General features: G+C 38.7%; 9 protein-coding genes, 2 long non-coding RNA genes and 1 pseudogene across 18 annotated transcripts; 3 read left to right on the top strand and 9 right to left on the bottom strand.

Moving 5' to 3' along the window:
* Positions 1-6606: 6606 nt before the first annotated feature.
* LOC126619925 (non-specific lipid-transfer protein 3-like) lies at positions 6607-7583 on the bottom strand. The gene is made up of 2 exons (XM_050288366.1): positions 7136-7583; positions 6607-6897 (listed from the first exon to the last, which is right to left on the bottom strand). Exons 1-2 carry the CDS (start codon positions 7495-7497, stop codon positions 6888-6890), a joined length of 372 nt encoding a protein of 123 aa, XP_050144323.1. The 5' UTR covers positions 7498-7583; the 3' UTR covers positions 6607-6887.
* A 19944-nt stretch (positions 7584-27527) lies between these two features.
* Positions 27528-28123, bottom strand: LOC126619931 (uncharacterized). Its single transcript, XR_007622188.1, has 3 exons — positions 28045-28123; positions 27809-27864; positions 27528-27710 (listed from the first exon to the last, which is right to left on the bottom strand). It is a non-coding gene; the product is annotated as an uncharacterized LOC126619931 (long non-coding RNA).
* A 6230-nt stretch (positions 28124-34353) lies between these two features.
* Positions 34354-47709, bottom strand: LOC126619930 (uncharacterized). Of its 7 annotated transcripts, none has more exons than XR_007622184.1 (8): positions 47267-47709; positions 46948-47072; positions 45816-46022; positions 45348-45696; positions 45237-45267; positions 43956-44673; positions 43572-43786; positions 34354-34801 (listed from the first exon to the last, which is right to left on the bottom strand). It is a non-coding gene; the product is annotated as an uncharacterized LOC126619930 (long non-coding RNA). The 7 variants fall into 7 exon arrangements; XR_007622183.1 differs by having other exon boundaries at positions 46948-47163; positions 47342-47709; XR_007622182.1 differs by having other exon boundaries at positions 34354-34880; positions 47342-47709.
* A 6597-nt stretch (positions 47710-54306) lies between these two features.
* On the top strand, positions 54307-56051 carry LOC126619929 (uncharacterized; annotated as a pseudogene).
* Positions 56052-56709: 658 nt separating this feature from the next.
* Positions 56710-57595, bottom strand: LOC126619927 (non-specific lipid-transfer protein). The gene is made up of 2 exons (XM_050288369.1): positions 57154-57595; positions 56710-56918 (listed from the first exon to the last, which is right to left on the bottom strand). Exons 1-2 carry the CDS (start codon positions 57489-57491, stop codon positions 56909-56911), a joined length of 348 nt encoding a protein of 115 aa, XP_050144326.1. The 5' UTR covers positions 57492-57595; the 3' UTR covers positions 56710-56908.
* A 7148-nt stretch (positions 57596-64743) lies between these two features.
* LOC126619926 (non-specific lipid-transfer protein 1-like) lies at positions 64744-65762 on the bottom strand. The gene is made up of 2 exons (XM_050288367.1): positions 65258-65762; positions 64744-64961 (listed from the first exon to the last, which is right to left on the bottom strand). The coding sequence occupies exons 1-2, from the start codon at positions 65599-65601 to the stop codon at positions 64952-64954; spliced, it is 354 nt and encodes a 117-aa protein (XP_050144324.1). The 5' UTR covers positions 65602-65762; the 3' UTR covers positions 64744-64951.
* Positions 65763-70368: 4606 nt separating this feature from the next.
* Positions 70369-70881, top strand: LOC126619928 (60S ribosomal protein L26-1-like). The gene has a single exon (XM_050288370.1). It carries the CDS (start codon positions 70466-70468, stop codon positions 70766-70768), a length of 303 nt encoding a protein of 100 aa, XP_050144327.1. The 5' UTR covers positions 70369-70465; the 3' UTR covers positions 70769-70881.
* Positions 70882-84535: 13654 nt separating this feature from the next.
* On the top strand, positions 84536-85819 carry LOC126619915 (expansin-A4-like). The gene is made up of 3 exons (XM_050288356.1): positions 84536-84719; positions 84867-85188; positions 85341-85819. Exons 1-3 carry the CDS (start codon positions 84578-84580, stop codon positions 85642-85644), a joined length of 768 nt encoding a protein of 255 aa, XP_050144313.1. The 5' UTR covers positions 84536-84577; the 3' UTR covers positions 85645-85819.
* A 314-nt stretch (positions 85820-86133) lies between these two features.
* LOC126619899 (MACPF domain-containing protein CAD1-like) lies at positions 86134-90279 on the bottom strand. Of its 2 annotated transcripts, XR_007622178.1 has the most exons (8): positions 89484-90279; positions 88558-88796; positions 88277-88472; positions 88098-88175; positions 87634-87817; positions 87358-87521; positions 86240-87053; positions 86134-86195 (listed from the first exon to the last, which is right to left on the bottom strand). XR_007622178.1 is itself a non-coding variant. In XM_050288331.1 (7 exons), the coding sequence occupies exons 1-7, from the start codon at positions 89739-89741 to the stop codon at positions 86436-86438; spliced, it is 1737 nt and encodes a 578-aa protein (XP_050144288.1). In that variant the 5' UTR covers positions 89742-90279; the 3' UTR covers positions 86191-86435. The 2 variants fall into 2 exon arrangements, 1 of the variants encoding a protein (XP_050144288.1); XM_050288331.1 differs by having other exon boundaries at positions 86191-87053.
* Positions 90280-92587: 2308 nt separating this feature from the next.
* LOC126619900 (pentatricopeptide repeat-containing protein At5g15300-like) lies at positions 92588-94408 on the bottom strand. Its single transcript, XM_050288332.1, has one exon. It carries the CDS (start codon positions 94400-94402, stop codon positions 92705-92707), a length of 1698 nt encoding a protein of 565 aa, XP_050144289.1. The 5' UTR covers positions 94403-94408; the 3' UTR covers positions 92588-92704.
* Positions 94409-94476: 68 nt separating this feature from the next.
* On the bottom strand, positions 94477-98701 carry LOC126619909 (serine/threonine-protein kinase STY13-like). The gene is made up of 7 exons (XM_050288348.1): positions 98474-98701; positions 97728-97997; positions 97281-97413; positions 96975-97170; positions 96093-96217; positions 95174-95332; positions 94477-95049 (listed from the first exon to the last, which is right to left on the bottom strand). The coding sequence occupies exons 2-7, from the start codon at positions 97943-97945 to the stop codon at positions 94762-94764; spliced, it is 1119 nt and encodes a 372-aa protein (XP_050144305.1). The 5' UTR covers positions 97946-97997; positions 98474-98701; the 3' UTR covers positions 94477-94761.
* Positions 98702-110520: 11819 nt separating this feature from the next.
* Positions 110521-114218, bottom strand: LOC126618263 (protein DETOXIFICATION 53-like). The gene is made up of 2 exons (XM_050286313.1): positions 113967-114218; positions 110521-111961 (listed from the first exon to the last, which is right to left on the bottom strand). Exons 1-2 carry the CDS (start codon positions 114216-114218, stop codon positions 110534-110536), a joined length of 1680 nt encoding a protein of 559 aa, XP_050142270.1. The 3' UTR covers positions 110521-110533.
* Between the last annotated feature and the right edge of the window lie 9689 nt (positions 114219-123907).

The raw sequence follows: 123907 nt of genomic DNA, 5'->3' as shown, positions 1-123907 counted from the left end.
TCATCTTCTATCATCCATAGCCTCCATCACCTCCTGAATCGTGTTCACATCTCTGATCCTGTCCTTCGCCAGTAGCCACCACTATCTGGAGGCCGTCACATTGTTGTCCTGCAGCAGCCTCCTATCCTTCGGACTAACCCAACCCCAAAAACCCATCTCAGATCCTCCGACCCCGAGCAGCCTCCGGTGAACTAGAAAGTTCAAATTCGTTAGAAAGGTTCAGGATTTTGATAGGACTCCAGTTCACAGAAGAAGAAATAAAAGGAAGACAGCTAAGTTAGGTAGAAAAGTTAAAGCATATTCATTTCATAATCCGATGAGATACAATTGGGGGTCCTTATAACCCATTAGCCAACACAAACAAAAGGCTCAAGTGCTGAGTCATCCTCTAATATCTACTCTCACTACAATAAAAGATAGTAATAAAAGGTGAAGAAAGTGGACCCGATAAGGTTCTAACATGGCTCCCCCCCTTAACAAGCCTGTCCTCAGGCGTCAAACCCAGGAAAACGAGTTAAGATAGAGTCTGCATCCTCCCACGTAGCGTCATGCTCCGGAAGACCTTCCCATTTAATGAGCCAACGGGTGATTGCTCGATTGTCTTGCTTGAACATGCCCCACTGAAGTATCTTTTCTGGGTTCCAGATGAAGCCACCAGCCGAGGAAACTGGGGGAAGAGTTGGTGATGCAACTGTATGAGCACCCACCTTGAGCTTGAGTAAGGAGACATGGAAGGTAGGATGAATGCGAGAGTGAGGAGGCAGGTCCAGAGTATATGCCACTTGACCCACGCGAGCAAACACCTTGAACGGTTCATAGTAGCGATGAGCCAATTTAGGGCAATGCGTCTTAGACACTGATGTCTGGCGATAGGGTTGAAGCTTGAGAAAGACCCAATCCCCAACGGAAAAGGTTCTCTTCGAACGATATTTATTAGCCTGTTGGCACATCCGGTGTTGAGCAAGGTGCAGGTTCTCCCGCAATTGCCTGAGCAGGGTATCGCGATCTCGAAGGGTGACATCAACCAGATGAACCGAAGAAGAGCCAGGAAGATAGGAGGACACCGTTGGTGGTGGGTAGACATAGACTGCCTGAAAAGGGGTCATTTGTATGGCAGCTTGATAGGTAGTATTATACCACCACTCGGCCCAAGGAAGCCACTGTATCCAAGCCTTGGGTTTGTCCCATACAAAACTGCGTAGATATTGTTCAAGGGTGCGATTGAGCACTTCGGTTTGGCCATCGAATTGTGGATGATACGCCGAGCTCTTGCAAAGAGTGGTGTGCTGTTGTTTAAAGAAGGCAGTCTAAAAAGCACTAATAAAGACTGGATCCCGATCACTCATTATGGAAGCCGGCATGCCATGAAGGCGAAAGACTTCGTGAATAAAGATATCAACGATTTTGGCCGCCGAGTATGGGTGTTTGATTGGAATGAAATGTCCATACTTGGAAAGACGATCCACTACCACGAAAATAGCATTGCGACCATGGACCAAAGGAAGGCCTTCAATGAAATCCATAGCAATGTCTTGCCAGACGTTGGTGGGAATGGACAGAGGTTACAAGGGGCCTGATGGTTTAATCGTCTCATACGTTGTACACTGGCAAGTGTCACAGGCAGCCACAAACTTTTTAACATCGTTCTTTAACCCCGGCTAATTGAAATTGAGTGTTAACCTTTTGTAAGTGCGTAGAAAGCCCGAGTGTCCCGCAGATGGTGAAGAATGAAACTCAGCAAGGAGGTGTGCACGCCAAGGGAAAGAGGCAGCAACAAAAACCCCCTTCTTATAGTATAAGAGATCACCATGGAGTTTAAATAAAGCATGACGCTCTGGGTCCTGTTGCAAGGTCGCCAATATTGAAGAGGCCTGAGGATCAGCGGCATAGTCTGCTTGTATCGCAGCGATACAATAAAAAAGAGGCTGAGAGACGTCGGGAAAGAGCATCAGCAGCGGCGTTCGAAGTGCTCGGTCGATATTCCAACGTATAGTTATAACCAAGTAACTTCAACAACCACCTTTGTTGAGTTGGAGTAGTGATGCGCTGATCAAGGAAATATTTCAAGGTCTGGTGGTCAGTAAGGATCCGGAACTGATGGCCTATCAAATAAGAACGCCATTTTTGGACTGCAAAGACCACCGCCAACATCTCTTTATCATACACCGAAAGAGCCTGGTGTTTTGGAGCTAGTGGTTTGCTAAGGAACTCAATGGGATGACCCTCATGTGATAAGACAGTGCCAATACCACTATCAGAGGCATCGCACTCAATCGTAAATGGTTTGGTGAAGTCCGGAAGAGCGAGGACCGGTGTGGAGGACAATGCCTGTTTGAGGGCCGAGAAGGCCTGAGCAACGTTGGTGGACCACTGGAAACTGTCAGTGCGTAATAAGTCCGTAAGTGGTCGTGCTATTATGCCAAAATGATGGAAAAATTTACGATAATAGCCTGCGAGACCCAAAAACCCACAAAGGGCCTGAACAGTGGTTGATGTCGGCCAATCTGAAATCGCAGAAATTTTAGAGGAATCCACGGCCACCCCCGTGGCTGATATAATGTGTCCCAAATACGCAATTGAAGGCTGGCCAAAAAGACACTTCGAAGGCTTCAATTTCAATTGATGAGTGCGTAAGAGCTCAAACACCGTAGCTAAATGGGAGGCATGTTGTTCCGCAGAGGCACTGAAAACCAATATATCATCAAAGAAAACTATCACTGACTTATGCAGCAAGGGCTTCAGAATGGAATTCATTAAGGCCTGGAAGGTGGCTGGAGCATTGGTCAACCCGAATGGCATGACCGTGAACTCGTAGTGTCCCTCATGTGTTCGGAAAGCGATTTTAGGAATGTTCGGTTCGTGCATCCGTGTCTGGTGATACCCCGAACACAAGTTGAGCTTCGAAAATATAGCAGCACCCTATAACTCGGCCAATAATTCATCAATAATAGGGATTGGAAAATGGTCTTTGATAGTGACGGAATTCAGAACCCGATAGTCCACACAAAACCTCTATGTATTATCCTCTTTGGCCACTAAGAGTACCGGCGAAGAAAATGGGCTGTGACTTGGCTGGATAATACCCGTAGCTAACATTTCCTCCACCTACCGCTCAAGTTCAGCTTTTTGAGCATGTCCATAACGATAGGGTCACACATTCACGGGGCCAATTCTCGGAAGCAGAGAAATCTGGTGATCAATGAACCGGTGAGGGGGTAGGGTAGTGGAGGCTTCAAAAAGGTCAGAATACTGGAGGAGTAAGGCTTGGAGGATGTCGGGTAGTGGTGCTGGATGATATAACTCTGTTGGTAAATTGGAGATTTGCGCCACAATATGGAGAGGGTTCAAAAGGGAAGGATCCAAGGAAGACAAGGGAGGTATGGCCCCGGTCAAATGGGCTGAAGAACCCACTAGACGATAATTGGTGCCCTGCACAGTGAACTCTATGACTTTCAGAAGGAAGTTCCAGCCAATAAGGCCCAATGTTTCCAACCAATCCATTCCAAGAACCATGTCACACCCGACTACCGCCAGGAGGTGGAAGTTTGCACGGAAGTCATACCCCTGAAGGTGAACAGAGACATTGCGAGCCATACCATTTGTGCGAAAGTAGCAGCCCGTGGCCACCATCACGGCCTCACTGGAAGTTGAATCAATTGGAAGACCCAAACGGGCAGCGACCTGAGGATTAAGAAAACTCTGGTCAGCCCCAGAGTCTATGAACACTTGAATCCGAGTATGGTGGATGACGCATTCCAAACGTATAGCTCATCCCTGGGAACGCTTTGTAGCCGAGATGGCATTGAGAACAATGGGTGGCGCCGGTTGTTCCTCTAGGGAAGGGTCATGTGGGTTGGAGGTATCGGGTTCTGACTGGAAATCAGAGAAATCCTCATCCGTCAAAAGCATGAGGATGTGGGATTGCCGACAATGATGACCCGACCGATACTGCTCATCACAATTAAAACAGAGCCCCTATTCCCTTCGTGCGCCCATTTCGGCCTGGGTGAGGCGTAAAATGGGCTTAGGGAGAGGAGTCGGTGTGGCGGGCGGTAAGGGACGGGAAGCAGTAGTGGACATGAAGGGCGTGGCGATGGAAGGAAGGAAAGGTTTGGAGGGGGTGGAGGAGGACTGAGTAAAACTCGATCGAACATTGGAGCGACGCCCATGTTTGGTCTCGCAAATCCGAGCAAGTTCGATAGCTCGGGCAAGGGAAGCTGGGCGTTGGGCCACCACGTCATCTTGCAAGTCCTCATTTAGTCCTCACAGAAAAGTTCCTAACAATTGCTCATCCGACCACTCTGGAGTCCGACAAGAAAGCTGAATGAAACTCGCAACATAATCCTCGACCGACCCGATTTGTGTGATGTGAGATAGAGCCATGTGAAAATTCAAGGATTCTGTAGGTCCAAAACGTTGCAGCAACTGTGTAGTGAAGGTCGCCCAAGAGGAGAGAGAGAAACGCATTTTGTACCATCGGAGCCAATGAACGGCGTCCCCCCCGAAATGCAGACCCGCGGCGGTGGTCCTCAACCTCATGGTAGTCAAGAAACTCTTCGGACATGGCTATCCAACCATACGGATCTTCCCTGAAAAAGCATGGAAGCTCAATCTTCAAGTGTTGATGAGGTGAAATCGGCGATGGCAGGGGTGGGAAGTGGTGGGCGGACTGTGGGTAGGGGACCAAAGTGTGGCCGAAAGGAACGCCAGAGACTGATGGGGGTGGGCAACCAGTGGTGTGGGTAAAAATGGGAAATGGTGTATGGTCGTAGGACAGAGTGGAAGGACTGGCGACAAACGGGGTAGTGCGTGAGGGAGAAGGGGAAGTGCTCCAAGTGGGTAGGGGAAGGGTGGTGTGGGCAGTGGAGAACGGCCCGGATCCGAGCGAAACCGGAATGGAACCAATCGGAATCTGGGGACTGGGTTGGGTTGGGGGTGGGTGTTTTAGAGATCGAATCTCCTCGATGAGGGTCTGTTGAAATTTACTCTGTTGAGTCTGGTGAACATTTAGGTTGGCGAGAGACTGTTGCAGATCCGCCATATGATGCTGCAAATCATCTTGACGAAGGTTTATCAGCGTCACTGCCTCTTGGAATCCATGTAGTTGGGTGAGGATTTGCTGCTGCTGAAAGTCCAGGTCAAGCTCTGCCTCGGAAACCTCGGCCACCGTCACAGAGGCCTTGCTCTTGCCCATGAACGCCCAACTTGGCTCTGGATACCAATTGATAGGACTCTGGTTCACAGAAGAAGAAATAAAATGAAGACAGCTAAGTTAGGTAGAAAAGTTAAAGCATATTCATTTCATAATCCGAGGAGATACAATTGGGGATCCTTATAACCCATTAGCCAACACAAACAAAAGGCTCAAGTGCTGAGTCATCGTCTAATATCTACTCTCACTACAATAAAGGATAGTAATAAAAGGTGAAGAAGGTGGACCCGATAAGGTTCTAACAGATTTTCTCCACAATCGCCAAACTATTGCTAGAAAATTTGGTTGGGTTTTGCAATGCCGCTTTGAATTCTTGAACGAGGGTCGTATTGAGATCCACTAGAGAGTCGTTGATTTTGGCCGCGGAGAGAAGCTTCTCGCCCTAATTCACATCCATGGAGGGCAATGAGTCGTTGAGCCTATCAACCATGTTTGCAAATAAGCCTTCGTAGACACCCATAACTTTCTCTAGGCGGGTGTCCTTGTTGGTGTACCCGGCTGATTTGATCGCTTTGGGTGGGTTTTCCTCCTACGGCTACTCAGAGCGAATTCGGGTCGGGGCGGGGACGGGTCGTGGGGTGGTGGTGGAAGAAGGTCCTACGATTACTCCGTAATGGTGTTGGTGGTGGTGTAGGGCGTGGTATGGGTAGCCCAGCTTGGTCTAGGGCATATGAGGTTGGTAATTGGGTGAGGATGGATGGATGGAGAAGTAGGGTGAGGATGGATGGGTTGGTGGGCCTACTGTTTTTTTAAATAATTAATTTTTAATTTGTTTTTATCCACTTGTTGCAAAGTTGGCAGTTATATTATCACATAAATGTAGACCAAAATGTGTCACGTCATTACTTAACAGTAAACTTAACAGATTTTTTAACGGATGTAAGAGGGTAAAATGTAATTTACTCTTAAATTAATAATAGCGTTATTGTATCATTGTCAGTTTTTATATTTTTGTCTCAACATAAAATGATCTTTTTCTCTAGCTTTACTAGTTGACGATAGTGTTTAAACTTTAAATTGTATGTTAACTTTTGCCAATCTGAAATATTAGGATCGCTTTCTGTGGAAGGTCGTACAAACATCACTTTATTTGTTAGAAATAAATGAGATTTAGAGCGGAGTACTTGGTTATGAACTAATACCATATAAACTACTTCCACATTAGTTGTTACATACAAATCTAGAAAAAAAGTTTGAGAATTAATGTCGTATTACTGAATTTTAAAAGAGGCCAACTTTGTTGTTGATGTCTTGGCAAGCTAGGGACAGTGCCTTCCTCATTGTCATATTTGGGATGATACACTCCCTGCTTCTGCTGTAGTGTTTGCTTGGTACTCTAGGGTTTTGCGTTAATTTATTTTCAGTTAACAAAAGAAATTGCAGAGGCATAAATATTTAGAAATAAGATATATAATTGCTAATTAAAGTTCAACCAGGAAGCTGACTAAACACAGGGCCAATCAGCCACCATTTACAAACACAGATTAAAATAAATAACAACGTAGAAGTTAAAGACAGCAAAGACCAAGCAGATGACAAAACAACTAGAAGTAAGCCCTACTGAAACGAACAGCAGATAAACTCCGTAAAGCACCAGATTAATTTATTCTTATGCCACTACATGTTCCTCCATAGGAAATTAAGCTCTTGGTCTTTACTCTTCACAAAGCTCTGATCACTTCACACTGCAACACAAAAAAAAAAAAAAAAAAAAAAAAGGTTAAGATCTAAGAAAAGAAGTTAATTTAGGAACAGTTTGATAATCATTTATTCTTATTTTTGTTAATTGTTTTGTAATTTTTTCAGGAAAAGAAAAAAAAAAGAAAAAAAAAAAACTACGTACTTCTGTGTGTTTTTTAATTTTGGCTTGACTTACTAAAAACTTAAATTGTTATCAAGCATGAATATAATTGATTATAATACCTTTTGCAGTCAGTAGAGGGGCTGATCTTGTACGGAATGTTGACACCACACCTGGCAGGAAGGCCAGCAGCAAGGCCAGCGTTGGTATTGGTGTAAGGTATTCCATTGATTGCTTGCTTCAAGCAGTTGCAGACGTTCTGGCGGTCAGGGGTGGTTTGAGCCAGGTTGTAGAGGGTCTTCACCCCGTTGCAGCAAGCGGGGTTCAGTGCCCCGCCGTTCGTCACGTAGCTAAGGCATGGAACCAGGCTGTTCACCACCTGACCGCATGTCACAGCTGCCTCGGCTTTGGGGGCACCAGCCACCATGCAGAACATCACCACCACCAAGCATGCAAGCTTAAGGAGCTGTCCAGAGCTAGCCATAACGTCTTCGTAAATAAGAGTACACTAATCTTTGAAACTGTTGAGGAAGTGTTTGGATACACTGGTGAGTGCTAGAAGGGCTGAAGGTGTGTTGTCTATATAGTGTAAAATTGGTAGTTGGGATATTGAAAACTTTGGTGGAGTTCAGTTGTGTAAGTTAAATGCTAGCACTTGAATCCAGAAGAAAAATATCTTTCTTGTGTCTATAAATTAAACTGCTCTCTGTGTGTGCAGAAAATTTTAATTGTGACGGGAATATAGATAGTAAACCACATATTTTTATGTAAGTGGTGAAAAATTTTATTTTTTAAATAATTAACTTTTTAGCACACATATCCAACAATTTGTATAATGACACGTGATGTACCATCTCGTGTGCCGATCACACTAAAAAAGTTCTCCTGTGTGTACACGTTCGTAAGAATTTACGAACCATAACTCATTCATTCAATCGCTCAGCCAACCAATATTTAAGCCCCGAATGGATGATAGATTTTTTTTACCAAGACCAAAAGCAAAAAAAGTCCTAATTATATGTTCAACTGCGTCTCATCAATGCCTGACCAATATAATATCAATAAATATTTCACGATTATGTGCATATGGAGTTACCCTACTTCCAAAATGTTTTGCAGAAAATAAGTCCAACAATTTGTTGTAGAGATTTTCATCCCTCTACAATCGAGGTCAATACTCTTCATGATTCTCAATTGGTGGTTTTCCAGAATAGATTAGGGCTCAACTCATCCCATTAACATATAGGAATATAGAGAATTCTAAACTTATCATATGTTTGTTTAAACATTCATGTTCTAATGCAAATGGAAAATATTGACAACATATTCGCAATATGAAAAGTGTGTGTTAACGAGTGTAACTTCACCATTATGATTTAATGAACTGCTTATTAATTAAAGAACCGTGTGCCAGTAACAAGAAAGTTTTACGCTCTTAAACTTAGCAAGTAGCAGGAACGCTCGCTGTCTTACAGTCTTTGTAATTTCACAAAATTGTCTCAATCCTTGGTCTTTGTTTTCCACTTTCGTACGTGGTAGCTGAAATCCAAAGTTGCAAGTAAAGAAACCCTATGGTCACCTGGCTATAGCACTTAATTATTATCGGAGAAAGCTTAATAACCATAGTAGTTGGTTAGTCGGTTATACAGTTGAAATAGTTGGTTATACAGTTGTAAGGTTGTTAAGTAGGATTGGGTTGTTAGAAAGATAAAAGAATATGAGAAGGGTAGTATTGTACTTTTGTAACTGTTAGTTTTCTCTACATAAACGAAATGTGTAAGGCATTTGGGTTGATCTTTCATCTTCCAAAACATATATTGAAGAGTTCATCATTCTCTGTAGTTTCTTTCTTTCTCTAGTTTTCACAAGCTATTCTTTTCTTTCTCTTTGTTAATATGGTATCATCGCCGGTGTGCGTTAGTCACTGATTGTGATCCTGGTGTGCTCCGCTGCTGTTCGTTGCTTCATTGGGGGTTCGGTTTGGTGGCTGTTCGTTGCTTCATTGGTGTGCGATTGGAGCAAGATTGGTTTTCTTTTCGATTCCGGCTCAGGTGGTTTCTGAATTTTTAGCTTCTTCAGTTTAAGCAGAGTAATGATTTGATAGAGTTGGGTTCTTTTGTTGATTTGTATATGTTGATTTGCTGTGATAATTAGAAAGCATTGTTTTTGCTGGAAGTGTCATTCTTTCATGCGTTCAAGAAGGTGTCATTCCTTCTAAGTCAAGAAGTTTTGCTGGAAGTGTCATTCTTTCATGCGTTCAAGAAGGTGTCATTCCTTCTAAGTCAAGAAGTTGTGTGTTCAAGAAAGTGTTAGTCTTTCTTCTCAGAGTGTCAGTCTTTGTGCATAATCTCAATTGGTAATTAGTTGTTATTGCTTGAAGATAATCATGGGTAGTCCAACTTTTAAAGTCAATGGAATCCTGGGTATGCTTACTATCAAACTAAGAGATGATAATTTTGCCAAATGGGCATTTCAATTTCAGTCTGTTTTGAGGGGGTATAAATTGTTTGGTCATTTCGATGGTACAACTGTGTGTCCATCAAAGTATGTGGTTAATCCAGAAGCTGGGGTTACAAATGAGATTACTGAGGCGTTTATGGATTGGGAGTCTACAGATATGGCGTTGCTTAGTTTACTTCTTGCCACTTTAACTGATGATGCGATGGAGCATGTTCTTGGGTGTAGGACTGCTCATGAGGCGTGGGTCAATTTGGTTGATAGATATGCATCTGTTTCTAAGTCTTGGGTCAACCATCTCAAAACTAAGTTACATACCATTCAAAAAGGATCTGATACAATTGATAAGTATCTCTTGAAGTTGAAAGGTATTAGGGATCAACTCACTGCTGCAGGTGAATCTGTATCTGACAATGATGTAATAATTGATGGACTTGCTGGGTTGCCAAAGGAATATGGGACTATTCGTACAGTCATTTTGGCCAGAGAGTCATCTATTTCCTTGAAAGAATTTCGAGCACAACTATTGGGGGCAGAAAGGGAGATTGAAGGAGAGATTAATGCTTTGTCTCAGAATTTTTCTGCGTTATATGTTCAAGGTTCGAGTTTAAGCACTGGTTCAAGTTCCGCTTCATCTTCAAATTCTCAGGCTCATAATCACATTCCTGCCAGTACTGCGGGAACAATTACTGTGGTGCCATATGGTTCTACTTCTCAGGGTCCCCAAACTGCAGTACATCAGTCTTTGCCTTTGCCACCATTTCAATATCCTGTTTATCCTGTTCCTTCACAGTATCCAACAGGATATCTTCCACCATCACAATCTCTTGTGTATCCTCGTGAGTCGTATGGATATGGTTTTATTGGTCATCCTAGTGATCCAAATACTTATGCTGCACAGCTTAATGTGGGAGCTCAATTTGGGCCTCGAGCATCACATGGGGGTCAATACAGAGGCAATAATTACAGGAATAATAACACTTTCAGGGGACGAGGATATGGTTCCAGCAACTCACGGCCAAATGGTAATAATTCTTGGTCTGGGATTACTTCTACAAGGACAAATGCTGTGATAGAATGTCAAATTTGTAACAAAAAAGGGCATACTGCAGCCAATTGTTATCAGAGGAACATCAATGCTTCTACTTCAAACTATGTTGTTGAATGCCAAATCTGTGGTAAGAGAGGACATTCAGCACTTGATTGTTATCAACGAAGCAATTATTCATATCAAGGGCAGCTTCCACCCTCATCATTGTCTGCAATGCAGGCTCAACAAACCACACCATTTGTTCCTCAAGATGCCTGGATTGTTGATTCCGGTGCATCTCATCATATGACAGCTGATGTTAATTCCTTGAATCATGTCACACCTTTTGAGGGTTCTGACAAAATCACCATTGGTAATGGTACTGATCTATCAATCCAAAATATTGGGTCAACTACTTTACAAACTAACAATCACTCTCTTATTCTCAACAAAGTGTTACATGTTCCACATATTGCGCGAAGTCTTTTATCTGTGAAACAACTCTGTGCTGACAATAAGAGCTGGTTTATATGTGATGAATCTGAATTCTTTGTGCAGGACAAGAAGACAAGGGAAATAGTGTATCAAGGAAAGAGTAAGCCTGAAGAATTGTTCCAGATTCCGGTTGTGCAAAGGCAGAGAGGAGTACAGTCGATTACAAGTAGTCCAGTTGCTTATGTGGGTAAAGCTATCAAATGTGATACATGGCATCAGAGATTAGGGCATCCTACTTCTGAAATCATGAATTGTATGTTACAAAAGTCGAATATTTTGGCTGATAGAGATAGTAAGTCTAGTGTTTGTGTGTCTTGTATTCAGGGGAAAATGTCTAGAACTCCATTTCCAATTAGATCAGTTACTTGTACTTCTCCATTTGAAAAAATCCACTCGGATGTTTGGGGTCCTTCTCCTGTGAAGTCCTTAGAAGGTTATAGGTACTATGTAACTCTAATTGATGAATATACCAGATATGTGTGGATTTTTCCGATGAGTAATAAATCAGATGTATTTCAAATCTTTGTGAGATTTTATAATTTTGTCCTTACTCAGTTTGGGGTGCACATCAAAGGTTTGCAAACAGATGGTGGAGGAGAGTATGTTAGTAAAGCTTTTACTGATTTTCTAGCTAGAGTATAAGTTCATTCATTTCTTGTCCATACACTCCACAACAGAATGGAGTGGCAGAAAGGAAACATCGCCATATAGTTGAAACTGCAATCACACTTCTCAATGCTGCTGGTTTAACTTCTGAGTTTTGGTATCTTGCATGTGCACACTCTGTCTTCTTGATTAACAGAATGCCATGTAAGATTCTTTCTTTGTCCTCGCCTTATCAACTGCTATATAGGAAAATCTCTGATGTACACTCACTCAAGATTTTCGGATCAGCTGTGTTTCCTTGGTTAAGACCATATGCAGCAAATAAATTGCAAGCCAGATCTGCTATGTGTATATTTTTGGGCTATTCTATGGGGTATAAAGGAGTTATCTGTTTTAATATGCAAACTCGGAAGTGTATTATATCTCGACATGTTGTGTTTGATGAATCATGTTTTCCTGGGAGATTACCTAAGGCAGTTCAGTCAGGTGGGGTACAAAGTCATGAATCACAGAGATGTATACCAGTGATTATACCGGTTCCTTTATATCACAGAGAGCATATCAATAGTCCAATGCATGAGTCTCAGGTGCTTGCACAAGATTCTAGTTCAGCTGAGGTAAATGTAAATCGACATCAGTCTCCATCTATCTCCCACAATGATACTGCAATTGTCTCGGATTCTCAGGCAATTGAATCACCATCAACACCAGGCTTTACTCTTTCCTCTCACAATGCTACACTTCCCTTGCTTCCTGTCATTGATCATGCACAGTTACAGGTAGTTCTACCTTTTGATGCTTCCTCTTCATCTAGTGCATCAGATAATGTTCCGATACGTTCTCATGGGATGCAGACTCGATTACAAACAGGTGCAATCACAAGACAAAGTTATTCTAACTATCTAGCCTTCCTACCTGAGTTGTCTTCCTTACAACTACTGGATGGTAGTTCTGATAATCAATGTTTACATCCATGTCATGCTAGTTTCTCATTTCTGGCTCATGTCTCCGATCATGAAGAACCAAAAACTTTCAAAGGTGCTGCCAGTAAGAAAGAATGGCAGATTGCTATGCAGGAGGAATTTGATGCTCTCAAAGCTCAGGGAGCTTGGATTTTGGTTCCACCTTCATCACATCGAATGATAGTTGGTAGTAAGTGGGTTTATAAGATCAAGAAGAATCCCGATGGGTCTATTTCCAGATTCAAAGCCCGATTGGTTGCCCAGGGCTTTACACAAGAACATGGTCTTGACTACTCTGAAACTTTTAGTCCTGTTGTTAGACATACTACAGTCAGGATTATACTTGCACTTGCTGCTCAGTTTGGTTGGCCTTTGGGCCAATTGGACGTCAAAAATGCTTTTTTACATGGTGAGTTAGAAGAAGAGGTTTATATGCAGCAACCCCAAGGTTTTGTTGATCAGGAAAATCCAACTCATGTTTGCAAATTAGTGAAATCTCTCTATGGTTTAAAATAGGCTCCTAGGGCTTGGAATTCTAAGTTTACAAGCTATCTTCCAGCCCTTGGGTTTACACCTTATCTTTCTGATTCAAGTCTATTTGTCAAGACTGATAATGAAGATATTATTTTGTTGCTGTTGTATGTGGATGATATCATCCTTACTGGTTCCAATTCCATAAAGGTACAAGGCATAATCAACAACTTGGCAGCAGTGTTTGATCTTAAAGATATGGGGCGTTTAAGCTATTTCTTGGGTTTGCATATTCATTACAATGATGATGGGTCTCTGTTTATTAACCAATCCAAGTATGCCACAGATTTGTTGAAAAAGGCAGGCATGGAGTCTTGTAAGCCCACATCTACTCCTTTTAAGCCACACACACAGATTCTTGCTGGTAAAGGTACATTGTTATCTGATCCAAGTCAATATCGAAGTATTGTTGGTGCCCTTCAGTATTTGACTTTCACAAGGCCTGATCTTGCTTATTCTGTGAATATGGTGTGTCAATTTATGACAGCACCAACTGATGCCCATTTTCATCTGGTCAAAAGAATCCTCCGCTATATTCAGGGAACCATCAGCTATGGTTTATGCTATACTAAAAGTGACAATTTCCACATCCATGCCTATTCAGACTCTGATTGGGTTGCAGACATTACTACTCGACGATCACTTTCCGGGTTTGTGGTCTATATTGGCTCTAATCCTGTTTCATGGCAATCCAAGAAGCAATCTACAGTATCCCGCAATTCTACTGAAGCTGAGTACAAAGCTTTGGCACACTGTGCCGCTGATGTGTCATGGATTCGATCTGTGTTCAAAGATATTCATCAGTTTCTTCCTCGTCCTCCTGCTCTTCACTGTGATAATCTGTCAGCCCTTGCCTTAAGTTCTAATCCAGTGTTTCATTCTAAAATCAAACACCTTGATACAGATTACCATTTTGTTAGAGAAAAGGTCCAAAAAGGTGAAATCAGTGTTCATTACATTCCAACAGATGATCAGGTTGCTGATATATTCACCAAGGGCTTACATAGTCCTGTTTTCTTGAAGCATTGCCGGTTTCTTGGTTTGGGATTGTCACCGATTGTTCAGCAAACTAAGCTCGGTTGCTCCATGCTTAGTTTGAGGGGGGAGTAATAACCATAGTAGTTGGTTAGTCGGTTATACAGTTGAAATAGTTGGTTAGACAGTTGTAAGGTTGTTAAGTAGGATTGGGTTGTTAGAAAGATAAAAGAATATGAGAAGGGTAGTATTGTACTTTTGTAACTGTTAGTTTTCTCTACATAAACGAAATGTGTAAGGCATTTGGGTTGATCTTTCATCTTCCAAAACATATATTGAAGAGTTCATCATTCTCTGTAGTTTCTTTCTTTCTCTAGTTTTCACAAGCTATTCTTTTCTTTCTCTTTGTTAATAAAGCTCACTATCCTTTCTAGAACAAATATACATTGGTTTATGGTATATTATTTGCAAAGTATATTGCATAATTCGATCTTTAATTTTCGGAAGAGGTTTACGTCACTAGTACAAAAAACACTTTGTGCGACGCAGGTCCTTCGTCGTGCAAAGTAAAAAAACATTGCTAAAAAATTAGCCTAACGAAACCTTCGTCGCACGCCAACTGTTGCGCCAAGATAGTGAAAGCAGGGTTTGAGCGACGAAGAAGTCACCTGTGTCGCGCAAAGTAGTTTTGCGTGACGGACAACCTACATCGTGCAAAACTACTTTGCGCGAAAAAGAAGTAACATGCATCGCGCAAAATAGTTTTGAGCGATGTAGGAACCTACTGTAGACATCGAAATTTCGGTAAATAAATGTTGACCGATAAATCAAAGTTTCAACGCTCATGTATTACATAAATTTTACACGTAGCGTGTGTCTAAACAAAAAATCGAAATAAGTTGGAAAAGTCATCAAACAGGACACGTGTCAACGCCCAGCAGAAATAATTTATTTCATCTAATTATTTAATCCCAAAAATCAAGTTTTGGAATTCTATAAATAGAAGCCAATTTCATTCATTTTGAAAGGAACCAAAATCATTAGGCAAAATTCTTGAAGCTCTGAAGCTCTGAAACTCCGAAGCTCTCAAGCAGCCAGGTTCCCGAAGAATCAAGAAAGCTCTTTTCGTTCTTCGTTCATCGTTCATCCTAAGATCAAGCCCCAACGACCCTTTGGATCAACAATCATCCACCAATTCAAGATCAAGCCCTGACGGCCCTTGAAGAAAGTGTTCTTCGTTCTTCGTTCATCGTTCTTCCAAGATCAAGCCCCAACGGCCCTTTGGATCAACAATTATCCACCAATTCAAGATCAAGCCCCGACGGCCCTTGAAGAAAGTGTTCTTCGTTCTTCGTTCATCGTTCTTCCAAGATCAATCCCCGACGACCCTTGGATCAACAATCCACCAATTCAAGATCAAGCCCCAACGGCCCTTTGGATCAACAATCCACCAATTCAAGATCAAGCCCCAACGACCCTTTGGATCAACAACATCAACAAATCCACACATCCAACCGTTCTTCAAGATCAAGCCTAAAAGCCCTTGAAGATCCGTTCATCACTGTTCTTCAAGATCAAGCCCACAAGCCCAAAAGCCTTTGAAGATCCGTTCATCACCGTTCTTCAAGATCAAGCCCAAAAGCCCTCGAAGATCCGTTCATCATTGTTCTTCAAGATCAAGCCCAAAAGCCTTTGAAGATCCGTCAATCACTGTTCTTCAAGATCAAGCCCAAAAGCCCTTGAAGATCCGTTCATCACCGTTCATCCAAGATCAAGCCTCGACGGCCCTTGGATCAATCGCACATCTACAAATCAACACCTTACGGAGATCGAATCAGAGGATCAAATTTGAGAGAGATTGTAACCCCAAAATCATTAAATACAAAATATTATTTTGTGCACGTTGTTCTTGTCTCTTTCCTTTTAGGAAATTTTTGTGTTCACAAATTTGGCACGCCCAGTGGGACTATCTCTACCTCTCATCTCTTTCTCCGTTCAAGAAATTCAAGCACACTTCCAAAATCAATGGCATCAAGCAAAGGACAAGCCGTTCTCGCAAAGGGAAGAAACCTGAGCACTTCTGCCATGAACAGAGCATCCATTGGCGCCACAACTACTCTTTAACAAACCACCTCAAAGTCGATGCCGCTAAGGGAGCAAGTGGAGCATCAAAGACGCAAGCCCATCATCAACCTAACTTCGCTGGGGGCATCGAAGCATGCCGTTGAGGCATATCAGATGACATCCCAAAGCGGCCAACGAGGTCCTTCATCAACACCCTGGATGCCTGTAAAGTTGCGTATGATGGTTGCACAAGTCATGACCATCGCCGTTACCTCAATTGAAGAACAGCTGGCTCAAATGAATGAAGCGATTGCAAGGCTAACATGGATTGTTGAAGAAACAGACTTGCAAATCGCTGCACTCGTCAGCCGACTGGAGCCACATGACGACGAGAACCCCGACCTAGAGGATGATCCACTAAAGAGAGCAGCTGGCGAAGAAGAGGAGCTTCCGGTGGAGAAAATCGATATGAAGCCGGAGCCAAACCAAGCAGCGGCACTCATGGGATCTCTTTCTATCCAGCAATTGCAGGAGATGATCACCAACACCATCAAGGCACAGTACGAAGGGAGCTCACATACCTCTTTGTTCTACTCGAAGCCATACTCCAAGAAGATTGATGCCCTGAAGATGTCAAGGGGTTATCAACCACCAAAATTCATGCAGTTTGATGGAAAAGGAAACCCAAAGCAGCACATTGCACATTTCGTCGAAACTTGCAACAACGCGGGGACAGAGGGAGACTACCTCGCCAAGCAGTTTGTGCGCTCGCTGAAAGGAAACGTCTTTGAGTGGTACACGGACCTAGAACCTGAGTCCATCAACAACTGGGAACAATTGGAAAGAGAATTCCTTAACCGCTTCTACAACACCCGCCGCACTGTAAGCATGTTGGAGCTCACAAGTACGAAGCAATGGAAAGATGAACTGATCATTGACTACATCAACAGATGGCGCACTCTAAGCCTCGACTGCAAAGACAGGCTCTCGGAGACCTCTTCAATCGAGATGTACATCCAAGGCATGCAATGGAGTTTGCAATACATCCTTCAAGGCATCAAACCACGAACCTTCGAAGAGCTAGCCACCCACGCCCATGACATGGAGTTAAGCATCGCCCATCATGGGAAGAAGGAACCGATCGCCGACTACAAGAACGACAAAGTTCTTGAGACACAGCTCCCATCAAAATCTCTACACGAGGCAAGGTGATTCAAGCCGAAGCTTTTCGTAATCAAGAGATGCGTAGACGTACTTTGAAGGACCTCGAGGAGAAGACTTTTCCATTCCCCGACTCTGATGTGGTTTCCATGTTAGAAGACTTGCTGGAAAAGAAGGTGATCGGCTTGCTTGAGTGCAGACGACCAGAAGAGATGAATCGCACTGACAGTCCAAGGTACTGTAAATTCCACCGCTTCATCAGTCATCCGACAGAAAAGTGCTTCATGCTGAAAGATCTCATCATGAAGCTGGCTCAGAAAGGAATCATCGAGCTAGATCTTGACGATGTGGTGAAGTCAAACTATACCACCATCACTTCTGGCTCTTCCGACTCAAAGTTTTTATCTCAACCTCCGGGGGCATCCTCCAAGACAAGCAAAGTTGAAGGATGGACTCAAGTCACTTCTAAGAAATTGCACAAGAAGCATACGTCTCCTCCATAAGTCCGCCAATCGAAAATGGGGCACAACAGCTCTTGTCAACCTTCAAAGCAACGTGAACGTGTTGAAGATGATGAAATTACGACACAAAGATCGTCTGTTGCCATCACGATGCGCGACTTTTTACCCGAAGACTTCTTCAATCACACGGTCAAAGCTCCTTGCTATAAAGATTGCGAGGAACGACTCTCCCGGATCGTTTGACGAACCACCTGCTCTTTGTTCGCACGAGCCTAAACTGCATGAACCAAAGCTCCTGGCCCGCAAGAGCATAAACTGTGTACGGCAAAATCATCATCAAAATCACTGTTAAATTCATCACTCATTTGAACTACGTTATGACTTGATCTCTTCTTTGGAAGAGTACGTAGGCAACTTGAAACTTCAAAACTTCAAGTACAGTCACATCATCATAAAAAACACAAACACTTTGAAGAATAAAAACCAAATTCAAAATATGAATACTTTATTTCTTTAAAGGAATGATTTGGTTACAAAGCTGTATTACAAAGGTGAGCATTACGCCAACGTCACCACCGAGGAAAGTTGTGACCAAAAGGCACTACATAGCATAAACTCGCTGCAGTCTTTTGGACAACCCCACAAGGTAAAGGTGACGCATTGGAACAAGCTCCAAGCAGCAGCGGTAAAGAGCCTATGACAAGCAGCAAGGTCAATGTACACGGCAACGTTCCCCACCGAGGAAAGTTTGATCAAAAGGCACTACACAACATAAATTCGCTGCAGTCTTTTGCACAACCCCACAAGGTAAAGGTGACGCACTGGAACAAGCTCTAAGCAGCAGCGGCAAAGAGCCCATGGCAAGCAGCAAGGTCAATATGCACGGCAATGTCCCCCACCGAGGAAAGTTGTGACCAAAAGGCACTACACAACATAAACTCGCTGCAGTCTTTTGCACAACCCCACAAGGTAAAGGTGACGCGAGGAAAGTTGTGACCAAAAGGCACTACACAGCATAAACTCGCTGCAGTCTTTTGCACAACCCCACAAGGTAAAGGTGACGCACTGGAACAAGCTCTAAGCAGCAGCAGCAAAGAGCCTATGGCAAGCAGCAAGGTCAATGAACACGGTAACGTCCCCCACCGAGGAAAGTTATGATCAAAATGCACTACACAGCATAAACTCACTGCAGTCTTTTGCACAACCCCATAAGGTAAAGGTGACGCACTGGAACAAGCTCCAAACAGCAGCGGCAAAGAGCCTATGGCAAGCAGCAAGGTCAATATGCACGGCAATGTCCCCCACCGAGGAAAGTTGTGACCAAAAGGCACTACACATCATAAACTCACTGCAGTCTTTTGCACAACCCCACAAGGTAAAGGTAACGCACTGGAACAAGCTCCAAGCAGCAGTGGTAAAGAGCCCATGGCAAGCAGCAAGGTCAATATGCACGACAATGTCCCCCACCGAGGAAAGTTATAACCAAAATGGCACTACACAACATAAACTTGCTGCAGCCTTTTGCACAACCCCACATGGCAAATGTGACACACTGGAACAGGCTCCAAGTGGCATCGGCAAAGAGGGCAGCTATAAGACGGTCATTCAAAGCACGCTACAGTAGCAAAGAAACCCAAATGCCATGCAATCGCATTACGCAACCCCGCAACGATTACGCAAGCAGCTTTTTACACTACACGGCGACGTCACCACCAAGGGAAAACTGTGACCAAAAGGCATTACACAGCGAAGCCCCATTGCAGTCTCTTGCACAGCACCACACGGCAGCGCACCACCGAGGGAAAACTGTGATCAAAAGGCACTACACAGCGAAACCCCGTTGCAGTCTCTTGCACAAACCCTAGGCAGTAGAAAGCACAGACATGCCCACATCTTGCTCACTCCAAATACCACGTCTCTGAAAGCTTCATGAGGGTTCCAACATTATGCTCTGCCTTCTCCAAAATTAAAGATTCCTAGCATCACATCAAATAAAAAAATAATAATAATGTTTTATTAGAAAAAAAATACATATGTTTTATGTATTTAAAAAAAAAAAAGGGATTTCTTTTACATACATATACATACAAATATATATATATATATATATATGTATGTATGTATGTATATCCATCAGCAGCAAGCCTCTCAAAAGGAGGCCATCCAGGCCCAAGTGGCAGCCTCCAAGCCCACTTCCTTATCTGCCGACAGTAGATCTCCGTCGGGTAGGTTAGTCTCAACGGTGCAGACCCATCATCAAGGCCCTCGCCTCCGATCTCGACGCAGCAGAGTAGTGGATAAACTCCATCGCCCAGTCTGTCTCTTCCACCGTTGCTACACACGGTGCGCACACCCGGAGCAAGTGGACATTCTTCTAGCCCACGTTCCTTGTCAACGAAAAGAAGACCTCCTCCTTACCATCACCATCTTCAACTTCAGTTTCAATCTCATGATCTCCACCACCATTTTGTCGCCTGCTCACGAAGATGGGTGCAGCGTCATCACCGACGAGGTTGCGGAGCTGAGAGAACGCACGGCAAGGAGCGAGGTTCAAGGCAGGCGTCGGAGATGTCAAGTACATGGACGAAAGAGGGGTCAACACCGGTGTTTTGGAACTGGTAGTCGAAGAACTTCTCAAGAAAGGTGATGACGTGTGGCTCCGGGGATCTGTACTGATGCATCCGACGCTTATGCTGGAATCCACCGGTCAAACTGGCTGCGATGCTATGACATTAGCGGGTGTTGATGGAGGTGTAGTGTTGCTGCTGCTTTGTTCACCCATTTCCTTCGCGCTGTGGGCGATTGACTCCGAAAGTTTACTTCAATTGAAGCCTTGGAAGTAGCGGTCCGCAATAGGTAGCATATGGGTTTGTTGGAGGAGGAGACATCCACTCATCCGAGCATCGTTTCTTACCTGCACAACTAAAACTAAAGATATAGCAGCCAGGTCCTCCAAAACGATCGACGGAAGGAGAAAAGGGGATTAAGGCGTTGTAGCTGTAGAGGCCGTATAGCAAGGAGATCTTAGAATCTTTGGATAGCTACTGTGATCGCTCAACCTCGGGTGGAATTCGACCCAAGAACTTGTTTCCGTAGAGAAGAAGCTTCTGAACGTCGGAGAAGTTGCCGTTGGTGAGCGGAAGAGACCTAGAAAGTCGGTTACTAGAGAGACTAATCTGGCCCAAATTCCCCAAGATTGTATCCGTCTGCAATCGCCTTTGGAAGCTCTCCGTGCCCTTCACTTCTGCTGGTGAATCTCAACTTGAGCATCATGTGGCGGCGATTGCGACACATGTGTGGTATGCGTGAACCAGTTGGTGGCGAATATGAACGAAGCAAGGGAATGACCACAACTGCTTTGTCTTCTCCTTTGCATGGCTGAAGCGCCAGTGCTCCGAAGCTCTGCTTCTTCTGCCTATCATCTGCTAGCACCAACACTATATATATATATATATAAATAAATAAATGAATAAATAATTTATTATAAAGGATCATGGTGGAATCCGTTAGCCTTTTTTTTTTTTTTTAAAAGAAGAATAAATAAAATAAAATAAAATAAAATAAAAGGAAAAGCAAAGCAATGGTGGCCGGCCATATAAAAAAAAATTATTGTAAAGGTTTTGGGTGCTCCACTTACCGTGTTTTGATTGTTTCAAAACCAGGCTGGAAAGAATGAGAAATAATAAAAAAAAAATTTGGTGGAGTCTTGGTGCCTTTGGCACCATGTGAAAAAAAGAATTAAAAAAAAAAAAAATGGTGGAGCAGCACCATGTGAATATATATATATACACACACACACTGCATTGAATGAAAGAAAGCTTATTTATTTACTTCCCTGAAAATTTACAAAAATGTACATTTTACATCAGTAAAAAAAAAAGAAAAAAAAAGAGCAAACAGGAGGGAGCCTTCACGAAGGTTGCTCGTGTGAAACCTCACCACTCGGCGAAGCTCCAGGAAGAAAAGGCGCTGAAGGTTGACTGTTCGGCACCTCATCACTCGGCGGAACCCCAGGAGAAGAAGGCACCGAAGGTTGATCATTTGGAGCTTCATTATGCAGTACAGCCCTAGAAGACGAAGGCAAATGCTATTGGAACAAACCCACAAACCTCCGATGATCAAGTAAAATATGACCATCAGATTCCTGCATCTGGTCAATCTTCCTCTTCATGTTTGTAGCATAGCTATGTTCGAGCCTGTGCAACTGTTTATTCTTATGCTTGAGCCCTCTAATCTCCTGTTTGAGACTCATCACCTCAGCCGCCAATGATTCAACTTGACGGGTTCAAGCAAATAGACGTTGGGCCATATTAGACACAGAACGTGCACACTGCACACTGAGTACCAAAGAATCTTTAACAGCCAACTCATCAGACCGTTTGGAAAGTAGTCTGTTATCTTTGGGAGTGACAAGGTTCCGGGCCACCACCGCAGCGGTCATATCATTCTTCATCATCGAATCCCCAACGGTAAGAGGACCAGTAGGGGATATGAAGGATGGGCGCCATATGTTGTCTGGAGAAGGCAGGACTATCTCTTCATCAAGGTTCAAGTCAAAACGACAGTCGGAGGGTCCAGACATTTTCAAAGGTGTTGAAGAAAGAAGAGGTCAGACAAATCAAGTTCTTAGAAGTGCAAGAATGGAGTTTCTACAAGCGAAAATTCAAGTGTGCTTTGAAACGAACTGCGTGCCTCTATAAAAATCAGCACTCGACGGGATTTCAGAGATCGAAGAGGCGGGCTCAGAATTCGAAGAGGCCAATTCAAAAATCGAAGAGGCAAGCTCAAAATCGGAGAAGCATCTTGCTTTTCCAGACACGTCAGCACCCATCACACGCAAACTCAGCTTTGCGGAAATCACGGGCAATTTGTCGAAGCGCCGATCCCAGATATCGAAGAGGCGCCAGTCTTTTTCAGCCTCGTCAACACCTGTCACATGCACATTCAGCTTGGTGGAAATTATGGACAATTTGTCGAAGATTTATGATGAAGAAGAAAACACGTGAAGCCATACTGATCAATCACTCAATGGTTGCCGACACGAGTGAAAAAATAGTACCTCTACAGGTATTAAAAAACTTCCTATAACTGTCCACCTTCACCCTCCATAGCAAGGCAGACATACATAACCTTTCTTCATCTCCGAGAATGCCTTCCCAACGAAGCCTCTCGAGTCACTCAGTGTTTCTTATTCCTTGGGGTACCTTTGCAAACAAATGACACCAAAGCAAAAGTATCTCATATCACCAGGGTAGAAAGCAAGAGTATCTCATATCATGCTTTCTCCCCGTCCTTTCCTTTGTCCTTGTTCTTACCTGCAAAGATAAGGATAAAGAAAACAATATGTCGGAACCTCCACTCAAACTCGGGTAAGGAATCGACTACCTGGAACCCTTCCCTGATTGCCTACCTAGCACTGCTCTCGAAGTACCCATTATCTCAACATCTTATGCTTCCAGAGAAGATACCACATCTGCCAGAAGAACATATAAGGCAAGGGAAAATGATACATTGAAGCATATAAAGACAAGCACAACAAAGCACGTGCCGATTCATCTGCTACTTCTTCAAAATCAAAAGTATCTCATATCATCAGGGTTGCGATCACTCTGGGTGGATGACTCGTTTTGACCCTCAAATTCTTGGGTCGACTCGCTAGGTGTTGTGGGCTGCACGTGCCGATTCACCACCCTTGAATCAAATCCTTAAAGATCAAGTCACTAACTGGAAAAATAGCCCATCAATCTTGAAGATCATACCGTTAACCAAACTGCTCAGGTGTGAATTAGAAAGATTGAACAAAGCAACAAGTCGTCACCTTTACCTCATGCCTGCTTGCCATGTGTTCGAGTCAACCTTCAAGAATCAAGCCTCAACGGCCCTGGAAGAAAGCTTCCAGTCAAATTCAAGATCAAGCCCCGACAGCCCTTGAGGAAATCACAAGTCCGATTCAAGCTCAAGCGTCCACCACCCTTGAATCAAATCCAGTTTAAGAATAAGATGAGGAAAGTCAACAATTGGAGGAATCCAGAAAATCTTCCAACCCAGTTCAAGATCAAAGCTGTGGAAAGTCAACAAGGCGCAAAAAACAATACGTGCCAATTCATCCACTACCAAAGCCAAAGATCATCTACCACTTGAAGCTCATTGTGGTCCAAATTTCAACCTTCAAGATCAAGTCTCGACGGTCCTTGAAGAAATCTCAAGCCCAATTCAAGATCAAGCCTCAACGGCCTTTGAAGAAATCTCCAACCCAATTCAAGATCAAGCCTCGACGACCCTTGGATCGACATCTACATTAAGGGACTTCAAAACGCATCTCCTACACGTGACAAGCACATGTATACGACGTGCCTTGAAGTGGGGGCATTTGTAGACATCGAAATATCGGTAAATAAATGTTGACCGATAAATCAAAGTTTCAACGCTCATGTATTACATAAATTTTACACGTAGCGTGTGTCTAAACAAAAAATTGAAATAAGTTGGAAAAGTCATCAAACATGACATGTGTCAATGCCCGGCAGAAATGATTTATTTCATCTGATTATTTAATCCCAAAAATCAAGTTTTGGAATTCTATAAATAGAAGCCAATTTCATTCATTTTGAAAGGAACCAAAATCATTAGGCAAAATTCTTGAAGCTCTGAAGCTCTAAAACTCCGAAGCTTTCAAGCAGCCAGGTTCCCGAAGAATCAAGAAAGCTCTCTTCGTTCTTCGTTCTTTGTTCATCGTTCATCCTAAGATCAAGCCCCAACGGCCCTTTGGATCAACAATCATCCACCAATTCAAGATCAAGCCCCGACGGCCCTTGAAGAAAGTGTTCTTCGTTCTTCGTTCATCGTTCTTCCAAGATCAAGCCCCAACGGCCCTTTGGATCAACAATCATCCACCAATTCAAGATCAAGCCCCAACGGCCCTTGAAGAAAGTGTTATTCGTTCTTCGTTCATCATTATTCCAAGATCAAGCCCCGACGACCCTTGGATCAACAATCCACCAATTCAAGATCAAGCCCCAACGGCCCTTTGGATCAACAACATCAACAAATCCACACATCCAACCGTTCTTCAAGATCAAGCCCAAAAGCCCTTGAAGATCCGTTCATCACTGTTCTTCAAGATCAAGCCCACAAGCCCAAAAGCCCTTGAAGATCCGTTCATCACCGTTCTTCAAGATCAAGCCCAAAAGCCCTCGAAGATCCGTTCATCACTGTTATTCAAGATCAAGCCCAAAAGCCTTTGAAGATCTGTCAATCACTGTTCTTCAAGATCAAGCCCAAAAGCCCTTGAAGATCTGTTCATCACCGTTATTCAAGATCAAGCCTCAACGGCCCTTGAAGAAACTTTCAACGGTTCATCCAAGATCAAGCCTCGACGGCCCTTGGATCAATCGCACATCCACAAATCAACACCTTACGGAGATTGAATCAGATGATCAAATTTAAGAGAGATTGTAACCCCAAAATCATCAAATACAAAATATTATTTTGTACACGTTGTTCTTGTCTCTTTCCTTTCAGGAAATTTTCGTATTCACACCTACATCATAAGGAAGAAATAATTTAAAATACTTCCACTAGTGGATACCACAAAATTGTAAGGAAGAAATAATTTAGTTTTGGAACCATTCATTAAGGTCTACAAAAGGTGATTTAATTTGCAGTTTCTACCTCCCAATCTGATTAAGAGATGGGAAAAAAGTTGTTGACTTTGTGCGACGAAGACCAGCGTTGCGCAAAACTATTTTGCACAATGAAGGTGGGCAATCGTCGCACAATGTTGGGAAAAAAATAGTAAAGCATTATGGTTTGGCGCCAAAATCTTGTGCGACGCACAGGACGGGTCGCGTAAATGGCACTTGTGTCGCGCAAAACAATTTTGTGCGACGCCAGTCTTCGTCACGCAAAAGCCGTTTGCGCGACGTTTTGTGTTTAGCGTTGCACAACCATACTTTGGGTGACCAAATTTGCTCCGTTGCACAAGTTGCTGTCGCGCAAATATGTTTTTGTACTAGTGCGTACACTATGCTTTTATTTCATCTTCATATTAATTACTAACCGGGAATGAATTGTTAACTAATCAAAGGATGATAGTTAAAGAATAACTAATTGTATTTATAAAAGGGAATTATTATTAACGTTCAAAAAATCTTATTTTGCAATTCAAACATTTTATAATTATAATAAAAAATACACTTGTAAAAAATGCAGAATGTGATTTTTGGAGACGTAATAATTGTTCCTTTATAAAAACCTAATTTAGAACAAATATGAAAGTAATAAACAAACACGAAAGCAATCTTGAACCCTAGTAGAAAATAGCACAACAAAAATGACCACTGCGCATAATAAATTATCTGTGCCATTTGAGGCCAAAAAGCACCAACAATTGTGCTCATAGACCAATAGCAACAGTGCATCAACTAAATTTGTATATGTGCCCTCTATGGTGTCACCATTGCTAAAAGGGCACAATACACTGTTTGATGCTCAAAGAGGCAGGACTATTTGTGCCTGTCTCTGACAACTTTATCAGAAGACCTTTTCTGGCCATATTGACAATTATATTATAATTGTGCCAACAAGAATTAAATATAAAAAAAAAATCAAAATTTAAAAAACTGAAACTGAATTGAGGAAATGCAAAAATTTAAATTTTCATAAAATGAAAACAGCCTACAACCATGAAACGGAAAGTAAGCACAAACCATGTTAAGCACCATGTAAGTACATATCAAGAAAATTCTAAACTTCAGAAAGCTACAAAAAGATAGTATAAGATCTTTAATTTGGGAACTCAACATAACAAAGTCAAATATAATTGAGGAAATAAAGATATGCAGAGATGTACTTACACTGAGAGAGCAGAGCAGTTGGAGACCTAAACTTTACAGATTCAAATCTCCTCTTCTTAGAATTAACATGCATTGTACCCTTAAAAATGTTAAAACTACATCTTCAGAAATAGAATAAAACAAATTTGAAATTTGGAATTACAAAAACCATAAACGCTTAACCCATCTTCCTTTCAAAGTTCTACAAATTTATCTTAGACCCTGCTTCCTATTACACCACAAACACGCCAAATAAGTACTTTACTTAAAAATTCAAAATTCAATTCTCATCATTATTTGTTTAACCCATTAAAAATAAAACTCAAATTAAGGAAACAAATGAATAGATATGATATCAACACCCTTAGCAAGAGTAAGGTAATAGGAATTTCATAAGTCATAACAATGAATTGTAGCTGGATTCTTAACAGTTGCTAAATACTAGCTTTCTTACAGCTTACATACAGTTTGACAAAGCTAAAAGCTAGTTGGAAATTAACAGCATCATATCAAGCAATTTGACGAGAGCATGCAAAAGCTAGTTGGAAATAAAATTAACTATAAAGGGAAGATTAGGAGAAAATTTGGAAAAGACTTGAACAAATAAATCATTTGCCACCTCCAGTACCAGGGCAATTTTGACAACAACATATCAAAGTACTACCAATGCCAGTTCATTTGATAGAGATGGAAGAGGAAGCAAGAAGGGGCTGAGAGGATAATGCAGGACTTATGGGTGTTGCAGAAGCTGCAGAGACAGAGAAAAGGAAGGAGGAAGCAGATCAAGCCCGAAGTTCCAAACGGGATGAAGAAAGTATCATCTATAGTCTGGAAATCTCATTCGTTTAGCAGACTTATTTACCATATTTACTTTGACACGATCAATCAAAATTAAAAGGTTCAATTCACAGTTAATAAGTTATGCATCAAACCGCACGCAGAAGGAAACAAACACTAAAGCTGGATGCCATGCCACATTGCCACTAAGAAAACAATGTTATATATTTGAAAGAAAATGGATGAACTGTAAAGTGACTATAACTTACAGAACAATATCCATATGCCGAGGAGCATAATGTCCACCGCCTAATCCAAGAAGAACTTTATTCTTACCCTTCTCCCTAGAGCTCCAATAATATAGAAAATGAAGTTAGAGAAGCATCAAACTTTGGTTAAAATTGCAAACAAAGACATGAGCTTTTCATGAAAATCAATATACCCGTTCCAGTTTCCAAAAGCAGCTCCCCCTCCAAGCCCAAGTCCTTCCCAAACTAACTGCAAGCACAGAAATTGCCACCAATTTATTCTCATGAGTTGTTTGTTTTGTTAAACTTTACAAGCTCAGGGAAAACCAGAAACATTACGAAGAGAGGAAAAGTATTTATTAAAAAAACCAATAGTAGGACGTATCAATGACTTGCTCAAATGATTGAAATTGGTAGTTGTCTACTTAACTAGAGCCATAACTTGTGCTGCATTTTGCCTCTTCCAGTACTCATCCGTATTGCCTATATCAACCAAGTAACATCAAAAAACAATAAACCCCCAAATGCATAGTAAAAAATACGAAAACCCATGTCACATATAGAAACTTCAGATTGAATAACAGCTTTCCAAAGCCAAATATACCATTGGCTAATACATTAATTAGTACATATACAACTCAATATTTGTTAATTCATAAAAATAGCCAATCACCTTCCAGTCTAAACCTATTCGAAGTGACAGCAGGTCACTTTCCATTCGAAGCAAAAATGGTCATGTTTGAATCTGAACCAGATCAAATCCCCTTTTGATTATAACCCAAAAGAGAAAAAAGCTCAATTCCCTTGTGTTTCAAACGAACCCTAACTCTAACCCTAACCCTAAAATTAATCAATGTCAACAAGACTATACAAATAAACGAACAACTTCACAGTATATTCGTTCAATCATACATTCCAACACATTCATACATAAGCCAACTGTGCTTCGAAAGGGTTCAACATATTTTGTGTCATTTGACATTTGCTACAATGTGCCTCGACACCTTGCCCTTATTCTCACCAACTAGGTGATGAAATGTGAATAAGGAACTCATCTTCATGCCACTAACCAGGTGATAAAATGTACAACCCGTACCCTCCTTCATGCCACCAACCAGGTGATGAAATGTACAACCCGTACTCTAATATCATTTGGCAACTTGCCACTCATGCCACCAACCAGGTGAAGAAGGAACTCATCTTCATACCACCAACCAGGTGATGAAATGTACAACCCATACTCTAATATCATTTGGCAACTTGCCACTTATGCCACCAACCAGGTGAAGAAAGAACTCATCTTCATGCCACTAACCAGGTGATGAAATGTACAACCCGTACTCTTATTCATGCCACCAACCAGGTGATGAAATGTACAACCCGTACTCTAATATCATTTGGCAACTTGCCATTCAAGCCACCAACCAGGTGATGAAATGTACAACCCCGTACTCTAATATCATTTGGCAACTTGCCACTCATGCCACCAACCAGGTGAAAAAGGAACTCATCTTCGTGTCACCAACCAGGTGATGAAATATGATGAAAGGTGATGAAGGAACTCACCTTCGTACCACCAACCAAGTGATGAAAGCAACTCACCATTCATTCCACCTACCAGAAGACGAGTGGTAGAACTTGTACATGTGAACTCCTAGCATTCACAAATAATAAAAAACCCTCAAGCTTAACAACTCAACTAGGGGAGCACTTATGCCCAACAAAAGTTATAGTCACCAACAATGTCTTATTGCAAGCCAACAACAAGTTCAGTGCATGGCATACGAATATCAAGTTATTCAGCCCTCTTGCATCTACTTCAAACATTTCCCCTCTGTAACAATGCAAACACTACAACTCGTAGAAAACTTCACACACTCTTGATCAAGACAGTGTGAAGCAAAACCAATTTATGGTGCCAACAAGAGCTTCATCAATGGAGGGCAACCACATCTCAAAAGCTTCACACACTCTTGATCAAGATATTGTGAAGCAAAACAAATTTATGGTGCTAACAAGAGCTTCATCAATGGAGGGCAACCACAATTCTCAAAAGCTTCACACATTCTTGATCAAGATAGTGTGAAGCGAAACCAATTTATGGTGCCAACAAGAGCTTCATCAAAGGAGTTCAACCAAAATTCTCAAAAGCTTCACACACTCTTGATCAAGACAGTGTGAAGCAAAACCAATTTAAGGTGCCAACAAGAGCTTCATCAATAAAGGGCAACCATAATTCTCAAAAACTTCACACACTCTTGATCAAGACAGTATGAAGCAAAACCAATTTATGGTGCCAACAAAAGCTTCATCAATGAAGGGCAACTACAACTCGTAGAAAGCTTCACACACTCTTGATCAAGACTGTTCGAAGCAAATTCAATTTATATGGTTTGTCTAAACCTTCGACTACTACAAGGTGTGGCTTGCATCACAATCTCTTGCTCAACAGTGTGGAAGCAAAATTTGTATATGTTGTCTCTCCCACATTTTCAAATTTCTAGTTTCCCAAAAAAAAAAAAGGAAAATTCAACAAATTTCTAATTTTCCAAAAAAAAAAGAAAGAAGGGAAATTCAACAAAGCTTTATCAACGGAGGACAACTACAAATTCTCAAAAGCTTCACACTATCTTGATCAAGATGGTGTGAAGCAAAATCAATTCATGGTACCCAACAAAGCTTCACCACAAAAGCTTCACCAACAAAAGCTTCATCAATGGAGGACAATTACAAATTCTCAAAAACTTCACACTATCTTGATCAAGATAGTGTGAAGCAAAATCAATTCATGGTACCTAACAAAAGCTTCAACTCCAAAGCTTCACCTACAAAGCTTCAACTCCAAAGCTTCACCTACAAAGCTTCACCTACAAAAGCTTCACCAACAAAAATGCTTCAACACAAAAGCTTCACCTACAAAACTTCAACTCCAAAGGTTCACCTACAAAGCTTCAACACAAAAACTTCACCTACAAAAGCTTCACCCACAAAAGCTTCACCCACCACAAAAACTTCACCCACAAAAGCTTCACCCACCACAAAAGCTTCACCAACAAAAGCTTCACCCACCACAAAAGCTTCACCTACAAAAGCTTCACACTATCTTGATCAAGATAATGTGAAGCAAAATCAATTCATGGTACCCAACAAAGCTTCAACCTCAAAGCTTCACCTACAAAGCTTCAACACCAAAGCTTCACCTATAAAGCTTAAAAATATACATATATATATATATATATATATATTATTTATGGAAATTCGATAATTCAAAAATTCTGAAATTCAAAAAAAAAATCGAAAAAACAAATTAAAAAAAAAATTACCTAGGCCTCATCTTCTTTGGGCCTAACAACTTTCATAACAAATATATATGAAGAAGGAATTTTGGGCTACCACTTAGAAATAAATGTCTCATTCGTCAACTCCCTCGACCGGAGACTTGGAGGACTCCTACCATATGCTACTGCACCTTGATACTCGGAAGTCTCACGACCACTCAGTGACTTGGATTTTTCAAGTCTCCAACCGAGAAGTTTTCCTCACTCGGGAAATTAAGAGAGCACTACCTCAACATACATGTTTCACTCTCAAAGCTTTAACAAAAGAAAAAAAATTCAAAGAACATAGTGAAGAAGACCTTGGTGTATTTAACACAATACGTTGAAATGAAGCAAAACTTGTTTATTGATATATCCGATAAGTTACAAATATGTACATATACATGAATCAAAATAAACAAACAAGAGGGAGCCTTCACAAAGGTTGCTTAGGAAAAGTCTCAGCAGTCGGCAGAGCCCCAGAAAGAGAAGGCACCAGAGGGTGATTATTCGGAGCCTCAGTACTAGGCAGAACCTTAGAAGAATGAGGCATCAAAGGTTGATCATTTGGAGCTTCATTACACGGTACAACCCTAGAAGATGAAGGCAATAAATGCCTTTGGAACAAACCCACAAACCTTTGATGATCAAGTAAAATTTGGCCATCAGATTCCTGTAGCTGGTCGAGCTTTTTCTTCATGTTTGTAGCATAGTTATGTGCGAGCCTGTGCAACTGTTTATTCTCATGCTTGAGCCCTCTGATATCCTGTTTGAGACTTATCACTTCAGCCAATAATGATTTAACTTGACGAGTTCGAGCAAATAAACGTTGGGCCATATTAGACACAGAACCTGCACATTGAACACTGAGAACCAGAGAATCCTTAACAGCTAACTCATCAGACCGTTTGGAAAGTAGTCTATTATCTTTGGGAGTGAGAAGGTTTCTGGCCACCACCGCAGCTGTCATATCATTCTTCATCACAGAGTCCCCAAAGGTAAGAGGACCGGTAGGGGATAAAAAGGATGTGCGCCATATGTTGTCTTGAGAGGGCATAGTTGCCTCTTCACTAAAGTTCAAGTTAAAACGATGGTTGGATGGGCCAGATATTCTCAGAAATGAGGTGCAATAAATCTCTGAAGTAAAAAAATAAGGGGAAAATTCCTACAAGCAATAACTCTCTGAACGTACTTCTTGCACACAATTGGTGCCCCTATAAAAGAAAGGGCAACAAGGCCGATGGTTCAAAAATTGAAGAGGCACCACTCTCCTGATTTCGAGAAGCAGATTTTCCTGAGTAAAATATGTCGACAATCCCCACACACAATATCAGCTCCTCGGGTACCACAGATAACTTTGCCAAAGATCTCTAACAAAGTTTAGATACATAAATTTTGAAGGTCCAGCTACCCTACTATTACCCATAAGGGTAAAGGAACATCACCACTGCTTGATAACTGGAAAGTCTCTATGTGTGTCAACCTCCATGCTCCGTGGCAAGGCAGATTGGCAAAAAGGCCCAACCTTTACTCACATTCGAGAAAACACTCCCAACAGGATTGTTTGCTCAAAAATCGAAGAGGCACAGCTCTCCGAATCTCGAAAGCCAGACTCCTAACATGATTACTTGCTCAAAAATCGAAGAGGCACCACCCTCCGAATCTCGAGAGCCAAACTCCCAACAGGATTACTTGCTTAAAAATCGAAGAGGCATATCTCTGCGAATCTCGAAAGTCACCCTCCATATCTCTGCGCCACTCCTCACGTAGTCAAAGCATGGTACAAGGTTGGAGCTCACCTGGCCACATGTTATGGCATGAGCAACGCTCACCGCCATGCACAAGGCCACCACCAAAGCAAGGTTGATCACTGCAGAGCTAGCCATAACGAATTAATTAGGATGTGGATTACCAAAGTGTGTATGAGTAATGGATGTGAAAGAACTTGATTTGAAGACTCGTGTAGCTAGTGAGTTGTAAAGGCACTATGGTGGTGCTTATATAGAGAAAAATTAAGAAAGAATACGTGTGAACGAAGGGTATAGTGGTAAACAAATTTTGTGGCAACATTTACGTGTTTAATTACTTGTTACCTCAATCATGGTGATGAATATAAGCTTGAAGTACTCCTTATATTTTAAAGGTATTGAAAAATTAGTCGGAACACAACTCAAATTATGATTTGTTTGTAATCAAGAATTATTTCTTTTTTATACAACGATACTCTATCTTAAATGGTAATAGATATTTTGGACAAGTCTTACAATTGATCGATCATAATAATTTAGTTTTGAATTCATCATGTAAAAGAGTCGAACCTATAGTCAGTACATTCCATTTACAAATGAAAGAAAGTATAACCATACTCCATTGTTGTGCAAAGTTATATATAAGCAACCATGTATTGAACAAAAAAAAATAAAAGCAACTATGTATTTTCCTTGATATATATTCTTGCTAGTAAATATATAGTGAGAATGATAATATTAGGGAGACTAAAATTTTAAACAAAATGATGTATTACTAATAAGATAAATACGTTAATCGATACTTAGTTAATAATTCAATTATCAACAATTACATAATTTAGTATACACAATTTGATTTAAAAATTAGGTCTCCTTAACATTACTCGAGTAAGAAACACATTACCCAATGTGCACCGAACTACAGAAGAAAATGCGCATATACGTGTGGTAGGAGTTGGGAGGAAGTTGGTTGGTCGTTGTGATGAAATTACTGCTTTTGGTATGTACCACTCTATTTTTTTTAATTACAATTAAGTCCCTTAATTACTCTTAAGCACAAAATCAAACTATCTAGCCCAATCACATAGATGATCCGTCCCTTACCACCTACGTGAAAGAGAAGGTACTTAATTATATAGATGATATTTTGAAGACCATATAATGTTTTAATTGATGGTTAATTTTTTTTAATATTAGGTTTTTTTTGTGTAACTTAAAGATGGAATTCAACCATTAAACGCCACATCATTTGGTCTACAAAATATAGTTCAAATAAATGGTCTCTTTAGCATCACCCTTTATAAAAACCCTAAGATAAGTTTCATTGCACCAACTAATCAATTACAAATACGGCGAAAAACAACCATTTTATTTTTGCCAATTCAATGCTACTAGAAATTGTTGCCCGCACGTTGCTGCGGGATTATAAATCAAATGGAAGATGGATAAGCTAATTCTAAATCATCAAATTTGCAGCTGCATTGCATGACAATTAATTGAAACCTTTTCTCCAAATTATTAAATAGCATTTAGCATAAACTAACTTGGAGTTCAAATGCAAGAATGCAAAGGAAGATCAATTGTTAAATTTCATAGATGTCAAACTTCATTTAGGAAACTGAAAATCATAAAGAATAAATTGATAAACAAACAAAGATAGTTCACAATCATAAATGTTAAATGTTGATAAAATATATAATACGATGATCTCTGTTTCTCTCATAATTATAGAATTTAAAGAACATACCAAATTAGTTTCCCAAAAAAATAAAAAAAATAAAAAGAACATACCAAATTACCAATCAAACCAATAAAATTTCCATTCCTTGGCTAATTTCAGAGAATGCTGAATCCAAACTCCATGAACCCCACACTGTCAACTGATTCCTTGCCAAAATTATCTTAGAGTAAGCATAGGCCAGAAGTAAACATGTTTATTACCTCCCCACAGCTACTTAAACATTTCTTCTCATTACATGTCCCAATATAGTTACACTCGCTACAACTTCCAGTTGAGGCCAAAACCATTGCCATTTATGCATACTTCAACTTTGCCATGATGCTCGTATCTAGAGCTGATGGTGAACCTTATTGCATAAAGAGCACAGTAGCTCCCGTTTACCTACAATAGATGAAAACCATATGGGAGAACTAAATAAACCTTTGGTTATAGCCTTCACTTGCTTACTGTTTCTGATGAGCTACAAAACACAACCAACAAAAGAAAATCAAAACAAATACCCAAAGAAGATTAAGCGTAATATTCCAATTATAACCATTTTTTTATTTCTGTATAAACACAAATAGATTAAGCTCTCAATCATTTAAAATGGAAGAGATGTGAAGGCAGTCAAAGAACTGAAAACTATCAATGTTTCAAACTAATATCTGTCACAAAATTGTTGCACTTGAACTACCCTAATAACACATCATGAACATCCTCCCTTGATTATCTGAAAAGATATGGTACCGATGAAAATATATTGCATCCTCTTAAATTGAAAGTGCAAACAATGAAGAATGCACACGAACAACACACAATTTCTTCGTCCCCTAAACCCAAAAACTGACCATTGCCATCTCTGACTTTTTAAACATTCAGGGAAAAATCAAAGCACAAACCATCAAAAGACCCACAACAACAACAACAACAAAGCCTTTTCCCACTAAGTGGGGTCGGCTATATGAATCCTAGAACGCCATTGCGCTCGGTTTTGTGTCATGTCCTCCGTTAGATCCAAGTACTCTAAATCTTTTCTTAGAGTCTCTTCCAAAGTTTTCCTAGGTCTTCCTCTACCCCTTTGGCCCTGAACCTCTGTCCCGTAGTCACATCTTCGAACCGGAGCGTCAGTCGGCCTTCTTTGCACATGTCCAAATCATCGGAGCCGATTTTCTCTCATCTTTCCTACAATTTCGGCTACTCCTACTTTACCTCGGATATCCTCATTCCCAATCTTATCCTTTCTCGTGTGCCCACACATCCCACGAAGCATCCTCATCTCCGCTACACCCATTTTGTGTACGTGTTGATGCTTCACCGCCCAACATTTTGTGCCATACAACATCGCTGGCCTTATTGCCGTCCTATAAAATTTTCCCTTGAGCTTCAGTGGCCTACGACGGTCACACAACACGCCGGATGCACTCTTACACTTCATCCATCCAGCTCGTATTCTATGGTTGAGATCTCCATCTAATTCTCCGTTCTCTTGCAAGATAGATCCTAGGTAGCGAAAACGGTCGCTTTTTGTGATCTTCGCTAGATTGCTCCGGTCATTAGTGTGGATAAGTATATAAATGGATAGAGATAGGAAAGCAAACACAAGATGTACGTGGTTCACCCAGATTGGCTACGTCCACGGAATAGAAGAGTTCTCATTAATTGTGAAGGGTTTACACAAGTACATAGGTTCAAGCTCTCCTTTAGTGAGTACAAGTGAATGATTTAGTACAAATGACATTAGGAAATATTGTGGGAGAATGATCTCGTAATCACGAAACTTCTAAGTATCGGAGTGTGGTGTCGTCTTGACTTGCCTTATCTGTCTCATAGGTAGATGTGGCATCTTCTCTGGAAGTACTCTTCCTCCATCCAGGGGTGGTATCTTTAACTGGTGGAGATGCACAAGGTAATGTATCAATTTCACTTGAAGCTTACTTGTAGTCTCAGGCTTGGTCAAGCGCGATACAAACCATGTAGTAGGAGTCCCCCAAGTCGCCGAGCTAGGGGGTCTGCTGAAAGAGGTGACAGACAAGGTAAGCAATCAGAGCTCCGACTGATTGTTCACCTTCTCCCCATCTTGCAGCAGCATGAAGGATAAAGAGAAGAAAAATGAGAAGAGATGATATGAGATACTTTTGCTTTTGAAGAAGTAACTTTCCACAGGCTTATTCTTGAACTGAGCTGGAGGGTTTTCTGGTTTCCTCCAGAGTATAAGGCCGACTGAAGAATTTGAGGGTCAAAACAAGTCCATCAAATCTAGAGTACGTTCCACCCTGCTGATATGGGATACTTTTGCTTTTGACAGAGTAATGGATGTATCGGCACGTGTGCTGTTACGCTTGTCTCCACATGCTTCCTTGTATCCTTCGCACTTGCCCTATCTGTTCCTCAAGCAGATGCGGAATCTTCCCTGGAAACATAAGATGTTGAAGATGAGTACTCGAGAGCAATGCCAGGTAAGTAATCAGGTAAGGGGTTCCAGGCAGTCAGTTCCTGGCTGGAAGCTTGATTCCAAGTGCTGACTGATTGCTCTCTTTCTCCTTGTCTTGCAGGTAAAAACAAGGCCAAAGGAAAAGGCAGGGAAAAAGCATGATATGGGATACTCTTGCTTTTAACCCTGATGATATGAGATATTCTTGCTCTAGTATAGCTTGTTTGCAGAGGTATTATCGGGGGGAAAGAAAGCTGAATATTTCGAAAGGCTTCGTTGGGAGTGCCCTCTCAGATATGATGAAGGGTTGAGCATTTTTGCAGGTCTGCCTGTCCGTTGGGGATGGAGGTCGACATATATAGGAGTCTCCCTAACAACAAGTAGTAATGCTATTCCTTTACCCTGCTTGGTCATAGCACGGTAGTGGGAGCTGCCAGTTTCACATGTTTTAACTCTGTCAGAGCACTTTGAAAAAGTGGTCTGTAGTATCTGGCTCTCGAGATTCGGAGAACGATGCCTCTTCGATTTTTGAGAAAGCAATCATGCTGGGGGTCTGGCTCTCGAGATTCGTAGAGCAGTGTCTCTTCGATTTTTGAGGAAGTAATCATGTTGGGAGTCTGGCTCTCGAGATTCGGAGGGCGGTGCCTCTTCGATTTTGGAGCAAGCAATCCTGTTGGGAGTGTTGTCTCGAATGTGAGTAAAGGTTGGGCATGTTTGCTAGTCTACCTTGCCACGAAGCACAAAGGTTGACACACAGGGACTTTCCAATTATCCAGCAATGGTACTGTTCCTTTACCCTCTCTTCGCTTTTGAGAAAGTAGTCATGTTGGGAGTCTGGCTCTCGAGATTCGGAGGACGGTGCCTCTTCGATTTTGGAGCAAGCAATCTTGTTGGGAGTGTTTTCTCGAAAGTGAGTAAAGGTTGGGCATGTTTGCTAGTCTACCTTGCCACGAAGCACAGAGGTTGACACACAGGGACTTTCCAATTATCCAGCAGTGGTACTGTTCCTTTACCCTTGTGGGTAATAATATGGTAGCTAGACCTTCAAAATTTATGTGTCTAAACTTTGTTAGTGCTGTTTCTTTGCTATTCTTTTACCTTTCTTGGTCAGAGCGATGTAGTGGGAGCTGCAAGCTTCACGTGCTCAACTTTGGCAGAGAACTTTGGCAAAGTTATCTGTGGTACCCATGAGCTATTGTTGCGTGTGGGAAGTGGGTGATTGAACAGTAAGATTCATGTGCTTTCTACTTCACCAGAAGTCTTCGACAGAATGCCCATAATTTCTGCAAAGCTGAGTGTGCGTGTGATAGGTGCTGACAAGGCTAGAAAAGTAGGTGCCTCTTCGATTTCTGAGATCGGCCCTCGTGGTTTCTGAGCAGCCCAGCTTTTGAGAAAGCGAGCGCCTCTTCGATTGATTCGGAGAACGATGCCTCATCGATTTTTGATAAAGCAATCATGCTGGGGGTCTGGCTCTCGAAGATTCGGGGAGCAGTGTCTCTTCGATTTTTGAGAAAGTAATCACGTTGGGAGTCTGGCTCTCGAGATTCGGAGGGCGGTGCCTCTTCGATTTTGGAGCAAGCAATCTTGTTAGGAGTGTTTTCTCGAATGTGAGTAAAGGTTGGGCATGTTTGCTAGTCTACCTTGCCACGAAGCACAGAGGTTGACACACAGGGACTTTCCAATTATCCAGCAATGGTACTGTTCCTTTACCCTCTCTTCGATTTTTAGGAAAGTAGTCATGTTGGGAGTCTGGCTCTCGAGATTCGGAGGACGGTGCCTCTTCGATTTTGGAGCAAGCAATCTTATTGGGAGTGTTTTCTCGAATGTGAGTAAAGGTTGGGCATGTTTGCTAGTCTACCTTGCCACGAAGCACAGAGGTTGACACACAGGGACTTTCCAATTATCCAGCAGTGGTACTGTTCCTTTACCCTTGTGGGTAATAATATGGTAGCTAGACCTTCAAAATTTATGGGTCTAAACTTTGTTAGTGTTGTTTCTTTGCTATTCTTTTACCCTTCTTGGTCAGAGCGATGTAGTGGGAGCTGCAAGCTTCACGTGCTCAACTTTGGCAGAGAACTTTGGCAAAGTTATCTGTGGTACCCATGAGCTATTGTTGCGTGTGGGAAGTGAGTGATTGAACAGTAAGATTCATGTGTTTTCTACTTCCCCAGAAGTCTTCGACAGAATGCCCATAATTTCTGCAAAGCTGAGTGTGCGTGTGACGGGTGCTGACAAGGCTGGAAAAGTAGGTGCCTCTTCGATTTCTGAGATCGGCCCTCGTGGTCTCTGGGGAGCCCAGCTTTTGAGAAAGCGAGCGCCTCTTCGATTTCTGAGATCGGCCTTCGTGGTCTTTGAGCAGCCCAACTTTTGAGAAAGCAAACGCCTCTTCGATTTCTGAGATCAACCCTCGTGATCTCTAAGCAGCCTAGCTTTTGAGAAAGCAAACGCCTCTTCGATTTCTGAGCAGGCGCCTCTTCGATTTCTGAAGCTCCGTCGAGTGCAGATTTTTATAGAGGCTGACATTAAGTTCCAAAGCACACTTGAATCTCCACCAGTAGAAGCTTCATTCTTGCACTTCTAAGATCTTGATTTGTCCGACCTCTTCTCTCTTCAACACCTTTGAAAATGTCTGGCCCCTCCGACCGTCGTTTTGACTTGAACCTTGTTGAAGAGGCAGCCCCGCCTTCTCCAGACAACATATGGCGCCCATCCTTCGTCTCCCCTACTGGTCCTCTTACCGTTGGGGATTCCGTGATGAAGAATGATATGACCGCTGCGGTGGTGGCCAGGAACCTTCTCACTCCCAAAGATAACAGACTACTTTCCAAACGGTCTGATGAGTTAGCTGTTAAGGATTCGCTGGCTCTCAGTGTTCAGTGTGCAGGTTCTGTGTCTAATATGGCCCAACGCCTATTTGCTCGAACCCGCCAAGTTGAATCCTTGGCGGCTGAAGTGATGAGTCTCAAACAGGAGATTAGAGGGCTCAAGCATGAGAATAAACAGTTGCACCGGCTCGCACATGACTATGCTACAAACATGAAGAGGAAGCTTGACCAGATGAAGGAAACTGATGGTCAGGTTTTACTTGATCATCAGAGATTTGTGGGTTTGTTCCAAAGGCATTTATTGCCTTCGTCTTCTGGGGCTGTACCGCGTAATGAAGCTCCGAATGATCAACCTCTGATGCCTCCTCCTTCTAGGGTTCTGTCCAGTACTGAGGCTCCAAATGATCCCCCTCCGGTGCCTTCTCTTTCTGGGGCTCTACCGACTGCTGAGACTTCTCCTAAGCAACCTTTGTGAAGGCTCCGTCTTGTGTGTTTATTTTGACTCATGTATATGTACATATTTGTAGCTGATCGGGGATATCAATAAATAAGCTTTCCTTCATTTCAACGTATTGTGTTAAATACACCAAAGCCTTCTTCGCTAAGTTCTTTGAATTTTCTTTTGTTGAAGCTTGTATGTTGAAGCTTTCTGAGTGGAGCATGTAGGTTGGGGTAGTGTTCCCTTAATTTCCCGAGTGAGGAAAACTTCTCGGTTGGAGACTTGGAAAATCCAAGTCACTGAGTGGGATCAGCTATATGAATCTTAGAACGCCATTGTGCTCGATCCTGTGTCATGTCCTTCATTAGATCCAAGTACTCTAAATCTTTTCTTAGAGTCTCTTCCAAAGTTTTCCTAGGTCTTCCTCTACCCCTTCGGCCCTGAACCTCTGTCCCATAGTCGCATCTTCTAATCGGAGCGTCAGTAGGCCTTCTTTGCACATGTCCAAACCACCGTAACCGATTTTCTCTCATCTTTCCTTCAATTTCGGCTACTCCTACTTTACCCCGGATATCCTCATTCCTAATCTTATCCTTTCTCGTGTGCCCACACATCCAACGAAGCATCCTCATCTCCGCTACACCCATTTTGTGTACGTGTTGATGTTTCACCGCCCAACATTCTGTGCCATACAGCATCGCCGGCCTTATTGCCGTCCTATAAAATTTTCCCTTGAGCTTCAATGGCATACGGCGGTCACACAACACGCCGGATGCACTCTTCCACTTCATCCATCCAGCTTGTATTCTATGGTTGAGATCTCCATCTAATTCTCCGTTCTTTTGCAAGATAGATCCTAGGTAACGAAAACGGTCGCTTTTTGGTATTTCTTGATCTCCGATCCTCACCCCTAACTCGTTTTGGCCTCCATTTGCACTGAACTTGCACTCCATATATTCTGTCTTTGATCGGCTTAGGCGAAGACCTTTAGATTCCAACACTTCTCTCCAAAGGTTAAGCTTTGCATTTACCCCTTCCTGAGTTTCATCTATCAACACTATATCGTCTGCGAAAAGCATACACCAAGGAATATCATCTTGAATATGTCCTGTTAACTCATCCATTACCAACGCAAAAAGGTAAGGACTTAAGGATGAGCCTTGATGTAATCCTACAGTTATGGGAAAGCTTTCGGTTTGTCCTTCATGAGTTCTTACGGCAGTCTTTGCTCCTTCATACATATCCTTTATAGCTTGGATATATGCTACTTGTACTCCTTTCTTCTCTAAAATCCTCCAAAGAATGTCTCTTGGGACCCTATCATACGCTTTTTCCAAATCTATAAAGACCATGTGTAAATCCTTTTTCCCATCTCTATATCTTTCCATCAATCTTCGTAAGAGATAGATTGCCTCCATGGTTGAGCGCCCTGGCATGAACCCGAATTGGTTGTCCGAAACCCGTGTCTCTTGCCTCAATCTATGCTCAATGACTCTCTCCCAGAGCTTCATTGTATGACTCATTAGCTTAATACCCCTATAGTTCATGCAATTTTGTACGTCGCCCTTATTCTTGTAGATAGGCACCAAAGTGCTCGTTCGCCACTCATTTGGCATCTTCTTCGTTTTCAAAATCCTATTGAAAAGGTCAGTGAGCCATGTTATACCTGTCTCTCCCAAAAGTTTCCACACTTCGATTGGTATATTGTCTGGGCCTATTGCTTTTTTATGCTTCATCTTCTTCAAAGCTACAACCACTTCTTCCTTCCGGATTCGACGATAAAAAGAGTAGTTTCTACACTCTTCTGAGTTACTTAACTCCCCTAAAGAATCACTCATTTCATGTCCTTCATTGAAAAGATTATGAAAATAACCTCTCCATCTGTCTTTAACCGCGTTCTCTGTAGCAAGAACCTTTCCATCCTCATCCTTGATGCACCTCACTTGGTTTAGGTCCCTTGTCTTCTTTTCCCTTGCTCTAGATAGTTTATAGATATCCAACTCTCCTTCTTTGGTATCTAGTCGTTTATACATATCGTCGTAAGCCGCTAACTTAGCTTCTCTGACAGCTTTTTTCGCCTCTTGCTTCGCTTTTCTATACCTTTCACCATTTTCATCGGTCCTCTCCTTGTATAAGGCTTTACAACATTCCTTCTTAGCCTTCACCTTTGTTTGTACCTCCTCATTCCACCACCAAGATTCCTTTTGGTGTGGGGCAAAGCCCTTGGACTCTCCTAATACCTCTTTTGCTACTTTTCGGATACAACTAGCCATGGAATCCCACATTTGGCTAGCTTCCCCCTCTCTATCCCACACACATTGGGTGATTACCTTCTCTTTGAAAATGACTTGTTTTTCTTCTTTTAGATTCCACCATCTAGTCCTTGGGCACTTCCAAGTCTTGTTCTTTTGTCTTACTCTTTTGATATGTACATCCATCACCAACAAGCGATGTTGATTAGCCACGCTCTCTCCTGGTATAACTTTGCAATCCTTACAAGTTATACGATCCCCTTTCCTCATTAGAAGAAAATCTATTTGTGTTTTTGACGACCCACTCTTGTAGGTGATCACATGTTCTTCTCTCTTCTTAAAGAAGGTGTTGGCTAAGAAAAGATCATATGCCATTGCAAAATCCAAGATAGCTTCCCCATCCTCGTTTCTCTCCCCAAAACCATGGCCACCATGAAAACCTCCATAGTTGCCTGTCTCCCTGCCCACGTGTCCATTTAAATCTCCTCCTATAAATAACTTCTCCGTCTGAGCAATTCCTTGCACCAAGTCTCCAAGATCTTCCCAAAATTTCTCCTTCGAACTCGTATCCAACCCTACTTGAGGTGCGTACGCACTAATCACATTGATAAGTTCTTGTCCTATTACAATCTTGATTGCCATGATTCTATCTCCTACCCTCTTGACATCTACAACATCTTGTACCAAGGTCTTGTCCACGATGATGCCAACACCGTTTCTCGTTCTATTTGTGCCCGAATACCAAAGTTTAAACCCTGAGTTTTCTAGATCCTTTGCCTTACTACCAACCCACTTAGTTTCTTGTAGGCACATAATATTTATCCTTCTCCTCACCATAACTTCCACTACTTCCATAGATTTTCCCGTTAAGGTTCCTATATTCCACGTTCCTAAACGCATTTTGCTCTCTTGAACTCTACCCTTCTGTCCTAGCTTCTTCACCCTCCCCCGTCTAATAGGATCAAAGTACTTCTTTTGTGTGTCCCGGGTAAAGTTGATAGGAGCATATGCTCCCAAACAACTTTGAGTGGAGTCGTTCGAAAAGAAGTTTCTATGGCCCCCTTGCTCATTTAACACTGCATCCGGGTGCCGATGGAGATACAGCGACCCTTGCTCACTTATCACTGTGCTCAGGCCACACAGCGCGCCACTTACGGGTGACGCCCTAGCTTTAGCGCGATTTTGTTCTGGATTCATTTTCATAAGTAGGTGCAGAAGGTACCTGTGGTGAAGAGGAATAGATGATGATGATCTAGGTTTTTTCAATTGGAAAGATTTGGAGCAAAGTTGCTTGTGAAGAAATCACGGAGGAAGAGATGATGAAGCAAAGATTGAAGAGCGTGAAGCAGAGATCGAAGAGAGATGGTGAAGCTGAGTGCAGGTTCTGAAGAAATCAAGAGATTTCTATAGCACAGCAGGGACAAAAATGCCATTTTACTGTATAATACACACAAAAACCTAAATTAACATAGTTTACAACTCTAGTTACACATAATTACAACAATGTTTCTAATTCTACTACTACATATATACAACCATACTCACAATCCTATTTACACACATACTAATCATCATTTAAAACTATGTTAAATGGGGGGAGTTTTACCTCAGTACAAAACTTGATAAAATTAAACAAATCCCCATGTCATTGGTTCTTCATTTTGACCCCTGCTTTTATAAACTGGGCTAAATGTTGCACATAGACCTTCGATTTCCACAGCAAAGAAGGGATTCTCCATCGTCACCATCATTGGTGTTCTCTTTCTGTTTTCCTTTGCCCAGATAATGGAAATTCCAATTTTGAAGCCATTTTCTCACACAAAATAACAAAAAAATAAATTTAAAAATTAGAGGAAAACAAAGAAAAGCATCTGAGAGAACAGTGATAGTGCTGATAAGAGTGTAGGGTGATAAGCAAAAATGCAAATCGTAAGAGTTTGGGAGAAACCGCTTGAGGGATACTGCAGATTGATCGTTGAGATTTGAGAAACCGAGCAAGCTGCAATTTGAGACAAACTGATTTGCATCAAATTTTTCGTTTTGCTACATGAAAGGGGCACCCAAAAATCCAAACTTGTCGATACGGCACAACTGAGGATGCAAACTTTATCCAACTGAGCAAGGGGCTTGATCTTGGAAAGACGGCCATAATAAACAACAATGTATTCACTTAAGTAGATGTGCTAAGACAGTGATTGGTGAACGTTATTTCCCAGCTGGGTTAGTATGGCTATTCCTTTCTATTGAAAAGGAGTCAGCTGTCTGCGTGAGTCACCACCTTTTGCTTTATGGCTAAAATTTTGAGGGATCAATAGTGCCTGGGCCTGAATCCCAAAATGAAAACATAACTCAACTAAGTATATATAAATTTAAACATATAAAGGGTAAGATCAACCACATCCCATAGGAGAACAATTAAACACCACTCTCTCAGTCTCGAGTACAACTGCACTTTGTGATTAATATGCTAAGAACTAATGTTCCTGTAGGTTTTTCATCACGAACAACATTTGCAATCTACTTTTCGATTTCAAACCATAATTATTCATTGCCCATTAAGAAATGACTATATTGCCCGGAAACTCTACTCATAGTTTATAAATCTGCAATTTTCAAAGCTTAACCTTAAACATGTATCATGCTGAAAAAAAAATCACGTAAGCATCTTAATTGGATTCCCTACAATTTGGTCCAGGTTGAATGGATTTTTCCTCCCATTATACCTTCGGAAATACAAATAATCATTGGAGACCAAGCAGCACACACTCATCATAAATAAAAGATAAGGAACCTTTGGTTCAGGATAAACATAATGCATACAGAAGAATAAAATTGACAGAAAACAGATCAATGCACAGAGAGATAGAGGCATAAAGAGAGAACTTACATCAGCTATGCTCTCAAATACATATGGTAATCTGCATGCAATGAAACATAATACTGAAACAGTTATAAATCAGCCTATTCAAACAAATCAAACGAAATGTATAACGACTACCTTAATTTCTGATTCTATGATTTTGCATTTGACTCCACCTCCACGTTTTTTGGTTGTCTCTTTTACTGAATTAAGTAATTGACTGAATTACTTAATTCAACTAAATTTAATCAGAGAGATGAAAGCTTCAGTATAAAGAGGTCGCACTTGGTGCGATGGCAAGTGCCTTCGCCCATGAGCAGTAGGTCTCGGGTTCGAGACTTGGGAGCAGCCTCTCCATAAATGGGGGTAAGGCTAGCCGACATTCACCTCTCCCAGACCCTGCGTAAAGCGGGAGCCTTGTGCACTGGGTACGACCTTTTTTTTTTTTTTTTAGATGAAAGCTTCAGTATAAAAAATATTTTATGACCTACACGCATAGCAAATCATCAGTAAACTCCAAGAACCTAATTGTATGATAAACACTCTAACATTAACTACCCAAGAATGATAAACATGCTTGTTGCCAAAAATGATAAACATGTTTACCTTGACTTCATTTTTAATGGCATATTTAATAAACTTTCCATCTGCATCAAAATAACCTTTTTCCCTCTCCTCTCGTTCAAGTTGAAAGGTTCTGTTTGAATCCCATCCACAACAAAGTCCTCCAAAAGATACCCTCAATCACTGGCTATCGCTTCCATTGATCCACTTAGCAGCAGTATCCAACAATCTCCTCAACTGAAAAAATTCCTGCCAATTTAGAAAAGAACTATTCCAAATTACGGACATACTCAATTAATTTAACCAAGAACATGCATGGCACCACCACTATTAAGAAGCATCAACATACAAAGACAAAAGTTTCTACAATCAATTGTTAAATTGCTACCAAAAATATGCATAGAAAGAATAAAAATGACCACAAAGATGGCAAAACAATTAACCACACATGTTGTTTATATGCCCATTGAGAGGAAAAAGCTTCTACAATTGAAAAAACGAATTTATATAAAACAGACATGTCACTTTATTCTAAGCTCACACACCATCTGAAAGAGCCTATTGTATCCATTCCAATTATACTTCTATGGATCATGTCCCTCTACTATTCCCCACCAGCAATCAATCATAAACGCCATCTACATTAACTGATTTCAATACCCTTAGCTTATTTAGTAGACCATCTGGATCAACCAGCTTACACTTCATATTAATGACACCTAACTGCCACCAAAATAAAAGCCATGATGAAGAGCACACAAATTTGAGACTTAGCTAAAAACAACCCTTGTGTACTAAGTAGAACTTGAACTCACCTGACATGGCAACCTCTAATGCAAGGTAGAGAGTAGAAAAGCTAACACATTGAAAAACAGAAAACCAACAATTTAACTTGCATTGTAAATAAATATTAGTAAAGTTATAGAACTCACTGGTAGTTTATTTGAAATGTTAGGAATATCTAGTGTATGCACAGGGTAGACGGTTCTTACAAAACTCGGAGCTTGAAAATAAAATAAAATAAAAATTGAAAAGAAATCAAAACTACTAAAAATTCCTACATTTCTTGATGACTATTTAGTAAGGGATCAAACAATCATGCCATCAAACAAATTATTTGAGGAAAAAAAAAAAGTGAACTAAATTTAAGTTGAATAGAGTGACAGTTGCTTACCCAGAAGCCCAAACCATATCCCAAAAAATCCACGCAGAAATCACCAAAGCTGAAAACCAAAGCTCCACTGGGATCATCCACACAACAACGAACACCGATCATCGCCACCAAGAAAAATTCGCAACCTGAGAACCAAAACCCACAAAGAAAATCTTAGGGATGGGTGAGAATTCCCGAGAAAAATTCAAACTTTTTCGGCAAAGATGGTGTTTTTCCCTGGAAAATAAAAACAGAGAAAAAAAGGAAAATAATCAATCTTTATGTTTCAAATAGAAAGAGAGTTGAGCTGTTGAAATAAATGAAAGTTGAGTTGATGTACCGATATGAAAGTTTTGAGGAACAGTGGCAAGAGAGATGAGGTTTGGGATGCCAAATAAAAACTCCAGGATCTTACCTGATGACAAATCGGTGAGAACGATTTTGGCAAAAAGGGTCGGAGAGGGTTTGAAGCTGGAATATGCTAATGCTGGAGTGAGACAAGACGATGTTGCAGTCCGGTTGTTGGCCAACAACCAAGATTGATTACGGCAGCCAGAGTCGTCGGAAGGCTAAATCTTTTCTGGGTTCAGATGATAGGTGAGACCAAGGAGATTCATATGAGATTTAAGTGTAAATCGAAAATAAGTTGGGAAATTGGGAGATGAGGTGAGGAGGGAGACGGGGAGAGCAGGAGCCGGGCAGAGGAAAGGTGGGTCGAGAGTCTAAAACGGTGGGGGAAGCATCTAGAGAACAGATGGGTCGAGATACTAAAACAGTGTGGGAAGGAAGAATTCAGAAATGAAATAAGGGTGCGTTGTTGCACCGGACTATTTCGGATTGTACTAGCTTCAAGACTAAGCTGCACTAACTTAGACTAGATTAATGTGGACTAGCTTAGTGAAGCGTTTGGTGCAATGTCGGACTAAGAAGCTGGATAATTATCTAACTCAAATATTATATTATTTTATCTATATTTATTAATATTTTATTATTAATTTATCATTTTATTTGTTACTAGAATCATATATCCGTCCGTAAAGGTCAATATCTTTTTTTATTTTTTCCTAAAATTATCTCTCTATAGCCCATTCATCTTTTCCTCCGTCATTCTCCCTCTCATCTCCCTCTTTTTATTTTGTTTCACCATTTTTTCAAAATATTCTTCCTCTCTCTCCATACTTCTCCCTATTTTCTTTCGGCTACTGTCTCCCCCCTCTCCCTTTTTTTCCTCCATCCGCTTATCCCTAACCTTTCCCTATTTTCCTTATGCAGAAGATTCACGCGGAGGATTCATCGGAGATCTCCACCCAGCACCTCCTCTGAATTTCTTGGAAAATCCCAGGGTTCTGTAGTGATTTTGCCTTTTTTTTTTTTGAATTTGTGTGGGGATTCGTAGATGCTTGAGCATTTGGTACACTTTCGGTCCCGACTTGCATCTAGGTCACGAGCGAACGCGGAGATCAACAACGAGCTTCTGGTGATGGTTGTCTAGTGGTGGTCTGGTGGTTGCAACCATGGTAATTTTGCTGAGAGAGAAGGAGAGTGTGAATTGAACGAAGAAGAAAGGAAGGGAATCAGTGGATTTTTTTCAGTTTTTGTTTGAGGTCTGGGTTTAGGCTTTTGGGTGGGATAGTAAAGGCCCAAGGGAGTGGACGAAGGTGCGAAAGAGAAGGGAATGGCGAAGGTGCGAAGGAGAAGGGAGAGGGCGAAGCAGTGAAGGAGAAGGGAAACGTCGAGGGATCAACGACGAGGGAGAGAACGGGACTAGCAGTTCACTTGAAATTGAGGGGTCTCGCTAAGAACGTTTAGTGAAGCATTCAGTCGGAGTGAGTCCCCGTTAGTCCTATTAAAACTAGTCCAATGTGGACAACAAACATAAGACTGGACAAACAATTAATCTAGTCTAGTCCAATGACCCCTAAGAAGGTCAAACAAACACAGCCTAAAAGGCCAAAGACTAAAGCAGGGGTAAAAGCGGGAGTACACTGTAGGTTAAACAGTGACCAAAGAAACAATAAAGGGGCAAAAAAGGAATAACACTGTCGAAGAACTTCTCAGACAGTGGCAAAAACGTAATAAAGCAAATTTAGTTAGGACAAAATAGGAAGCACACTGTGCTTATGAACAGTAAATTAGTTATGTTTCTCTTTTAGTATATATTTAATTTCATGACCGGTTATTGTGTACTTCACAAAAATGTCACCCTTGATTGAAACAATGAAAAAACAATCGTGGTAGATCTTCACTATATATATGTCTTTAATGATAAAACTAGGTAATTACAAAATATTAACCTTGTATAATGTCTTCCCAGTTGGCTGAAGAAAAAACAAATTTTACGGCACCGTAAACATATCTCCATATGTTGTAAAAATTGTGGAAATATATGCCCACATGCTTTAGCTAATATTGATGAAGACTTGATAATAATTGTCACACCTCAATCCCGACATACGTCTAGGATCGACACGTGACATCACCAAATACCCGTATATCTAACATACCCCGCCTTCAGGATATGAACAATGCACAACTCAAGATTCGAATTGCATAGTAGTTTTCGTGTACTTTATGGTTGCGTCTAATCTTCCCATTAGACTGCCTACGTACCCTCAATAGGGATCAAGCCATTCATAGTTCACCCTTCACTACACTCGAACAATCATCACATAAATCACTATGTTTCAACATAATACCACACAACAGGCATGCAACATCACGAGGAACATTCGATGAAGCGCAACGTAAATCTCTAGCCATATTGGTCAATGAGTCTAATCATAATGACAACAATCACAACCAACATTATTCCACAATCACATCAATCAATCACACATACCATACACCGAAATGCAGGGCTAGAGAGACACAGTTCGACCGAAGCCTACATCTCTGAAGCTGAAATCAAATCCAAGGAACCAACAATTCAAATGATGCGATTTCGGACCACTCAACAAAATCCATCAACATTGGGTTGCGAACCACTTAATGGAACCAAAACACCAAAGGGGATTCTAGACCACTCAACAGAATCCAAACCAGGAAACGATTCCAGATCACTCAACGGAATCGCGGAATAGAAGGGATTTCGGACTTCTCAATGGAATCTAAGTGGATACGATTCCGGACCACTCAACGAAATTACGGAGTACAATGCATATTGAACAACTCAATTAAATCCAAGCTGGATACGATTCCGGACCATTTAACGGAATCGCGGATCACGAGGGATTCCGGACCACTCATTGGAATCCAGACGGAATAGGGAACCAGACCACTCAACGGAACCCCAATGGAAACCCAGTTTCGAATCACTCAACGGAACTGAGCCAAAGTTCAAGGAATATAGCAACGCTCGAATAACAAGACATGAAACAAGTACTCAAAATACAAAAACTCAACGAAACTAGAAATTGAACAAAGCACAAGGTACACAATTAGAACGGCTCAATGAAATGAGAAATGAAATAATGATACGATATGTGAAACAAGTCTCGAAGCAACAAACCCCATGACAATGGGAAGAACTTTTGCCTAACTCCAAAAATTACCAAATTTTACAGAAACGTAGATCACAACAAGGGGAAGAACTTTTATACCTGGGCTGAAGTCTAATTCAGCCGGAAAACACCTAAAAACACCATCGATCCGTCGGAAACCATTGAAATTGGTGTTCTTAATTTGACCTCAAAACGAACTTCGACGCCTCAACCAATCCATAGGCTTTGTTCCTGAGGCTGAGGGAAGTCTATTGATGGTGGTAATTGACTGAGGTTGAGGGAAGTCTACATTAAGGGACTTTAAAACGCATCTTCTACACGTGACAAACACATGTATACGACGCGCCTTGAAGTGAGGACATTCGAAATTTCGATGTCTACAATCGTCTTTGTGTGTATTTGATCAAAGAGGGATATACCAACAATGTCATTTGCCCTTGTGTGTTCATTAAGAAACCAAATTTTGGACTTGCTATAGTGGCAGTATATGTTGATGATATGAACTTAGCTGGAACCCCTGAAGAGCTTAATAGAACTACTGAATATTTGAAAAGCCAATTTGAAATGAAAGACCTTGGAAAAACAAAATATCGTCTCGGCCTGCAGATCAAGCAATGTGCTAATGGAATTTTGGTCCATCAATCATCTTACATTGAAAAAATCATGAAGCATTCTGGCATGGATAAGGCTTATCCACTCAGCATGCCAATGGTTGTTCATTCTCTGGACATTAAGAGAGATCTATCCCGTCCAAAAGAAGATGATGAAATGGTCCTTGGTCCAGAAGTACCATATCTAAGTGCAATAGGTGCTTTATTGTATTTAGCACAATGTACTAGAACATATATAACTTTTTCAACCAACTTGTTAGCAAGGTATAGCTCTGCTCCAACAATTCGTCATTGGAAGGGAGTCAAAAATGTTTTAAGATACCTTCGTGGGACAACAGACATAGGTCTCTTCTACTCAGAGAAATCCACAAATGACCAGATCCTTGTTTGATATGCAGATGTTGGTTTTCTCCCTAATCCGCATAAAGCCCGCCCACAAACTGGTATGTGTTCACTAAAGACGATACAACAATTTCATGGCACTCAACAAAGCAAACATTAGTTGCTACATCTTCCAATCACTCGGAAATACTTGTTTTACATGAAGCAAGTCGTGAATGTTCTTGGTTAAGATCAATAATCCATCATAGTCGGAATTCATGTGGTTTACTTTCAAAGACAGACACTCCAACTGTCATTCATGAAGATAATGCAGCATGTGTTGCCCAAATGAAGGAAGGATTCATCAAGGGTGATAAGACATATCTCCAAAGTTTTTCAATGCACATAAGTTTTAAAATGCTAAAGTTATTAAAGTTAGACAAATCCGTTCCAATGAAATTTTGGCAGACCTATTCATCAAATCTCTACCAAAGTGCACATTTTCAGAAGCTAGTGCATGGTATCAGATAACGTCGACTTACCACTTAGTTAAATTTGAAGAATGTGGAATTGATGGGTGATACATATCAGGAGGAGCATCCATGATACATGCATGTTGTACTCTTTTTCCTTCGACTAGGATTTTTCCTATCAAGGTTTGCCCGTAAGGTAGCTTATGCAGGGGATCATGGCTTCAGTCACATCGCTACATGTTATGGCCTGGTCTGAAGGTGCACCCATCACCATGCACGGGAGCAACACACAAACTCCTACCTTCATTGGTACACCAATGTTTGCCATATAATATTACTATGAACACACAACAGTTTTTCTTCTGAGTTAAGATGTTTAGTTCGAGCTGAGATACGGTGGTTATATAGAGTGAAGAAGCTAGATGAATGAAAGAGCCAACTGTAATCACTTAATTTGGTGGTTAAGGTGGGTTCGATGCTTTGATTTCATTTCTTATCTTATCACAATTTTGGGTTGTAATGGTTGAGAGCTTAAATGGTTTCATCGGTAAGGCAGTGAACCTGTTTTGAGTAACTGTATCCAGAAAAAAATAGTTGGCTAATATTGGTAAATCGCATTTATAGAGATTACAGATTACAGATATGATCACATAACTTTTTATTTGGAAGGTTCATCACTTTCACATATTACATGATAAAACTGATTTTTGCACCTCTTTTGTTCTTTTACACGTCTAACTCATACTGGAAATTACTACCTACATACGTAATGAGTTTCGTGTAATTTGAGATTAGCAAAAGTGCACTCCTTTCTTTTTTTGTCAGTACATATTACAATGGACTAAGTGAGCACTAATGGGGGAGTATTAGTCACACGCTCCTTTTTACTTTCCACACTCTTATTATTTTTTGTCAATTAATCTTCTTCAATCCATTCGATCCGATGATCAAAAATTGAAAATGATGTGTAAAAAGTAAAAATGAGTATCGTTAGCACCACCCTATTATATAACCTTTCACTTTTCTCTAGTAATAAAACAATAAAAATAGTTAATTTGTGTAATACTTTCTGCTACACACAAAAGCGTCTTCCCCTATCTCTCTCTCTCTCTCTCTTAGTCGTACTTTTTTTTATTCACAAAATTGTAATTTCATAGCAATTGAAGCAAGAAAAATCTTTTGTTAGATTATTGAATTAGTTGGAGTGAGATACTAACTTCAATTAAGTTAGAATTTTGATTGTTTATTGAATTTGGCTGAATACCTTCACACACAAAAAAATCATGAAAAACTACCATAGGAGGGTCCTTTTATAAAATTAGGACGAAGGCCAAAGATGGCTCTGCTTGAGCTTTGGCATGTGATCAACAGATTCAGTTGGTCCAGTTAATCTTATTCATTACCATGAGAGAGTAATATATATACTTGGTCTTGTCCATAACCATCAGAAAGCAAAATTATGATTTTTGCGAAGTAGGGTAAGGCCTTTTTTTTTTTTTTTGGTGAAATTGACATATTTCCTTATTATTATTTTTTTATAAGAATGTACATAAGGTAGGAGAAAGGCCACTTTCTCAAAATTTCTAGGTGATGTGAAAAATGTTGTCTAGATGTGTTTCAGACGATGGTTTGCGTTCTAGAGGATGGCTATAACTGTTGTATGCTCTTCCATGAGACGACACTCACTTAAAAGACTATTTTTGCGTGCATGCAGCAGACTAGACGACAGCAAAACAACGCATCCAAAAAAGGCTTCACCAAATACGTCAACAACAATGTTTTCGGTTATATACCCAAGGTACCGTTTGGTGCCTGGGATGGGACGGAACGGACTGGGACGAGGTGTTCCGTCCCACATTTGGTGCGCCTAAAACGGGTGGAACGATCTGTTTCACGGGATGAATTTTGGGTGAATTTTCATTCCGCCTCACCCCCTGGAACAACTCGTTTCATATCCGTGGAACACAAAATCATAACCCTTCCGTCTCCTTCTTCTTCCTCATTGTTTCCATCCGATGGCATCTTTGCTCCCTCTCCGTTCCGTCCCATCTTGTCTGCATACCAAACGATACCTTTGGTACGTAGGACGGGACGGGACGGAACGGAGTGAGGAAAGGCGTTCCGTTCTATGTTTGATGAGCCTAAAACGGGTGGAACGTGTTGTTCCAGGGGACGAGTTTTGGGTGAATTTTGGTTCCGCCTCACCCCCCTTGGAACGACTAGTTCCACATCCGTGGAACACAAAATTATAACATTTTAAGACAAAAATACCCCTCATGTTTTTCAATATTTACAGCATAAAAAAAACAAACAAACCCTAAAATTCTTTCTTCTTTGTTCTATCTTCTCTGCCTGCCGCTACCTTTTCCCGTAATCTTCCTCCTCATCCTCTCTCGTAGCCGCTGTATCTCCAGGTTCAATCTCGATCTTCTCTCGTAGCTATTGCATCTCCAGGTTCGTTTTCTTGATTTTTCCATGGAAAATTTCAATCGGAGTCAGAGCAGCAACTACACGTCGGAGGACAAAGGCACGGAGGACTACCGGCGCGACGGCTACCACGACGTCCGAATCAGTGACACTTTCAAGAGCGGACGGTATGTCGTTCAGACCAAGCTCGGTTGGGGCCATTTCTCCACCGTCTGGCTCGCCTGGGACACCCAACACTCTGTACTCCTCTCTCCCTCTCTCTTCTCTTTTTACAACACTGCATTTTATTGCTTTTTGATCTGAGTTTGTAGATATTAGTCGTTTGAGAATGTAGGGGAAAGTAATTGAAATTTTAATCTTGTTCTTGGTTTTTTTGATCTTTGACATGCTTAGTTTTAAGCAGGTCTAAAATATCGATGATATCGAAAATATCGGTAGTCCAAAAATATGAAAATTTCGATGGAAATATCGGGATATTATCGATATCGATAAAAATTGAATAAAACCCACGGAAATTGTAAGAAAAATTGGAAATTTTTATTGAAACTTTGCATGATGTTTATTTAGTCAATTATCTATTAGTTTATCACAAAAAATCGGAAGGAAATGCATTGCATGATGGATTTAACTGATTTAATTTGATTATATAGCGAGCTGGCAAACATTATGAGTGTAGAAAATATGTAGTAATTAATGAAAGAAGTTTAAACGCACCATAATCATTTATATATAATGAATTAGTACAATATTTTACACTTTATACATTGCATGGTCAGATACATGAGTGACTTAGTACTACATAGAGTTCCTATCAAGGTCTAAAATATCGATAATATCGGAAATATCGGTAGTCCAAAAACACGGAAATTTCGATAGAAATATCGGGATAATATCAATATTTTAGACCTTGGTTTTAAGTAAACTAATGGAGGATTAATGACAAATGTGTATTGTTTTTGTTGGGTGTGTGTTGAATTGCACAAAAATGCCAGAGATTTGTTGCTCTGAAAGTGCAAAAGAGTGCTGACCGCTACCCGAGGCGGCCATGGATGAGATAACCATCTTGAAACAGATTGCAGAGGGAGGACCCAGATGATAAAAAATGCGTGGTAAAACTATAATTGAACAATAAATTAGTCATTCCCTCTTTTGGTTTCGTTCCGTCCACCGCATACCAAACTCAGAACAGAACAACTATCCCATTCCGTCCTGGGCGTACCAAAAATAACACAGAACCTTCGTTCTGTCCCATCCCATCAGCGTACCAAACAGTACACAAGTGAACAACATTTGTAGAAGGTACATGGCGCAATAGGGCCCAATCGGACAAGTCCACGACCCACAAACAAGATGATGGTGAGTGATATTTTGAATTTTTAAGGGCCTAATCATTACGGGTTTAGAAAATTGAAAACTGAAAGAAAAAAAAAATTAATTAGAAAAAAAAAAAGTTGAAGAAACCAAACTGAAATTTATTGATTCAATTTTAGGTTCTTATTGGATAAAAAACCGAACCAAAATAAGCAAAACTACATCATTTTACACTTAATCCTAAGGTTGTTCCCCCTGCATATGCAAACTCTCATTAGAGCTCAAAATGGTTAGATGTTAGAACTTTTGAAGTTGAAGTATTGTAGAGTTGAAGCTTGATTTGTAATAGCTTTCATGCTTTAAAATTTTTTTATTTTGTTTAGTGGAATACTTATTTTACGATCGTAATGTTAGATTGTGAATTATCTTTTTTTGTGGTTCATTGAGTGCTTAGACTCTTAATATCTAATTTTATGAATTGATTGTTATTTGTGGATCTTGAAATCGGGTTATCTATCTTCCCCAACCTCAAGTTTTTTTTCCTTCAATTCTTTCCAATTTCAAATTTTTTAAAAAAAAAATCGAAATCGAACTGGACCAAACCAAAATTTAAAGATTGAATTTAGTTACTTTGGTTTACCCTTTACGAATTGAGAAAACCAAACCAAAGTTACTCTTCTGTACGGTTTTCGGTTCACCCTTTAAGTCTCGGCACTTTATTTGGAACAGTAGCTCTAAAATGAGCTCGAGTATCATAGCATAATTAGTTTGTAACCAAGTAGCTCATGGCAGAGAAAATCCCAACCCAAATTAATTCATCATTTTTCTCAACTATGGGCATCATAATTAATATCACAAATTTTACTAACAATAGCAGGCTCAACAACCAGGAGCTTTTAATCTATTGGCTTTCAAAATAAAAAACCTGGAGATTTAGATTTTTCACTCCATTTTTTATTAGCGAAAAATGCAGTAATCTCAACCACATCACAAGTCTTTAATGTTAACAGTCATTAGTGAATTCAATCCAGCGGTTGATCATGCTTGTTTTGCTTCCTTTTTTCTTCGTATCTCTTTCCGTTCCATTTTTGTTTAGTTTCTTGTGGGAGGAAGAGGAATTTAAGTAATTAAAAAGGAATATAGAGCAAAAGAGGAGAACTTTACTTATACTTAATATATTATTAATTAATTCTACATGGATATATAGGGATGATACAGAAGTAGTATAGAATAACTTAAACGATTCCCTCATGAGGATTGTGGCCGGATCGCACAACCACGTTTTATTTTCACTCTATTATAATTATCTGCCGCCGAAAATGATCATCTCCCTTCAAGCTTACTTCACGCTGCATTCATACCCAAAAAAAAAAAAAAAAAAAAGAACACACACAGAAGTCAATAAATTATATCGTTGTTCTTGAGGAAGAAACATCAGCCCAAACAAAAACAATTACTAACGAGGTATGCATTTATTTAGGTTATGGAATTCAACCGTTAGATCAAACGGGAATTACGGTTCTTTGAGATACTGTCAAACAGTTAATTTTGATCCAACGGTAGTTTGGGTTTTGTGATACTTACGTGGCGCAGTTGGTGGAGGTGCTGATCTTGTAGGGGACGTTGACTCCACACTTTCCAGGAAGCGATTCGGCATTGCCAGGGTTAACACCACTGACGCTGCCGGCAAGACTCTTCAGGCAGTTGCAAGCAGCCTGGCGGTCAGGGGTGGTCTTGGCCAAGCCGTTAATGGTTCTGATTCCATTGCAGCAAGCTGGAGGGACAGGTCCGCCACTCCTCACGTAGTCAAAGCATGGTACAAGGTTGGAGCTCACCTGGCCACATGTTATGGCATGAGCAACGCTCACCGCCATGCACAAGGCCACCACCAAAGCAAGGTTGATCACTGCAGAGCTAGCCATAACGAATTAATTAGGATGTGGATTACCAAAGTGTGTATGAGTAATGGATGTGAAAGAACTTGATTTGAAGACTCGTGTAGCTAGTGAGTTGTAAAGGCACTATGGTGGTGCTTATATAGAGAAAAATTAAGAGAGAAAACGTGTGAACGAAGGGTATAGTGGTCAAAAAAATTTGTGGCAACGCTTTACGTGTTTAATTACTTGTTACCTCAATCATGGCGATGAATTATAACCTTGAAGTACTCCTTATATTTTAAGGGGGCGTTTGTTTGACCTCGTTAACTGGGACTGGATTGAATTAGACTGTAGTCCCATGTTTGGTTTGTATAGGGACTAAGTTAAATGGGACTAAAGGGGACTTGCGTGGATTAGAGGCCTCGCTAGTAGTTCTTAGCGAGACCCCTGCAAAACCACGGGATTGCTAAGACCTTCATCTTCTCTCGTCTGTTCCTGCACTTCGCATCCTCTCTCTCCCTTCCTCTATCTCTTTGCACCGAAAACCCAGACTCGGATCGATGTCGGCACCAACATCCAGTCCCTAGGGCTTCTAACTTCTTTCTTCTACGGCCCCGCCACTGTGGCTAGACAGTCGGCAGTGCTTGCTCTCCCGTGGCCCGATCTGGAGGAACAGCAGCAGCTCACAGCTGATGCGGCCACACCCACCTCTTAAATATCAAAATTTGACACGGCCCGCCGTCTACGCCCACCACCGAAATCTCAAAATCTTGTCTTTTTTTTTAGCGTAGAGTTGCAAATGGCGAAAAAAACCACCAAAATCCACCCAGATCCATATCATTTGCCATTAGTTGGGGAAGGAGTAGAGAAATGGATTGAAAAGGGGAGAGAAAGTTGTTATGGGGACGAAGAGAAATGGAGAGATGGAAAAGTAGAAAGAGGGAGATAAGGACCGGACGGAACCAAAGAGGAGAACGAGAAGTTTCCAGAGCATGATTTTTTTTTGGAAAAACAAGGAAAAAAGTTGAAATAATAATAAAATATTATTAAATATGTATTAAATAATACAATATTGTAGTTTGTTAAGTATCTGCTTTTTAGTCCGATACTGCACCAAACGCTTCACTAAATTAGTCCAACTTAGTCCTTAAAGCTAGTTCAGTCCAAGACAGTCCGGTGCAACAAAAGCACCCTAAAGGTATTGAAAAATTAGTCGGAACACAACTCAAATTATGATTGTCTGTAATGAAGAATGATTTCTTTTTTATACAACGATTGATCGATCATAATAATTTAGTTTTGAATTCATCATACAAAAGAGTCGAACCTAGAGTCAATACATTCCATTTACGAATGAAAGAAAGTATTACCATACTCCATTGTTGTGAAAAGTTATATATAGGCAACCATGTATTGAACTAAAAAACAAAAAATGAAAACTAACGAAAAGTAAAAAAAAAACTTTAGTTTTAATGAAAAAATTACAAATAAACGTGTAATGAATAGTACCATGAAAATGTAAAAAAGTAGTTTCTCGTTAAAATGAACAATACCAAGAATATTTTGTTAAAACTCCAAATAAAAAAAAAGCAACCACGTATCTTCCTTGATATATATTCTTGCTAGTAAATATATAGTGAGAAAGATAATGTTAGGAAGACCAAATTTTTAAACCAAATAATGTATATTACTGATAAAAAATAAGCACGTTAATTGACATTTAATTAATAATCTAATCATTAACAACTATATCATTTAGTCTACACAATTTGATTTAAAAATTAGATCTCCTAAATATCACCCGAGTGAGAAACACATTACCCAGTGTGCACCGAACTACAGAAGAAAATGCGCATGTACGTGTGGTAGGAGTTGGGAGGAAGTTGGTTGGTCGTTGCGAAGAAATTAATGTTTTGGGTACGTACCATGCTCTATTTTTTTTAATTACAATTAAGTCCCTTAATTACTCTCAAGCACAAAATCGAACTTTCTAGCCAGATCACATAAATGATCCGTCACTTACCACCTACGTGAAAGCGAAGGTACTTAATTATATAATGTTATATATGGAAATCATATTTTGAAAACCATAAAATGTTTTAATTGATGGTTAATTTTTTTTAATATTAAGTTTTTTGTGTAATTTAAAGAAAGAATTCAATCATCAAACGCCACACCATGTGGTCTACAAAATATAGTTCAAGTAAATGGTCTCTTTAGTATCACCCTTGATAAAAACCGTAAGATAAGTTTCATTGCACCAACTAATCAATTAACAACAACACTACGAAAAACAACCATTTTATTTCTGCCAATTCGATGCTATTTTGTAACCAATTATTGTGTACAACAACAACAAAGCATTTTCCCACTAAGTGGGGTCGGCTATGTGAATCCTAAAACGCCATTGCGCTCGGTTTTGTGTCATGTCCTCCGTTAGATCCAAGTACTCTAAATCTTTTCTTAGGGTCTCTTCCAAAGTTTTCCTAGGTCTTCCTCTACCCCTTCGGCCCTGAACCTCTGTCCCGTAGTCACATCTTCGAACTGGAGCGTTTGTAGGCCTTCTTTGCACATGTCTAACCCACTTATTCCTAATCTTATCCTTTCTCGTGAGCTCACACCTCCAACGAAGCATCCTCATCTCCGCTACATCCATTTTGTGTACGTGTTGATGCTTCACTGCCCAACATTCTGTGTCATACAACATCGCCGACCTTATTGCAGTCCTATAAAATTTTCCCTTGAGCTTTAGTGGCATACGAAGGTCACACAACATGCCGGATGCACTCTTCCACTTCATCTATCCCGCTTGTATTCCATATATTCTGTTTTTGATCGACTTAGGCGAAGACCTTTAGATTCCAACACTTCTCTCCAAAGGTTAAGCTTCGCATTTACCCCTTCCTGAGTTTCATCTATCAACCCTATATCGTCTGCGAAAAGCATACACCAAGGAATAACATCTTGAATATGTCATGTTAACTCATCCATTACCAATGCAAAAAGGTAAGGACTTAAGGATTGTTGATGCACAAAATCAGTGAGGACTTTGGTACAACAGAAAGTATTAAGTTTGTGATATTCGTTAGATTGCTCCGGTCATTAATGTGGATAAGTATGTAAAATGATAGAGACAGGAGAGCAAACACAAGATGTACGTGGTTCACCCAGATTGGCTACGTCCACGGAGTAGAGGAGTTCTCATTAATTGTGAAGGGTTTACACAAGTACATAGGTTCAAGCTCTCATTTAGTGGGTACAAGTGAATGATTTAGTACAAATGGCATTAAGAAATATTTTAGGAGAATGATCTCCTTTTATAGAAGAGAGTTTCTAGCCTTGTTCTGACATTGACACGTATTGTGTTGTGTTGTGATTGGCTTCCGATGTTGACACGTGTCGCGCTATGATTGGCTTCTGATGTCGACACGTGTCGCTCTGTGATTGGCATCCTGGTTAGAGGGGAAGCTCCTCGGTTGGGGACTTGCAAGATCCAAGCCACTGAGTAATCACGAAACTTCTAAGTACCAAAGTGTGGTATCGTCTTCACTTGCCTTATCTGTCTCATAGGTAGATGTAGCATCTTCTCTAGAAGTACTCTTCCTCCGTCCAGGGGTAGTATCTTTAACTGGTGGAGATGCACAAAGTAATGTATCAATTTCACTTAAAGCTTACTTGTAATTTCAGGCTTGGTCAAGCGCGATACAAATCATGTAGTAGGAGTCCCCCAAGTCGCCGAGCTAGAGGATCTGCTGAAAGAGGTGACAGACAAGGTAAGCAATCAGAGCTCCAAGCAATCAATCCCAAATCAGAAGTTTGATTTCGAGTTCCGACTGATTGTTCTCATTCTCCTTATCTTGCAAGCAGCATGAAGGATAAAGAGAAGAAAAGGAGAAAAGATGATATGAGATACTTTTGCTTTTGAAAAAGTAACTTTCCACAAGCTTATTCTTGAACTGGGCTGGAGGGTTTTCTGGTTACCTCCAGAGTATAAGGCCGACTGAAGAATTTGAGGGTCAAAACAAGTCCATCAAATCTAGAGTACGTTCGACCCTGCTGATATGGGATACTTTTGTTGTTGACAAAGTAGTGAAAGTATTGGCACGTGTTCTGTTACGCTTGTCTCCACATGCTTCCTTGTATCCTTCTCACTTGCCCTATCTGTTCCTCAGGCAGATGTGGTATCTTTTCTGGAAGCATAAGATGTTGAAGATGAGTACTCGAGAGCAATGCCAGGTAAGTAATCAGGTAAGGGGTTCCAGGCAGTCAGTTCCTGACTGGAAGCTTGATTCCAAGTGCTGACTGATTGCTCTCTTTCTCCTTGTCTTGCAGGTAAGAACAAGGCCAAAGGAAAAGACAGGGAAAAAGCATGATATGGGATACTCTTGCTTTTAACCCTGATGATATGAGATATTCTTGCTCTGGTGTAACTTGTTTGCAGAGGTATTATCGGGGGGAAAAAAAGCTGAGTATTTCGAGAGGCTTCGTTGGGAGTGCCCTCTCAGATATGAGGAATGGTTGAGCATTTTTGCAAGTCTGCCTATCTGTTGAGGATGGAGGTCGACATATATAGGAGTCTCCATAACAACAAGTAGTAATGTTATTCATTTACCCTTCTTGGTCATAGCACTGTAGTGGGAGCTGCTAGCTTCACGTGTTTTAACTCTGTCAGAGCACTTTGAAAAAGTGGTCTGTGGTATTTGGAAAGTTGATGTTGCGTGTGAAGAGGCAGCCGCGCCTTCTTCAGACAACATATGGCGTCCATCCTTCTTATCCCCTACTGGTCATCTTACCGTTGGGGATTCCGTGATGAAGAATGATATGACCGCTACGGTGGTGGCCAGGAACATTCTCACTCCCAAAGATAACAGACTTCTTTCCAAACGGTCTGATAAGTTGGCTGTTAAGGATTCTCTGGCTCTCAGTGTTCAGTGTGTAGGTTCTGTGTCGACTATGGCCCAACGCCTATTTGCTCGAACTCGCCAAGTTGAATCATTGACGGCTGAAGTGATGAGTCTCAAACAGGAGATTAGAGGGCTCAAGCATGAGAATAAACAGTTGCACAGGCTCATACATGACTATGCTACAAACATGAAGATGAAGCTTGACCAGATGAGGGAATCTGATGATCAGATTTTACTTGATCATCAGAGGTTTATGGTTTGTTCCAAAGGCATTTATTGCCTTCATCTTCTGGGGCTGTACCGTGTAATGAAGCTCCAAATGATCAGCCTCTGATGCCTCTTCCTTCTAGGGTTTTGTCCAGTACTAAGGCTCTGAGTGATCACCCTCCGGTGCCTTCTCTTTCTGGGGCTCTACCGACTGCTGAGACTTCTCCTAAGCAACCTTTGTGAAGACCCCCTCTTGTTTGTTTATTTTGACTCATGTATATGTACATATTTGTAACTTATCGGAGATATCAATAAATAAGTTTTGCTTCATTTCAACATATTGTGTTAAATACACCAATGCCTTCTTCACTAAGTTCTTTGAATTTTTCTTTTGTTGAAGCTTGTATGTTGAGGCTTTGTGTACTTCACAAAAATGTCACCCTTGATTGAAACAATGAAAAAAATCGTGGTAGATCTTCACTATATATATGTCTTTAATGGTAAAACCAGGTAATTAAAAAATATTAACCTTGGATAATGTCTTCCCGGTTGACTGAAGAAAAAACGAACTCTGTCGCACCCCAAACAAGTCTCCGTCCAAATTCTCGGTTGCCGGCACCTAGGTGGGTACACAATTAAGGTCGGGGTCCCTTGAAATTAATGGCCAATGGTGCATGGTGAGTAATTGATTCCTGTTCAGTATCCCTTCTTGTTGACGCAAGTACCTCAGAATCCCTCTCAATATTATTTGTTCTTTGACCAAAATCAAGTGAAAAAAAAAATGAAAACTCATGAAAAAAACTTGAAAACTTTGAGTTTTAACGATAAAGATAAAATAAAGGGTAAAGTGAATGGTATCAGATTTGACTTTTTAGTGTAAAAATATGGTTTTTTGTTAAAGTGAACAGTACCGCGGACTTTTCGTTAAAACTCCCAAAAAAAAACTCGTGAGCCAGATCTCTCGAGGGATTAATTCTCTAGCTAACTCACCCCAACTTGCTCTCTATCTATCTAATTAGTTCTTCCTTTTCCTCGTTGCTTAATTGTTAAGCTTCAATATTGTGTCAACCTAGTGGTTATCAATAAGATTAAATGCCATCTTTTGTTTTATTAAATTGTAAATCCGAGCAAGTTTTCAATTTTAAAGCTATTTGCCAATGAAATCCACTCTTGAACCATACTTTGAAGAAGAGATTTCTTAGTAGCCTCCGTGTATAGAGCTGTTAAATTCTTGGTCAATGATCTAATAACCAAGATCTAATAACTAAATTTCATTTCATAACCTCTAAAGTGTTTAAGATAGAATTGAATCGATAACGCATTAGATTCAATTATGAAGTAAGAAATGAATGTTTGTCTTAAATATAGTCTAAATTGAAAGTAGATGATGAATTTTATCCTTTCCACCTTAACAGGATAGGAAGATGAATAGTTTATTAGTCAATAATCATCTTTTACCTTTAGCTGTGCTGCTGTAGTTACTCATCATGAGATTTATTATTCTGAATTTATAATATATATATATATTGCACAAATGAGATTATTTACAATAAGAGAGTGTGAGAGTGGGCCTTACAATGAGCTGACCATAATAATAATATGGTTCAAATTCGTTTTTATTCTTTTTTAGCAAAAATCAAATTTAAAACTTCTCACTTACAAGTAAATAGGAATATTATTATATCATAATAGTAAATAACATCTAAATTGTATTGACCGAATTATTTGCAAGTGGGAGTTTTATTTTTCTCTATTTTTGTTTCCTTTTGAGTCGGGGAATAATTTCTACATACATCAATAGTATGGGAACTGCGCCTTCAAACGAGATTAACGATTATTCTTGGAGGAGGAAATTAATTAAAAGAAAAGAAATGAGATTAACTCAAATATTTAAGGAGAATAAGAGTAATGTTATTCATACCATGTTTTTATACTATATTTTCATATCATCTTAGGTGGCATCTGATGTGGACAACCACATCATTTAAAAAATTTACAAAACCCAAGAAAATGAAGGAGAAAGACTCATTGTATACCACAATCATCATTTAATTAACTAGTTTTTCTTAATTATTAGTTTATTAAATAATGAACTAAATTTAAAAATATGATTACTTTAAATGATATGGTTGTCCACATCAAATGTCACCTAAAGTGGTACGAAAATATGGTACAAAAACATGGTATGATTAATATTACTCAGAGAATAAATAGATTCCTTGATTAAGATGGTAAGAGTCAGTATCACTTACAACGACTAACTAACTGATATCGGTGACATGCATTAAAGGAAAATGAGCTCAAAACGACTCAATACTCATCTCTTATTCTTAAAGTAGACTAGCTAATTATACTATTAGCTTGATAGATGCCCCTCCAGATCGACCTGATGTTTCACTTCACACTGCAACATAATAACGAAAAATATTACTTTAGTTATTAAAACAAGAAAAAAAAAATTATAAAGTTTAAAGGCTTAGTGTATTACAAAAACAAAATATGCCAGGGTTACCAATTTGTGAGCATGTTGGTGAGTTTTTTGTGCTATTAAATATGTTAATATCTGTTAAAAATATCGCGATTCTTTAAAGTGCGCTTAGTTTAGATAAGCTAAAAGCTTATATATCATTTGATAAACAATTGATAAAAAAATAAAATAAAATAAAAAGGCTAATACATCATTTGATAAACAAATTTTACCTGGCGCAGTTAGTGGAGGTGCTGATCTTGTAGGGAATGTTGGCGCTACATAAGGATGGGAGTTTAGCCGCGTTTGCTGGTTTAATAGTTTTGATTTGGCCAGCAACTGTTTTCAAGCAGTTGCAAGCATTCTGTCGATCAGCTGTGGTCGTGGCTGAGCGGATCAGGCCTTTGATCCCACCGCAGCAGCCCGGAGTGGGGAAGCCACCATTCTGAAGGTAGGCCAGGCAAGGCACAAGACCGCTCTTAATCTGGCCACACGTGAGTGCTGCTTCGGTGATCAAGGGTGCAGCCACCACTATGCACATCAAGAAAATACAAACCACCTGATTAGAGGTAGCCATAACTTTTGCTTAGGAGAATCAAATTAAAGGATGCTTTAGTATTTAGTGGTGCTTTAACTGGATGCTGAATGAGTAATTTGGGGCAGGATGTGGTGTTTATATAGGGGGAAATTGTAGTGGGACGTTGTGATTTTCAGTGTAGAAAATTAATACTAGTAGGCCCTGTTTGGCAGATCGGATAGAGGATCGGATAGGACTAGTTATACGGACGCAGGTGTTTGGCGCTCAATCGTACTAAATAAGCGCCGGATTAATTTATCCGGTCTGCTTATCTAAGAGGGTATATGCCGGATTAATAAACCCAACCAAAAGGCTCGGATTATTAGTCGGTCCTCTCGCGAATTCGGCCCTCTCTCTCTCGCCTTCTCTCAGCGTCGGCGTCGTCCTCCCCGTTGCCTTCCTCGTCGTCCTCCCCGTCGCCTTCCTCGTCACCTTCCCCGTCGCCTTCCCCGTCGCCTTCCCCGCCGCCTTCCTCGTCGTCGTTCTCTCGGCGTCGTCGTTTTCCTCTTGCCTTCCTCGTCGCCTCCTTCGTCGTCGTCCTCTTGGCATTATCATCGTCCTCTCATCCACTCGTCGTCCTCCACTCTGCGATATCTGCTCGCAGAGACCGGAAAAATTATTTGGGATTATGCGGTCGGGGGAAAAGAAGAAGGGAGAGAGAGGGACGGAGTTTGGGGGTGCGGAGACATCTGGGAACAAAAAGCTGATTTCAGTTTTTTTTTTTTTTTTTTTTTTTTTAAGTTTAATTTTATTTTAAGTTTGATTCCTCTTATCCGGTATAACCAAACACAGTATAAATAATACGGTCATTAGTCCGATACTGCACCAAACGCCTGACTAATTTAGTCAGTACTATCCGGTGGCTATTTATCCTATCCGACAGAAATAGTCAGTACAGTCCGAGCTGCCAAACGAGACCGTAGTGGTTTGGATGGCCTGAACGCATGCAGAAAGATGGTCGGGACAAGATGTGCATGCTGCATGAATGCCGTATAAACGACGAGCAGAGCCCGTCGAAAGATGTGTAGGTTTAATGGTTATCAATAATTTGTTATGAACACCCAATCTTCGTGCAACGCATTGTTTTTTTCTTGTTTCACCTAATCAATAAGGTTTTAGCTTTTCTTTTTAGTAAGTTTCATGTGCTAATTAAATATAATCCAACATTAGTAATTTTTTTTGGTACATGAGAATGAGCTGGAATTGTACATTGAAATAGTCAATACGCCTTCCTTGATATATAGATAAAAATTCAGAGCATAGAGATTTTTTAGTATGATAGTCATATAAATTAGTGTCAAATTGTTATTAATAAGATAATATTTGTGTTTATCTATGGGGAGCACACACATCTGGATATTTACCACAATAATTTAATAATCGAAATAGTTCAATTTTTTATTTGAACGCAAGTATTATTGTTATTAATATATGTCATATACAATAAGGGTGGACAATATTATTGATATGTCATAACCTGATGTATGTATTAATACAAGTATATACATGCAGTAAAACCTCTATTCAGTGATACTCTATATAGAAATAACCTACATATAGTCATAAAAAAATTTCTAATCCCAATTTGGGTTAGGTACATTATATATAATATAAGAATAAACTCCATACTGTAAAAGTTATAATTTTTCTAGATCTTGTCTTCAGAAACTTGCCTTCACATAATAATAATTGTCAGTAAGTTCAAAAATATGCAATATTGTTACAAATAAAAATTGGCTACTTAGTAAATTTAGTAGAAACTTCTCCTCAATCTTGAGAAGCCAAATTTTATATATATATATATATATATATATATATATATATATATATAAAGGAACTTGTGGCAAGCGTTATCCATCCCTTCAAGAGATCGGGAAGACTCACCGAGGTATTTCAATCTCTATCTGGCCACAAGTCTAGCTTACACATCATCAGCGGGTTTCGAACCTGAGATCTCCAATTTTTAGTTTTAAGGAAGCCTCGTAATCCGTCATTTACCACTGAACCACTAGCTCGTGGTAAGAAACTAAGTATTGTTCTACTCATTTTAGCTTTTAACACACTACATATTTCCTTTTACTTTTTACCATTAAATTGAATAACTCAAATAAAAGCAATAAATATAATTAAATAAATATGTATAAAACTAAAAATATGTATTCCTCACCATTACCAATATTTCAATCTTGTATAATGTGGTACGGGTTAGTGTGCCATGTCCCGTTGATATGTGAGCCGATCGACCACATTGACATCGTGCCATAACTTGCCATGCCTGCACCGAAAGGTGAGATGGGTTGTGGTCCACGCTCCATCTGCCTTCATCTTCATTATTCATATTTGCAGAAACTAGGGTTTCGTGTCGATTAATGTTAGGTAAATTAAATTTGTAAATTAATTTTACAAATTAAATAATATGTCATTTATAGAAATAAGTACGTTAATTAATATTTAAATAATTATCTAATCATTAACTTCCTCGTTATTTAGTTTACAAGATTTTATTTATAAATTAACCTCCCTTACATTACCTTCTTTCTGTAGTAAGGAAGAAGTTTTATTATAAAAGTTAATTAAAAGACAAAGGCCAACAAACAAATATTTACGATACAAAAATGGGCCACCCGAACTATCTTACAAAAGCCCAACCCAAAGCCCAAATTCTGATACAGAGCTTCGGAACATTCTAGTTAGCTTCCACTGCCGAAACAGTGCTTCCGGATCAACTAAAATCAATTACCCAAATCGACACCACCACTCCCTCCAAGTAGCACCGTAGAGATGAAACAAAGGGATACCCTATCTTCCAGCCACAATCGCCGCACCGGTCTCAGCCAGAAAATAAAAGAAGCCTATGGTAATACTATGGACAACACTGCCAACAAAGGCAAACAGAGAGAAGGAGGTGGTGTTGTAAACACCTGAGCCGGCATAACCGAAACTTGACACACCTTCTCGGAAGAGCGCATCAAAATGCGTTGAAAGCTAATAGCAGACTGGATCGGAAAAAGTCGAAGAAGATGGATGTTGTGCAATCCCGTTCTTGGATTTCACTATTATAATCTACGTATTTGTATTATTGAGATTTTATATTATTTCTCGAGAATTTATTTTAAATTGTTTGAATTTAGATTTTAATTAAACTAGTTACGAAGTTTGAAGTTTGGAAATTAATTATTTAAAATCCGTAGACCTTTCGAGGTCACAATTTATATTTTCAAATAGATCTTGAAACCACGAACGTATAGGCGAAAGCCGTTTGCGAGTCCGGATTATAATGGTATAGTTACGGACATTTGAAGTTGTTTTACTAAACTATAGATTTTAAATCATTTAAACTTCCACAAGGAAGAAGCCTAATTAGATTTGAGCAAAAATAAGAGGACCAATCAGTTAGAAAGTGAAGGAGAAATCAAATTAAAAAGGGGGAAGGTTTCTGAAAAAAAAAAAGAATGGGAGAGGGGCTGCTGCTAACCCGTTTTGGGGATGAATTGGACTCATTAACCCACAAACTTGACCCGCTTGTATCTCCTTCATCCGATCTCCATTTTGGGTGATCTTGGTGTCCATGGAAAGCTCTTGGCGAGCCTTACATCTCTGTAGTGTTAGATTTCCCATTTTCTTATCCATTTTTCCAGTTCGAGGCAACAAAATTTCGTGGGTTCCGGCGATTTTGTCATTTTTCCGGTGATTTCGGCTACCATTTCTTTATGGTGAGGTATTAAACTTCATCTATTCTTCATAATCTTCAAGTTGGTATGCTTGGTTTTTGCTTTCGTATTCGTTTTAGAGTTGCGTGTTTAGAACCCTAGAAACCCGGTTTTCTCCGATGAATTTGGATGGTTTGCGGTTAGAAATTGTTGTTGGCCTAGTTGTGAATAATGTTTCCCTTGTTGAGCTCTAGTTACCACGTAAATTTGAGCCTTTTTGGTTAAGGTTGAAATTTTGGGTTTTCAAATCCTTCACCATAGCTACCATCGCGTGTGGTGGTGCGTGGGACCGTCCACGAGTGTTGTCTAAATACCAAATACCTTCTAGTGACCCTATGAACCTATGTCTAGCTCAATTTCCCGAAATTCAATTGTTTGGTGTGGTGATCAAATTGGACCACCACTTATTTGTGTGATTGATGACAATCCGATCGTTGGATAGTCGTACAATTTTGTGAGCACAATAGTTATTAGTTGTTGGACCTTTGAGAACTTTCGGATCGGAAATCCGATGTGCGGATCTTCCGGATTGAATAACCTTAGACTGTTGACCTTAATGGACCTACCTTATCGACGGTTGACGTTCTTGTCAACGTGCTCTACTCTAGATTGTCGTTTACCTCTAGTTTGTTGTCGAGGTTTGATGGAGCTTAGTAGGGGTGGGTTCAAAAAACCGAAAACCGAAAAAAACCGAAAACCAAACCGAACCGAGGCCGAAAAAAACCGAACCGAAACTGTCAAACCGAACCGAACCGAATCTGACCGGTTCGGTTTCGGTTTTTGAGGTTCGGAAACTGAACCAAACCGAACCGAACCGATATATATATTTAATTTTTTTTAAAATATTATAAATAGTTTAGTCATACAATCATAACAAAACATACCTTGTTGCTAAGTTGGTTTCGGTGAACCTTTTCAAGCCCCAAGGCACGGGTTCGATCCTCCAGGATGTCTGAGATGTTTTTTTATTTTTTGGAGAACTTAACAAAACCCTTTAACCCTTTAACCCTAGCAACCATATCCATACCTTTTATTTTTTTTCATTCCCTTCCTCTCTCTCGTTCCTAGCCTCCTCTCCTCCAGTGTAACCCCAACCCAGCGCAGCCGAGCCTCCTCTCTCTCGCCGAGCCTCCTCTCCTCCAGATGTCCGATCGATGCCGGTGCGCAAGGACGACGAGGTCCAGGTCGTGCGTGGGACCTATAAGGGCCGCGAGGGCAAGGTTGTCCAGGTGTACCGCCGTAAGTTGGTCATCCACATCAAGCGGATCACCCGAGAGAAGGTGAACGGGTCCACCGTCAATGTCGGCATCAACCCCTCTAAGGTCGTCATCACCAAGCTCCGCCTCGACAAGGACCGCAAGTCTCTGCTGGACCGCAAGGCCAAGGGCCGCGCCGCCGCTGACAAGGACAAAGGCACCAAGTTCACCGCAGAGGATATCATGCAAAACGTCGATTGATTTCGATCGATTTCATTTGGGTTTGTGTTTTTGTTATTGAAATGAAATTAGCGACTGTCAAGTTAAGCACTTTAGTTTTGATTATGCTTTAATGGATTTGGCGTTTAATCTGATCTTCGATTTGAGAAAAAAAAAAATTTGGTTCTGCACTGTGATGCTTGCTTGTTCTGCACTCTCGCCATGTCTGCACTGTGATGCTTGCTTGTTCTGCACTCTCGCCATGTCTCGCCATGTCTGCACTGGTGATTAAATTCTGGATGAAGCATTTACATTTTTCGGGATGCTGGATGAAGCAATGAAGTAGCTGTTAATTGTTCTTTACAACCCAATGCCAAAAAGTACAGCAGTATGCAAACATAAGTTCATAACAGAAGGTGGAGTTTAGAAGTACTGAATCATATCACTTGTCTCAGATGTTTGTTTAGGTTACTGGACCTGTTTTTTTCTGTTTGTTTCTCGGGAAAATTTGCAGGCCCACCTGGTTTCATTTCTCTGGTTGTTGGATTTGCAAGGTAAAGTTTTCTGGGTTTTTACTTTGTTGCTCCAAAAGGGTCTTAGAAAGTCTAATTCTTTGAAACATTTATGTGGGTTTTGTTCAGTTGGTGGGTTGTAAATCTCTTATGGATAACATCTAAATTTTCATTTTTGGAGGAAAAAAAAAAAAAAAAACCGAAACCGAACCGAAAAAAAAACCGAACCGAAAAAAACCAAAAAAAATATGGGCCGAACCGAACCGAACCGAAATTTCGGTTTTGGCAAAAAACCGAACCGAAAAGAACCGAACCCAGCCCTAGAGCTTAGTTGGCTCATCACGATGACGTGTCGTTCCCAGTTGACGTGTGTCTCAATATATGTATTTGTGGCACCATATTGAGTTATACTTGTTTATTAAATGTGTTTTCTATTGAATTGTTATTTTTATTTTTAGCATCAATCTATGTTTATTAATTGTGAATCAACTGTAGCTTGGAAACGTTTATGAAAAGTGGTTAGATATGTATGATTAGTATGATGTGTATGATTGTTGTTATGACAATGTGATCCTAGAATCTTATTGGTTGTATTCTGTAGAACTTATATGCTTGTGTGACATATTAGTTGGTGGCCATGAAAAGTTGATGGTGTAGGTTACTACGTTGAAACTCATAGGGGTTGAGTTGTGTGTTGAATGTATTGCACCATGTAGCAGTGGTACATGGATGGTCCTGCTTGGTATATTCGCGATAGGAGACCATACACATTTTAGAGGTGATGATGATTAGTTGTACTTGGTACATTTCGATAGGCGATCATAATTTAGTTTAGATTCCGTTGAGTGATGGTCTGTAATCCTTTCTACTCCGCGATTCTATTGAGTGATGGTCCGAAATCGTATCTATTCGAATTCCGTTGAGTGATGGTCCGGAATCCTTTCTACTCCGCGAATCCGTTGAGTGATGGTCTAGAATCGTATCCATTCGGATTCCGTTGAGTGATGGTCCAAAATCTTTTCTACTTCGCGATTTTGTTGAGTGATGGTCCGGAATCGTATCCATTCGGATTCCATTGAGTGATGGTCCTGAATCCTTTCTACTCCGCGATTGCGTTGAGTTATGGTCCGAAATCCTTTCTATTCCGCGATTCCGTTGAGTGATGGTCTGGAATCCTTTCTACTCCGAGATTCCGTTAAGTGATGGTTCATAATCGTATCCTGATTTGGATTCCGTTGAGTGGTCCGGAATCCCTTTGGTGACTTGGTTCTTTGGATTTATTTTTAGCTTCAGAGATGTAGGCTTCGACCGAACTGTGTCGCTCTAGCCCTGCATTTTAGTGTATTGTACGTGTTATTATTTGGTGTGATTATTGGATGTTGTGGGATGTAATTTTTATGATTGTGATAGACCATTGACCAATGTGGCTATAGATTATTTTGTGCTTTGTCGATTGTCCCTTGAGATGATGGACGCGCTGAATTGTGTATTGTGTTGAGACATGGCGGTTTATGTGATGAATGTTCGAGTATAGTGAATGATGAACTGCGAATGGCTTGATTCCTATTGAGGGTACGTAAGCAGTCTAATGAGGAGGTTAGATGCAGCCATAAAGTATACAAAAATTTGCTATGTGAATCGACTCTCGAGTTGTGATTTGTCATATTCCGGAGGCGGGGTATGTTTGAGATACGGGTATTTGGTAGCATCACGTGTCAATCCTGGACGTATGTCGGGATCGGGGCGTGACAGATGCCCATAAGGTATAACGGATTGGATAAAATAGGAAGGATAGATGGGGAGAGAGGAAGCAAAAAGAACGAAAGGATGAAGGAGAAAGAAAGCAGCTAGAGCATCCATCGACCCTCACCTCGGCGAGGGCCGGCAGCAACGAAATCGACGGGTTGGAAGCTACACACACTAAAGGTGGGAAAGACTCTCAAGAAGAGAGAACAACTCTCACACTCAGAGAGAAAGAGAGATTTTTAGGACATTTAACGATCGTAGTCAAATTGGTTAAGTTTTCTTGTTTTGCATAGTGGTATCAATCGTGGGCATTAAGTCTTCCGTTCTCTCGCCTTCTCTCCAAAATTAACCAAAATAAAATTCTAGGCTTGTATTTCACATGGCGCTGGTGAATCGCACGATGGTGGTCAGATTGAGGTTAATATGCCTCTGTAAGTCTTCCTAGCCCTTGAAAAAGTGGGCTACCTTAGCGAAGCCACCAACTAGTTCCTTTTTATTGATTAAAAAATTAATACAGTTTTTGTACACAATATATCAATATTCCTTCTTTCCTGATCGTTACACGTTAACTAGAAACATCAAGTACTACTATTACATCAAAAAATTTTGCCTACAGGTTCAAAGTTGTTTTAATTTTCGATCACAAATTTAGATCTTGGGTTTAGTGAAGAAGTTTTCCATGGAATTTTTGCAGCTTTGCATACTGGAATTTGGGGAAGAATAGCTATTATATATATTAGATAATGCTAGAAAGACCAAAATTTTAAATCAAATTTGTAAGCAAAATGATATGTCACCAATAAAAAATAAGCATGTTATTCAATACTTAAGTAATAATCCAATTATCAACAACCACATTATTTGGTTTACAAAGTTTAATTCAAAAAATTTGGTGATTCGTCGGGCAAATGGGACAGGGCTATAATGAGAGAGAGATAACATTAAATTTAAATATAATTTTTTTTAACCACATTATTGGTAGCACATTGTGAGACTTAGCCCACCTCTTCACCCCTTTCGTTTGTTAAAAAAAAAATTGCATATTATTTTATATTTATAATTATTTTAAATGAAGGATTGATGATATAAAAAGAATTTAAAAAATACGATTTAATTAGGGTTATATTAGTAGGCATATGTCAAAATTTAAAGTTGATGGAGCACTTAGTACAATCGTATAGTGACATTTTTCTGAACTCGTAATTTGGTGATTCTTCGGGCAAAGGGGGTAGGGCTAATGAGATACAGAACATTAAATTTAACTTTAAATTTTTTTTTTTTGAACCACATTATTACTAGCTCATTGTAAGGCTTAGCCCACTCATTCACTCCCTTAGATTATGTCACAACCCGTACCGGAATTTCATATTCGTTGATATGAAATGACGAAATTGCCCTTGACGGTTGCTAAGGTACGTGTGGCGTTATTTGAATAAATACCTACTCTCCTAAAATCTTGGAAAATAATTTGAGTTGGATTAAAAGTTTGGTATGCATGTTTTGTGTGGTTAGGGATTTAAATAATTGGATTGTGTTGTTTTGGTTGGACCACACACGGGACACATACACTCTCTCCTACCCGTGCCATCTCTCTCTCTTCCCTCTCAGTTCACTCTCTCTCTCTCGAAACCGTACGGACAAGAACCAAGTACCCTCAAATCTTCACAGATCGAAGGTTCTAAGGTAAGAATCGAACTCCTCTTGAGTCCCTGAGTTCAAATATACTAATTTTAGAACTTAAAACCTTCGATATCATCGTGAAACCATAACCCCGAAAATGTGCACTGTTCATGCACACGTGAATTGTTGAATTTCAGGGAATTCTAAGCTTACGGTGAGCTTAGTAAGGTCATAAGGAAGCTCGGAGTGTTTAGTTTGAAGGTTTTGGACGTCGGGATCGTCGGGTTCGAAGTTGGCCGGTTTTCTTGGAATTTCTCCAGTGAGATTTTGTATGTTTTTTAACCTCAAAGTAGTGTAACGTGATTCTACACGCTTAGGGCTTCAATTTGATATAAAATGAGTGAAAAATGGTTGAGAAATGACGGAGAATAAGGAGATTGAAAAATCTCCAGTTTTCTGGCGACCGGCAAAACCAGTCCGACGATTGGAGGAAGAAGGTGACGCGTGTGGGGGCGCGTGGCTCCGTGCCCCTCCCGGCGCGTGGGGGCGCGTACAGCCTCGAAAAAATTTTCTAAAAATACCTCGACGTCCATGACGTCGAGTAGGTCACTATGGTATATTCATATACCCAAATTGAGAAGTTATTTCGAATTGTCGGTTGTGTGCTTTAATTAACGTTTTTATAGTTGTTTCGCATATAGGACGAGCGCATTCAAGGACGTCATGGGGGTTACGACCCTTCGCCTTACCAGTGAGTGGGCAGTTATTTTCTGTTATTACCTATATACTATTGATTTTCCCAGAAATTGAATTTAAATGAAAGTATGTTTTTAAAATGCCATACATGCATATTATGAATTATATGAATTAGTAATTGATGCATATATATGTGAAATTGTGTTGTGGATGCACAGGTGAGTATCAGGTGAGTTTTATGTTATTCATGTGAACTATTGATGATGTGAATTGTGTTGAGAGCTCAAAACATGCACCCCTGGTGTTAGTGCTTCTATTATTCACCCTGCACCGCACGCTCATCTTGGATCCAAGTAGATGCATATCGTACAGACCATTAGAGGGTTCCGACATGTCGTACAGACCATGAAAGGTGGTTCCGACTTGTAGGTGATTTTAGATTATTATACAGCTATTGATGAGAGAAGCACTAGAGTGTATTCTTACACCTTTCTTATCGTACAGACTATTTCAGGTAGTTCCGATTTATGTGCAGAGTAACGCCGTACATGTCACTGCGGTGACTCCGGTTGGAGTGGATATTGAGCTTTAGAATTAACCGTACAGGACCAACTGCAGGGTCTCCGGTTGATTCATTATTTCACTTGTTATATTGATACATCCTTATTCTGTTATTGACATTTATAGCATGGCATACTTTCTGATTTTTGATAAAGAATTGTGATTTGAGATATATGAAGATTATATGCATATTATGTTATTTTCTGGGAAAGTATACAGGTTTTACAGCGAGGGGTTAGAAATGTTATTAATTGAAATGTTTTCAAAAAGCTTTGTTTTACTGACCCACTCAATTTTGTTTTGCGCCCCTCCAGGTTCTAGTTAGCAGCGTTGGTGGCCCACGAGGATGCCCACGGCATACTGACAGACTTCATAAATGTAGAACTCACTTTCGGGTGTTGTAATTTAGTTATGGTCCTACTTGATTGCACATAGTACTTATACTCTGAATATGTGTGTTTCACACTTAAACTCACTCTAGCATGCCAGTTGGATACTATTGCTAGTATTTGGTTTTTATTCCTTCGTATTTTTCTTACCTATTGCTTCCGCGTCGCACTTTTGGTTACGTCACACTCACGTGACGGCCAGCACGTCTTGATTCTAGGATCGGGGTGTGTCAGTGTAGATGATATTATTTGTTAAAAAAAATTGCACATTTTTTTTTATATTTATAATTGTTTTTGTTTGTACCATACTTGACCAATCCCGAAACTACTGACCACCGGTCAACGTTATACCGTCAAGGACCCAGAAGAGTTTCCCTCCAACCAGGAGGCCAATCACAGTGCGACACATGTCGACATCAGAAGCCAATTATAGCGCGACACGTGTCAACATCAGAAGCCAATCACAACACGACACGTGTCAATGTCAGAATGAAACTTGAAACTCTCTTCTATAAATAGAGATCATTCTCTCACAATATTTCCTAATGTCATTTGTACTAAATCATCCACTAGTACTCACAAAATGAGAGCTTGAACTTATGTACTTGTGTAAACCCTTCACAATTAATGACAACTCCTCTACTCCGTGGATGTAGCCAATCTAGGTGAACCACGTACATCTTGTGTTTGCTTCTCTGTCCCTATCCATTTACATACTTATCCACACTAGTGACCGGAGCAATCTAGCGAAGGTCACAAAGTTAACACTTTCTGTTGTACCAAAGTCCCCACTGATTTTGTGTATCAACAGTTTTAAAAGTGGGATTGAAGATATAAAAAGAATTTAAAAAATACGATTTAATTAGGGTTATATTAGTGGGCATACGTCAAAATTTAAAGTTGATGGAGCATTTAGTACAACCATATAGTGACATTTCTCTGAACTCGTAATTTGGTGATTCGTCAAGCAAATGGGACATGGCTATAATGAGAGAGAGAAAACATTAAATATAACTATAATTTTTTTTAATCACATTATTGCTAGCCCATTGTGAGACTTAATCCACTCTTTCACCCCCTTAGTATAGATGATGTCATTTGTTAAAAAAAAGATTGCATATTTTTTTATATTTATAATTGTTTTAAATGTGAGGTTGAAGATATAAAAAGAATTTTTAAAAAATGTTTTAATTAGGGTTATATTAGTGGGCATATGTGATATGTCAAAATTTAAAGTTGATGGAGCACTTAGTACAATCGTATTGTGACATTTCTCTGAACTCATAATTTGGTGATTTTTCGGGCAAAAGGGTCAAGGCTATAATGAGAGAGAGAGAAAACATTAAATTTAACTGTAATTTTTTTTTAACCACATTAATGCTAGTCAATTGAGAGGCTTAGTCAACTCCTTCACCTCCTTAATATAGATGATGTCGTTTGTTAAAAAAAAATTGCATAATTTTTTTATATTTATAATTGTTTTAAATGTGGGATTGAAGATATAAAAAGAATTAAAAATACGATTTAATTAGAGATATATTAGTGGGCATACGTCAAAATTTAAAGTTGATGAAGTTCTTAGTACAATCGTATAGTGACATTTCTCTGAACTCGTAAGTAGTAGCGGAGCTACACTGGGGGCGATGTATACTCACAACCCCAATAACCCAGTGCTCCTCCTTGTATTTTGTTGTCGTGACCTCATAATTAGTTCAAAGAAGACCAATTCGGAAGGTGTAGGTGGAGCGATGCTAGATATTTTTCATACCATCCAATTGGAATTTGGCTTCATTTTTACTTCCTAATTCATGTGGGTTGGTCTTTGTTTGATCAGTTTGTGCACTACATATGTTCATCTTTCGCTTGCCAATTACATAACTCACTTAATTACGTCTCACATTAATTGTTTCAGCAACTGTCTTCTTATTAAGTCTTGAATTTAATCACAATTTAAATTATCATCATACCCTAGTAATCGTATCAAAGATGGAGTTTTAGTTTTCTTTTCAATGGATTGAATTGATCTTAATAATTGAGAATTGTAACGTAAGATATACAATGTGAGCCTTCTAACATTCTTCTAAGACTCATGGCAACCGACCACATATATTTTGTAATTTTTTTAATACAACTATATATTTATACTAAAGGGTAGGGAAATGAATTGATTGTGAACTCGTTATTCAAGAGATTAGAACTTAAAAAGAAATAACACTAGGCAGTTTTATTAAGTGAAATGTATTTGTACTTACAAGTAGCTTAATTCATTAAAAAAATTCTTGTGAAAAGCTTATTTATCATGACCTCATTATTACAAAATATAGGCTTCGTCATTGCTCGTAAATGAAAGATTTTATGTTCGATTATCGCCACAAATGAGAATTAAAAGCACATTATTATGATTAGTCAATTACAAGGTGCAATCTACTCCATCACCAGTTTAGTGTTTGTAATATTGTTTATTTAAAAAAAAATTATACAAAAAATTTAGGGAACTTTAACGAAAAGCTCCCAGTACTGTTTACTTTAATGAAAAATCACATTTTTACACTAAAAAAATCAATTCTGGTACTATTCACTTTACCCTTTATTTTATCTTTATCGTTAAAACTCAAAGTTTTCAAACCATTTTTATCAGTTTCTTAAAAATTTACGGCGAGCATAGCTTAAAGGAGTGTCGGTCGCTTGTAAATATGGACACGCGTCGGCATAATATGGAGGCCTTTCATCTTTTCAAGTGTATAAGAATCAAAGGACGGAAGTGAAACCTGTCGTCAACTCAATGGAATGGTACATTTGCCCGACCGCCCATAAATTAAATCCTAAGAGTAGTTCTACCGGGGAACCTTTAGACCAGCACCCAGCCAAATTATTGGCCCGGCACCCAGCCAATCCATTCCAGCCGAGCAGATAGGCTGGTACCCAGCCCAAGCTGGTCTCTAGGCCGGCTCAGAATGTGCTGAGCCCTTGCCCGGCCTACATGATGCCAGGCGATACCGCCACGTCTCCTTGAGCTGAATTCGAAGCTCTCTGCTTTCCTTCCACCACCACCCCAACTCGAGCTTCCATATCCAAAACCCTCCCTCTCGGTCTTGGGCTGTTGCTCGGAGTTGCAGCGATTGAATAGATCAGTGACGAAGTAGCTGACGTCATGGTCTGAATCGGAGGCGACGTCAGAGAACCAGTCGCAATCGGAGGAGCTCCGGGGATCGAGAGGATCGATGGCGAAGGGTTTGCAATTTTGGTTGGCGCACCAGTGGGTGAGGGGATCGGGGAGGAGGGTTGGGTGGGATTCGGGTCGTCGGGTTCGTTTGGTGGTTGCGGCTCGTGGGGTAAGGCCGAACTTGGCTAATCTCACATGGGTTTTGGTGGTTTGAAGAGAAGAAAAAGAAGAAGGGAAGAAAAAGTGGTGAAACTGTGCCTGACAGCACAGTTGGAAAATCAGGGAAGAAAAAGAAGAATGGAGTCCAGAGAGTACTTTCATAAAAATTATTATTTTATAATAAAAATTAATAATATTTTAATAAAATTGACTAGGCTATTTAGTTTTAGGGGTGGAGATGCCTTGGCCTATTACTGTTCATTGGAGTTTGTTACTGTTCACTTGAGTGGATAAATGCGCTGGGTGCTGGCGCAAAGTCCACAGGGGTGGACTTGCTCTAATGATTCACCGGCAACCAAAGGGTGGATCCCACTGCGGGGTCTCATTCAGCGTCGATTTTGTTTAAATAATTGCAAATTGAGGCCCAATTTGGCCCGAAGAGTCTCAATATGAGAACTGAAGCCCAAGACGGCCCAATGTCACGGAGTGGAACAAAATTGAGTATTGTGGGTTCATTTCAGTGCAAAAATTTCATGACCAATATTATCTAACAATCCAATTATAGATGGCCCATGTCTCTTAATTAGGGTTTAGGTGAATGCATAGAATTTTATGGCTCCAAGTTGCAACTTCCAACTTCCCTCTTTCCGCTTTATTATTACCGTGGCCCCATGCCACAGAATTTTAGGACTAATTTCGTGAGCTGCATGAGATTGGACCTTAGAGATATGATTGAATTGGCATAGACTTGTAACTCATGTATAAGGAAATGTTAGATACCTCACTTTATTGTGAATTCAGAATTCATCATATCCAGTTCTGAACATATCCCATTTTGACAAAACAAGCAACATACTGGATTCAAGTCTATTTTAATTGATCACAACATATTCCATCTGGCTTACTAAACGAAGCCTTACAATATTTAGATGGGGAGGGGGTGGTTATACACTGCCTTGCTCGTTTTTGCTTTTGTCTTCATCTTGTGCATTTTTTCTTCCAGATGGATTTGATCTGGAATTCAAACAAAATTAAAGGGATTTGTTTGCCGTGCATTATGGAGCTCTCTAGCTTCTAGAGTAGGTCGGGAAAAATAGGGAGAAAAAAGGGGGAGATGAAGAGCACTCTAGAAACCAAAAATAAAAAGATAAAACTAATAATTAAGTATTAAAAAAGATATAGATTAAATAGTATAATATTATAATCTGATGATTTATAAAAAAAAATATTAAAAAAAATATGAATTAAATAATATAATTTTAGAGTTTATTAATTATCCTGCTTTTTAGTCCGACACTGCATCAAACGCTTCACTAAATCAGTCTAGCTTAGTCTAGTTTAAATCAGTCCAACTTTATCCCTAAAACTAGTCTAATCCGAAATAGTTTGGTGAAACAAAAGCACCCTTAATGCACTACACGTGTGAGGGATTAGGCTAGTGCTTTGTGGGTATTGGCTTTCAAACTGGGCCTTGATTTTGTGATTGACATGTTTCTAGCATTTGGGTGGAGACTAATTAAGGTCTAGTTGAGCATCAGGTTAGGGTCTAGCATCTATGTACCTAGACGGGGTTAGGCTTGGGGCTATAGTCAGATTAGGCAGATTTAAGTAAATTTATTATATATCATATAAATGAGTGCTTATTTACACTTAGTAAAAAAATATAGTTGTATTGTGAATTTGGGTTTATTATTTTAATTACGTTGTTAATATATTACATACAAAAACATCACAATTTTAGTATTTTAGTGAATTTGATTGTATGAGATGAAAGTTCATGTGACTACGAGTTCGTAGTATTTTACGAAATATTTTTCAAAAAAGTGAATTTTAGAAAAAAAAATAACGGTGTCAAACATATGGTATAAAAAGTAGGGAACTTTAACGAAAAACTCCCGATACTGTTCACTTTAACGAAAAACCACATTTTTACACTAAAAAGTCAATCATGGTACTATTCACTTTACCCTTTATTTTGTCCTTATTGTTAAAACTCAAAATTTTCAAATCATTTGCATTAGTTTTCTTTAAAAAGTATTGGTTGAGTACTACATGAAAAGTTGGTCACGTGGAAAATGGAGAAAGAAAGTCTTCTTCTTCATTGGAACCAAGGTCCAAGAATAGCAAAACCATTATTTGTCTTCTCTGTCTTCCTCCGCGTCTAAAATTAAATCGTTCTTCTTGTTCTAAATCTTCTATTGCACAATATCTGCACAGCTCTAGTGGTATTCTCTCTTCCATCACCTGCCCAAACCGTTGGGTGATCATGGAGGTCCTCACAAGCGCTCATTCGAACTTTACCTGAGTTTGTGAATGAATATGCCCCTGAAAATATATAAATCCTAAAATGTAAAAACAAAGACAACTATACTTGCATATAGAAATAGAAAGGAAATTAAAAAGATCGAACCGTCACATATTCTCCGGTAACTTGCAATATATATGCAGAGAAAGAATTGAACACTTGGGTAATGTTTTTCCACCGTTGGATTTCCTTGACCTAGTACGTGAAATATTTTACAGTTATTTTAGTTGTTTTATGTAGCATGCATGTGTAACCTTAATTTGGAGGGTGAGGAATACCCTATGTACTATCATAAAGACTTAAGCGCTTTTCTGTAGCATGCATGTGTGACCTTAATTTGGAGGGTGAGGGATGCCCTTTGTACTACAATAAAGACTTAAAGCGCCCTTCAAAGTTGCGTATACGCATGCATGTGTGACCTTAATTCGGAGGGTGAGGGATGCCCGATGTACTATCATAAAGACTTAAAGCGCCCTTCAAAGTTGCATATACGGAGTGAGTGTGTGCATATGAAGAACTTTTATGAGATGTATAATTGCTGACCTGGCGTGAGCTAACATAACGAAGGATTCAATACTAATGAAAATGGAAAGAGATCCTCTCCGGATCTCTTCCACCAAGACCACTGAATCAAGTGATCCAGGTTTTTAAAATTTGATCAAACATCTAAAATTATTATAACCCTTAAAGGAGCCTTTGTTTTTAGCCGTTACATCAAATTTCAAAAATTCAGATCACTTGATTTGATGGCCTTGATAGAAGAGATCCGAATAGGATCTCTTTCCAAGGAAAACATTGGTTTACCTGCTAGATGTAGGACCTTCCTCATTTTCATCATCTTTACGTTACTTCGAGTGAAACAATGAACATGCATGCATGTTAATTAGGACACTTATTTAAGGGTTAATTTCAATTTATTATTCTTAAATTTCTTGATTTTCAACATTTAGTACATTAAGTTTTGTTTTTGTTTTTTTTTCATCATTTCAGAGTGGTACTTGAAGTCAAAATATTGGGACGGTTTCATATATTTGGTAAGGTTGTTGTTAAGTCAGTGACTAACCTGTGGCGTGGCGCCTACGTGAACAATAACTGGATGCCACGTATTAATCTAGGCCACGTGGATATTAAAAATAAAAAATAAAACAAATTCAAATTTTAAATTAAAGGCATAAATTTTAGGGCTTTAGTTTTTTTTTTTTTTTTTTTTTACTTTTAACTGTTAGGTTTTTTTTTAATTTTAAATTCTTTTATAAATTTTAATTTTTTATCCACATGAGCCCTATATTGGCACGTGGCGCTTAGTCATTGTCTATCTGGGCACCACGTTACTCACTAGTTAACGACTGACTTAACAGCAACTCAAACTGTCCCAAAATTTTGACTTCGGCTACTACTCTGGAACAAAAAAAACTTGATAAATCAAATGTTGAAAACTAAGAAACTTAGTAAACTGAGATTGACCATATAAAGTACTCTAATATGTAAAATAGTAAACTTGAACCTGAATGCGAGCCGTTCACACTATCTTAACTAACTTGCGTTATCTATATCCGTTTCATCATATTAATAAATAGAATTTTTATTTTTTGGGTTTTGGGAACTATAATTTGGGATGTGCTTCTAAGTTCCGGAAGAGGATCCTCTCCTGAGCTCAGGATGGGGATCCTCTTGATCAGCCTATCTGGACCGTTAAAATTTAATCCAACGGTTCCAAATAAGAAATCCTTTAAAAGTTATAATAATTAAAACTGTTGGATTAAATTTGAACGGTTCAGATAAACTGATCAGGAGGATTCCCATCCTGAGCTCAGGAGAGGATCCTCGTCCCTAAGTTCCAATCTAGTCTCAACTTCTATTGCCACATCATCATCCCCTAACAAGACTCCTTATTGGGACGGCCAGTAGCTCAACCAATCAATCTATAATATAATCCTCCATGTGACTCAACCCTCCAGCAATTAGTACACGTCACGTAATTTCTAGGTCAACCCTATTTTATTGTTCCTACCCCCTCGTGATCCTTCAAACTTTTCTCAGACCGCCTCTCCTCTGAACAAAATACAATTATGTTTAAACTAAATTATCATCAAAATTTTGTATGTAGGGGTTGACAATTTACATTACTAGTTATGTGTTTGTCGGTTTAGAGGAAATTAAACTAAATTCCCAAGTCAAATTTAAAATAATTAAGAAAAATAACATAGAAAAGAGCGCTCGTGTGAGTAGCGAACTAGGGTTTTGGTTCCAAAATATTTTGAGTTGTGGCCATTTTAATATCATGTGTTGTTATATGAGTGAATGTAATACTGAATATGTTACCGACCTAAAAAGTAATAATGCATATTTTATATATAATACAGGTTAGATTAATAATGCATATTTTATATATAATACGGGTTAGATTGAAATCACACTGGAAAATCTCTAGTTTTTAAGTTAGGACTAGAAATTAAGGAGAATCCAACATATAACATTTTACATGTGTATATATAATTAAATTAATAGTAATCAGTCATGAGGTGATTAAAAATCATTTAGTACGGTTGTTGAGTTCGGCTCAAGCTCAACGTGACAATCGCACCCAACTATTCATTTTTCAATGCTCGAACGGTACTCACTACTATTTTTCCTTACTATATATGCGGAGCCACCCTTTCACTCACGAACACACAGAGACAAATTGATTAAGATCAAACAATGGCTATGAAAGCAGTGAAGATCCTGCAGTTTCTCTTCTTCATATGCCACTTAAGTCTTCAAGTCACGCATGCCTCCGATGGCGGATGGTATACTGGTCATGCAACATTTTATGGTGGTAGTGATGCTGCTGGCACAATGGGTAAGCTTGAAGAGATTACGTTCTTTATATAGTGCTTACTGTCATTTCTAAATGCTAAATGAGAGCCGCTACGCTTACCAATTTTGTTCACCATTAGACATGATAGTTTTTCATGTATTCAAATTTCGGGTCTACTCTTATTTGTAGGAGGTGCGTGTGGTTATGGAAACTTGTACAGCCAGGGGTACGGGACAAGCACCGCAGCTCTAAGCACTGCTCTTTTCAACAGTGGTTTGAGTTGTGGAGCGTGTTACCAACTCAGATGCAACCATGAGAGTGACCCCAAATGGTGCCTCCCGGGTGGTGTCATCACGGTCACAGCCACCAACTTCTGTCCTCCTAATAATGCTTTGTCTAACGACAACGGTGGCTGGTGCAACCCTCCTCTTCAACACTTTGATTTGGCTGAGCCTGCTTTCTTGCACATCGCTGAATATCGTGGTGGAATTGTCCCGGTACTCTTTAGAAGGTAACATATCTAAACAAGATGAATTCTACTTATCAAGGATTCGATTGACAACCTGACAACATAACATACCAGACCTGCTACTGACGAGAGAAAATTGTAATAGCTTAAAAACACATTTGTAGTGATTAATTAGTTGTAATTTTCTTGTTTAGGGTTCCATGTCTGAAGAAAGGAGGCATAAGGTTCACCATCAATGGCCACTCGTACTTCAACTTGGTTTTGATCACAAATGTTGGGGGTGCAGGGGACGTCCGTACAGTGTCTATCAAGGGTTCTAGGACAGGGTGGCTACCCATGTCAAGAAACTGGGGCCAGAATTGGCAGAGCAACTCCTACCTCAATGGCCAGAGGCTCTCCTTCAAGGTCACCACTAGCGACGGACGCACCGTCACCAGCTACAATGTTGTGCCGGCTGGTTGGCAGTTTGGACAGACTTTTGAAGGTGGCCAGTTTTAGATCATTTCTGGAGAACAATTACATATACAAAAGTAGACTTATATATTCATAAATTAATTATCCATAAAACTGCTTTGCAGTTAGCATCTTTGATTTTGTGAAAGTAAAGTATAATATCACATCAATGATGTAGATGCAATTTTTATACATCCAGCTAAGTATGCCACTATGTTTATATTTCTCTCTCATTAATTGTTTTTGGTATATGCACAGAATTAGAAAATAAATACAAAAAGAATTGGTTACAAACTATCAATAGACAATAAAACTAGAGAAACCCCGACAATAAACTGTATATTTGGAAAATAAACAGAAAACGAACCAGTTCTAAACGCGTAACATCAACCACAACTTAGTGCTTCTTTATTGACATCTCAAAAGCCCTCAAGCTTCAATTTTTTTTTTCACCAAACCTTTGTTACTAGATTCATTTGTGTATGTTTTCGTTTATTTTTGTTAAGCTTTGCTAAATATATGAAAGAGGACAACTTTTCCACCTTAAGGAACAATTCAATTAATTACGATCCTAGTAAATGAGGGATATAATTGCTCTAAAACATGGTTTCTTTCATGAAATTAACTTTACATATCAAACATTTTACTTACAAATACATCTCAAGAGGCAGCATCTAATCACACTAAAACCACTCAAATACACAATCCTCTTCTCACTCTTTGTCTGTCTATCACACAGCCAAAGTTTACAACCAGGATGAACATCAAAGACACCTCCTCTCACCTAACAAAAAACCACCACTGTGCACATCAATCTTGCAAATTTATAAACTGACTCAATAACTTAGTAACGAATATTTCACTCTTAAAACAATTTTCCCTCTCTCCACGCCAAGCTTTCCACCGGTAACCAGCCAATGACCAGGATGGTCTCGTGGTCCCTTGCTCATCTCCGACATGTCCACAACCTTCACCAACTTGTTGCCAGCGACATGTTCTCTTGAACCTGAACTTGAGTCACCCGTGGATGTTGCTTTCTTTGACTTTTCATTTGGCGTATGATCCCACAAGGATCTCCGTACGGTGCAGCCTGGCAGCCTAGAATATGATAGCTTCATGTACAAGACATTTCTCGATCCAAAGTCCCACACTCCGAGCTGTGCACCAGTGACTATGTAGACACCAGAGAGGTTCCCTATGAAGGTTTCAGGGTTCTCAATTGGTGCAGTGCTCACATGAGAGAAGTTTTTCCATTTTACTGGTTCAAACCATCGGCTGTCTTGCTCTTCAGGTCCTTGCCACTTGGGAGCACCAATTGCCACATCACTGTCCCAATATGGTTGAAGGATCTTTGGAAGAGATGCTAAGTGCTGAAGATGGATACAAAGTCGATTCTGCTTGCTTCCTTCTAGATACAACCGTAGGCCTGTGACTGGCTTCCGTTTAATTGTAACCTGCACATTGTAAAATTTCATTGATGGGGATTACATGACATAACCAAGGAGGATGCGTAATTTTGACATCTAAGGTTTTTTTTATCAAACCATGAATCAAATTCAGACTGCGAAATAACAAAAAATAATGAAATGGCTATTTAGACATCTCAAGGACGTGATGTCCCTCTGTCTCATATAATCCAGGCCCCTCCCAAACAGAACGGAGCAAATTTTTGTCTCATTCTGTCCAAAGACAGATACATGCCTCCTAAAGGATGGAAGAGCTCAGCGAAGAGACATTGATTACTGGAAAAAGACATACCTGTTCTTGGCTGACATAAAGCTTTTGCCCCATTATGCTGAATTGCAAGGATGGGCAAACAGGTTCCTTTCTTTGATGCCCAATATTTCTATCATATACAGGAGCCCAAATTCGAGAAATTTGAAACTCCAGGAAATATCTCAGCTCTTCTATTGGGGGCTTATCTACAAGAAGAATTTCAAAACCGTTTATCAGGATTACCTTACTGCTGACGCTAGAGCACACTACAGGAAAAAGAAAACTCTAACTGATCTATGACGATTTCATTTGTCGTACATTCAAGGTAAAGACCAATAGCTCGAGTCAGGTGCTCTTTTCCAGGTATCTCTTCCAGTAGGGCCGCTATAGGAAAAAATGTCATCTCAATTACATCTGGAGAGGAACAGACAGTTCTTGCCCATTGGGTGTGGTTTTGTTCCAGATCATCTCCTCCCCTTCTTCTGAAAATGACCGTGACATCCTGCATCAACAATAATTTAAGGTAGTAAGAAATAACCTCTAGAACTAACACAACTCGGTAGCAAGGTGATTAAATGTTCAAAGGTATGCCAAAATCAAGGGTTGGGTGAGAGTTTACTCTGTACTTCTTATGTATTTAAGAAATGGTAAACTATATTATATGTAAGGAAAATAGAGGTTCAGAGACAGAAGCAACTATATACTTTTTTAAATTTGTTTCTCATGATAAACCATCAAGCGCATCAGAGATACTGCAGACAAATAATAAATGCGTTACATACTTCTTTCCCAGCAAGATATGGTGCACTCGTGGGTTGAGGATATATCCCTTGACTGTTGAATAAACCAGGATCACCACCCTGAATATATATATAAAAAAAGTGATACTCAGAAATTGAATTTCAAGTAAAGACAGAGGCTATTAAGTAATAAAAAGGAAAAGAAGCAAAGCGGAACTAGCCTTATCATTGAATTTCATTTGACCTGAAGTTCCATTGCTTTCTGTATCTGAGAACCTTTGAGTTCCAATGTCCTGGACATAGTTTTTTATCTCCATGGTAGACAATGGGGATGAATGGTGTTGTTTAACGTAAATTACATCTTTCCCACCAATTGTTACTGATGTTATGACATGGGTTCCAAAATTTTCAATAAAGCTATCAAGAAAGAGTGACCAGTTATTAGGAAACATTTGTAACTATTTCATCACCATATTTCTACTAAAGTTATACATAATCATACCTTGCCAAGGATGCTGGATCCCAACTACTTGGGACAGCCTGTTTAACATGTTCTTGCAACACTATTGGGGATTTGAAAAGTTGGACCTTAGCAAGTGGAATATAAAATCCATCCACACAAAGAGTCTTCGTGGCTGCAGCATCAATATGTTTTGAACCAGTGAAGCTAAATGCAAAGTTGAAACTCCCAAGAGGAAAGCTGCCAGATGCGTTAGACTTTTGATTGAAATACTCAACCATCTGCAACCATTTGCCACGAGGATCACATAAAATAACTTAGGGGTTCTCTTTCACACACACACGCGCGAGCACACACACAGTGTTAAAAGCAAGCCACAGCCTCTTAAAAAAATGCAACAGACATAAATGCTGTTGAGCACAATCACCAATGTCTCAATACCACTAAGATGCTGCTCTTGCTTGGTTGCTAAACTAGCTCAAACAAGTACCTACAAGCTGAGCGTTCAATTGCCCGGCTATTTCCTAGTCCAGTACATTCTTAACAAGGTTTAACACGTTGTAGCTAGTGCATCGAGGGAAGTAATTTTATGATCATTATTATCACACATGAACTGTGGCAGGACACAAAACATGGAGTCGGAGTCATATGGAGCAGACCATTTTCCATGCCTTTACATTAAACCGGTCCGACGCTAAAAACAAACACATTTATGAAGTTCCATTTAACTTTCTGCAACTACCCATCATTTCTTACTCAAATTTGGGACATATTTCTCAATGAACATCAATCTCATAACTTAAACACTTTCCCTACAATCACATCATAGTAAAATGTTTGCAAAATTGCAACCTAAACCCAATTCACAAACTCTTACAACATCCACCTAAACCCTCAGAGCAAACACAACAACCTAAGTACACAATCAAACAACAATCCCATATATACAACAAAACCGTAAGCATTACCTCATGGAAGCTGCAGACTCCAGAGCTCTGCCGGCCGCCGGCCTCCTGCGAATGCCTGATGTCCCTCGAAACACCCGGTACAACTATCTCATCATATAGGCAGATATCCCTGGTGCAATCCTCGTCAAGCTCCAGAATCCTCGTACCCACAGCTCCCTTACAGTATAGCAACCTTGTATCGAAGTTCACGTCGAAACCTCTTCCTAATGCCTGTACGGAGTTCACAGCTGTGTGCAAAGCTGCTGCATTTTCTCCCATTTCTCATCACACTACTGCCCCAAAACCCTCTCACTCTTCTTCTGATCACGGATGATAAAACCCGACCCCAAATTCGAAACACTAAACCCAGTTGCCTGTTCGGGTTCTGGAGCTCAATTCAAAGGACCAAGTTGGAAACTTTCCCAGAAACCCACAGGGGATTGGGAAATCGTGGCGTTTTCTGAATTGGGTTTTTGGAGATTTCTCTGTTCGACCATTTTCTCGAGAAAGCTCAGGACTTGTTCTTCGGCTGACTTCTCCCTCTCTCTCTCTCTCTCTCTCTCTGTTCTTCGGCTGCTTTGACTCTGAAAAATCTTCGATTCGAACTCGATATGTCGAACAAGCTGGAGCTCTTTCTCCTTCTTCCTCTGGATCTCAAAAATCCATGGAAAGATTATCCAATCTTTCTCATTCTCTTCCTGTGTGTGTACTTCTCCCACCCCTTCTCTCTCTCTCTCTACAGTTCTCTCTTTCTCTCTCTGTAAATTTCGCTTACTTTTCTACCAGCTTCCGAGTTACAACGAGGAGACGGCATTGACTTGGAGTGTTTGTTTTCTCGCATCTATGTGTGTTCGCATTAGCGTGCGCACTTCCCTTAATCGCAACACTGATTCCGCCACGTGCGTTTCTGATTTGATCAGACGGCTTCCGACCGGTCAACAACATTGCCGTCTTACACTGTGGTCAGGTCACACGTACGGGATTGAAGCTCGGTTGTTGTTGCCTTGTTGGTCTATTTTTTATTTTTTTTATTTTTTATTTTGTTTTATTTTACTAATTTATTTTATTTATTTTTATCCCAATGTCCTCCTCAAGAAATTTCCACAAAGACTCAAAAATGTGATAGTTCATATTTTTATTTGGTCAAAGAATTCAAATCACCTTACCGCTTAAAACTCCAAGGCATTATACTTCGGTGCATAGTAATAAAAAACTTTGAAATTCAAACTAAAATTGGACAACGAATCTGAAATTTAGAATCTTCGAGTTATCCGAATTTGGCGGAAATAGAAATCCATAATAAATTTTGTTTGAAAAGTGCTTTTGGCAATTTGGCCAAAAACAAAAGGAAAAGACTGGAAACTAACAGTCTTTTGGAAAAAAAATCTCTACTTATTACTTGTTTATAAGGAAAAGGAATAGTCTTTTCTCTACTTATTACTTGCTTACAAGGAAAAAAAAAGTCTTTCCATTAAAAATAAAAAAAAACTAATGAAAATGACTTGAAAACTTTGAGTTTTAACGATAAGGACAAAATAAAGGGTAAAGTGAATTGTACCATGATTGACTTTTTAGTGTAAAAATATGATTTTTCATTAAAGTGAACAGTACTAGTAACTTTTCGTTAAATTTCCCTTACAAATAAGGGAATGTCTTTCCATCAAATTAGGCCACAATTTCAATTAACTTCAAGAGCCAAATGTTCAAGTGCAGTTAACTTAAAGAGACAGATGTACTTTTCCCTAAATACGTGACTATGGAAAGCCTCAAATTACCATTTTATTAGGTGTAGTTTACATATGACATTGCATCATTAGTAATTTAGTATATAACATCACAATGACATTGTACTTGTGCCTCTGAAGTCATCCTACACTTGAGATACTCGTGATCACTGTTGTAACAACGCAAGGTGGCTGGTCACCGCCCCTATTAAAGCCTAGGCGTTTGAAAATTAAAAAAATGCGCCTAGACCTGCTGAGGCGCCCGCCTAGATCGCCTAGCCCGCCTAGGCACCCGTCTAGGTTGCAACTCACTTAAACAAAATATAAATAACTTTCATTTTGCATTTTATCTTTCTCAATAAATTGTAAAAGACTTGTTGAATACTTAAATGAACACACATTATATGCTTGTTCCCCATTTTATCATTATGTACCATTGTTTCATAATATATATGTAATTCTATTTTGTAGTTTATATTGAAATTATATATATATATATATATATATATATATATATTAAGTATAAATAGACACTTATTTACACAAAATATAATAGATTTACTTAAATCCGCATAGTCTACCTAGGTGCCCGTCTAAACTCCGTCTAGCCGTTTAGGTGCTAGGCCCTAGCTCGCCTCCTGACTAACGTCTAACGTCTTTTAAAACCTTTGCTTGTGATAGTCCCACACTCTTATTAGGGACAGTTGGCATTGCATCATTAGTACATGACATCGCAGTACGTTGTACTTGTGTCATTGAAGTCATCCTACACTTGAGATGCTCATGATAGGCCCACACTCTTATATAAAAATGTTAAAACACATGACAATAAGTGATTAGCTTACGACATCATAATAACGTCCCATTGTAAGGTACAAGTAAATTTTCTCTCCTTTTACTAAAGGAACCTTTGTCTATATGACACCCTTCAAACCAGAATAAAAGATAACATATCGTCACTGTACCATCTCTGTAGTCAGTACGTTCCAGGTGGAGGTAATTTTCTTTACTTTTAATGAGGGAACCTTTGTCTATAGCCAAAATAGTAGACAGTGACATTTATATGACACAATTAAGACCAGAGGAAAGTGTCGATCATGGTCATGCATTGTTGCTTTCATCAGTCCTTCAAAGTCCCAATACCACTCGCCAACATGCAAACACAGACAAAGTGCAGGCACGGCACCATTGCATGCCTGCTAGGGTAAGGCACATGAAGGCCAATCACTACTTTTCAAAGGAAAATACCAGGTGGTCCTTGGACCACCATTCACAAATATTTTCAAAGCGGATAACAAAAATAACGTGATTTTCGCACATCTTTTTCTTGTACACTTTTGTTTAACAATACTTAAGTTCCAACCCAAATTTGCACGATAGAATGAAAATTGACTAACATAATTACCTGTAAGATTTTAGAATTTCAATTGACAAAATCTGTTCCAAAGTGGTTTGTTTTGCTGACAAATTATATCCAATTATCCATATAAAATCATAACTTGTCTTCAATTACTTCATCTATACATGGCTGAAGCCGAGCGTTTTGGAGACTCCCTTACAAATCATCTCGTTCCTCAAACGCTCAACGTCGTCCCATCTCTCTGCTTCTGCATAGACGTTTGACAACAAAACATAATCTGCATCCCTTAGAGGCTCCAATTTCGCAAGCTGCCGAAAGCTTTGTTCCGCCAATTCTACGTTTCCATGTACCCTACAAGCACCCAACAAGGTCCTCCACAGCAAGGAGCTTGAGCCGCAAGGCACAGTTTTGATCATCTCGTAGGCTTCTTCAAGCAATCCCGTTCTGCTGAGAAGATCAACCATGCAACCGTAATGCTTATTGTCCGGCATGATATTGTATTCTTGAATCATGTGATTGAAATACCGGCGTCCTTCTTCCACCAAACCTTTGTGGCTGCACGCAATGAGAACGCCGATGAATGTAATCCGATTAGGCCTGACTTCGCCATGCTGCGTTTCCATAGTTTTGAACAATTTCAGAGCCTCCTTGCAGTAACCATGTACGGCCAGACCCACAATCATGGCGTTCCAGCAGCCGACAGGTTTCATTTTCAGCTCATGGAACACTTCCCAGGCTGAATTCACTTTTCCGCATTTCGAATACATATCTACAAGGGCAACCCCCAAATACCCTCCAATCTTATGGTGCTTCAGGGACTCGTGGATCTTCCTTCCAATCTCCAATGCGCCGGTTTCAGCACAAGCACCCAAGATCGATACGAGCGTTACTTCAGTAGCTTCCACCTCGGCAACTTGCATTTCACGGAAGAGCTTCAATGCTCCATCATAATCTCTAACCTGAACATACCCAGCAATCATAGAATTCCAAGAAACTGAATCCCTCCCTGTCATCTCTCGGAACACCATTTCCGCAGCCTCAATGTTGCTCAACCTAACATGCCTTGCCAACAAAGTATTCCAGGAAACCACATTCTTCTCAGGCATCGATCGAAACAAAGAATCCGCGGTTTCAAAATCGTTAATCCGGTCATAAGCCGATATCATAATATTCCAAGAAGCAACACTTCTCTCAGTCATTTCGTCGAACACGCACCGGGCAAGTCTCACAAACCCACACTGACAGTACACAAAAAGCAACGAATTCTGCACATACAGATCACGATCGAACCCCAACTTCAAAACTCGGCAATGAATTTCCCCTCCCTTTCTATCCACCCCAAATCCGTGCGATTTCACACCATCTTCCATCTGCTTCACCACTCTGGCGCAAGCCTTGAGCGCGAAATTGAAGGTGAAGTGATCAGACCCAACACCCATTTCCTGCATACGGTTGTAAATTTGTATTGCTCTGACGGGGAAGACGCTGTTGCTGTAAGCTCTGATCATGGTGTTGCAGACGAAGGGGTCGTCCATGGCGGTCTCTTCGAACAGGGCATGGGCGTGCGCCAGGCATCCCAGCGGCGACAGCGACGCGAAAGCAACGAGCTTTCCAACGATGGGTTGGTGAGAGAAGAAGAGACCTGCCTTCGTGAGGAAAGCTTGGGCCGATTCGACTTGCGCTATGGAAGAGAAATGTGGAAGTTGCAGAAGCTTGGAGAGCGTGAGGGAGACGGCGAGGTTCACACTCAGCATCTTCCATTCCGAAAGCTCTGAGCTTTCGACAGCTGATTGGGATTCGATTATGTATCTGAAGAGTTCCGAAACGACGACGTTCGTATCAGATGTTATGACCATTGCAACCCTCCATCAGCAAACTATTTTGGATGGAATTTCTTTACCTACAAGGCTACAAATGTAAATACACGGAATGAGCTTAAAAGAAGGGATTCCATTTGATGAGAAGAGAAAATTGTTCCTTTACAATAAGGTCACCTCCTACGCAACAACCATCCTCAATTTTTTTCTGTTTAATTTCTTGATGAATTTTCCACCCATCAAACACTATTTGATTTCGTGTTTTCTCGTCGTTTGCACATCATATCATCGTTTTTCGAGTGATTGATCACGAATTCGCTAAAATTGTGTATCTACGATCGTGTGTCTGCCTTGTTCTTCAGTTAGAACAAGATGGTTTCCAAAAATATGTTGCCTGCTCACTGTGAGCTCTTGGTCCTCTTGGCATTGAACAGCTGCCTGAGGAAAGCGAACTTCCCTCTTGTCCGGGCAGATAATTCAGTCATGGGACCGTTACTTGCGGCTGCTTCTTTCGTGTCAGTGTCTGGTATAGGCGGTGAGGGTGGTGAGAGTTTGAAGAGGAACGAATTGAGCATGCGGATGATCTGGCTGAACGTAGGCCTTAGATTAGGGTCCTCAACCCAACATGACTGAATGATAAATGCAAGATCGGGCGATATGTCCTCCGGAAGTAGAGGCCTCTCTTGCTGCATTCTCAGACAACAATGCAAGAGTAAGCAACATAAAAAAGAATATTGGTTTTAACAGAAATGACAGACTGCACAGAATGACCGAATGCATTAACAGAAATAACGGATTGAATTCTTATACCTTGAAAGCAGCAGCATAAGCGGCCTGCAAATTGGACATGCCTTCGAAGGGCATGCGGTTAGTCAATAATTCCCATAAGACAATCCCAAAGCTATATACATCGACCTTGTTATTGTAATGCTTCTTCTCTCCCTGGCGTAAAGTTACCGTGCTATATAGCTGCAAGATACATTAAAGCAGATCAACATAGCTTTTAAGCAGATTCAGAAACAAAAACCAACCAAAAGGACCCGAATGGAACTACAAAGCTTGACTCATCAGCACATAACGTTGCATGATTGATAGTGTTCTAACATTTTGTTAAATGATACTTTGATTCGAACTCATCCTCTCCAACCCTAATTAAAATAGAAACCACGCACAGCGAAATTAGAATCCATATGTAACAGTTAAATATCTGCATCAAGTCATTATCAATGTCTATGTTTCTGCGTGTAGGAAAGTCCTTCCAAACCCAAAATCAGCCCCAGCAACCAGAGTAGTTATGGACAAATCAAGGTATAAAATGGTTCTGGCAATATTCGTATTTCAAATGAAGCATTTCCAAACCTATCTATCATAGATACACAACTGAAATGCGCCTATAAATATGTTCAGAAGGCAGAACGAGAGTTATAACTTATTGTTCTGCATTCTACTCACAACCATGCAACGTTACCAAAACAAAAAGCACTAGACCTGTCCAGTTTATTCAACCAAATAAAAGTTCTTGTATCAACAATTAAAAGTAAGGAAAACTAATGAAAAAGGCTTGAAAACTTTGAGTTTTAATGATAAGGACAAAATAAAGAGTAAAGTGAATAATATCAGGTTTGACTTTTTAGTGTAAAAATATGGTTTTTGGTTAAAATGAACAGTACCGTTGGCTTTTCATTAAAACTCCCCAATTTAAGTGAGCAAGATAAACATGTTGACAAACCTCAGGAGCCATCCAGCGGTAAGTCCCAGTTTCTGCTGTCATCATCTCTGTAACCGTTTCTTCTCTTGCAAGACCAAAATCTGCAAGCTTTACATGTTTCTGATTCGCCGTAAGCAACAAATTGTCTGCAATAAGACATTTCATATGTATCATTAAAAACCATAAGAATAATAATACTAATTGAGCCACATAAAAATGCTTCATGTGATCCACGAAAACGAAACTTACTAATTTTCAAGAGTAATAATACTAAATTGAAAAAACAGCATCACATAACCCAGCTGAAAATAAAAAGGGCAAGCATCTAGAACTAAAGTACAGCCTAGTCTTGCCAAGTGAAGCTGCATTCTTTTACCATTTATCATTTCAAAACTGTTGGTCCTAGGATAGCATAAACTGATCATATGAAAGCAACTTTCCGAACTAAATGGAAGTCCAACAAAAAGAATAATTCAACTTGGAGAAAACTATAAGCGACATTTGCGGCAAGGGGGTAAACTTCTAGCTCAAGCACCACTGCAATTTCGTCTAATTTATTTAACAGAACTGTAAAAGGAAAGAGACACAACGGTTCCTTTATAAGAATTGGATTCTTTACTTAATTTTATTTATTAAAAAAATGTCTGTCAATTGAAAAAGTAGGGTAGTGCTATCCCAGCACCAATTTTACCTCCCACACACCCCTCCCAAATTCCAGCCATTGGATCAGATGAATTGAAGAAGATCAATGGACAAAAATTAACAAGGGCGTGTGGGAGGTAAAAATGGGTGTGTGAATAGCACTATCCGATAAAATATAAACAAGCCAATTGTTCCGCTATACATTATCCCACAATAAAAAACCACAGAAGTGAAGTACAGCTCAAACTAGCAATACGGTACCCGGCTTTAGATCTCTATGTATGATCCCATTGGCATGTAAACATTCCATAGCGTGAGCGATGTCCAGAGAAAATTTAATGGCTACGTGGAGTTCTAATGGATTTGGACGAATACTCATCAGGTACTTCCTAAGTGACATCCCAGGTAATAGCTCAGTAACTATCACCATAAGCGGCTCCTTACAAGCTCCAATAAACTGTAGAAAGAAGAATTAAATTAAGAATTCCAGTGAAACAATATGAAAGCCAACGGTTTGCAAACCGTTTAAGCATGCATGAACTAAAGATGTTTAATCACGGCACTTACCTTAACAAGATTTTCGTGTTTTACTCGGGACATCATATTAACTTCACGGGCAAAACGACTCTCAAGCGCAGCTCTTTCTTCAGTAGTGCTCCCACGATGGAGGACTTTGACAGCAACAATTCGATCACCGTATCTGAAAAATCATTAGACTACATGTACATAACTACTACACTCGAGAACACACAGACCACTCACAAACATTCCTCCCAATAACACAATGGTACAACCTAATTCATCTGATGACACCAAAATCAGTAACTCTCACAAATCTACAAACAAAACTTTTAAGCTGATAATCAAGACTTGCAGTCATCCAAATAAAACGTTAATCGACAGCAAATTAATCTCGAAGAAGTACATTACATTTTTTAACCATACAAAGCAAGCAAAGTAAATAGCAACTAAGTTGAGAGCATAAGAGTTGACTGAAAAGGAATTGAGACTGACCTTCCTTCATAAACCTTGCCATGTGCTCCCTCACCAATTTTCGCCCCGATAAACAACAATTTCGGGTCCACCAGCAAATTCTCGTCAATTGTCAGCTGCTGGGCAGCAATCAAACCATTCTGCGAGCCCGAGTTGGGCTCGACATCCACAGACTTCCTCAAAACCGCTTGCTCGCGCTCCCTTTCTTCTCTTCCGCCGCTCCTCACGCTGCAACTCATGCTGCAACCCTCAGACAATTCCAGAATTCCCCATTCCAACCATCATTTCCACCTTAATCACAAAATCCACATCATCCCAAATCAATTTTCCGACCCTTCATCAAGTTTAACTCAACATTTTCTCCAATTTCCATAAAACCAACATCACAAAAAAACCCAATTTCTCCAAAGATTGAAACTTTCTTATCCAAACTAAACATTCAGAGCAGATTCTACTCCCACTACTACCAGAACTCCACGAATTTATATCACAAAAAGGAAAGAAAAAACAAGGGGAAATTGCTACCAAGAAAAAGCAGTCAATTTTTTGTTTTCCCAAACAAAATTTATCTAAAATTCAAACTTGTAAGAACAACTTTACTTGAGGTGGAAGACTCGTCGGTTTATAAAAGGAATTTTACAGCATAGAAAAACCAGATAAATGGGCAAAAAGCAACTTACAGTCGACGCTAAATTTTCCCGAGAAAATTCATCCGAGAAAAAGATAATTCCAATTTAAATATCAGTAATAAAGCAAAGAATCGCGACCTTTAACGTCTAATTTTTAGCTCGGAGTTTCTTTTTCTCCTTGAACTTCGACACGAAAAAGGAAAAAACCTAACCCTAGAAAGCACGAGAGAGATAGTCTAATCTCTGTTTTCCGAACTTCGCTTTCCTTTCTCTCTCTAGAAATCGTGGCGTTTTCTCTCTCTACCCACTGAGGAGGAGAGCTCCGATGAGAGATAAAAATTCCGAGAGTGTTCCGACGAGGGTTTAAAGTTCAAAACATTAGAGGTGAGAGAAAAAAGAGGAAAGTGATGTGGCGAATGCGTACGGGACACGTGGAGAGCATACAAGAAAGGTTTGCTCGTTGCGGGCGTGGCATCTGCGATTTGGACGTTCATGGTCGAGAGTAGACCTAGAAAACGGATGTGTTTGTGCTCATTTATGTCGTTTTCGTGTTATACTTATTATTTTACTAAAGTGTGTCATAATCGTTATTTTAATCGGTGATCTAACAACGATTCAATTCATTAATAGATTCTTAACGGCTGACCCAATAACGATCTGACTCGTTAAAGAGTTAACTCGGAATATGCTATTTTTCGTATTGTTTCTTGTCGGATTAATGGTTCGTCTAAGAAATTGCTAGCCTAGTCGAGAGGATGCTTAGATGGAGAAGTCATGTTGTGACAAAGGCATCTTGTTCGACTCGGCTCAGCTTGTGCTTGGCTTGGAAGTTGATACGTCCTATTCATGAGAGTTAGGTTAGTCGATTTACAGTATTTGAGACTATTCGTGTTCAAATTCTCATTTTTGTAAAGTAGAGTAATAAAATATCACTCTGTTAAAAAAGAATTATAATGAAAGCTACAAGGGGTTACAATTAAAATAATTAAAAATATTTATGCGTGAAGAGTTGTGTAAAGTCACATAATAGATCAACATAATTGTTTAATATCGAACACTCTATCAACGAGAATCTGACTTATTCACACTAGTAGATATACTACTAGTGGCTCCACTCCCTTGATATTAGTTGTATAAAAAATTGAAAAGAAGTTGGGAGTTAGGACAATTATCTTTTGGATTTGGATCCCATCCATCCAGATCCAAATTGTGGGGATCTTAGGGATTCTCACATATTAGTCATTCATCGTGCATCGTACGGTCAGAAATCATTTGTTTTCTTTTTATTTAAAATTAAATACAAATAGTACCTGACGAAAATTAGCCGCACAATGTACGATAAACAGCTAAGATATGAGGATCCCTAGGATTCCCACAAAGTGGATCCGGAGAGGATCCTCTTCCATCTTTTTTATCCATTGCTTTTTTTAAATCTATTTATCATAATATTTAATAAATGAATGAAAAAGACAACTTTGAATTTTCTTATGAAGTAAGTGTGAGTATTATTTATCATAATATTTCTTCAAATTTGTATGAACTCAAATATGTATATTTTATTGACCCAAAAACAAAATGTGTCTATTTTGATTTTATATGTCAATCTTTACACCTTGATAAGGAGAGGGCGGCCATTGGCCATTAGGGATTGTCATGCTTCTTGACACTTGAGTTTGTTTCCAAAGTCTTGTTTTTGTAGTTGTTAGATGGAATTTACTTGTGTTTAGAATTACTTGGTTCACCTAATTCACCTATTCAAGTGAATATAATACAATATGATATGGTGGACTAAAACTTATTCAAAGCTAAAGGAATGAAAAACCAATTCTCATATATTCCTAGCGCTTACATCAATATTTGAAACTATTATTCGATTTTTATGGATTTACAAAATATTATATGTAGTAATGGTGTTGTTATTGACACTCTAAAAAATTTATTGTGCACTCTAAACTTGTTACCGATTTAAAAAATTTTAGATACAACAATTGTATTACATCAAAGATTGTATCAACGTGGTACCATGAAATAGACAAAAATTTGGTCGATGAAATGATACCAGTCATTGCAGGCGATATGAACTTGCGGTTAGCCTTGGTGGTAAAATTAATGATTAAACAAATCATAAACAGCGGGAGTTGTATTGTCTTGGTGAATAAGTTCTTCATTTTCAACTCATTTTGTCATGGCTCCCTGGATTCAAATGCTTCCTCTCCCCTCAATGTAGCTTAAAGTAGTAAAACAACTAGTTTTGAACTTGAACGTAGTGATCGTTCAAATAGGTCCATAAAATAAGGATAAGATAGTGCGCATTATTTTCTTGCACTCAAATTCGAATTTCAATTCTTAATGCATCAATGTCGACTACCTTAGCATATGCTTACGGGTTTGGTTTTCAAGTAAAATTCCCAAAATAACCATGCCATAAACATGGGTCAGAAAAAGAAAAGTAAAATTTTTGACATATCTTTTGGTGCCAATTTGTACCACCGCCATCACAACAGTAGAATCTCTTCCTTTATATTCTAATCACCTTTCATTTTTTCCTCTCATATTTTTCTTCTTTATTCTTTTTTTTTATAAAAAGATCGATACAAGATAAAAAGAAAAAATAAAAGAGAAAGATTAGGAGATGAGAAAATCGTAATCTGTCATCAGGCCCATGATGGTATGGGAACTTCGTACCGAAGAGGACTTTTCAATGTTTTGCGCCTAGAAGGCTAAGTGCGTTGATTTTGGAGCCTGGGAGAAATATCTTAATTTTGAAACTTGCACGTGCCCAAATTCTAGTGGCCTGTAATACACCATGAACATGAAATAATAATATAAATAAATTGAGTAGTGCCTTTCCAATTAATTCATGACACGTGAGAGCGACGCGGGACACGTGAGGATTTTGGTATGGTCGCATGGGCCAGAGAGTTTGGGCCCTTTGTGAAGACCGAGAGATGGGTAGGGTTGGGACCAGTTGAGTGAGTCGGCTTCAGAGGGTGGGCCCACTGGGTGTGATTTTTCTTCTTTTAAGTTTGACGTGTCAGTGACATGAGTGGATATGGGTCCCCACAAGTCCCATCCCCATCTGATTGGAACAAGTGTGTGGAGTTTCTTACACTCAGATTATCCGTGCAGGAATGAAATTCATTCTGAATCCCTGCGTCCAAAGCATTGGTGCGAAGAAGCTGGATCGTTAATACGTTCGTCAATTTCTTTGAATTAATGGTTTAAATATTTTTTATTTAACTAATATTTTACAAAAAGGATCTAAAATGTGCAACTTAAAACATAGACAATTCAGATTGTTTAAGTTTAATATGGTGTGAACTGCACAACTAATTCCCATGTTCAAAAAAACAAAAAATGACCCCTTCACTTAACCGCCTCTAGTATAGACATATACATGCTGTTTATCCAAAGGGATCTTTATGATATCGTTTGGTATGCAGACGAGACGGGACGAGACGGAATGTAGAGGGAGCACAGATGTCATCGGATGGAAACAAGGAGGAAGAAGAAGGAGACAGAGATGTTATAATTTTGTATTCCACGGATATGGAATGAATCGTTCCAAGGGGGTGAGGCGGAACGAAAATTCACTCAAAATTTGTTCCGTGAAACAGCACGTTCCACTCGTTTTAGGCTCACCAAACTTGGGACGGAACGTCTTGTCCTACTCCGTTTCGTCTCGTCCCACGTACCAAACAGTAAATAGGGACTAGTTGTGAGGCCTACTCCCCAACAAATCCAAATTGTCTATTTTTAAGTCTTCATTCATAGATTATCCTTACAAAAACTAAAATTGGTTCGAAACCATTTACTCATTTGATTCTCATGATGAAATTTCAATGTTTTTAGAACATAGTGTTTGTCAAATTTTTTAACTCAATTAGATGTCTCAAACATTTTTAATTTGACTAATATTTCAAGAATGATCCATGAAATCCAACTTAAAAAATAAACAATTAAATCGTTGAAGGTTAACGTAGAATGATCCCCACAATTATTCTCATTTAAAAAAAATGAAGATCCCTTCAGATTTCACGTTTATACTAGTTAAATCCAAAACCTCATCTGTGCTAGATAAACCAAAGTGTCCGTATTATTTATTGACTACCAAATATTGTTGACTTTTTAATTCTTGTTTGTTTTTTCTTTTAATGTCGAGAAAAACATGTCAGTGGTCCAGACACGTCAAACTATTTAAAAAAATATATTTTTTCTTGTTGTATTGAAGACGAATTTGGCGGAACCAAATCTCCTTTGAACTTAAAGTAACCGAACTCAAAAATCAAGGGATTCAAGTAATTGAAATTTGATCCAACGGCTATAATTATTATAATTTTTAGAAATGTTTTCTGTTTGTAGCCGTTTAATCAAATTTTAATGGTCCAAATAATTTGATATTTAAACTCAGATTTTTTTTATCAGAAAAGATTTGGTTCCTAATTTGGCAACTACTTTTTTTTAAAATAAAAAATTGTTGATATTCTTATTGTACTGGTAACTGCTTTTAGTTTGGTAATTTTTTAGTAACGACTTAATTTAAAAAAAAAATCAACAAAGAAATCAACAGCCTTTCATAACACTGTCTTAATTAAAAAAATATTAAAAAATTGAAAATCAAAAAGTGAAACTACTATATTGAGCTCTTAAAATTTGGCTTTTAGTTTCATATTCTTGAAAAATCATAATTTGATAAGAAAAAAAAAACAACACTTTACTTTTTCCTTTTTAAAAAATGAGGATAACGGTTGGCAAACTACGATTATTCATCCATTTCGAAGACCAGGAAGATTCACAAAGGCATTTCTAACACGCAACCTAAAGCAACCTAAAATGTGAAAATTCATCACCTAAACATATCCTACACTTTTTGAATGAACACATCATCCTCTCCCATTCATTCTCATGGAAAATAATCATCTCCGGATCCATTTTGTGGGAATCCTAAGAATATCCAATCTTTGATGCAGTGGATACCTAATTCTGATGTGATCAACGTGACCGTTGTTTATTAGCCAACTAGACAAAATAAAATATCGACATTGCTGGGCCACTGAAACCCTATTCCACGTCACATATGGGTAGCCATCTTACGTTGCATCAATCTGTTCATATTTTGGACCCACGTCGGTGTGATACATATGCCATGTCATCTACAATACAACTACAGAGGTGGTGTGTCTAGTGGCAGATTTATATCCTCCCATACTAGCTTCTAAACATTGATGAATATGGAGTCCATTGAAAATTATAAGGGCTTAAACCTGTTTGAGGAGGAGCAAATTTTATGGTATGAATATATATTTTATGTAGCGTTTTGTGTCAGTAGTATAATGTTGGTACTTTATATTTGAGTTAAAACGTCTTTCAAACACCTTTTATTTTCTTAATTTGGAAATTAGTTGAAAGTTGGAAAGACAATAAAATGGGCAGTGCATGGGTCAAAGTAATACAATTTGAAGGCCATGAGCAACGCCAGTCCATCTTTCCAATCTGAAAGACAGGCATGTATTTTCAATCTGAATTTGATGGGTTTCCATTGAAGGTATTAACCTCATGCAATAGGTAATGCTAGTCCACCTTAGTTGCATATGATTAATACCTTCAGAGAAATTTTATTCGGATCCGACATTTCTCTTTATAAATTCAAATTATAATTTTTTGTTTTGAAATTTATGTAATACCCCATGCACTAAATGGGTTTAAAAAGAAAAAGCCAAAAACTATCCATTAGTGAAAATACGTCTGATTACTTCATCCCCACCCCTCCACAAAAATACCTTCTCTCTTAATCGATTTATTATTATAGCGTTGAAGTATTGCTTCTATATTATGGTGGGATGAGATTTGGGTCTTAGATTGTGGGTGGTAGGAGAGATGCAAGTGGCGTGGCTGGGTGGTTGGTGAGGGGTGAAGAACATTGGGTATCTATGGGTTTGGAGAGGTAGGGGTGGATGTCGGAGGTAACCTTGGCTGGGTTTCTTTTTCGTTTTCTTCTTTTTCTTTCTAAACCCATTTTGTATGTGGGATAAAACAGGGCCGGTCTTAAGAATTTAGGAATCATGTGCAAGATTTAGATGAAAGTCCTTCATCCTTCTTAATACTGTATCAACTTTTTAAGTTAATAAATTTGCAAAACTAAAAAATAGTAAAATTGTTCCACAAGAACTCAAACCCAGACCATGTTCAAGAATATTGAAGGCCTACACCACTAGCGCTGGTATGGTAATTATTATTATTATCTTGCATATTTAAGTATATAATATATATCTATTTACATGTAAATAAAATTTGGGGTCCTTTGCGGTGGCACCTTTTGCACACCATTAGGGCCGACTCTGGGATAAAACAAAGATTTCAAAGTAAAAAGTTACAAGTTAGATTTAGAAAGAGAAAGTTTGGGTCCGAATGCCATTCCTAATCTTTGATTAATTCAGTTATCAATAAGACCTAATTAGCTGGAAGTCAAAATTTTCTAGTACTTATTTTTTATGGAAACGATAGATCTCATTAAACATAAAAGGAACATACTACATTGTAATTTAATTTAATTTAGGATGGTCCTTGATATTGATAAAGGCTTATTGTGGTTAATAATTGTAATTTAATTTAGGATGAATACTAAGTCTTACGGGTTGCATGGTTTTTCCATGGTTTTCATAAAGCTTAACGAGTCTTGCATGTTTAGATTGATCTGAATTCACAGATGGATTGCTTTGATATACATTCTATATTAGGGGCCCAAGTAGAGCATACTTTAGGAAAATCTAACCTTCAAAATATGCATGTATAATTCATAAGTAACTGGGAAAACAACGTAAGATTGTTAAGATGATGGCACAACCCTAGTGTCTTTTTAAATTGATTTTCAAAACCGTTTTCTTTTAATTATTTTCCTTTTGTTGATTCTTTTAACTTGTTCTTGATTTTATGAGTTTCAACCTCAAATTGGTTTATCACAAAATAGGTGAATTTTTATGAAAAATAAGAATGAAGTACTAGGATTCTGCACACATACTCACTGAATTAGTTTTTAATGATTGAGATAAAAAAAAATTTACTTAATTAGATGGTATCTCTTAATTGATTTGTCATTATGGTGTTGAAGTTTTGTTTCTATGTTATGGTGGGATGGAATTTGGGTCTTTGATTGTGGTTGGTAGGAGAAGAGGTGCAAGTGGCGTGGCTGGGTGGTTGGTGAGGGGATGAAGAAGATGGGTGTCTTTGGGTTTGGAGAGGTAAGGGTGAATGTTTTGTGTCTGAATAAGACCTAATTAGCTGGAATGGACATTTTCTTGTACTCGGCTTTATAGCAAGCGCCTCTCAGCCTCTTTGTGTTATCTTCGAGTTGCCAATTCGGAAATTCTCCATCAGCTGCCTTTCCCTCTCCAACAATTCCACCTCTCCATCAGCTGATCATTTCCTAACTCCTGCATAATCGACATAGGGCCGGTTCAGAGATTTTTTAGGCCCAGGGCGACGCCAAAAAAAGTGCCCTCATATCATATAAAAAAATTATTTGTTTTCACATGTAAGACATCGATAAAATTATATTTAGAAAAACACTTCAAACTCAATCATTTAGAAACATGGAATAACTAATTTATTTTGTATCGAGAGAAGGAAACCAAAAAACTTCGGGCTTACAAGTAGATAGATTATGAGTTTTGTTTTCCATATGAACTTTTAAAGTGTTTTTGTATGAATCGTGAGGTGTTTTTTCTTATTTACTAACCTCGTCAATATAAGACTAAAAAAATAATAATGTTTTTGAGTCTTTAAGGATATGTATAAGTAATGAATGAACACTAAATTAAACTTTTGATGACACGTAATATTATTTGCAAATTTGGTCTAAAAATTTAGTCTACGCTTTACTCATTGTTGAATATTAAACTTGAATTGGAACAGATGTTTAAAAATAGCAACCCACATAGCTACTAGCTAGTGAATAAATTAACAACCAAACAAAAATTTGTAAAAATTGAAAAACAAAATAAACATGCACATAGCATTTCGAACTTAGGACCTCTCATTAATTTTAAACAACAAAAACCATTGCTTCTAATTTCTTGATCATTTAGCCAAATTTTATAAATTTATACTGTTATGAAAAGAAATTTTTTAAAATTGGAATGTAAATAACCACACATGGTGTTTTGAACCTAAGACCTCCTTATTAATTTTAAACAACAAAACCACAAGTTCTAGTTAAATTTCTTTGTCACTAACCAAATTTTATAAATTTATACTCTTATAAAATATATATAAATATATCACCCTAATAATTTTTCTGCCCCCAATTTTTTTGGACCTCGGACGGTCGCCCTACCCGCACTGGACCTGGGTCAACCTTGAATCCACATACACAATCTCATTATTTCAAAGTACAACGATGCCGAAAAAGATTGATCCACGTCCACATGCATGGTAAAAAGTAAAAACAAATGCATGAATGGTAACAAAGTTGTACGTGTATTAAAGAATTACTTATAGGGTGGAGTTAGAGACATGCATGAACAGGGGCGGATCTATTAAGGAACTAGGGTGGTCCCGGGACCACCCGAAGCTTGGAAAAATGGCTGTGAGGATCTTCAAGGACCACCCTAGTCTGGGCAGTGATGGAGAAGAATAGCAGCCATGGTGGCTGCTGCATGCTGTGCTTTTCAGAAAGAGGAAGAAGAAAGCCAAATTTTTTTTCAAAATGACTTGGCCAAAACGACGTCGTTTTGAGCCAAGTCATTAAAAAGGTTTGAAACCTCACTCACGTGAGAACCCTCACACGATCAGCTCATTCAGCAATCAGAACCTTCACTTCAATAATACCTAATCCTGCCGCTCGGCCCGCTCATGTTCCTTAAGCATCGATCAACTCTCTGCTGCACCTGCACTCTAGTTTATGTTCACCGTTGCAACTTGCACCGATGAGCGGGGCGACGACATCTCTGTTCTCCGTGTAAAGCTCTGGTCTGGACTCTGGAGGCTAGCTGCTAGTCCTCTTCTTCTTAGTCGAAGAGGTTTGTACTTCGTAATTGTACTCTCTTTGACTCTGTGAAGTCTATGTCCATTAAATAATTTTGCCATCCACAGATCCACTATCTGATAGTGTTACTGTGTCTGTGTTAGTATATATGAATCATGAATGTGTAGGTGGGTAGGGTTCGGGAGCAGAGGAAATTTATGCTTATGAAATGTTTGATCTTTAGTCTGAAAGAGAGTAGATTAACTAAAGAAGTGGTAGTGTGTGTAACGTGTTGGCTGTATATTGTGAATTGGAGCGTAGAACTAGTTTCTGATGTTAAATGGGTGGCTGAAGATCGGTGCTTTCTTTCGATATTCGTTTCGTATTTTTGTGTAATGTGTTGGCTATACACATTAAGGGATTGAACCTGCTTTGTTACTCTCTGTAATTTTGTCTTCCAATTGTGTGGCATTTGGCTGAGTGTAATAAGTGCATACTTTTCAATGAAGGCCAATGAACAGAGCATCACTAAAATGCCCTAATTAGAACAAAACCTTTGGTTACACCGTGTACACTCCAATTCAAAATGAGAACTTAAATTTAGTGGCTGTCTTTACTAATTACGATGGACTTTTTACATAGAATTTCACATACTAGTTGTGATCAATTAGTTGAACACTCCAATTCAAAATGAGAACTTAAATTTAAGCAAGTTCTATTCTACGATATTCGTCTCATATGTTTTTGTGTAATGTATTGTGAATTGGAGTGTACAACTAGTTTGTGATGCTAAAAGGGTGTGTAAAAATCTGTGCTTTCTTTCGATATTGTTTCCGTGCTTGTTTTCTGAACTTGAGGTGGTAGTGGAATTGCATGGAATATTTCGTAGAGTATAGTGAGTTGATCAAGCTGCAGCCTTTGCCTTTGGAAGGTGTAAACTATATATTCTACAATCTGTGCGTTTCTCACAAGTGCAAGGTATGTTGGGACCACCCCAAGTTAAAATCCTGAATCCGCCACTGTGCATGAATGTTTCTTGGTAGGGCTTGAAGGCTGGCCAACTTTCGATTGGGCCACCGAGGAATTCCCAACTCCCGACACCTTTTCTTCCAGATCGTTTGGCTGATATTCATTTCCTTGGCTGCCCCAGATAGGGGCATGTAGAAGTGCTGGGTTATGGAGAAACTATTGAACGATGACTTCTTTTCTCTTCTAAATTTCTAATTTGCATGTAGTGTCTTCCCTCAAACCATTGACTTTCGTTTCTTGAACATCCAGTGATGATGATGACGAGTAAAACGGAGTTATATATCTTCCGGTGAAAATTCGTATTCCCAATCCAATGGAACATACGACATCCAATTAAAGTTTTGCGAACGAGGAATGCTAGCACCCTTTGAATTTTAACGTTCTCTTTCTCTCTTTTTGACTCTCTTTGTAATACTACAATTTTGCATATAGTGATAAAAGCGTTTATTTTTTAGGTTGTCCTTTAAATATCAACTTTGTCAAAAATTAACTAAATCCAAAATTGTGTAGTCATCTAATAGCTATCCAAAAATTAAGCGAATCATATTATTCCATAAAACACTAAAAGTTCGACCAATGTTTTAAAAAACTAGTATACAATAAGACTAGCCTAGACTGTATTTTGTGCGATGCTACCAAGAAAACCCCTCCACCCAGCAGGAGTGGGCTGTTGACTAGCCTAGGCTTTGGGAGGAGCGACTGAGGCATTGTCAGGGCACCACTGGGCGTTTGCATTTTTTTTTAAAAAGCCCAAACACAAAACGATATCATTTTGGGCAGAGTTTATATAAAACTCACGTTAATTTTATATTTCTAACTTAGTTTCTATTAATATTTATTATAATTTTATGATGTGAATTATTGAAATAATATTTGATTGCTTGGTAAAAATGTTCGCATGAAAAAGAGAGCCGAAAGTGAGCCAAAAATAGTAGAATTAGAATGAAGTGAGTGGATAGAAAAGATAAAAAATTTGATTACCTTCTCGTTTTGTTCTTTCAGCTCTTTTTTTACTTGGACCTTCAAATTTTGTTATTTCATCCAATTTCAACAAAAATAGTAGAATTCGAATGAAAAAAATTTCTTCATGAATAATTAGTAAAAAATAAAGTAAAGAACATATCGAATGAAAGTCCATTATATATGCTTTATTGGAAAGGTGTTTCCGATTCCTACAGTAAAATTCTTAATTTTTTTACTCTTGGAATCCAAAAAATTCTGTATGCTTCATTCAATGTAGATTTCATGTAGTTTGAGTTGAAACTTCATGTTAGTCCCACATTGTTGGTGGGAAGAACTTTCAAGTAATTTACAATTGTTGGTCCACATTATGTATAACTAGCAAAGGCCACACACTCTATTTGTGAGAAATAAGTTTTTTATTTTTCTTAATATTGTTTCTTAATTTTTTTATGGGAGAAGTTATTTGTTTCTAACGGTTGGCAGGCATAAAAAAAAGGGTTTGGCAGTTAAAGTGAACGAGAAAAGGATATTAAAAAAAAAAAAAGCAAAAACTTGTTTGTGTGAAATTACTTTAATGCCCACATTTTTTTCTTTTTTAATTTTTTTTCAATTATGTATTAAAGGAGTATAACTGTAATTTTATTGGTTTTTTTTGTTGACAAAATGAGTTCTATTAATATGTAGTTTAGATAATAGATAAGGTATTATATGAGTCGGCCCATATGGTTTATATATTGGTTTTAGGCTACATGATTGACCAGGATGGAATTTTCCATCCGGATATTAGGGCAAAATCTGAGTTTTCAGTTTGTCTGCAAAACCCACTTTTTGTTCCAAAACCTGAACCAGTTGCATGAAGTGCCCTATATATGCTCAGTTAGCCAGGCATTGTTATAGTCTTTCAAGTTTTTCATATATCAAGAGATGCCCACATATCATGTCTGTGCAAATGAAATTATGAAAGGCATTTGTTTCGTCTTACATTTATATTTCTTAATTTTCTTCATATAATTCTCCTCTACTCTGAAATCTGAATAAAGACCAATCTAAAGGGGCTATTAAGAAAAAAAAAATGATGTATTAACATTCAATTTCGTGATTAGGGACCAAGTTGATTTTTCTTTTTTCTTTCCAATGCTATAAACACCAAAAAGAAAACTAAACAAAAACGTTGTGATTTCTGACCAAATGATTAATTTGTACTGAATTCCCTATGAGAATTATCCCTGAAACATTTGTAAAACTTAGAGTTCAGTGGGAGTTAGCAGCCCACGTTCTTCATCCTCTGTCGTCTCTAAGTTCTCTTCAGTCTGGTTTTTCACTTCCACAGCCTGACTCAGCTGCTCAGCCCTTATTGTTTGGTGTCTCCAATCAGTGTGGATCAATGTGTACACCATCATACCTAAACAACACAACTGTGATGATAGCAGCCCAAGCCACAGCCCCAAAAACCCTATTTTAAACGTAAAAGTTGCAAGAATAGCGACAGGCAGTCCAATTAGGTAAAATGCCACCAAGTTTATTTTTACTCCAAGCTTAGGTCTTGCAGTAGCTGTTAACACTCCACAGGCAGCCGTTTGAGGAACGTTGCCTACTTCACACAAACCCAAAAGCGGAAGTGTAGTTGAAATCAAATCAAGAATTTGTGGATCGTTTGTGAACATTGTCCCCCACATGGACCTCAAAGCAGTCATGAGAATGAATGCAAAGATTCCAAAAGCAAATGCCACGCTAAGCCCAATTACGGTGGCCCATTGTGCACGGGTTGGTTGCCCTGCGCCTAGGGATAGTCCAACACGCGTTGCTATGGATGAACTTAGAGAAATTGGGATAATGTATAACATTCCTGTTGTTTGCAACAAAATTCCCATTGCTGCAACACTTGCTTGTGGGTTACTCAACCAGCCACAGATGAACAACATAATTTCATACCACCACCACTCCAAGCAAATTGAAACACAACTGGGTAGAGACAATCTTAGCAATGGCCCCCATCCTTGAAAGGCTGAGAGCATGGTGAGCCCATGCCATGGCTTCAAAGCATGAGGTGAGATGGCTAGATAAATTACCAAACCCAAATTAAAAAGAAAAGTGTTCCAAGCAAGCCCCAATGCAATACCTGCAACCCCAAAATCCAAATATATGACCAAAAAATAGTTCATTGGTAAATGAAAGAGGGCTGAAAATGCGGCTGCTAGGGTTAGTGCGGTGGTTAACCCTTGTGTTCTGAAAAGGATTCTCAATGGTAGAAGCTGGGCTTGCCCTAGCAATTCAGGAATGGCAAAAAACATGTAACGTTTTGCAACCCTAGTGATTTGTGGGTCCTGCCCTAACCATATAAAGATGGGCTCCATGTTGAGCCACAAGAGTGCGATAGGGATGGAAACAAGGAGGAGGAGGCAAAGGGTTTTCTGAAAAGTTTGACTGATAACTGACCATCTTTGAGCTCCATAAGCTTGGCTACAAATGGGGTCCATCCCCGTTGCTAAACCTCTGAGGAGTGAGTTGCCTGTAATATTAGAAAACCCTAGAGCCAATGAGCCTCCAGCCAATTCTGTTTTCCCTAGACGGCCTAAGAATAGCATTGAAACCGCAGATCTTGAGTATATAAGCATGCTTGTCATCACTATAGGGCCTGCAATCTTTAGGAACGATCTCAACTCTTCTGCTATCTACATGGATTCACAAAAGGAACACAAAGTAATTAGAAAATGGAATTTACTTTTTCTGGAAAGGAAAATTACAAGAAGCCCCACTACAACCTCAAATAAATTACTGTGGAGGTGGAAAACCAGAAAACCAACACTAGGCAAAGGATGGATCAAAACTTTCTCACATAACTGAGAATGATCCAGACTAAAAACGCATGAGTAACAAAATTAGCTTCTCCAAACACATGCGAAAGCTTAAATATTTGTTGAAAGGAAGAAATTTTAGAGAGAAATTACTTAAAAGATATAACACGTGGAAAATAGAAATACTAAGTCACTTAAAATGAATTTGTTTGCACCTGAGGTAACAAAACTTCAGGGCATCGGCTCTCTTAAACATGTAACCAATAAAAAATAGGGAATTTTAACGAAAAGCACCCGGTACTGTTCACTTTAACGAAAAACCACATTTTTACACTAAAAAGTCAATCCTGGTACTATTCATTTTACCCTTTATTTTGTCTTTATCATTAAAACTCAAAGTTTTCAAGCCCTTTTCATTAGTTTTTCTTAAAAAATATTTGTCAACGTACATCAAAAGAATCCAAAGTTGCCATAAAAATAGTCACTTAGTATTACGGTCTAAGTATTCCTTTTTACTTGTAAGTGAGAGGTTTTAAGATTTAATTTTCGCTAAAGACGAATTTGGACCACATTATTGCTGACTCATTGTCAGGCAAAAAAAAACAAAAAACAAAAAAATCTGCCATAAAATGATTATGTTTAGTGCAGAGTAATTTAGGTTATCACCTATAAGTAGTATACTTTACTATTATCTTATTTAAAATCGATGTTATACATGTGTTGGTGAAACATCAAATAGTTTAATTATTTACAAACTATAGAATCTGTTATACATGTGTTGGTGAAACATCAAATAGTTTACTTAAGTGTTGATCAAATCACCTCATATATAGATTATTATTTAAGTCATGATTAACTTGCTTATTTTCTATTAATGACATATCAGATAGTTTACAAATGTAATCTAAAAATTAGTCTACTGACATTATTCAGCATTATCATGTGAGTGAATATAAAAAATGGGCCAAAACATAAATTACTAACCAAAACCTGAACATGCTATTATGATTAGGGAAGTATGTGATTCTCAATTATTTCTTTATTGGGCAGCTTACGTGTCACTAGACAACATTGTGGGTTTTAATTGGGAAGTTTAATACCCTGATCACAAACATTTACGTGGTATTACCATTCTCTCTACGTTATAGTATGTATTTATTTAGGAAATTGTTATTAGCACTCCAAAATTCTCATTTTACATTTCAAAATTTCTGTATTAGTAAAGAAAAATACATTTGTGATGAGTTTAGAATGAAATTTTTGAAGTGCCAATAACACTTCCCTTTATTTATTAGTAATACGTTATATGTTTAGAATATATTAGCTTTACCGTTAAACTATATTGTAAAGCATGAACTCAAAACTTCAGGTAATTATATGACTGTCACACTAAAATATTTCATATTGTAATTAGACCTTTCACTCGTGTGAGTGTGGAGACTTGGTGCGACATATGTGTGTGTAAATTGTGGGAGTAATTAGCTCCTCAAACTTACGCTCTAGAGGCAAGAAATAAGGTCCGTTAGCCAATCTCAGAATTGTGTCTCCAAAAAAATTACATCAAGCAGTTTAGATTGCACTTAAAAGAATAAAAAACATGACTTGAAGTCTTGAACAAGAAAGCTTAAGCTTCAACATTTAGAATTCTAAACAACAACTATAATAGTGTATGTACACTACTGAAATGATGTAAAACACGTGTGACTGTTAGACTTAACTAGTGAATTATCTGCTTTAATGCCTGAATTTTTTTTACCATTGAGCCCAAAACTAATGGCCGGTGATGTCATATATTATTCACAAATTTTCACATTATGTGAGACGGAACTTCAAGTATGTGAGAGCGAGAAGTAGAGTGAATGAGAGGTTGTAGGCTGCATACCTCAGTAAGTGGCAGATTTGGGACAAGTACGCCATTTGTGGTAAGGTGGTGGAGGCGTTGCAGAAAGCTCTGTATGAAAGTAGTAGTAGTGGTAGTGATTGTGGTGGTGGTGCCGCCGCCTTCCACGCCTAGAGCTCTCATTGTCAATTCTTCTTTATTATCGTCTCCAGCTCCATGATGCTTTGGAATCAGAAGGTCATGAGCATCACCACCATTTATAATTGCTCGAGATTCAGTACCAGGTAGGCACATGTTTATCCGAAGGGACACAGCAAAAAAAATCATATAAAAGTACAACCACGGTCCGGTTTCAGAGACGGCTTTGTCTAATGGGGTCCGATATGCATGTTTTATATTAAACAAAAACTCCTAAAAAAACAAAAGAATAATTAACAAAAATCAAGCACTTCAAAACCTAATTTTTACTACTTAATCCCATCTTGTACGGTATTAATGTTTTTTCCTTGTTACAAAGTAGAGTTTCCAAACCTGTATTTTAAAACTAGTAGTTAATTTTAAAGTGCGCCCAAAATTTTGTTTAAAAAAAAAGAAGAGATATCATTACGAAAACAAACCTTGTATTTAATTTCAAACCCCCAAATTAAGCTGCAGCTTGCTGGATTGTCCGTCACTTTTTTCAGCTAGATACTAGATGAGCTCCTAGGCCGTGGCATTTGGCTTACTATTGCATATAAAATGGAGGAGGAGGGCAGAAATGGTGCATTTGAACATGGAAGGAAAGTGGAAAACAGAGAGCAAGCTTTAATCAACTCATAACATATTCCCAGGCCTTGAATTGTATTATATATATGTGTGTGTGTATATATGTACCGTGATTAATTGGACCAACAAAAGTGTCAGATGTAAATTTGATGGCTTATGTGTGGCAATGTTATACTTCCTTTTTCTCCAATCCATCTGTTGAGTGCATTTTTGCTCACTACCTTTAAGTAGTGGTGATGTTCACCACCTTATTAACTACCGTTAGATGAGTGTAAATCTCAAAATTTGTGTAGTAGATAGTTTAAATCAAAATCATCTAACGGTAGTTAATATGGTGGTGAGCGTCACCACCACTTGATAGTGCTGAGCAAAAATAATTTCATTTTTTTATTTATTGAAATAATATTTGTATAATTCACTCTTCAAAATAAATCAATCGAAACTAATTTTTCTGATTTATGATTGATGCATTACTAAGGGATGGTCTGGTATTGATGTGCTTTGAAAAAAAGCTACTTCTGCTATGCTGTGAGAATAAATAAGTGACTTTGAAATAAAGCTGTAGAGTGTTTGGTAAACTTTTTTGTAAAAATGCTTTTGAAAATAAAAAACAGTATTATAGTGTTTGGTAAACTTTTATGTAAAACAGATGTGAAAAAAAACCAATTTTTCAAAGCTGGGTTTTGCAGCTTCTTGTTTTTGGCTTTTTTTTTCACCAAAAACTATGAAAAAAAGCTGAAGTTGAATGTTTACCAAACATAAATAAGCTCCCATCTTTTTTTAGAATCACCTCAGTACCAAACCAGGCCTAAAACCCACACAACAAAACATTTAAAAAAAAAAAAAGATTTCTCATATGTCAAATTGGCAGCACAAAATTTCTATGTCAATTCATTTAAGATTGACATATAGATTAGGGCTTCTATCTACCTTCAAAATTTATTATGCAGAATTCCATTTAAGATTTGGTATCTCATGATTAGATGAAAAATATGGTTATAAAGCGTGCGCATCACTATGTCTATGTCCACCAAAATTTTGGATTTTTCCAAGAAGCTTTGTTTTTGTTTTCATTATGGTATATGTCAGTAATTTTAAAATACTTAATTGGCTAAGCATAGCAAAGTGATCATCAATCTAAAAATAAGCGGCGGTTTTTTCGTTATTTTTCAAGCCAAATAAAATTCGCACGAAATTTTGCAGTACAACCTCTTTATAGTGATATTCTATGAAGAAATAACTTCAATGTAGTTTATAAAATTTCTGAATTCAATTTGGGTCATTTATTTATATAAGAATAATCTCCACATCATAGTAAGTTTTTTATGTCCCATCTTAAAAAACTTGTCTCTATTTAACAAGATACACTCTGATTCTTAATATTCACTTGGACACCTAAACTGAGTTATGTTGGCTGATACTTAAAAGGTGACAAAGTCATAAAGTGATGGTGATGTGGAAGGTCGAGTTCACTCTCATGCGCATTCTTGTACTAGTTATTCACACTTTCTACATCACCATCACTGTAAGGCTTTATCACCTTTAAGGTGTCGGTCAACACAACTCGATTGGGATGTCCAGTTGAACATTACGGGTCAAGATATGTCATAATAATAGTTATCAATAAGTCCACAAATATTGTTACAAATAAAATATGAAATAAAATATTTCGCTAAAATTGCATAGAACAATAATTTATTGTTACATACATGCAGTAGCTTCTTAAGATTAGTTGTATGTCTTTTTCAAGGTTGCATCTTAGAATTGGCATGTTCTACTATTATTGTCGTTCATTGTATTCATACAACTTTTATTAAAGATACTAAGAAAAAAATACATATATAGTTTGAATTCCTTTTGTACACTTGCAGCTTAGTTATTATGTTGTTACGCATATACGTGTGACACAGAACATCAATATAAATTACCTTGGAAACTGTTCTTCATTTATCTTCAATTAGAATATTCAACTACTCTATTATTATTATTAGTAAGGTTAAAAGAAAGAACCTAGCTAGGTGGCATGAAAGGGACCATATGTAGGACACTTAAACCTCCAAATAATGGGACATTCTCCCCGACCAAGATTTGAGAAACTTGGGCAGACGATCAAGTTCGATTATCAAATAGTTCCGCAATAAAATTCATCAGGCAAGTTGATTATGTAATTTGGATTATTTGAGAATGATTCTTTATGAATCGTTTTTCATTTCTATAACATTTTCTAGCAGGAGAATGATTTATGCACTTTTTTTCTTCTTTTGCACGCTCTTTTTTATTTGTCATTGGATATCATTTGCTTTAATGCTTGATTTTTATTTTCCTTACCAGTGTTATTATTAATTAACACTAGCATGTGGGCACACACAAAGTATGTGAGAAATTTTTTTATTTTTGTTTTTGAAATAGAAGGAGAGAGGAAGAGAGTGATAGAGATTAGAGAATGTGGGAGTGGGAAGTTTTTTTTTTAAATTTTTTTAATTTTTATTTTTAGATATATGTTAAAATTACATGTAGGTGAGGCTTTGAAAAAAAAAACAGCCAAATTTGGTTGTGTGAAATTACATTTCTGCCCCATATTTCTTATTCATATTTGTTTTAATTAGAGGGTTAAACTGGTAATTTCATAGGATTTTGGTTGACAATGAGTGTTTTATTAATTAGTAGAGATAAAACATAAAATTCTTCTCCGATGCGCATTGTTTTAATAGATTAGCTAAAAATGATTTTACTAATTGGACAGAATATCAAATTAAATCACTCCCTTTTGTTGAGAGTATCAATCTCAAATAAAAAAAAAAGGTCGTACCCAGTGCACAAGGCTCCCGCTTTACGCAGGGTCTGGGAGAGGTGAATGTCGGCTAGCCTTACCCCCATTTATGGAGAGGCTGCTCCCAAATCAATCTCAAATACAAAAAAAAAAAAAAAAAAGAAAAAAAAAGAAAAAAAGGAGATCTGAATGTATTTATAAGTAGTTGAGCTATTCTTTTTATTCCCAATTAGTTTTATGGTAGAACCTCAACTTTCTTCATTGTATCAAAGTATGTTGCCCGAGTGTGAAGCTCAAGGGCCACACGTGCTCCACGTCACATGTAGAGGCAGCATTAAGGGGGAGCGAAATGTGCAATCACACAGGACCCCAGATTTGAAGGGCCCCCAAAAATTTTTGGTATCTTATATTTATATGTAATAATGTTATATATTAAAAAAAATACTTTTATTAGCGCTTTAAAATCTTATAGTACACTTTTATAAGTATATTTTTTTTTCTTCTAAATATAAAAACTTGGAGTGTACAATGAGATATTAGGAGTGCTAATAACAACACCTTAAAAAACGATTTTCTTTTCAATTTTATTATATAATAATGCTATGTATTCAACTATTCAAGTGAAACTTTAAAGTTAGAGTTTTTGAAGCTTTTTTTCTTTATTTGGTTGCTTAAGATTGAACTGTTTTTTATTATTTAGTGAATTTTATGTTTGTAACTCTTTTTACTTATTTAAAGACACTTGTAAACTTACAATCAGTGAGTCTTAAAGGTTGTTTTGATTTAAGTTATTATTTTCTAGTGCCAATATATTGTCCTATTTAAAAAAATAACTATTTTAAAAAGGGGCCCTTTTATAAATTTCTCACAGGACCCCCAAAATCTCAGAGACGACTCTGATCACTCGAATTGTGTTGCCTACTTGCTAGGCTTGAGAATTCACCACACACGAGGGTGTGTTTTGAGAGTATCAATCTCAAATAAAAAAAAGAAGAGACATTACATGTGTTTATAAGTAATTGAACTACTCTTTATATTATCAATTAATGTTATAGTACACCTCAACTTTCTTCCGCTGTGTGTGTGTGTTGAGACGTGTCTTTTGGGTCCTCAGAGGGTCTCGTGTTTTACAACGAGGCTCCTGTACAAAGCCAGGAGCTTAGAATCCATTTTAGCTGTGATACGTACGGACCCTTTTTCATTTGGGGATTCATTTGACCATGCTGACCACAATTGGAAAGAAGAATACTTGGTACTTGCGTTTATATTCTCTTTCAGTTTTTTCACTCAACTTTTTTTGTAAATTAATGTTCATACCTATTGTATATTCCGTTTGCTTAATGCGCAGCATGGTGATCACTAACTAATAAAATGATGGGTGGAATGCTTTAAACCTTTTTAGTCTCTTTAAACCAAAAGTTAATTAAGGCAGAATCGACCAGCAAGTCGCTATTGGTTTCTTTCCACTTGAACATGCATGCCCTTCCCTTTTCTTTAATCTCCTTTTTTGTTTTCTTTATTAGGTTAAGTAACCAACATACATGATATATGATTCATTTTAAAATCCAAGTTGTGACTTTTAGCTAGAACCCTAGAAAGCAATGTGTGTACCCAACACTGTCCTTAAAGAAAGCTTTCTGCAAATATCTTTTCACCTTTTTGTTTTCGTTTTGGACTGTTATATTTCAAAAATTCTATGGTGCACCATCTAATCATTTAAACAACGATACATAATGTACATTAATGTATTGTAGAAGAACCCATTACATATTTTCAATTTACGAAATTGATGACGCATTAATTTTTTTACTATAAACAATTGAAGGGTTTCCCGTTCCCCCCTTACATTTAGCTTTTTACCTTGTCATTAATTGGTTCATAACTTCAATTATTTGTTGTTGCTGAACAAAATGATGGATGTCCATGGCCATGTCTCCCTTTTCCTACACACTTACCTGAAATGTTTGGTTTAAAAAAGGAGGCTTTCCACATTTATTAACTCTTTTCGAGGGGACAGCTTCAATAAGATTAGCAATTGGTCCAGGCTCAGTCCTCATTATAATTAAGCAACATAGGGTTAAAATTTGGGGTGTCCCTTAACTTAGTGGACAAAACATGCATGCCATGGGTAATTATGGTGTCAACATAGACATATGATGACATTTTGTATTGGGAGACAGGACCACACGAGAGCCTATCGATTGCTCAGCATAATCTTTATAATCAATCTCAGATGTTATATCCAGACACATTTTTTTACTTCTTACATATCTTTTTCGTTCTAGGTCATCAGATCAGATGAATTGAAGAAGATCAAAGGACATAAATTAACAAATGATGTGTGAGAAGTAAAAAGGTGTGTGGATAGCACACCCCTCAATCTATTACAAAAGTTTTTGAGAGAAACCATGCATCTATATAAGAGCATTTCCACCCCCTAAAAAGCCAACCGGGTAATAAGCAATCCAATCCCCTAAAGTAAATTATTACTGCCTTCAATGAACAATAACTGTCTAAGTGCATCTCCACTCCTAAACTGAATAGTCCAGACAATTCGTATTAGAATATTATTAAATATTTTTTTTATTGAATAATAAAAGATAGTTTTATTTTTAATTTCAGATGATTATAAAAGAAAGGTTGAAAGTATTTGAAAATATTGAAATGTGGTGTAAGGTGGAAGAACATGGTTAGGTATTTTAGGAAAAAATATTATTTTTTATTTTTTTGTATTGTAATTCATTTTAGTTATTTTTTTTAATATTTAATTAATTTTTTAATCGTGGCTGATGTTAACCTTGGGTCACATGGCTTAGGAGATAGGCTAGTCGATTTTAGCCTAGGTGAGCAACTAGGCTCCCCAGAGCCTAGTGGATTGGAGGGGTGAAGAAGTTTTGAGGGGAGGGAGGGATTTAATCGCCTATTCCCTAGAAGATTTGAGAGGGGTGGAAGTGCTCTAAAGCAAGGTGTGCTCCATTGCTACCTTGAAATGAGAGGTGCCTGCGCGCTTGTTCTTATTATGCTCCATTTATAGGAAGGGAAGAAAGTTAAAGTTTATGTTTCACTATAAAAATAATTCGTAATATAGGGAGTAGTCTATAACCTTAAGTCCTTGCAAAGTTTCTTCTTCACCGATGCGAGATTCTTTTACCTTCACATCTTCACACGCCCCCTCATGTGTGACAAGTTTTCAAGTCAGACACATAAACAACACAAATTGGGTGACATAGAGCACATGTGGCTATTAGTCTTCACACGTGAGCAAACATAGATGTAATACCATGAAGAAAGTTGAGGTTCCACCATATAACAAACTGACTAGCCCAACCTCTTATAAGTCTTTGCAAAGTTTCTTCATTCACCAATGTGAGACTCTTACCTTCACATTCTCATAGAGAATTGCTAGCTGCTAATTTTACCGAACAACAAAATATTGGGAGCTATAAGAAAAAAAATGATCATTTTTTTTCTTTTACAAGCAATACTATATTACAAATTTAAGATACCTTACAACAAGAAAATACACACCCAACAAAACTGCCACAAACTAGGTATAGAACTTATCACAAACAGATATTCTTCTCGCATACAAGTAAATCAAGTTTGAGATTTTTCAACCAAATGAAGATAGATACCATTGAATCAATTACTAGTTGGTGAAAAAAAAAAACAAATGATAATTAGCTACCAAGTTGAGGCCAAAAGTGGAGAGATTGGCTAGCTTTCGGCTGTAAAGTTCCATTAATAATGGAGAAAGACATAATTAAGAACCATAGAGGTGTACTAGATAGAACAAAATTAAATAGAACGTAGGCATGATTAAACTCAAAACTATGTGCAATTTACAAAACAAAAGGTTGGTATAGGTTAAAATCGTACTTAAGAAAGGCATGCGTGCTATATGAGAATCACAGCATCACGTTCCCAATCAGTTGGGACCAGCAGCAAAGGGAGACCCCTTCAGTTGTACGAAGATGCTAAGCAGGACCAACCAAAGCTTCAGCATATGGACCGACAGTTTACCAGATAATTAACCAACTTGTGATGTATCTAGCTTCATAATTAAGTATATTTGTGCATGTAATAACCTTTTGGATACCTAAATAAGTTGATTAAGATCTATGCTTTTGGTGGTTTTATTTAAATTCTTTCCTTTTCTTTTTCTTTTTTCTCTTTCTTTTTTGTGTGTTTTGGATTCCTGCATATGTATGAGCGTGTGCTAAATAATTATTTTTGATAATCATGATAAAAGAAGTTGCCTGAGCCAATAATTTAGGAAAACCATGGAATAGTTATATATTATCATTGTACTTAAAAAGGCAGAGAACACGTTGGAAGAGAGTAATCTGTGTAATAATGCATAGCACTATTTGGTCCAGCCATTGGTTGGTTGCACTGGTCTTACGAGAGGGTGGAGGAAAATGTAAATTAACTTTTTTCATTAATTTATATTATCTCATATATAGATTAGGTAAATTGATAAAGGTCATGCCAAGTTCAATGTGAATCTCATCATTATAATTTACATTTCAAATGGCTTGTCTTCATCCTGCCGATTAAAGAAGTATGCATTTGAAAACTATACGAGTTTATGACCTAATTCTTACGGTGGAAAACTATGTGAGTTTAGGGTTTCGGATGGTACGAAAACCGCTTTGAATGAAAACCTAACCATCTTAACCCACTTACCCACCGTTTTGTCACTTTTGTGTTAGTTTAACGGTGTATCATGCACTTATATGTTTGTATCAATGGTATATCTTTCTATGCGTTAGATATATGCATATGCATGTAAGAAATCATTTAACAAGTTCTAGATCTTACCAAATGAGACTTTACCCCCCGTTTTCCACTTTTGTATTAGTTTTATGGTGTATCATGCACTTATATGTTTGTTTCTCTTTCATCAACAATATATCTTTCTGTGCGCATAATATGCATATGCATGTAAGAGATCAATTTAACAAGTTCAAGATCTTACAAAATGAGAATTAAATTTCAAAAATAATTTACATCCACAATTATCATCGACTAAGCATTAGTAAATGTAATAATGTGTTGTTAAATAATTTACATCCACAAATGCTCTAATTTCTTTACTCAGCTGGTTCCTTATATTAAGAATCAACGTTCAAGAATGAAGAAAGTTGAGATTCCATTACAAAAACAATTGGTAATATGTGGATTAGCCCAACTTTCTTATAGACTCATACAAAGTTTCTTTTTATATCAATATGAAATTCATTCTCAACACAAGAATCCTTGGAGACAAGAAGAAGTTGAAGTCACTTAACTGAGAAAGTGAATTTCTATTGTTCGTCGTTGTACCATGAATCTCAGTAGTGGGGACCAACCAAACCTCCAATGACATAGCCACACAAACAGATTTTTTATGTCTTCCATTTTCTACTCATTGCTTTGTTCCCCCTGAGGTCTAGTCACTGCGGGTCCACCCAATGGATCTATAATGAACTCAAGGAGACGAACTTAAACAAATCAAAAGGAAAGCTTTCATGGAGTTAAAGAATCCATTAAGGCTTCTTTATCTCCAGAGATAGAGAGTTAATTAAGATCATCCAGTACTTTTGTTTAATCTGAGACAACTCCAAGTGCTGCCTTGTAGTCACACGGCAACATCTGTCCATGTCAAAATATCGGGCACGAAAGAAAGATATGCAGTAGCTATCGATATACACTCTGTATATATATCCTTCGATGTTTTTCTCTGTTTTTTTTTTCACGATACATGCATGCTTTCTTTGCTTGTCTCTCAGAGAAATTAAGAGGAGACAGAAAGGGACAAAATTGGCCTCACACTAATGTGCTAGTTCTTTTGCGCACCAAATAATTATAAACTTTGGTCGATCTTATTGGTGGATATAAGTTGAACAACTATATATAATTAGCACTAATATACCCATTACCTATTTAATCATATACTTGCCGACGGCAAATTATATGCTAACAATTAGCTTTTTGTTTAGTTAATATTCTTTTACAAATGTGATTGTATAAATCAAGGAGTAAGATTCTAATAGGATTTGGGATATCTAATTCTTTACGATTTGTATCACTTGTGCAACAAGTAAAGCTTACCAAATTAAGGCATAGGACTATGAGGGGAGTGTGCAATTCAACACATTATCAGCACGAATTATCTCTCTAGAGAGAAGATCAAGTCAAACAGTGTCTTAATTTGCGATCATAATCCAAGTAGCATCTAAAACTTTATCTTTGTCAAAGTTCTATAAACCTTTATGCATGTTAACCATCCCATGAAACATGAACCATATTTCAATTTCGAAGTATATATCTTGCAATGTTTGCAATAGATTATTCTGATTTGAACTTGGATTATTTAATTACATACGTGCGTGGAAAGAAAAAAAAAGAATAATTAAAACCATAATTGCACCGTGTACGCTGAGCCGACGAGTCTAGAACCCAG

Source organism: Malus sylvestris, chromosome 4, assembly GCF_916048215.2.
Source record: "Malus sylvestris chromosome 4, drMalSylv7.2, whole genome shotgun sequence".
Classification (NCBI taxonomy): Eukaryota; Viridiplantae; Streptophyta; class Magnoliopsida; order Rosales; family Rosaceae; genus Malus; species Malus sylvestris.
This window is presented reverse-complemented; position numbering and strand designations above follow the sequence as displayed.

Bases quoted from the DNA above. Each gene is read 5' to 3' on its own strand.
- LOC126619925 (XM_050288366.1), bottom strand. From the start codon at position 7,497: ATGGCTAGCTCTGGACAGCTCCTTAAGCTTGCATGCTTGGTGGTGGTG.
- LOC126619927 (XM_050288369.1), bottom strand. From the start codon at position 57,491: ATGGCTAGCTCTGCAGTGATCAACCTTGCTTTGGTGGTGGCCTTGTGC.
- LOC126619926 (XM_050288367.1), bottom strand. From the start codon at position 65,601: ATGGCTACCTCTAATCAGGTGGTTTGTATTTTCTTGATGTGCATAGTG.
- LOC126619928 (XM_050288370.1), top strand. From the start codon at position 70,466: ATGCCGGTGCGCAAGGACGACGAGGTCCAGGTCGTGCGTGGGACCTAT.
- LOC126619915 (XM_050288356.1), top strand. From the start codon at position 84,578: ATGGCTATGAAAGCAGTGAAGATCCTGCAGTTTCTCTTCTTCATATGC. The intron at 84,720-84,866 runs GTAAGCTTGAAG...TCTTATTTGTAG, and splicing joins TGATGCTGCTGGCACAATGG to GAGGTGCGTGTGGTTATGGA. The intron at 85,189-85,340 runs GTAACATATCTA...TTTCTTGTTTAG, and splicing joins GTCCCGGTACTCTTTAGAAG to GGTTCCATGTCTGAAGAAAG.
- LOC126619899 (XM_050288331.1), bottom strand. From the start codon at position 89,741: ATGGGAGAAAATGCAGCAGCTTTGCACACAGCTGTGAACTCCGTACAG. The intron at 87,818-88,097 runs GTATGTAACGCA...TTGTTGATGCAG, and splicing joins CATATCTTGCTGGGAAAGAA to GATGTCACGGTCATTTTCAG. The intron at 87,522-87,633 runs GTACGACAAATG...TTCTTCTTGTAG, and splicing joins TATTGGTCTTTACCTTGAAT to ATAAGCCCCCAATAGAAGAG.
- LOC126619900 (XM_050288332.1), bottom strand. From the start codon at position 94,402: ATGGTCATAACATCTGATACGAACGTCGTCGTTTCGGAACTCTTCAGA.
- LOC126619909 (XM_050288348.1), bottom strand. From the start codon at position 97,945: ATGAGTTGCAGCGTGAGGAGCGGCGGAAGAGAAGAAAGGGAGCGCGAG. The intron at 96,218-96,974 runs GTACCGTATTGC...GTCTTATTGCAG, and splicing joins ACATAGAGATCTAAAGCCGG to ACAATTTGTTGCTTACGGCG. The intron at 95,333-96,092 runs GTTTGTCAACAT...TGTATCTTGCAG, and splicing joins ACCGCTGGATGGCTCCTGAG to CTATATAGCACGGTAACTTT.
- LOC126618263 (XM_050286313.1), bottom strand. From the start codon at position 114,218: ATGTGCCTACCTGGTACTGAATCTCGAGCAATTATAAATGGTGGTGAT. The intron at 111,962-113,966 runs GTATGCAGCCTA...GAATCCATGTAG, and splicing joins CAAATCTGCCACTTACTGAG to ATAGCAGAAGAGTTGAGATC.